This window comes from Panulirus ornatus, chromosome 20 (assembly GCF_036320965.1).
Source record: "Panulirus ornatus isolate Po-2019 chromosome 20, ASM3632096v1, whole genome shotgun sequence".
Classification (NCBI taxonomy): domain Eukaryota; kingdom Metazoa; phylum Arthropoda; class Malacostraca; order Decapoda; family Palinuridae; genus Panulirus; species Panulirus ornatus.
The window spans coordinates 40,354,878-40,499,056 of record NC_092243.1 but is presented as its reverse complement, the minus strand read 5'-3'; the positions used below and the strand labels follow the sequence as shown (position 1 = coordinate 40,499,056).

At 40.9% G+C, this 144,179-nt stretch overlaps 2 protein-coding genes across 4 annotated transcripts in view; one reads left to right on the top strand and one right to left on the bottom strand.

Moving 5' to 3' along the window:
- Nucleotides 1-4,495, bottom strand: part of LOC139755960 (tyrosine-protein phosphatase 10D-like) — a 657,464-nt gene extending 652,969 nt beyond the window's left edge. For both annotated transcript variants that reach the window (XM_071674794.1, XM_071674795.1), the window contains exon 1: nucleotides 4,126-4,495. In XM_071674794.1, coding sequence (XP_071530895.1) covers nucleotides 4,126-4,194 — 69 coding nt within the window. In that variant the 5' untranslated portion in view covers nucleotides 4,195-4,495. The remainder of the gene's footprint in view (nucleotides 1-4,125) is intronic.
- A 37,882-nt stretch (nucleotides 4,496-42,377) lies between these two features.
- Nucleotides 42,378-140,853, top strand: LOC139755961 (uncharacterized). Of its 2 annotated transcripts, none has more exons than XM_071674796.1 (5): nucleotides 42,378-42,489; nucleotides 50,261-50,617; nucleotides 54,802-54,966; nucleotides 130,629-130,764; nucleotides 138,696-140,853. In XM_071674796.1, the coding sequence occupies exons 1-5, from the start codon at nucleotides 42,475-42,477 to the stop codon at nucleotides 139,997-139,999; spliced, it is 1,977 nt and encodes a 658-aa protein (XP_071530897.1). In that variant the 5' UTR covers nucleotides 42,378-42,474; the 3' UTR covers nucleotides 140,000-140,853. The 2 variants fall into 2 exon arrangements, with proteins under 2 accessions (XP_071530897.1, XP_071530898.1); XM_071674797.1 differs by having other exon boundaries at nucleotides 42,386-42,428.
- Nucleotides 140,854-144,179: the final 3,326 nt, after the last annotated feature.

The following is a 144,179-nucleotide window of genomic DNA, read 5'->3' as shown; positions in this document are numbered from 1 at the left end:
TGACAATGAAACTAACCATTTTGATCATTCATATGTGAGTGAGCCCACTGAACTCACTATGGGTCTGGCTGGAATGTTTGGCTTATGTGTCTTGATAATTCCATACATATAAGGTAATGAAGGCGACAATGATGATAATCTTGTGATGAGTGAATCATTACCATTCAACAACAACTTCAGTGCTTTATTAAAGTGAACATTAACTGCTTCTAGGGGATTTCTACAGAGTTTGAAGTATGTTGTATCATCACATAAAAGATCATTCATTAATTAACTTCGTCCATAATCACAACTGTGTAAGTCTTAACACCTTTAGTAAGATCTATATCATTATCTTTTTCGAAAATGTAAATAGTACTGATGAACCTTTGTGGACAAGTTGGGACCACTGGTTTTGACAAACTGGTATACATACAATAAACCTTCACAAATGTGTACTTCATCATCAGATAATTTATTGTAAAAAAGAAAATGATCTTACAATATCAACACAGTTAACTTCTTGGTTAGGTTAGGTTATCTTACAATATCAACACAGTTAACTTCTTGGTTAGGTTAGGTTATCTTACAATATCAACACAGTTAACTTCTTGGTTAGGTTAGGTTAGGTTATCTTACAATATCAACACAGTTAACTTCTTGGTTAGGTTAGGTTATCTTACAATATCAACACAGTTAACTTCTTGGTTAGGTTAGGTTATCTTACAATATCAACACAGTTAACTTCTTGGTTAGGTTAGGTTATCTTACAATATCAACACAGTTAACTTCTTGGTTAGGTTAGGTTATCTTACAATATCAACACAGTTAACTTCTTGGTTAGGTTAGGTTATCTTACAATATCAACACAGTTAACTTCTTGGTTAGGTTAGGTTAGGTTATCTTACAATATCACCACAGTTAACTTCTTGGTTAGGTTAGGTTATCTTACAATATCAACACAGTTAACTTCTTGGTTAGAGCAAACAAAACTTAATCTGTTTTTTGCATATACTAGATAACGCACACCACTTGACCTCTGGCGAGAGAGAGAGAGACAGAGAGAGAGAGAGAGAGAGAGAGAGAGAGAGAGAGAGAGAGAGAGAGAGAGAGAGAGAGAGAGAGGATCTCACGCCCACTGTGGTTTCTTTGCGAGCTGTTTACACAGGGAAGGGAATCCAGCGACTAAGCAACTCGGTGGTCAGTTCCGCTTGCAAGAGAAAGTTGGTTAAAAGAAAAAATGTAGGAACTGGAAAGTTAGACCTCACGAATGAACCAGTAACGTATACTTACGTTTTAATGACCGAATACCGTACACTTATGTTTTCATAACCGAATACCGTACACTTATGTTTTCATGACCGAATACCGTACACTTATGTTTTCATGACCGAATACCGTACACTTATGTTTTCATAACCGAATACCGTACACTTATGTTTTCATGACCGAATACCGTACACTTATGTTTTCATGACCGAATACCGTACACTTATGTTTTCATGACCGAATACCGTACACTTATGTTTTCATGACCGAATACCGTACACTTATGCTTTCATGACCGAATACCGTACACTTATGCTTTCATGACCGAATACCGTACACTTATGTTTTCATGACCGAATACCGTACACTTATATTTTCTAAAATGAAAAAAGTATACACTTTTTATAAGAGCGCGCACGTCTCCTAAAGCGTTACTTAAAACTTGTCCTTACCTAGAGCCTCTAAATATGGTGGTGGTGGGTGGGGTAGCCTTGGCCACTGGTCCACACCCTACCCACCTAACAGCTCGAAGCGACTCCGTCACACATGGCCATTTTCATGACAGCGTTGTGCTTGCCCAGACGCATGTCTGAGCGGTCTCTTTCTGATGTAGAAAACAAGCAAACTATCAGTTTGCTGGATTCCCTTTCGTCAACACACTATAAAGGTAATAAACTTGAAAAGCCATAACCGGTTCACATATATGTGATATCTTCCTCCGTCCACACTTAGCTTTGTGTTCAGATATCAATAAGAGCCACTCAGCTTCATCAACACATGTTGGAATGCGTGGAATAGCGGCAAATGTTGAAGAAATAATGTTAACCTCAAAGTTATTTAAGACGGTAAAACGTGTCGCCACAAATCTGTCACTATGTATGTGGATTAAAACTACCCAAATTCATGTACAATGATTGAAATATGGTCATGTAATAGCTTATAAAAAGTGACAGACCACAAATACCTTAAAAAAGATCAAATCACAATTGTGCATCATGTACTCCTACTGAAATATGCAACAACATATGTTAAATGGACAGCGGCTGAAATATGGCCAAAAACAGTTGTTAGCATCGTGCAGCCGCTACAAAATAACAGATTGGCTCAAATCACAACTTCTTTATCGTGTTAATTGCATGAGAGTTGTGCCAGCTATTTGTACAATGTCTCATATGTCATGAATCAAATTGTAATAAGGAGCAACCACAATATAACGTACCTAAATTTGCACGGAGATCGAGGGTGACCTTAACTGTGGTTGTAATAAAACTACATTAATAAAATAAATAATAGAATAATAAAAATACATTGTCTTCATCATCCATCAACCGGTGAAGTAGCGGGATAAAATTGAGAAAAAAAAAGTTTAAGGGACAACTATTTGAAGCATTCTCACCAGCAAGCTCATAAAATTCCAACTTTTTTCCATATTTCCTTTTAAAGTTCTTCAGAAATTATTACAAAGAAAATGTTTAGGTACATTCAAATCAAAATGGTCTTCCTTAGAACACGCATGTACGACAAGCAAATAACAAAAGCAGCAAAAAATCACAAGGACAGAGGAAGGCAACCGGGGGTGCCAGGATACAAAGCCAAGTTGCTGCGAGATATTTTATGGCCATAAGTTACTCCACCATGGAAGAGAGAAGAGTATGGGGTGACCTGATCACAACCTTCGCTTTTAAATTTTATGATAAAAACGACGTTTTCGGAAGTTGCAAATACAGAATAACCAGAGGCCATACAAAGCAAAGAATATACCAAGGATATAAAGAACATTTACCGTATCAGAGTGACTGAACGAAATAAACTACGCTATTGTGAATATAGAAAACATTCACAAGGATATGAAGTTGTGCGACATTCACAGAACGGTCGAGAGATGGTGGCGCACCAGTGTTGAAATCCCTCCCCGTTATATGTACAAAAGCATTTCATATTTCTGAAAGAGCTCAAAAATATGGAAAACATTGAAACACTTAGTAGTTTGGCGAGTTTCTTTTTTTTTCAATGTTTTAAAATTGCAAATATATTTTCCTTTATTTTCTAATATTTAACCCATATTTTCTTCGATGTTCACATTCCTGCCCACTTTTACTTAACAATTAAATGTGTATACACACACTCGGTCTCACCTGTGTTGGTATAACATTTTTTAAAATGATGTGATTTTCGTTGTTATTCAGTAGTTTCATTCGTCAAGTCCGTAAAGTCACCTTAAATGTAGTTCCTCCTACTTGCCAGTGGTGTTCAATACATCTTATTCTCTTGAGTTCTGCTGTTGACATGAGCTATTGAAGTAAATGTGCGGCAATGGACACACTATTATACACTTCGTAACACAATCTCCTCTCCCACATTACCTATAACAATCCACGACACAAAAACCTTCACACATCGCTAAACTGGCAGAGTTAGTTGCGTGTCGTCCTTGAGTTACCTTAGTTACCGATACAGCCAGACCCTCTCTATCATTGGGGCTGATGTGGTCCAGAATCAGGTTTGGTGCGACGGGGTTACGTCAGTAGACAAAGGCTGACTAACGTAAGGCAACTTGATCGTCCTAGTTAGCTACGATTAGCTTGACGTAGGTTAGGAGAGGGATGAATACTTGAGCAGTTAAATGGTTCCTTAACATCACGATATCGTAACTATGTCGTCTTACTCATGTACTGAATGACGATGATGTATTTCCCATAAAATTGAGGTAAATTTCCGACTGAGGAATACAACTTAACAATATGGGAGAAGGTCGTGGAGGATGTAGTAAGAGGGAGGAGGGTCAGGTTGAGCGACCAGCACACAACCAACAGGTGGGTCTGCCGCTACCCAAACTTTCTACAGGTAAGACACAAGACACGCCACCCTCACACTTACCTGGGAAATCGCCGCAGACAAGACGCACAGATGTACTATTATGCTCCTTCTTCTGCTTCTGGAGTCCATCTTGCTGGGATTTGTCTTCTACAACGAAAACCAACAAATCACACACTTCTCGTCGTTCCCCCGCGGGAAAGTATGCACATTACTAACCCAACGATCTGGGTCACTTTTCTGAAATTTCAGCCGTTCTCAAGCAGTTGTATGGCACTGAGATCACTAATCTAACACCAAAACCTCCTTCCTTCTAACTGATAGGCTAAAGATATGCTATCTAAGTAAGCGAAACATAATGACTACATCCAGCCTACAGAGGCGAACGACACACACACCTTCCCCACGGCCTCTACAAGTGAACTGAGGCTGGCTGGCTGGGCTGGCTGGCTGGCTGGCTGAGGTGAAACTGGCGGTGGAATCTCGTTACCCACAATGCTCCCGCCACCAAACAGTCGACTGCTGTCGTCGCGCATTTAACCCGCTCTTCTTCCCAGATTTTCTCGGACACGACAACGCGCGGCAAATGGAACCTGCTTTCCTGTTCATATCAGTGAATTGATATGGAGAGTATAAAGCAGAGAAGAAGACATTACAAGAGCTCTAAGCTCTAAATTAAGCTCCAGATTGGACAGGAAAAGATCTTTACGACGTTTAGACGAGGCTTAATAAATCAGCAGGTATGAGAGGCTACATTTCCAGTTCCGCTAAGTATTACGTAACTTTGTCGGACATTCGATGTTCGTTTCACAAGTTTAGATATTTTTCATCTTTTTCTTTAATTTTTTCTTAACCTTTAAGCTGAGACCACAGTTATGAGTCGAGTTATGAGTCATTTGATTCGGGTCAGATTGACTCATTTTCATTCACACTGAAAAAAGTCGAGTTGTCACATTTATCAGTATGGTATCAGGTATCAGGCAGTATGGCCACACGTCAGGCAGTATGGCCACACGTCAGGTAGTATGGCCACACGTCAGGCAATAGGGCCACACATTCTCGCGCTGTTCTATATAATCTGTTGTGGATTCGGCCGCGAAGAAGGATTTAATTGATTTATTATCTTATTCTTATGTTAATTTCATTTATTTATTTGATCACTGAAGGTATCTACTGCTGTTACAATAATATCTACTACTACTATTACTACTACTACTACTACTATTATTGTATGTGATCCAGCTGAATTATATAACCATTCATAAACATAACAATAGGATATCATGTAATTACAGGTATCTGAACATTAATCAATATATATATATATATATATATATATATATATATATATATATATATATATATATATATATATATATATATATATATATATGAGTGATTTTCTATTTATGTTTGGTTCATAATGCTATCATTATTTGATCAAAATATCTGTGGCCGATGAATGCATCATGATATATATATTTTCAGTTGTATTCTCATAAGTTAGTTTGCATCTATTAACTACAAAATGATAGGTTATTATGTATCTATCGATATAGCCTCTTATCTGCCGAACTGAATTTAGTTGACAAATTTCTCATCGGGATATCTATGGCAGATTTTATTTGTATATGATAGTGTATGATTAGTAACGACTGAATATATGAACATGTATTATTTGTCTGTTACAAATACTGTCCTACCAGTGATGTTAGTTCAACACGTAATGATGAATCCTAGGACATTATTTCACCATGTAATGATGAAGCCTAGGATATTTCAACACGTAATGATGAATCTTAGGATATTATTTCACCATGTAATGATGAAGCCTAGGATATTTCAACACGTAATGATGAATCTTAGGATATTATTTCGACATGTAATGAAGTATCCTAGGATATTTCAACACGTAATGATGAATCTTAGGATATTATTTCACCATGTAATGAAGTATCCTAGGACATTTCAACACGTAATGATGAATCTTAGGATATCATTTCGACATGTAATGAAGAATCCTAGGATATTTCAACACGTAATGATGAATCCTAGGATATTTCAACACATGATGATGAATCCTAGGATATCATTTCACCATGTAATGATGAATCCTAGGATGTTATTTCAACACGTAATGACGAATCCTAGGATATTTCACCATGTAAAAAAGAATCCTAGGATGTTATTTCAACATGCAATAATGAATCCTAGGCTATTATTTCCATATGTAATAATGAATCCTAGGGTATTATTTCCATATGTAATAATGAATCCTAGGGTATTATTTCAACATGTTATGATGAATCCTAGGATGTTATTTCAACACATAATGATGAATCCTAGGATGTTATTTCAACATGTAATGATGAATCCTAGGATGTTATTTCAACAAGTAATGATGAATCCTAGGATGTTATTTCAACAAGTAATGATGAATACTAGGATGTTATTTCAACATGTAATGATGAATACTAGGATGTTATTTCAACATGTAATGGTGAGTACTAGGATGTTATTTCAACACATAATGATGAATCCTAGGATGTTATTTCAACATGTTATGATGAATCCTAGGATGTTATTTCAACATGCAATGATGAATCCTAGGATGTTATTTCAACATGTAATGATGAATCCTAGGATGTTATTTCAACACATAATGATGAATCCTAGGATGTTATTTCAACATGTAATGATGAATCCTAGGATGTTATTTCAACATGTAATGATGAATACTAGGATGTTATTTCAACATGTAATGATGAGTACTAGGATGTTATTTCAACACATAATGATGAATCCTAGGATGTTATTTCAACATGTAATGATGAATCCTAGGATGTTATTTCAACACATAATGATGAATACTAGGATGTTATTTCAACATGTTATGTGAGTACTAGGATGTTATTTCAACACATAATGATGAATCCTAGGATGTTATTTCAACATGTTATGATGAATCCTAGGATGTTATTTCAACATGTAATGATGAATCCTAGGATGTTATTTAAACATGTAATGATGAATCCTAGGATGTTATTTCAACACATAATGATGAATCCTAGGATGTTATTTCAACATGTAATGATGAATCCTAGGATGTTATTTCAACATGTAATGATGAATACTAGGATGTTATTTCAACATGTAATGATGAGTACTAGGATGTTATTTCAACACATAATGATGAATCCTAGGATGTTATTTCAACATGTAATGATGAATCCTAGGATGTTATTTCAACAAGTAATGATGAATACTAGGATGTTATTTCAACACATAATGATGAATCCTAGGATGTTATTTCAACACATAATGATGAATCCTAGGATGTTATTTCAACATGTTATGATGAATCCTAGGATGTTATTTCAACATGTAATGATGAATCCTAGGATGTTATTTCAACATGTAATGATGAATCCTAGGATGTTATTTCAACACATAATGATGAATCCTAGGATGTTATTTCAACACATAATGATGAATCCTAGGATGTTATTTCAACATGTAATGATGAATCCTAGGATGTTATTTCAACAAGTAATGATGAATCCTAGGATGTTATTTCAACACATAATGATGAATCCTAGGATGTTATTTCAACATGTAATGATGAATCCTAGGATGTTATTTCAACAAGTAATGATGAATCCTAGGATGTTATTTCAACATGTTATGATGAATACTAGGATGTTATTTCAACATGTAATGTGAGTGCTAGGATGTTATTTCAACACATAATGATGAATCCTAGGATGTTATTTCAACACGTAATGATGAATCCTAGGATGTTATTTCAACACATAATGATGAATCCTAGGATGTTATTTCAACATGTAATGATGAATCCTAGGATGTTATTTCAGCATGTAATGATGAGTACTAGGATGTTATTTCAACATGTAATGATGACTACTAGGATGTTATTTCAACATGTAATGATGAATCCTAGGATGTTATTTCAACATGTTATGATGAATCCTAGGATGTTATTTCAACACATAATGATGAATCCTAGGATGTTATTTCAACATGTAATGATGAATCCTAGGATGTTATTTCAACAAGTAATGATGAATCCTAGGATGTTATTTCAACATGTAATGATGAATCCTAGCGTATTATTTCAACATGTTATGATGAATCCTAGGATGTTATTTCAACACATAATGATGAATCCTAGGATGTTATTTCAACATGTAATGATGAATCCTAGGATGTTATTTCAACAAGTAATGATGAATCCTAGGATGTTATTTCAACATGTAATGATGAATCCTAGGATGTTATTTCAACATGTAATGATGAATCCTAGGATGTTATTTCAACACATAATGATGAACCCTAGGATGTTATTTCAACACATAATGATGAATCCTAGGATGTTATTTCAACATGTAATGATGAATCCTAGGATGTTATTTCAACAAGTAATGATGAATCCTAGGATGTTATTTCAACATGTAATGATGAATCCTAGGATGTTATTTCAACAAGTAATGATGAATCCTAGGATGTTATTTCAACACATAATGATGAATCATAGGATGTTATTTCAACATGTAATGATGAATCCTAGGATGTTATTTCAACAAGTAATGATGAATCCTAGGATGTTATTTCAACATGTTATGATGAATCCTAGGATGTCGACTTCAACATGCAATGATGAATCCTAGGATGAGATGTTATTTCAACACGTAATGATGAATTCTATGATGTTATTTCAACATGTCATGATGAATCCTAGGATGTTATTTCAACACATAATGATGAATCCTAGGATGTTATTTCAACACGTAATGAAGAATCCTAGGATGTTATTTCAACATGTAATGATGAATCCTAGAATGTTATTTCAACATGTAATGATGAATACTAGGATGTTATTTCAACATGTAATGATGAATACTAGGATGTTGTTTCAACATGTAATGATGAATCCTAGGATGTTATTTCAACATGTAATGATGAATCCTAGGATGTTATTTCAACATGTAATGATGAATACTAGGATGTTATTTCAACATGTAATGTGAGTGCTAGGATGTTATTTCAACATGTAATGTGAGTGCTAGGATGTTATTTCAACACATAATGATGAATACTAGGATGTTATTTCAACATGTAATGATGAATCCTAGGATGTTATTTCAACATGTAATGATGAATCCTAGGATGTTATTTCAACATGTAATGATGAATCCTAGGATGTTATTTCAACATGTAATGATGAATACTAGGATGTTATTTCAACATGTAATGATGAATCCTAGGATGTTATTTCAACAAGTAATGATGAATCCTAGGATGTTATTTCAACATGTTATGATGAATCCTAGGATGTCGACTTCAACATGCAATGATGAATCCTAGGATGAGATGTTATTTCAACACGTAATGATGAATTCTATGATGTTATTTCAACATGTCATGATGAATCCTAGGATGTTATTTCAACACATAATGATGAATCCTAGAATGTTATTTCAACATGTAATGATGAATACTAGGATGTTATTTCAACACGTAATGATGAATCCTAGGATGTTATTTCAACACGTAATGATGAATTCTATGATGTTATTTCAACACGTAATGATGAATCCTAGGATGTTATTTCAACACATAATGATGAATCCTAGAATGTTATTTCAACATGTAATGATGAATACTAGGATGTTATTTCAACATGTAATGATGAATCCTAGGATGTTATTTCAACATGTAATGATGAATACTAGGATGTTATTTCAACACGTAATGATGAATCCTAGGATGTTATTTCAACACATAATGATGAATCCTAGGATGTTATTTCAACATGTAATGATGAATCCTAGGATGTTATTTCAACATGTAATGATGAATACTAGGATGTTATTTCAACATGTAATGTGAGTGCTAGGATGTTATTTCAACACATAATGATGAATCCTAGGATGTTATTTCAACACGCAATGATGAACCCTAGGATGTTATTTCAACACATAATGATGAATCCTAGGATGTTATTTCAACACATAATGATGAATCCTAGGATGTTATTTCAACATGTAATGATGAATCCTAGGATGTTATTTCAACAAGTAATGATGAATCCTAGGATGTTATTTCAACATGTAATGATGAATCCTAGGGTATTATTTCAACATGTTATGATGAATCCTAGGATGTTATTTCAACACATAATGATGAATCCTAGGATGTTATTTCAACATGTAATGATGAATCCTAGGATGTTATTTCAACAAGTAATGATGAATCCTAGGATGTTATTTCAACATGTTATGATGAATCCTAGGATGTCGACTTCAACATGCAATGATGAATCCTAGGATGAGATGTTATTTCAACACGTAATGATGAATTCTATGATGTTATTTCAACATGTCATGATGAATCCTAGGATGTTATTTCAACACATAATGATGAATCCTAGAATGTTATTTCAACATGTAATGATGAATACTAGGATGTTATTTCAACATGTAATGATGAATCCTAGGATGTTATTTCAACATGTAATGATGAATCCTAGGATGTTATTTCAACACATAATGATGAACCCTAGGATGTTATTTCAACACATAATGATGAATCCTAGGATGTTATTTCAACATGTAATGATGAATCCTAGGATGTTATTTCAACAAGTAATGATGAATCCTAGGATGTTATTTCAACATGTAATGATGAATCCTAGGATGTTATTTCAACAAGTAATGATGAATCCTAGGATGTTATTTCAACACATAATGATGAATCATAGGATGTTATTTCAACATGTAATGATGAATCCTAGGATGTTATTTCAACAAGTAATGATGAATCCTAGGATGTTATTTCAACATGTTATGATGAATCCTAGGATGTCGACTTCAACATGCAATGATGAATCCTAGGATGAGATGTTATTTCAACACGTAATGATGAATTCTATGATGTTATTTCAACATGTCATGATGAATCCTAGGATGTTATTTCAACACATAATGATGAATCCTAGGATGTTATTTCAACACGTAATGAAGAATCCTAGGATGTTATTTCAACATGTAATGATGAATCCTAGAATGTTATTTCAACATGTAATGATGAATACTAGGATGTTTATTTCAACATGTATGATGAATACTAGGATGTTATTTCAACATGTAATGATGAATCCTAGGATGTTATTTCAACATGTAATGATGAATCCTAGGATGTTATTTCAACATGTAATGATGAATACTAGGATGTTATTTCAACATGTATGTGAGTGCTAGGATGTTATTTCAACATGTAATGTGAGTGCTAGGATGTTATTTCAACACATTATGAATACTAGGATGTTATTTCAACATGTAATATGAATCCTAGATGTATTTCAACATGTAATGAGGAATCCTAGAGTTATTTCAACATGTAATGATGAATCCTAGGATGTATTTCAACATGTAATGATGAATACTAGGATGTTATTTCAACATGTAATGTGAGTGCTAGGATGTTATTTCAACACATAATGATGAATCCTAGGATGTTATTTCAACATGTAATGATGAATCCTAGGATGTTATTTCAACATGTAATGATGAATACTTGGATGTTATTTCAACATGTAATGATGAATCCTAGGATGTTATTTCAACATGTAATGATGAATACTAGGATGTTATTTCAACATGTAATGATGAATCCTAGGATGTTATTTCAACATGTAATGATGAATCCTAGGATGTTATTTCAACATGTAATGATGAATCCTAGGATGTTATTTCAACATGTAATGATGAATCCTAGGATGTTATTTCAACATGTAATGATGAATACTAGGATGTTATTTCAACATGTAATGTGAGTGCTAGGATGTTATTTCAACACATAATGATGAATCCTAGGATGTTATTTCAACATGTAATGATGAATCCTAGGATGTTATTTCAACATGTAATGATGAATACTAGGATGTTATTTCAACATGTAATGTGAGTGCTAGGATGTTATTTCAACACATAATGATGAATCCTGGGATGTTATTTCAACATGTAATGATAAATACTAGGATGTTATTTCAACAGGTAATGATGAATACTAGGATGTTATTTCAACACGCAATGATGAATCCTAGGATGTTATTTCAACACATAATGATGAATCCTAGGATGTTATTTCAACATGTAATGATGAATCCTAGGATGTTATTTCAACATGTAATGATGAATCCTAGGATGTTATTTCAACATGTTATGATGAATCCTAGGATGTTATTTCAACATGTTATGATGAATCCTAGGATATTATTTCACCACGTAATTATGAATCCTCATATATTTCACCATGCAATAAAGAATCCTAGGATGTTATTTCAACATGTTATGATCAATCCTAGGATATCTTGGATGTTATTTCAACATGTTATGATGAATCCTAGGATATTTCACCATGTAATAAAGAATTCTTGGCTGTTTATTTCAACATGTAATGATGAATCCTAGGATGTTATTTCACCATGTAATAATGAATCCTAGGATGTTACTTTAACACTAATGATGAATCCTAGGATGTTATTTCACCATGTAATAATGAATCCTAGGATGTTATTTCAACATGTAATGATGAATCCAAGGCTGTTTTTCAACACGTAATGTGAATAAGAGCAAGATTATTAGGCTCAGTAGGGTTGAGGCACAAGCAAATTGGGAGGTAAGTTTAAATGGAGAATAACTGGAGGAAGTGAAGTGTTTCAGATATCTGGGAGTGGATTTGGCAGCGGATGGAACCATGGAAGCGAAAGTGAGTCACAGGGTGGGGATGGGGGCGAAGGTTCTGGGAGCGTTGAAGAATGCGTGGAAGGCGAGAACGTTATCTCGGAGAGCAAAAATGGGTATGTTTGAAGGAATGGTGGTTCCAACAATGTTATATGTTTGTGAGGCATGGGCTATAGCATAGGGTTGTGCGGAGGAGGGTGGATATGTTGGAAATGAGATGTTTGAGGACAATATGTGGTGTGAGGTGGTCTGATCGAGTAAGTAATGAAAGGGTGAGAGAGATGTGTGGTAATAAAAAGAGTGTGGTCGAGAGAGCAGAAGAGGGTGTATTAAAATGGTTTGGTCACATGGAGAGAATGAGTGAGGAAAGATTGACAAAGAGGTTATATGTGTGAGAGAGGTGGAGGGAACAAGGAGAAGTGGGAGACCATCGGGGTGATCGGAGCCTGAACATGCAGGAGGGTGAAAGACGTGCAAGGAACAGAGTGAATTGGAACGATGTGGTATACCGGGGTCGACGTGCTGTCAATGGATTGAACCAGGGCATGTGAAGCGTCTGGGGTAAACCATGGAAAGTTTTGTGGGGCCTGGATGTGGAAAGGGAGCTGTGGTTTCGGTGCATTACACGTAGCAGCTAGAGAATGAGTGTGAACGAATGTGACCTTTGTTGTCTTTTCCTAGTGCTATCTTGCGCTCGTGCGGGGGGAGGGGGGTGCCATTTCATGTGTGGCGGGGTGCCGGCGGAAATGGATGAAGGCAGCATGCATGAATATGTACATGTGTATATATGTATATGTCTGTGTATGTATACGTTGAAATGTACAGGTATGTATATGTGCGTGTGTAGGCGTTTATGTATATACATGTGTATGTGGGTGGGTTGGGCCATTCTTTCGTCTGTTTCCTTGAGCTAACCCAAGAGACAGCGACAAAGCAAAATAATAAATAACATATATATATATATATATATATATATATATATATATATAGGGGATAGGGGAGAAAGAATAATTCCCACGTATTCCCTGCGTGTCGTAGAAGGCGACTAAAAGGGAAGGGAGCGGGGGGCTGCAAATCCTTCCCTCTCGTTTTTAGTTTTCCCAATGAAGGAACAGAGGAGGGGGCCAAGTGAGGATATTCCCTCAAAGGCTCAGTCGTCTATTCTTAACGCTACCTTGCTAACGCGGGAAATGGCGAATAGTATGAAAAAAAAGTATATATATATATATATATATATATATATATATATATATATATATATATATATATATATATATATATATATCATTCAATACCCTCCCATACAAATTACCAAATATAATTAACAATCTTATACCTCTGTAGTTTGAACTATCACCTTTATCCTTCGTCTTTATACAGTAGTACTATACATGCATTCCACCAATCCTCAGGCACTTCACCATGATCCACACATATACCGAATATCCTTACCAACCAATCATCAACACAGTCATCCCCTTTCTTAATATATTCCACTGTAATACCATCCACTCCAGTCGCTCTGCCGCGTTTCGTCTTCCGCAAGGCTTTCACCACCTCTTCTCTTTTCACCAAACACTCTCCCAGACTCACTTCCCACACCACCCCGACCAAAACACCATACTCAACAAACCTTCAAAATACTCAGTCCATCTCCTCCTTACTCCATCACTACCTGTTATCACTCCCCCCACCCCCACCCCCCTTGCCCCCCTCACCGATGTCCCCATTTGTTCTCTTGTCTTAGGCACGTTATTTACCTCCTTCAAAAACATCTTTTCTTTCTCCTTAAAGTTTAATGATACTCTCACCCCCAAATTTCATTTCCCCTCTTTTTCAACCCCTGCACCTTCCTCTTGAACTCCTGCCACTTTTCTTATACACCTCCCAATCATTTGCACTCCTTCCCTGTACGTACTGCCCAATCACCTCTCTTATATCTTTCACCAGCAACTGTACTTCATCCCACCACTCACCACTAATCTGCCCCACTTCCCACCTTTCTCATGCCACATACATCTCATACACATGCCTTCACCGCTACCCTAAACACCTCCCAATCCTCACCCATTCCCCTCTCCTCATTTTCTCTCACCTTTTGCCGTTCTACACTCACTCTCTCCAAGCTCACTCTCGCCACTCACTTATCTCCAACATCATTTCCTCAATTTTTAAAACCTTTACAAATCTTCGCCTTCGCCTCCACAAGACAATGATCAAACATCCCACCAGCTGCCATTCTCAGCACATATTCATCCAAAAGTCTCTCTTTCACACGCCTATCAATCAATGTATTATCTAATAATGCCCATTGACCATCTCTCCTACTCACACACACACACACACATATATATATATATATATATATATATATATATATATATATATATATTTATTTATATTTATTTACTTTGCTTTGTCGCTGTCTCCCGCGTTAGCGAGGTAGCGCAAGGAAACAGACGAAGGAATGGCCCAACCCGCCCACATACACATGTATATACATACACGTCCACACACGCAAATATACATACCTATACATCTCAATGTACACATATATATACACACACAGACATATACATATATACACATGTACACAATTCATACTGTCTGCCTTTATTTGTTCCCATCGCCACCTCGCCACACATGGAATAACAACACCCTCCCCCCTCATGTGTGCGAGGTAGCGCAAGGAAAAGACACCAAAGGCCCCATTCGTTCACACTCAGTCTCTAGCTGTCATATAATAATGCACCGAAACCACAGCTCCCTTTCCACATCCAGGCCCCACACAACTTTCCATGGTTTACCCCAGACGCTTCACATGCCCTGGTTCAATCCACTGACAGCACGTCGACCCCGGTATACCACATCGTTCCAATTCACTCTATTCCTTGCACGCCTTTCACCCTCCTGCATGTTCAGGCCCCAATCACTCAAAATCTTTTTCACTCCATCTTTCCACCTCCAATTTGGTCTCCCACTTCTCCTCGTTCTCTCCACCTCTGACACATATATCCTCTTTGTCAATCTTTCCTCACTCATTCTCTCCATGTGATCAAACCATTTCAAAACACCCTCTTCTGCTCTCTCAACCACACTCTTTTTATTTCCACACATCTCTCTTACCCTTACATTACTTACTCGATCAAACCACCTCACACCACATATTGTCCTCAAACATCTCATTTCCAGCACATCCACCCTCCTCCGCACAACTCTATCCATAGCCCACGCCTCGCAACCATACAACATTGTTGGAACCACTATTCCTTCAAACATACCCATTTTTCCTTTCCCAGATAATGTTCTCGACTTCCAAACATTCTTCAAGGCTCCCAGAATTTTTGCCCCCTCCCACACCCTATGATTCACTTCCGCTTCCATGGTTCCATCCGCTGACAGATCCACTCCCAGATATCTAAAACACTTTACTTCCTCCAGTTTTTCTCCATTCAAACTTACCTCCCAATTGACTTGACCCTCAACCCTACTGTACCTAATAACCTTGCTCTTATTCACATTTACTCTTAACTTTCTTCTTTCACATACTTTACCAAACTCAGTCACCAGCTTCTGCAGTTTCTTACATGAATCAGCCACCAGCGCTGTATCATTAGCGAACAACAACTGACTCACTTCCCAAGCCCTCTCATCCAGAACAGACTGCATACTTGCCCCTCTTTCCAAAACTCTTGCATTCACCTCCCTAACAACCCCATCCATAAACAAATCAAACAACCATGGAGACATCACACACCCCTGCCGCAAACCTACATTCACTGAGAACCAATCACTTTCCTCTCTTCCTACACATACACATGCCTTACATCCTCGATAAAAACTTTTCACTGCTTCTAACAACTTGCCTCCCACACCATATATTCTTAATACCTTCCACAGAGCATCTCTATCAACTCTATCATATGCCTTCTCCAGATCCATAAATGCTACATACAAATCCATTTGTTTTTCTAAGTATTTCTCACATACATTCTTCAAAGCAAACACCTGATCCACACATCCTCTACTACTTCTGAAACCACACTGCTCTTCCCCAGTCTGATGCTCTGTACATGCCTTCACCCTCTCAATCAATACCCTCCCATATAATTTACCAGGAATACTCAACAAACTTATACCTTTGTAATTTGAGCACTCACTCTTATCCCCTTTGCCTTTGTACAATGGCACTATGCAAGCATTCCGCCAATCCTCAGGCACCTCACCACTTATCATACATACATTAAATAACCTTACCAACCAGTCAACAATACAGTCACCCCCTTTTTTAATAAATTCCACTGCAATACCATCCAAACCTGCTGCCTTGCCGGCTTTCATCTTCCGTAAAGCTTTAACTACCTCTTCTCTATTTACCATATCATATATATATATATATATATATATATATATATATATATATATATATATATATATATATATATATATATATGTTTTTTTAACCAGGTATTCCCAATCACTAGTCCTATATATGCACACTAATCCACAAGCTCTTCATTTCCATTCACAGCACTGAACATCCCATGTACACCAATCATACCCTCAACTGCCACATTTCTCACCTTCGCATTTAAATCACCCATCACTCTAACCCGGTCTCGTGCATCAAAGCTGCTAACGCACTCACTCAGCTGCTCCTAAAACACTTGCCTCACATGATCTTTCTTCTTATGACCAGATGCATAGGTACCAGCAATCACCCGTCTCTCGCCACCCACTTTCAGTTTTACCACATCAATCCAAAATTCACTTTCTTACACTCTATCACACACTTCCCCAACTCCTGCTTCAGGAGGGGTGGTAATGGATGGTTTGAATGCGAAGGTGAGTAACGTGGCAGTGGATGGTGTAACTGGAGGGAATGGGGTATTCAGTATTAGGAATGGAAATGGTGAAAAGCTGGTGGATTTGTGTGCTGAAAAAGGACTAGTGGCTGGAAATACATGGTTTAAAAAGAGGGATATTCACAATTATACGTATGCGAGAAGGAGCGATGGTAAGTGAGCATTACTATATTACATTCTAACTGATAGGCGTGTAAAATAGAAAATTTTGGATGCGAATGTACTGAGAGGGGCAACTGGTAGGATGTTTGATTACTATCGTTTGGAAGCGAGAGTGAAGATTTGTAGAGGTATTAGAAAAATAGAAAACAATGTCGGTGAGAAGAGAGTGGTGAGAGTAAGTGAGTTTGGAAAAGAGACTTGTGTAAAGAAATACCAGGAGAGACTGAGTGTAGAATGGCAAAAGATGAGAATAAATGAAGGTGTGGGAGGTCATGAGGAAGATGCAGGCGTTGAAAAAGAGGGCAGATGAGAGTTGGGGTGAGAGAGTATCAGTAAATTTTAGGAAAAATAAAGAGATGTTTTGCGAGGAGGTAAATAACAAATGGGAACATGGTGAAGTGGGCAAGTGGGGAGGTAATAACAAGTAGTGATGAAGTGAGGAGATGGACCGAGTATTTTGAAGGACTGTTGAATGTGTCTGACGATAGAGTAACAGATGTAGGGTGTTTTGGTCGGGATAGTGTACGAAGTGAGTCATGGAGAGCGGTTTGGTGAAGAAAGAAGAGGTGATGAAAGCCTTACGGAAGATGAACTTTGGCACGGCGGTGGAAGTGGATAGTATTGCAGTTTTATTGACTAAGAAAGGGGGTGAATGTGTTGTTAATTGGCTGGTAAGGATATTCACTGTGTGTATGGATCATGGTGAAGTGCCTGAGGATTGGCGGAATGCATGCATAGTGCCACTGTATAAAGGCAAAGGGGATAAAGGTGATTGTTCAAACTACAGAGGCACAAGTTTGTTGCGTGTACTTGTTAAGTTGTATGGGAGGATATTGACTGCAAGGGTAAAGGCATGTACAGAGCATCAGATTGGAGAGGAGCAGTGTGGTTTCAGAAGTGGTGTAGGATATGTGGATCAGGTGTTTGATTTAATGAATGTGTGTGAGAAATACTTAGAAAACACACACACACACACACACTCACACACACACACACACACACACACACACACACATATATATATATATATATATATATATATATATATATATATATATATATATATATATATATATATATATATATGGTATTCATGGATCTGGAGAAGGCATATGATAGGGTTGACAGAGACACATTGTGGAAGGTCTTATCAAGGGAGTAAGGCGTATGTACGAGTACGGAGAGAGGAGACTGAATGGTTCCCAGTGAAGATTGGTCTGCAGCAGGAGTGTATGATGTAACCATGGCCATTCGATTTGTTTATTGATGGGGTGGTGATGGAGGTAAATGGGAGAGTCTTGAAAAGAGGGGCGAATATGCAGTCTGTTGGGATGAGAGGGCCTGGGAAGTGAGTCAGTTGTTGTTTGCTGATGTTACAGCACTGGTGGCTGATTCAAACGCAAAACTGCAAAAGTTGGTGACTGTTTTGGAAGAGTATGTGAAAGGAGAAAGTTGTGAGTGAATTTGAGGAGAAGGTTAGTTGGGGTGAGAGTTTGAACGAAGAAAAAATGGAGGACGTGAACTGTTTTAGATATTTGAGAGTGAACATGCAGGAGAGTGAAAACATGAACGCGGTAGAGTGAACTGAACAGGAGCACTGAAGCGTCCAGGGTAAACCATGGATAGTTCTGTAGGGAAAGGATGTGGAAAGGGAGCTGTGGTCTCGGTGTATTACACATGACAGTTAGAGACTGAGCGTGAACGAATGTGGCCTTTCTTTGCTCCTGGAGCTACCTCACTAACACGAAAAAAGGCAATCAATCAATCAATATATACTCGTCCACTACACCACACCACAGCCTACTCTAACACCAGTGACACCACAACACACCACACCACACCACAGCCTACTCTAACACCAGTGACACCACAACACACCACACCATAGTCTACTCTAACACCAGTGACACCACAACACATCACAGCCCACTCTAACACTAGTGACACCACAACACACCACACCCTACTCCATCACCAGTGACACCACAACACACCACAACACAGCACACCACACCACACCACAACCTACTCTAACACCAGTGACACCACAACACACTACACCCAACTCTAACACCAGTGACACCACAACACACCACACCACATCTTACTCCAATACCAGAGTCACCACAACACAGCTCACTGACAACGACAACACCAGCATTACGGTCCTGCCTGCCCGCTCCAACACGACTAGTTGCATGTGCAGCATCTTCCAGCCTACACCCAAGTAGAGAAGACAAGGACGCCGCAAGTAGCAGCCAGGTCCTGTACGAAAGGGTCTCACCAATCCCTGCATCTGCAAGAAGTGCAGCTTTGAACTGATCCTGGCCGCCATACTGGATCATGGGTCGTGCCCACACTGATCCCGGCCGTCATACTGGATCATGGGTCGTGCCCAGACAGTATGGAATGATGGATAACAACGTGGAGAAGGACTCCACACACTCGTCCACCAGACCACACGACTGACACCACAACATTGTACCCGGAGGACGACAACATCCTGGTAATACAATCCATAGAATCATAACTTCACTGCTGCACCACGCACAACATGACTACACATCACCCTCCTCTACATGACCTACAGATACACTCCCCAACTACACCACCTCACTACATGCCCAACACCTGCCTTTGTGCGGATGCAACCTGTTTCACTTGGCTTAAAACACACACACACACACACACACACAGACACAGACACACACACACACACACACACACACACCTCCACGATCCTGGAGGTGAGCTACTCATAAACCAACTGTAGCCTCTCAATATCCTGAACCAACCATCCAACCTGACCCTCAACCCACCACCACCACCAGCAACAACCGACCTCACCTGACGTCACATTCTGCTCTTTATCACTACACACTAAGAGCCAACTGGAGCAGCCTTCACGAACTCTCCTCTGACCGCTTGCCCGTCCTGGTAACACTCCATCTACCTCACACTCTCAACCAAAACCACAGGAAAGGCAAAATCACACAAATTACAGGAGGCCAGACGGGCCAGCTTTCACACAGTACGTGGACACAAAGCTCCAACGCTTGGATAAAGATGATCCCAAATTCCTAGATCATACAGATTTAAGCTTAATCAACATTTACAACCAAGCCAGCAAATAACACATACCACAAGGCATAAAAAGAAATATAACCCAAAGTTCTACCTACAAATTACACACCTCATACAGCAGGGAAACCAACACAGACACAACCACTCACTCACCCTCAGCAGAGAACATATCCAACGTAAACAACACCAGCACTAACCTGATCACTGAGAGACACACAGACCACTGTCACTCCTGCCTCCCTCAACAGACGGAACACTGTCACTCCTGCCTCCCTCAACACACGGAACACTGTCACTCCTGCCTCCCTCAACACACGGAACACTGTCACTCCTGCCTCCCTCAACACACAGAACACTGTCACTCCTGCCTCCCTCAACACACAGAACACTGTCACTCCTGCCTCCCTCAACACACAGAACACTGTCACTCCTGCCTCCCTCAACACACAGAACACTGTCACTCCTGCCTCCCTCAACACACTGAACACTGTCACTCCTGCCTCCCTCAACACACGGAACACTGTCACTCCTGCCTCCCTCAACACACGGAACACTGTCACTCCTGCCTCCCTCAACACACGGAATCACATGACCGACGCGGACACACAAGAATATCAACAATTATCGCACGAGTCCAGTCCCCACCCAGTCCAGCCCCACCTAGTCCAGCCTCCACCCAGTCCAGCCCCCACCTAGTCCAGCCCCCACCCAGTCCAGCCCCACCTAGTCCAGCCTCCACCCAGTCCAACGCCACTAGTCCAGTCCCCACCCAGTCCAGCCCCACCTAGTCCAACCCCCACCTAGTCCAGCCTCCACCCAGTCTAGGCCCCAACCAGTCCAGCCCCCACCCATGAAGCATTACTAACCCATTCCTATCAAATTCCTTCTCACAAAGAACACACAAACATACTCATTAAGCGCTGCTCAAAAATCAGCTACGAAGCTACCACAATTCAAAACAGAAAAATCATGAAAAACTTATAAACTTCCACCAAGGAACTACTGCTCACTCATCCTTCACGCCCACTGATACAAGCAGTACAATCATAAACTCTAACACAGAACACATTAGCCCAGTTGAAGTACATGCTCTCACAGTTATCCTCAGCCATCCTGGCTACACAACAAAGTCCCTAACATTTGGAAACTTGCCAACATAAAACCAATCCTAAAACTCGCCAAACCACCCACCACCACCACCTCCTCCTCCTACCTCCCTGCAACACCACTATACGCAGTGAAAAATGATCCACACCAAAGTGAAACAACATCCCACTGTCACCCACACAACATGGCCTCAGACCTACACGCTCCACCACCACACTAACTAAACTTGAGATCATACAACATAGTTGGATTCCAACAATCTCGCTCCTCTCCTCCCTCCTACCTAGTACCAGCGACATTGGATATCAACAAAGCATTTAACACTATTCCCGACACAGACTCAAACAGAAATTACTTGACACCATCCTGCACAACAATGACAGGAAGTGGTTGGCCAATTTCATAACCGGCCGTTATGTCTGAGTCACTCATAATGATCTCACATCTAACATGCTCAAACTCTACAATGGAGTTCTCCCAAGGAGCAGTTCTTTCTCCATTTCCATTCAGTATCTTCTACATGACTTCCTATTACCTTAGCCAAACCTTAACATGAAAATCCTTTCGTTTGCAGACGATCTCACAAGGCTATCACAACACCGTGGCACCACGTAGCGCCACATTAAACGGTTGAGACAATGGCTCATCCAGAAGGGAATGTTTGCATCTCCACACAAGTCTTCAGTCACTCTTAACCAACAGACAAATATGAATCCAGCTCACACCCTCCCGGCGACTTGAATGGACAGTCTTTCTCCCAGCGATCAAAACACCATCCGTCCACGGCATCACATACGACACACACACACACACACACACACACACACACAGACACACACACACACACACACACACACACACACACACGACATTCACTTCCGACACCAATAACATCAACTGTAAAGCAACACACAAACTGGATACCAGACCTGGCCTCAGAACACTAACTGGCACCAGGTCTGGACAATGAAGATAATCCCTCAACATCCGCTACGAATCCTTCATCCCCTCCACTTTAAATTAGGCCTCATCTTCCTGGTCTTCCTTCCTCTCAGATGTAAACATAACAGATCAGCACACCCAGAGCGATCACTGGCTGCCTCACAACCACAAACACTTGGCACCTTCACAGTCACACAAAGATCCTCCCAATAAAGTCCCACCTCAACATGGTAAACCCTGAGTTGTATGCAACGTCAGGAAATCCCTCCCAGCCAAACCACTCTATAATTCACCACCACCAACCCTCAAGTACAAATATACGGCTTCCCCACCCCACTACTACCACCAACACCACCACCACCACCACCATTACACTTTAGTAACCCCTACTCACACATCCCTCAACCCTCAACAAAAGTAACATTGACAAAACACATACACAGTGACCTAACCTGACAAGCACTACACAACCGACACCCTCAGTCAGTCTTGATATCCAACGCACCAGACATACACCAGTGAGTGACCACACTCCCCAGATAAACACGTGTCACACTCCCCCACACACTACAACACGACCAACATCGTCTCAACATATCCCAAGACCCTTCATGGCCACGGTCCACCTACCTTAAAGCTGACACTGAGCATTTACTGCTAAATTACCCTGCACTCTGTACACACATCATGACACTTTATGACCTGCGGTCCCGACCAGTGGACGTGGCCAGATTCCACAGTGCTGTACGATCACCATGATGATAGAAGACATTCCTGGAACAGGAAGGTAAGGTCAGGTATGTACTACATCCCCGGGGATAAGGAAGAACCAATACTACTCCTGTATCTCTCACGCGTCGTAGAATGCAACTAGAGGGGCGGGAGCGGAGGAACCGTAAACTCTCCCTTGTTGTATTTCAGTTTCTAGAAGTCGGAACAGAAGGAGGAGCCAAGCGAGGTGTGCTCATACTCTTGGAAGGCTCGGCCTGGGGTGTCTGTTGGATGTAACCAAGATGGGCAGGGAAACATGGGTAGTATGACTGAGGAACGGAACTTTGTTCTGGTTCTAAGTGTAAGCTAAAGGGGAGGGAGGAAGAATAGTCTGGGAGTGTCTGAGGGGCAAAGTCTGGGGTTAGTGTGAGAGCGAGAGTAGAGGAGGTGATGTGTGGAGAAGTGTGTAAGGAAGGGAGTGCCAGACTGGTGTGGGTGAGAATGAAAGGTGATTAAGAGAGTCAGGGGATTGTTGTCGGTGCTTGTAAACCTGGTAGTGAGGAAGAGGTACGAGTCTCCTGGCCGGGGAGGAGTGGCTTCATCAGCAAATTGACGCAAGAGATCGTGTATCATTAGTAGGAAAATTGTAATGCATGACTGAACCATGTGGCAGTTGATGGCATAACTACCTACCTACCTACGACGAGACTTTTCCATAATGTCAGGGTTAGCGCGTTGCGTTCACCACACAATCCGTTTGCTGGGTGTCGTTCTCCTTCTCCACGCATAATATGTCTTCCTTCATGTGTCATGATTCGTTCGTTTTCCCCGGCAGCTACACCACCACCGCAGGGGTTTGCTTGGCGGGGGTGGGAGGTGACCAGTCTGATGCTCTGTACATGCCCTCACCCTCTGTACATGCCCTCACCCTCTGTACATGCCCTCACCCTCTGTACATGCCCTCACCCTCTGTACATGCCCTCACCCTCTGTACATGCCCTCACCCTCTGTACATGCCCTCACCCTCTGTACATGCCCTCACCCTCTGTACATGCCCTCACCCTCTGTACATGCCCCCACCCTCTGTACATGCCCTCACCCTCTGTACATGCCCCCACCCTCTGTACATGCCCTCACCCTCTGTACATGCCCTCACCCTCTGTACATGCCCTCACCCTCTGTACATGCCCTCACCCTCTGTACATGCCCTCACCCTCTGTACATGCCCTCACCCTCTGTACATGCCCCCACCCTCTGTACATGCCCTCACCCTCTGTACATGCCCTCACCCTCTGTACATGCCCTCACCCTCTGTACATGCCCTCACCCGCTGTACATGCCCTCACCCTCTGTACATGCCCTCACCCTCTGTACATGCCCTCACCCTCTGTACATGCCCTCACCCTCTGTACATGCCCTCACCCTCTGTACATGCCCTCACCCTCTGTACATGCCCTCACCCTCTCAATCAATACCCTCCAATATAATTGTCCAGGAATACTCAACGAACTTATACCTCTACTTTTATACAATGGCACTATACGTACATTCCGCCTATCCTCAGGCACTTCACCATGATGCATATATACACTGACTATCCTCATCAACAACACAGTCACCCCCTTTCTAAATAAATTGAAATGCAATACCATCCAAACCCGCCACCTTGCCGGATTTCATCTCTTTTCACTAAGCCACTCTCTATGACTCTCTCACTTCGCATATCACCCCAACCTAAGCACCTTACATCTGCCACGCTACCATCAAACACATTCAACAGTCCTTAAAAATACTCACTTCATCTCCTCCACACTCCATCACTACCTGTTATGACTTCCATCCTTCACCGATGTTCCCATTTGTTCTCTAGTCTTTCGCACATTATTTATCACCTTCAAAACATCTTTTTATTCTCACTAAAGTCTGATTATACTTTTTCACTCCAACTCTCAAATGCTTTCTTTTTCAACCCATGTACATTCCACTTGACCTGCCGATTCCTCGTATACATCTCCCAGTCATTTGCATTATGTCACAGTGGTGCGCGTGATCTAATATTTTCCTCGTAATTATCAGCATATATATATATATATATATATATATATATATATATATATATATATATATATATATATATATATATATATATATATATATATATTCTCTTTTTCATACATGATCACCGTTTCCCAAGTTACCGAGGTAGTGTCAGGAACAAACAAAGAAAGGCCTCATCTGCTCGCATCCGTTCTCTATTTGTCATGTGTAATGCAACGACAACACAGCTCCATATCCACATGCAGGCCCTACACAGCTTTCCATGGTTTACCCCAGACGTTTTACATGCCCAGATTCTGACCATTAACATTAAGTAGACGCCAGTATACTACATCGTTCCAATTCACTCTGTTATGTGCACGCCTTTCACCCTCCTGTATGTTCAGGCCCCGATCGCTCAAAATCTTTCACTCCATCCTTCCATCTCCAATTTGGTCTCCCACTTCTTGTTCCCTCCACCTCTGACGCATATATCAACCTTTCCTCACTCATTCTCTCCATGTGACCAAACGATTTTCAATACACCCTCTTCTGATCTCTCAACCACACTCTTTTTATCACCACACATCTCTCTTACCCTTTCATTACTTACTCGATCAAACCAGCTCACAACACATATTGTCCTCAAACATCTCATTTAAAACACATCCACCCTCCTCCGTACAGAATTCCTCTCTCTCTCTCTCTCTCTCTCTCTCTCTCTATATATATATATATATATATATATATATATATATATATATATATATATATATATATATGTATATATATATATATATATATTACCCCTGGGGATAGGGGAGAAAGAATACTTCCCACGTATTCCCTGTGTGTCGTAGAAGACGACTAAAGGGGAGGGAGCGGGGGCAGAAAATTCTCCCCTTCCGTTTTTATTTTCCAAAAGAAAGAACAGAGAAGGGACCAAGTGAGGATATTTTCTCTAAGGCTCAGTCCTGTGTTCTTAACGCTACCTCGCTAATGCGGGAAATGGCGAGTGTGTATGATTAACAATTTAATAGTAATAACAATAATAATAATGATATATATATATATATATATATATATATATATATATATATATATATATATATATATATATATATATATATATATAATGTAAAATGAAGGACCCTTTAGAAGAATGTCTGCAGTACGAAGGATGCACTACAATCAGAAGCGGTTGAATATTGGATTCCTTTGGAGCGAGCGCTTCGAAGACAATGTACACCATTCTAGTCTATTGACAACAATACAACTTTCCCGATGCGAAGTCCGTAAACACACACACACACACACACACACACACACACACACACACACACACACACACACACAGATACCACATATCATTACCCCAGAACCTCTTTCTAGAGGCTCGTAAAATCTACGGCTGCGCTACATCCAGTAACAGAGAAATGTAGATTCTTTTCAAGAGACTAAACTCCTCGTGATACAGCGTAGGTGACTTTCCACTGTCGATGTAGCCTGCTGCAGGCGGAGCACACATGTAGGTCAGGTATGGAGAATCAGGTGAACTGGTTATTATTAATGAGACGATTGGCTGATCTGGAAGTGAGAGGGAGGTGCACGGGGCGCCCCTCCGCACGTGAGGGCAACATACCGTGTGAGAGAGGACGTCAGATGTGAGGTGGAGCACCAGGAGTGGACACCACCAGAAATGTGAGGTGGAGCACCGGGAGTGGACACCACCAGAGATGTGAGGTGGAGCACCGGCAGTGGATACCACCAGAGATGTGAGGTGGAGCACCGGGAGTGGACACCACCAGAGATGTGAGGTGGAGCACCAGGAGTGGACACCACCAGAGATGTAAGGTGGAGCACCGGGAGTGGACACCACCAGAGATGTGAGGTGGAGCACCAGGAGTGGACACCACCAGAGATGTAAGGTGGAGCACCGGTAGTGGACACCACCAGAGATGTGAGGTGGAGAACCAGTAGTGGACACCACCAGAGATGTAAGGTGGAGCACCGGTAGTGGACACCACCAGAGATGTGAGGTGGAGAACCAGGAGTGGACACCACCAGAGATGTGAGGTGGAGCACCGGGAGTGGACACCACCTGAGATGTGAGGTGGAGCACCGGCAGTGGATACCACCTGAGATGAGAGGTGGAGCACCGGGAATGGACACTACCAGAGATGTGAGGTGGAGCACCGGGAGTGGACACCACCTGAGATGTGAGGTGGAGCACCAGGAGTGGACACCACCTGAGATGTGAGGTGGAGCACCAGGAGTGGACACCACCAGAGATGTGAGGTGGAGCACCAGGAGTGGAGCACCAGGAGTGGACACACCAGAGATGTGAGGTGGAGCACCAGGAGTGGACACCACCAGAGATGTAAAGTGGAGCACCAGGAGTGGACACCACCAGAGATGTGAGGTGGAGCACCAGGAGTGGACACCACCAGAGATGTAAGGTGGAGCACCGGGAGTGGACACCACCAGAGATGTGAGGTGAAGCACCGGGAGTGGACACCACCAGAGATGTGAGGAGGAGCACCGGGAGTGGACACCACCAGAGATGTGAGGTGGAGCACCAGGAGTGGACACCACCAGAGATGTAAGTGGAGCACCGGGAGTGGACACCACCAGAGATGTGAGGTGGAGCACCAGGAGTGGACACCACCAGAGATGTAAGGTGGAGCACCAGGAGTGGACACCACCAGAGATGTAAGGTGGAGCACCGGGAGTGGACACCACCAGAGATGTGATGTGGAGCACCGGGAGTGGACACCACCAGAGATGTGAGGTGGAGCACCGGGAGTGGACACCACCAGAGATGTGAGGTGGAGCACCGGGAGTGGAACAGTTTGGACGAGCATGGAAGGGATGTCGTGGGGGAGTAGGGGGGGGGGTGTCCTGGACGGTGGACACTGAATCACGGGGAATGGAAGGCTTCACAAGGTTATCAGGTGGACGATAATAATAACGTTGAGTAACACATTTTGTTCCTGGGTCGTACGTAAGTGTTATTTCCTCATAGCTTATGTGTAAAATGTAGAGAAAAATGCCAGTTGGACACTGGACGAATTTGTACATTTTTCCTCACATAAAGTAAGGTAAACATCATGTGAATCAAAATTTACATGTATTTACACAAATGTTACACAAAAGTGATCATAAGAGATTTAGAAGTGAGTAGTTTTTCGAGATTTACGATTGTACTGTAAATCACTTTACGAATCAGACCTCACATATAATGTGTCATCATGTCCCCTGGTGGCGGAGGTCAAACCCCAGTACATCCTGGTGGAAGCCCTCGTCTTGCTCCTCCATATAGTACTCTCTTATGTCCTCCTTGAATTTATCATGATGAACGTCAAGGATTCAAAGAAACCATATGGGACACCTGCCACAGACCATACGGGAATCCCAAACTCCCAAGGGAACACGGGCCACCAACAGGCAAAGGCCCGTGTTGGACCATCAAGTCTGACCATCTTAACAACAACAACTTGGCTGTGGTTGCTTCAGCCATCACATGCCCGCCAGGTCATGCAGGTTTTCCCTCGTCTCAAACCTTGTACCCACTGTGACCACTGAGTGATGAGGCGCTACACTGAAGTATAAGATGTACGACTGTGTCATGTCAGGTCTGAGTGTAACAATGTGTTGTAACTTGTCACACATTGGCCCACTGAATAAGTGTCTCTTGTATCATGTTTGTATAGTCAACTTGTCATAAAGGAAAGACGTCTTGCTTTGGAATCTTACCTGGAATGTTAAGTGTTAACGAAACTATTTGTGCCCGATTACTGTGCTTTTGTTATCTTGTACTTTATTTGGTGTATTATAAATAGATTTAACCCAAGTGTTTGATTTCATTCCATAAAGTTAAGATAGCGTTATCCAGTGTGCGTAATAATCAGCACTGAGTCTAGCTCGAATGTTCTGCAAAACAGGTAAATTTCAAGACATTATTGTCCTGATCACAAGGTAAAGTTTCAAGGAAATAATAGCCATTGTTTATACTATTTAGACTTAATCGTTCAGAAATAACATTTACTACCCAGGAACAAAACAAAAACAAAATATTTGTTACAGTATAACATTCTGAATTTCTAATATAATCAGACAAACAAGATAGTACAGCAGAAGGCTATGCCTCGCCTATGACAATAGCTATGAAGGTGTATAATGCAGGTGAGAGAGAGAGAGAGAGAGAGAGAGAGAGAGAGAGAGAGAGAGAGAGAGAGAGAGAGAGAGAGAGAGAGAGAGAGAGAGAGAGTTTAAGGGTAAGGGAGTCTTCAGAGATAAAGAGGAAAAGTTGAAAACATTTAAGTCACGGCTTCAGGAAAAATTCTATTATCTTAATCATGAGTAAATAATCATGTTCAATAAGGGCAATTTGATACATTGGAAATCTTGAACATGATTATTCACTAATTATCATAATAATATGAAGTGTTTATGAAGACGTGATATAAATGTTTTCCAGGTCCACAAGTCTGTCGACACCATCTAGTGGACATTATGTTAATGTTCCTTAACACTAAAGATGAAACAATATAATCTGCATTATATCCAATCGCTTCCTTCGCTTATCTTGTTGGTTATCTGCATGTCTAACGCGAGTTAGGTTAGGGAAAACCTCCAACCTCATGTTATCATATCCATAAAACGTATTCGCTGTTAGATTACTGGGAGTGAATGTGTGACTGTCATCAAATATGTAATTATGTTATTACTGTGGTCGAGTCTGGCCTCACCTGACCGGTCGGTACCAGCAATAGTAACTCAACAGTCGTGGACGATGGTAAAATTATGCGTAAGTTAATATCTATTAGAGTAAAATTATGTATAATTTAATGAGCAAAGACTTATAAATACAATAATAATATAAACTTTATCCTCTTATTCAATAATATCAGTAGCATTCTTTTTTTTCTTTTTTTTTTTTTTACAACAGGCGAGTCTTTTCCCGGTCTACCCAACATCTTTACTGGATTGATATATTATAAAAAGTACTCAACAGTTCTTGCCAGGTTGGGTCAGGGATCATGTGATAAAAGAAAAGTTCTCCCACTTAATGACAGGATGGTTAAAAGCTCATAAACATTACTTCAATACCTTTACTTTGAGAGTTAACTTCTTCATAACCTGTAATGTGATTTTCATCATAATGTTCCGGGATCTGTTATTATGTAACCACAACAATCATTCTGGTCATGTCATCTGTCATTTCAGTGTAGAGCGAGTCGTATGTAGCGACATCACTTTAATGTATGCTAGGTTCGTCACGACCCTGATTAACATAAAGTTAAACCGAACCATGTCCTTAATTTAATGTATCTTTAATGAAAACTTTATATCCTGGTATTCCTAACAACTATACAATGATCATATACAGTATTGTCTAGATTTCTCTTATATCTATTAACACAACATATTAGGTCATTCTCCTTCAAGTTTTAAGATGTAGCGATGGTACAGTAATGTTTATAATATGACACCGAGTACCACACACGGGTCTTGAGATCTTATAATGACCTGATCTGTGCTGAGAGGTTTGTCTTACCTGGTTTATAATGTCACTTGGGGTCAGGTCAGCCATGGCTCGGGTGACCTTATCTAACCTAACCTCTCTCACCCCAACCATCATTCCTTGACAACCGCCTTCTAGCATCTGACCGACTTATTCCTAACTTAGTATTTCATCTATTTATCTATTTTCTTAATCACCCTGCCTACTGTACCATTCTAGCTAGCCTTATTCACATGCCAACCGTCCATACCAAACAGGCTCCTACAACAGCCATAGTTATCTTACGACAACAACAACCTTCCTATGGCTAACCTTTGAACTGCCTTAAGATCACCCAACACTTGTCTGGGTCAGGACTGCTCAAATGGCCGACTGCGGGCTGAATATAACAGCCTAGCCCACCTCACTGACCTAACCCTGCCATTGGGAGAGCAAAGCTGGGCTACTGGCGCTCTAGCCTACCAACAGTTTATGCCCAAAGATCTGAACACAATCTAGACCAATATGAACACAATCTAGACCAATATGAACACAAACTACACCAATATGAACACAATCTAGACCAATATGAACACAAACTAGACCAATATGAACACAAACTAGACCAATATGAACACAAACTAGACCAATATGAACACAAACTAGACCAATATGAACACAATCTAGACCAATATGAACACAATCTAGACCAATATGAACACAATCTAGACCAATATGAACACAAACTAGACCAATATGAACACAATCTAGACCAATATGAACACAATCTAGACCAATATGAACACAAACTAGACCAATATGAACACAATCTAGACCAATATGAACACAATCTAGACCAATATGAACACAATCTAGACCAATATGAACACAATCTAGACCAATATGAACACAATCTAGACCAATATGAACACAAACTAGACCAATATGAACACAATCTAGACCAATATGAACACAATCTAGACCAATATGAACACATACTAGACCAATATGAACACAATCTAGACCAATATGAACACAATCTAGACCAATATGAACACATACTAGACCAATATTAACACAAACTAGACCAATATGAACACATACTAGACCAATATGAACACAATCTAGACCAATATGAACACAATCTAGACCAATATGAACACAATCTAGACCAATATGAACACAATCTAGACCAATATGAACACATACTAGACCAATATTAACACAAACTAGACCAATATGAACACAATCTAGACCAATATGAACACAATCTAGACCAATATGAACACATACTAGACCAATATGAACACAATCTAGACCAATATGAACACAATCTAGACCAATATGAACACAATCTAGACCAACATGAACACATACTAGACCAATATGAACACAATCTAGACCAATATGAACACAAACTAGACCATTATGAACAAAATAGTGAAAAATTACAGCCTTTTAAGTTTAGGTCTCAACAAACCGTGCAAGTCAACACATTACTCGTTGATAGCAAGATAACTGAAATTCTAAGATTGTATCCAACTCTCTGTATCTAGTCGGTGAAGTTTACCATACGAGATTATGTAATGTATATCATAACGCATATGTAATGAACCAATCTTTTAACAACCTACTGGGGGTTGACACAAACCCTTTGTAACATATGCAATCCTTCAGCGCTACCGCTCGCAGAATGAGCATGGGGTGCGCAATAAAGCAATCTGGTGGTACTAGCATGGGGTGCGCAATAAAGCAATCTGGTGGTACTAGCATGGGGTGCACAATAAAGCAATCTGGTGGTACTAGCATGGGGTGCGCAATAAAGCAATCTGGTGATACTAGCATGGGGTGCACAATAAAGCAATCTGGTGGTACTAGCATGGGGTGCACAATAAAGCAATCTGGTGGTACTAGCATGGGGTGCGCAATAAAGCAATCTGGTGATACTAGCATGGGGTGCACAATAAAGCAATCTGGTGGTACTAGCATGGGGTGCACAATAAAGCAATCTGGTGGTACTAGCATGGGGTGCGCAATAAAGCAATCTGGTGGTACTAGCATGGGGTGCGCAATAAAGCAATCTGGTGGTACTAGCATGGGGTGCGCAATAAAGCAATCTGGTGGTACTAGCATGGGGTGCACAATAAAGCAATCTGGTGGTACTAGCATGGGGTGCGCAATAAAGCAATCTGGTGATACTAGCATGGGGTGCGCAATAAAGCAATCTGGTGGTACTAGCATGGGGTGCGCAATAAAGCAATCTGGTGGTACTAGCATGGGGTGCGCAATAAAGCAATCTGGTGGTACTAGCATGGGGTGCACAATAAAGCAATCTGGTGATACTAGCATGGGGTGCGCAATAAAGCAATCTGGTGGTACTAGCATGGGGTGCGCAATAAAGCAATCTGGTGGTACTAGCATGGGGTGCGCAATAAAGCAATCTGGTGATACTAGCATGGGGTGCGCAATAAAGCAATCTGGTGGTACTAGCATGGGGTGCGCAATAAAGCAATCTGGTGGTACTAGCATGGGGTGCGCAATAAAGCAATCTGGTGATACTAGCAGAAATCAAACCAAATTTAGCAGACGTCAGCTTCTCTGTGCGCTCGTGACTCATTCATAAGAAATACGTCTGTAATTGGAAGCAATTCATAATATTAACTCTTGTACTGACGCACTTATGATAAATTTTCCAGTCATTTTCAGCTCACTTCAGCCTGAACTAAATCGCAATGCATACGCTTAACTATTCTTATCTTAAATGAAGTTGTTCAAGCGGACTCTTTATCACCATGGTAGTTTGTGTTTGGATCATCATTAATATTAATCAAAAAGCATTAGCGTTGCATCTACTTTAACCTGCCTTGAACTACGTAATTTGACCTTGTCTGAACAACACCCACACACACACCCTCCCCCGTATCGTCTGTAACATTATCCTGAACTTCATGTTCCAAGTCCTCCAGCCTAGCCCATGGGTAAGACAGTCTGCTGTTATCATTTCTGTGGCAAAAATCTATGATACAGTTTGTTCAAGATCATTTCACTAACAATAACTAATTCGCTTTCTAAAAAGCCAACAGAAGGTTGGTTTATCCAAGTTATATATGCGATGGTCTTAAACTATATATCAAAGCAAACATACATCTCAGATACCTTCATTCCTGAGTGGAACCTTCCTTGTGTGATCAGTCAGACTCACAGCGGACATAGTGAGAGGCAGTGCATGACCCGGGTCATGATGACAGTACACTACAGTGTCTGACTGTGTGCATGGCAGAGTACAGTTCAGTGTCTGACTGTGTGCATGGCAGAGTACAGTTCAGTGTCTGACTGTGCATGGCAGAGTACAGTTCAGTGTCTGACTGTGTGCATGGCAGAGTACAGTTCAGTGTCTGACTGTGTGCATGGCAGAGTACAGTTCAGTGTCTGACTGTGTGCATGGCAGAGTACACTTCAGTGTCTGATTGTGTGCATGGCAGAGTACACTTCAGTGTCTGACTGTGTGCATGGCAGAGTACACTTCAGTGTCTGACTGTGTGCATGGCAGAGAACAGTTCAGTGTCTGACTGTGTGCATGGCAGAGTACAGTTCAGTGCCTGACTGTGTGCATGGCAGAGTACACTTCAGTGTCTGACTGTGTGCATGGCAGAGTACACTTCAGTGTCTGACTGTGTGCATGGCAGAGTACACTTCAGTGTCTGACTGTGTGCATGGCAGAGTACACTTCAGTGTCTGACTGTGTGCATGGCAGAGTACACTTCAGTGTCTGACTGTGTGCATGGCAGAGTACAGTTCAGTGTCTGTGTGCATGGCAGGGTACAGTTGTGTCTGACTGTGTGCATGGCAGAGTGCAGGTCAGTTCCTGACTGTGTGCATGGCAGAGTGCAGTTCAGTGTCTGACTGTGTGCATGGCAGAGTACACTTCAGTGTCTGACTGTGTGCATGGCAGAGTACACTTCAGTGTCTGACTGTGTGCATGGCAGAGTGCAGTTCAGTGTCTGACTGTGTGCATGGCAGAGTACAGTTCAGTGTCTGACTGTGTGCATGGCAGAGTACAGTTCAGTGTCTGACTGTGTGCATGGCAGAGTACATTTCAGTGTCTGACTGTGCATGGCAGAGTACAGTTCAGTGTCTGACTGTGTGCATGGCAGAGTACAGTTCAGTGTCTGACTGTGTGCATGGCAGAGTACAGTTCAGTGTCTGACTGTGACGCATGGCAGAGTACAGTTCAGTGTCTGACTACGTGCATGGCAGAACGTCAATTCGTGGCCAAGGTCGCCTTGTAACTACCAGACCACCTTTGGTTGGGTTACACATCAGGTTGTGTCCATGGCGATGGATGGTAAAAGAAAGAGGAAGAATCAACATAAATATTTGATATCTATTTTTTGTTTTTCTCTTTAAGTTCGAGAGGCTGGGTCCATCAAGGTCTTGAGACTGCTTAAAAAGACGGAGGAAAGTTGGTGGGTAGATTTGTGTGAGTGTGGAGAGAGATGTATCGCATGTATGAATTCAGAGATCCGCGGGTGTGGATGTGTCTGCGGATATCATGCTTACGTATTTTGCAGATGCAGATGCGAATGTCACACTATATAATCCTCGCTGATGCGGATGTTTTCAGGACATTTTGTTTTATACCTTAATAGATTAAAAATTATTCATTAGTTAAATAACATCAATTATTTCCAAAAGGCCGCTACTGTCGTTTCAAAGTACTGTGTGACTGGAGTTTCTTATGACGGGTTTCAGGATGCCAGGATGTAGGACGGCCACCTAACTCATCGTGTATCCCACCACCCACTTGCCACAACTTCCACCCTTCTGAAAGTGGTTAACTTAACTCTTAATCTATTAACAGCTATTCTTTCATCACTTGGTCATTCAGTATTCAAAGTTCAAGATTAGGCAAGTTTATCTTCAGAAACAAAAGCTTCTCTGACTTCTCTGATAAAGATCGCTTACATTTTGAATCTTAGCTCAAGCCAGCACCACTGACTACCTGCTCACTAGGGACGCTGCTTGGGGGTCAGCAGAGATACCGGCACACGGCCTACGACTAATCAGGACAGATTCTTACCTTTTCTTTCCACCATCACAAACTGTCTTCACTTGTTCCACTGACTCTCTTTTCCTTGTAATATCTCTCAATATTTTCCATTGCACTCTTCCTTGCTGCATGTGTCTCTCCATCATCATTACTGGAAGCAAGAAAAGAGCTCATTGCTTCATCCAATGTTCCAGCGGTGTTCGTTAAGTGTTTGTGTTTTGTTGTCTCTTCTTCGTTTTCTGGTTAGTTGTTCATCTTTATTTCCCTTGATGCTCAGCTGAGTCAGCTCTTTACATAGTCTGGCAACTGATGATTTCACTTGATTAGTGATGCGAGAACAGGAAAAGAATTTACTTTTATATCTTGGATCAACAAGATGTGTTACAATTCTGTATGTTACAACTCCGTAGAAATCTTCACCTTCAAGCCAAGAAAATCTTTTTTTCAACATCAGTTCGTATTGTTTGTTTCAAGATGTTTACCACCTGTGTTGCTTTTTTTTCCATCTTGGGATGACAATTATTGATTCGAAATAAAAGTTTCGCTGCTTCAGCCTGTATCATGGAGCAGCTTCAGCCATCATCCCATGAATCCTATGTCCTCAACATACTGACTGCTTAATCATCCATTACTAACATTTCTGCTGCACACTTACCCAGTTTGTTTGATTTAAAGTTAGAATCACACAGAGTCCTCCACTCTGAAAATGTTCTTCAACATTTCATTGCTTAATGTCTGAATTCACTTTTTGCAAATAATTTTGTCTTTATCATATAACTTCTTCCTTCTGCTTCTAGCTCTTCAAACTGTTCTTTGTGCGATTTTTCAAAGTAGTTCCATTTCCCTTTCGTGAATATTTTTTCTGGACAAGACAGTGCGTTAAGTTAATTGGTTGTTCCACGAAGCACTTCCACACTTGGCTGTTTCTTGACGCCAGTGTACATGAAAAAGAGAGTCTGATGCGGATGTTCCGCATATGTGGATATCCAATACATCTGTAGTGCTGACCTTCCAGCTGTGGTTATCATGGGTTGGAGGGAGACCCGCGTCCCTTCTTTTACACAAGATATTTCCCCCATGATCATGAGTTGATCTCTCCTACTCTCATGTCCAGAGCTACTATTGCCAAGAGACTTTAATCTTTCCTGGATTCCCACTCCACTCATTCCTGCTCGGAGAGACTGCAAAGGTGTTCTCTGTCCAGTCACGATATCGAAGAAAGGGCTGTGCTGACAAGATTTCTGAAACATTATTCTTGTTCTTAACCAAACGCATCAACAGCAACTTCACTCCCTCCTCTCGTCCGACCTGGCCAGCCTGTTGTCCATTTCCACCATACAGCTACTCTTTTTCGACACCTTATTCCCTCTGCTCCTCCTTAGGGTCCTCCTGTAATTGCATCAGCGGTGGTCAGCAGCGGATACACCTCCGGCAACAGTGATTACATTTCTGTGCTCCAGACAACATCTAGAAATCGTTCGTAAGAGAAGCGAAAGTCGGAACAGACGGAAAGCAGAGATTATTGATGTTCCGACTCTGTCTGGCTCTGAGGAGGAAGCATTGTTCAAACGTCGATTGTAATCAAGGAAGGAATTGCTATCAGACGCAGCAAGATTTTATGGGACGATGGTTATGCTTCTGTGACCATCTTACTCTAGTACTAATCTACTATGCAACAACCACACGTTGAGGAATGCCCCTCAAGTAACATGAACGGAAACAATCCACTCAGCAGCGCCCTTTCTATTCTAAAATTACTTGCAATGTTAATCCAGACTTTACATTGTTAAATATTCTCAGCCAAGGTATGAGCCAAGTAACAAGTAAAGGTGGACGTCAAACAGCCGGAAATAGGTCTCGGCTGGACTTGGAAAGCGGGCGTTACCTATTACGAGAGCGGGAGTTCCATTATAGCGACATCCTAGTAGAGGAGACGGATACCTCCACCAGTCTCCACCAGATGACGCTCTTCCCGCCATTTCCTCCCACTCATGTCCTCGCCAATTTTACCCGCACTCACCCAAGGTCTTCTTACTACATTCCCAACTTCCAGTGGGCAAGACGTACTGCTCACAAGACGTATGTACCTCTTCAAGTCCTGACGGAGTTTGCCCGAGTAGTTCCAGTCTGTGCTCACTTATTTCGTCTGTCTAAAAACTCAAATATTTCTTTCTTTTTGGCAACGTATCACAGAGATGGTTCTAACCTCTGCAACTATCGCACTACTGACCTCACTTCTACCTTCAAAAATGAATTTGAAACTTTCCTCAACTCTCTCAATACAGTGGTACCTCGTTCTCCTTCCACCAATATGCCTTTTCCCGTGCAAGATCCACTGGTGGTCTGCCTCATCATGACTCGACTCTGGTCCTCCTCTTTCATGGATTTTGGTCAATCTTTTGCCATAGTGCTCAACACCTCTTAGGAATATGACAAGATGAAGATGCCTTAGTTTTCTAATCTTCATTTATAGTCCTCTCTGCTTGTCTCTCACGTATATTTTCCTCTCCAGTTGATCCATCATTACAGTAGTAGATGATGGAGCGACTTCCTCCTCGCTCTTATCGACGGTGGAGTTCCTCAGGATTCTGTCCTATCACCTACTCCATCTCTTCTCTCCTTACATGATCCTCCAGTTTCTAACCTGATGCTTCCATTCTATAAACTCTTCGCGTTTCCCTCCTTTATTTATTTGTATGGATCACTAAATTCCCTTCTATTCAATTTGACAAAACTATGTTATACGTTAACATAAGCACTGAATATAACTAAATCCTCCACTCTGTTTTTGGAACCCAACATTTTCAACATAAACTCTTCCTCGTTGCTGGAGATGTGTAGGTGCCGTGAATGTGTTCCTACCGGACACCTACTTCATATCTCCGCAGACTTTATTCTCCTGGCATGGGATTCCGCCCTTATACTTACGGTGGCTCTTCCTCCACCTCTGTATTAGCCAGTGGAAAAAAAAAAATCTCATTAATTCCCCTGACGCCACTGTTCTCCATCCCTTTCAGTGTGCCATGATGTTGCTGCCTTCGCCCTGTTCTCCAGATATCATTTCAGCCAGCCACTGCTCTCGTGAGGTGTCTACATAAAATCCCTGCCACTAAGTCCTGGACCCGTGGCATCTGTTTGGCTGCTGCTTCCCTTAGATTTTGTGTCGAAACCAGCCAGGCTAGGATAGCCCGTTGACTAACATTATTTCCTTCTAGCGGGGAAGTTCTGGGATTCTCAGTTCTTCTTTTCCAGAGTCAAGTCTACGCCACTTTTCCCCATACTCTTTTCTTTTCATCCAAGATGGTCTGGATTGGCGCATGTTCTGGCGCCAGCCACGTCAATCAACGTACATGAAACAGTAGTGCCCAGACAACACGAGACTTTTTACTCATGTTTATTAAGGTCTTGCACCATATATATTCCTCATTTCCTACTAGACATAATTTCAGGATTAGGAAAAATTGGGCTAACATTTCCTATATCTGATAACATCCAGACAGCAATATAACTAAAGATATAATTAATTCTAGTCAAAATGCAAATATGGTATTAAGAATATATGGTGTGGGAGGAAAGTTGTTAGAAGCAGTGAAAAGTTTTTATCGAGGATGTAAGGCATGTGTACGTGTAGGAAGAGAGGAAAGTGATTGGTTCTCAGTGAATGTAGGTTTGCGGCAGGGGTGTGTGATGTCTCCATGGTTGTTTAATTTGATTATGGATGGGGTTATTAGGGAGGTAAATGCAAGAGTTTTGGAAAGAGGGGCGAGTATGAAGTCTGTTGGGGATGAGAGAGCTTGGGAAGTGAGTCAGTTGTTGTTCGCTGATGATACAGCGCTGGTGGCTGATTCATGTGAGAAACTGCAGAAGCTGGTGACTGAGTTTGGTAAAGTGTGTGGAAGAAGAAAGTTAAGAGTAAATGTGAATAAGATCAAGGTTATTAGGTACAGTAGGGTTGAGGGTCAAGTCAATTGGGAGGTGAGTTTGAATGGAGAAAAACTGGAGGAAGTGAAGTGTTTTAGATATCTGGGAGTGGATCTGGCAGCGGATGGAACCATGGAAGCGGAAGTGGATCATAGGGTGGGGGAGGGGGCGAAAATGCTGGGGGCCTTGAAGAATGTGTGGAAGTCGAGAACATTATCTCGGAAAGCAAAAATGGGTATGTTTGAAGGAATAGTGGTTCCAACAATGTTTTATGGTTGCGAGGCGTGGGCTATGGATAGAGTTGTGCGCAGGAGGATGGATGTGCTGGAAATGAGATGTTTGAGGACAATGTGTGGTGTGAGGTGGTTTGATCGAGTGAGTAACGTAAGGGTAAGAGAGATGTGTGGAAATAAAAAGAGCGTGGTTGAGAGAGCAGAAGAGGGTGTTTTGAAGTGGTTTGGGCACATGGAGAGAATGAGTGAGGAAAGATTGACCAAGAGGATATATGTGTCGGAGGTGGAGGGAACGAGGAGAAGAGGGAGACCAAATTGGAGGTGGAAAGATGGAGTGAAAAAGATTTTGTGTGATCGGGGCCTGAACATGCAGGAGGGTGAAAGGAGGGCAAGGAATAGAGTGAATTGGAGCGATGTGGTATACCGGGGTTGACGTGCTGTCAGTGGATTGAATCAAGGCATGTGAAGCGTCTGGGGTAAACCATGGAAAGCTGTGTAGGTATGTATATTTGCGTGTGTGGACGTATGTATATACATGTGTATGGGGGGGGGGGGGTTGGGCCATTTCTTTCGTCTGTTTCCTTGCGCTACCTCGCAAACGCGGGAGACAGCGACAAAGTATAATAAAAAAAAAATAATTTACTGACCTCTTATGGGTCATAGCATAAAATCAAACAAACTAACTACCACATCTAATTGCTGTCGCTCATAATAAACCACAAATGACTTTTGTTACAGCTGTCATCAGGTTTACATTTTAATGGTAAAATGTTTTTAACTTATTTACAATTTGTCGCTTGACAGTACCTGCTTTTCTTACGTTGAAACAATATTTCACTACTATTTCTCTTGATCTAAGTTATCATGTAGCTGTCAGAACCTTAACACAAACACACAAGATCTTGATACAGAAACCATGACAATATTCCAGCCATCATAATACTGCCATAAGTGTTGGCAGTGTGGGCCAACAACACGTGCGTCACACTGGAGAGCGACCATGACAATGATGACAAGAGAATTGGCAATACTGACGGCTCCCTTGGCACCACCGCGGGCCACTCCCGCTACAACTGGGCCTCACACTAATTCAGTCACTCTATTCAGTAGCTTAACACAGATAAGAGACTATTCTAATTAATGCAAAGATCACATGGGATGCGTAATTAGCAATATAATCAATGAAAAATTTAGACCCAGGTCATCTCTAATTGTGTAGCAATAACTTCAAGGTTTTACATTTTCTAAATATTATCTCGTAATGACATTTCCTTGGCTTTACGAGGAAAGTCATAATGAATACAGATGTTAACTTTCTGAATAACGATAATATGATAGACTATAACATACCTACTTTAGCAACAATGACAAACGACAAATATTGCTAGAAACTTTACCAAAGACCATTTTTCTCTCAGGAAATACCTGACATAGCATCTTACCGCATTCATATCCTATTTTCTTCAGGTATATATATATATATATTGAAACATATATTTCTTGATCATTTCCAATCAAATCATAATTTCCGTGAGACGATAAGGCTCTGCCTGAGCAGATCCCATACGCATATTGTTAAAAGAATTCTAATGGAATAAACTAAATATCATCGATTACGTTATTCATTTGAGAAAGACATCACTCGACTGAAACTGTGATTCTATAACGAGGGAAACACCTCAATTTGTAACTGACACCACACGAAATGTCATTCTTGAAAATCTAACTTTAGCAAGTTTAACGCCAAACAAAAGATCAGCTTTTCTTGACAACAACTTCATTCTTCATATTCCAGAGTCTGTGGTTCTTCACACGCGTATACCATAAACTATGCCGATTGTTTTCACATAGATTATGAGCATCACAATGATCAAAATACAATTTTAAGAAAGCATCTCGATATACAAGGGAGGTATCAGCATCGCCACATTATTGGAACAAAACAAGCGCCCATTCCCCGCCGTTGTTGGCGTCGCTGCTTAAGTAGGGGATGACCGCAGTTTAATTACATTAGTATCTTGTCTCGCACATGTATACATTGGAGGTATATTATACCCTATGGTTAAGTTCCCTCTCTATACAATAAAGTGGCCAAGTGTGTGCATGGCGGCGTGGTATTTACCTTAAGATATGGCGGTGCGTCTGATGGCGCGTCCAGGCTTCACACGAGATCGTTGGCAGCACTGATCCTGGGACGCTGCCTTAATATGGTTTATTTTACGTTGATTTGAAATTTGATGGTGCCTATCTGGCGGGCAGAATAAATTCTGACAAGCTTGTCACACTGACAACTGCCCACAATTCAAATTCAGAGAGATATGAACTGGCTTCTGCCTGTGATCGTTAAGACAGAACCCGACTCGCCAAGTTATTGTGCCCAAATTATTGTCTTATAGTCTATTTATTGTTACTACCAAGTTCATCCAGTCTTGAAGTGGAAAAAATGTATTAAAGTTATTCCACTAGAATACTCTATTACCATTATTGTTATATTTAACAGTACTGTTCATTAAAAAAGTAGATACCTGGAAGTCTAGATCCTGCATCAGGAAATTTTATTCCTATCTTAATATGACTTCCGGATGATGTCACCATATTAACATTTATTTATATGTGTAATATTCATACTGCATGATTATAAAAACAGATGTAACCTCTTGCATTTTGATATTTCCACTTAATTCATAGCTGAGCTGAGTATTTTTTTTAAGCATGTTATTTTCGTAAGGAATGTTGCTTTTTTATCATATAAATATAACTCAACAGGTTTTCATCTGCTTGAATTGCCATACATTATGCTCCCTAACTCTACCATAAAGTGTTTGCTGTATTATTTAGGTAACTGAAATTTCTTATTAAAATTCATATCTTTTTTAAATACAGGTTATGCATTGTAATGAAAAATATGATTTTAATTTGGATAACTAATATTCTGTTATTCACTTTAAAGATCGGAGTCTTGTTCACATTAAAGGTATTATTATCATGTCATTATCATCATTACTGTCATTACTGCTACATTCATAACACTCATTACCATCACTTATACATTTAACATTAATATCATCAACTTAATTGTTACTCTTATAGAGAACTATATCATCAGCTATCATGTTCTTTCATTATCACCAATGTCATTAGTGTAGTGCTATCTCTTATCATTGTCATCTTTTCTGCATCGGTATCTAGCATTATAATGTCCAGAATGGTTTGTAAAATCTTTTACATGTACTTGAATTTTTGGATATTTTCCCACACTTGGTCCATCCAATTCAGTTTTTTAGTTCATTCTGTCTTCCCTGTTCCTTCTCATCTCTTTCATATGCAGTCTTTCATCCTTCCCAAAATTCATCCTTGGGCACAATACTTTACAATTCCATTCCAGCCATTATCATACACCTTAACCTGAGTGGTCTGCTCTTTGTTGTTACAACCCCAAACTTTACTCTCTTTGTCTCATCATCATTCAGATGTCTTCATATCCTGTATTTTGTATTCCTCATATAGTTTTAATATTACGAGAGCAGTGTCTGCTATGTGAACTCTTCTTGATACCTATGCAAAGGCTGTACTATTCCTTCAAACAAACCCTCTTACTTGTTCAGATTCACTGATCTGATTTGATAAACTTTCTTTTACTGCCAGCGGCTTGCATTCATTTCGCTAATTGATCTTGGAATAATCCATATTTATTTTCCAAATTTTCACTGACTGAACTTAGGTTGATTTTCTTAAGTACATCATCACAGTCTTGCTCTTGTGAAAGTTTTCTTTTCTTTCTTCTGGCACCAATTTTCTTTTATTTTTCCATTTAATTAATGTGACCTGAATACAATTTTCCCACTTCCCATTCCCATTCATCTTATTTCTATTTTCCTTTTATATTTGTCTTTCAGGACAAAATCTGCCAGTGACCTCTAGTCATGATAATGCACAGCAGGGATATCACAGTCTGTCTCCAACTTGAAACCTTTCCCAGATTTTCAGTTTGTCTTGACACATATACCACTTTAAGTAGAAGCACCAACTCCAGCAGCTTCCTCTTATTTTTGTACAGTATAAATTCTGTATATTTGGTTGTTGATCAGGTGACTTGTCAGCTTTTATCATATCCTTTTTTCTGGATTAATTAATGCTACATACACTTACCTTTACTTTTACATTTTCTTCATGACTATTTTCACGGGAGATTACAGTTCTTGCTGCTGTTCCTATTCTTGTATCGGTAGATGACTGAGTTCTTGCTGCTGTTCCTATTCTTGTATCGGTAGATGACTGAGTTCTTGCTGCTGTTCCTATTCTTGTATCCATCTGTTCATTTGTTGCTTCTGTTTCAGTCATTTATTCACTTGCTGTTCTCATTCTTATATTCACACTATTCATCTTCTTGCTACTGTTCCCATCCATGTATCCACCGTGCTCATCTTCTTACTGCTGTTCTCATCCATGTATTCACCCTGTTCATCTTGCTGCTCTTCCCATCCATGTATCCACCCTGCTTATCTTCTTACTGCTGTTCTCATCCATGTATTCACCCTGTTCATCTTGTTGCTGTTCTCATTCATGTATTTGCCTTGTTTATCTTCTTTCTTCTGTTTCCATCCATGTATCCATGTTCATTTTTCTGCTGTTCCAATCCATGTATCCACCCTGTTCATCTTTCTATTGTTCCCATCCATGTATCCACCTTGTTTGTCTTTCACCATACCAACTGTAATTCTTTTATTTCTGTCACTCATTCTGTCAGTTAATCAGTTGTGTACCTTCTTGCATTGTAAACTAATCTTTTAAGGTTTTAGTATTCATTTGTAATGCCTTATTGGTTTCATGCACATGCATGATTACCATATTTATCCAGTCCAAGGTGCCTTACACTCATTTTAAGTTGTCATGCTTAGTGCACTACTCTACTCCACTTGAAGTTTCATTCCTACCATCTAGTTGATCTTGCAGACCTACGTTTGATAACATAACTTCCTTAGCACCTCTCCAGAGTTTTGTTACATCTTATTCATACATCTTATGGCTTTGATATTCATCCTAAAACCACATTTGTTTCATTTTCCTCTTCAAGCCCTTTCTAAACTTTACCTTACAAATCCAGTATGTTATGGTGTGTTCATTAAATCTGCCACTTAATTTTGTACTCAAAACCTAATCCACCCTTCTTTGTGGCTGATTTTCTTTGCTGCTTAATCCTTCCTTGATGCAACACCTATTGATAACACTTTTGCTTCTTGTTGACTGTCAGTTTAACTTTTTCATTCTTCCATGTACTTCCTCATATTTGCAATCATTTCTTCTCTAATTGCATGCATGTTTTTGTTCACTATGTTCAGAAAATTCTGCCATGTTTTATTCATTCCTCCTGCTTCATGGTGATTACCATTTCTCCCTATTCATTCTACCATGCAATTCCTTCCACTTGTAATCTTTTCTTCTCAAGTATTTGTACTTGTTCAACATATGGTCCATGAAATTCTGCATCATATTCATTACTATATTTGACATTCAGAGTTACTAGGTCCCTGGCCGTTTCTCCTTGTTGAATATTTTCCTTTATCCCTAAGCCTCCCACAGTTCTTGTTGGTAAGCTGGTAGTCACCACTGAAATCTCATTTGTACTCTAGTGTTCATCAACCCTTTTTTTTTTTTTTTTTTTTTTTGCATCTTACTGTCCATTTCTATATAGTTTGCTAATGCCCTATGTTTACCATCAGTGTTATGCCATAAGCACAGTAGATTAACGTATGATCAACAAGTTGTTAAGTGCATAGATACATAACATTTTTCCATTTACATCCATGTTACTAAGAAATTACTCCTAATTGGAAGTAGTTAAGTTATACAGTTTCTCATGAATATAGTAACTATGATTATCAATATTATGTTTACATCATTTTTGTAACCATTACCACTATGATTATTACTGTCATAATAGATTTTTGAATGTTATTGTTATCAAAGTTGTTCATCCAAGTAATTTTTTTTCTACACGATAAAGATTTTACCAATGCCAATGCATGACTTGATTTCTGTAGTAATTAATTGCATGATGATATAACAGGACATTAATTGGCTGTCCCAGTGCAGTTCTCGTGATGGAGTGACATCCCTTACAATCTTAACAACAGTGGTGTTCCATCTTGGCAACAGTGGTGCTCTCCAGTTTTTTCTTTTTCTTTTTTTTCTCTTAGTAAATCTTTGTAAGTGATTCCTCCTCGCCTTCTAACTATATATCTTCACTTATGCAGATACTTTCAACGCACACACTTCAGTTCACTTCTAATATTCATTCTCTTTCTCATACTGAACACATTTCTTCTTTCAATTAGGAATTGTGAAGCATTTCAGAATTGGGAAGCAGTATCTAGCTGAAGTTGCACATAACAGTGCTAAAATGTATCTCTATTTGAGAATCACTTACTTCCCTATCTGCATTTCAGCCCCATAATAACATAAACATGTTCTGCTAAACCATATCCATCATTCTGTCTTAGAAACCCCACATAATCGACATCACAAAATCTACTTCCCTCAAAGCTCGGGATGTTGTATAAATGTTGCAATTATTTTTCTTGTTAGCAGCTACTTTGTAAATACAGGTATTTTCTTCACTCAAGCATGGGTTACTACTCATGTATGTGGTATGGCTTTTCTTCCACCTCTTTGTTCAACTGAATGGAATCAAAAGCTGTCCATTTTATCCATTCTTCTGGCATTATGTTTATTCAAACATCCCTTTCTGTATGAAGCAATGTTTCTGTTCTGTCTGTATTCTATTTGTATTATTTTGGCCACTGTGCTCGTGTACACACATCCTTTCCCCCAAGGTTGGTCCTAAGGTATGTGTTTGGTTGCTACTTCCCACAGTTTCTATGTGAAGTCTCGTCATTCGAGGATCGACTATTATGACAGCACTTCCTTTCCTGTGCACGCACCAAAACTCTGGTATTCTTTACCTCCTTTAGTCTTCTGCTCTTCCTACAACCTTTCAACCTTTAAGAGTCATGTATTTAAACACTTGCAGATCCCTGATTGATTTATACCATTTTTTTTCACTCTTAAATTTCTTTAGACTGGAATCGTCTTGATTGGGACTAGTTTTTCCCATGCCATGTCAGTTTCTCTGTAAGAGAAAAAATACTATTTGCTTATGAAAACCTCAAAAAAGTGTTTCCAAATATTCTATTTTATTCTATTTTGCTTTGTCGCTGTCTTCCATGTTTGCGAGGTAGCACAAGGAAACAGGCAAAAGAATGGCCCAACCCACCCACATACACATGTATATACATACACGTCCACACACGCAAATATACAAACCAGTACATCTCAACGTATACATATATATACACACACAGACATATACATATATACTCATGTACATAATTCATACTGGCTGCCTTTAATCATTCCCATTGCCACCCCGCCACACATGAAATAAAAACACCTTCCCCCTCATGTGTGCGAGGTATTGCTAGGAAAAGACAACAAAGGCCACTTTCGTTCACACTCAGTCTCTAGCTGTCATGTAATAATGCACCGAAACCACAGCTCCCTTTCCACATCCAGGCCCCACAGAACTTTCCATGGTTTACCCCAGACGCTTCACATGCCCTGATTCAATCCATTGACGGCACGTCAACCCCGGTATACCACATCGTTCCAATTCACTCTATTCCTTGCACGCCTTTCACCCTCCTGCATGTTCAGGCCCCGATCACTCAAAATCTTTTTCACTCCATCTTTCCACCTCCAATTTGGTCTCCCACTTCTCATTCCCTCAACCTCTGACACATATATCCTCTTGGTCAATCTTTCCTCTTTCATTCTCTCCATGTGACCAAACCATTTCAAAACACCCTTTTCTGCTCTCTCAACCACACTCTTTTTATTACCACACATCTCTCTTACCCTATTATTACTTACTCGATCGAACCACCTCACACCACCTATTGTCCTCAAACATCTCATTTCCAGCACATCTACCCTCCTCCGCACAACTCTATCTATAGCCCATGCCTCGCAACCATATAACATTGTTGGAACCACTATTCCTTCAAACATACCCATTTTTGCTTTCCAAGATAATGTTCTCAACTTCCACACATTCTTCAACGCTCCCAGAACTTTTGCCCCCAACCCCCACCCTATGATTTACTTCCTCTTCCATGGTTCCATCTGCTGCCAAATCCACTCCCAGATATCTAAAACACTTCACTTCCTACAGTTTTTCTCCATTCAAACTTACTTCCCAATTGACTTGTCCCTCAACCCTACTGTACCTAATATCCTTGCTCTTATTCACATTTACTCTCAGCTTTCTTCTTTCACACACTTTACCAAACTCAGTCACCAGCTTCTGCAGTTTCTCACACGAATCAGCCACCAGTGCTCTATCATCAGCGAACAACAACTGACTCACTTCCCAAGCTCTCTCATCCACAACAGACTGCATACTTGCCCCTCTTTCCAAAACTCTTGCATTCACCTCCCTAACAACCCCATCCATAAACAAATTAAACAACCATGGAGACATCACACACCCCTGCCGCAGACCTACATTCAGTGAGAACCAATCACTTTCCTCTCTTCCTACACGTACACATGCCTTACATCCTCGATAAAAACTTTTCACTGCCTCTAACAACTTGCCTCCCACACCATATATTCTTAATACCTTCCACAGAGCATCTCTATCAACTCTATCTTATGCCTTCTCGAGATCCATAAATGCTACATACAAATCCATTTGCTTTTCTAAGTATTTCTCACATACATTCTTCAAAGCAAACACCTGATCCACACATCCTCTACCACTTCTGAAACCACACTTCTCTTCCCTAATCTGATGCTCTGTACATACCTTCACCCTCTCAATCAATTTTTTTTTTTTTTTTTTTTTTTTTTGCTTTGTCGCTGTCTCCCGCGTTTGCGAGGTAGCGCAAGGAAACAGACGAAAGAAATGGCCCAACCCACCCCCATACACATGTATATACATACGTCCACACACACAAATATACATACCTACACAGCTTTCCATGGTTTACCCCAGACGCCCCACACGCCCTGATTCAATCCACTGACAGCACGTCAACCCCGGTATACCACATCGATCCAATTCACTCTATTCCTTGCCCTCCTTTCACCCTCCTGCATGTTCAGGCCCTGATCACACAAAATCTTTTTCACTCCATCTTTCCACCTCCAATTTGGTCTCCCACTTCTCCTCGTTCCCTCCACCTCCGACACATATATCCTCTTGGTCAATCTTTCCTCACTCATTCTCTCTATGTGCCCAGTCAATCAATACCCTCCCATATAATTTCCCAGGAATACTCAACAAACTTATACCTCTGTAATCTGAGCACTCACTTTTATCCCCTTTGCCCCAACTCTCATTTGCCCTCTTTTTCACCTCTAGCATCTTTCTCCCGACCTCCTGACTCTTTCTTTTATACATCTCGTAGTCATTTGCATTATTTCCCTGCAAAAATCGTCCAAATGCCTCTCTCTTGTCTTTCACTAACAATCTTACTTCTTCATCCCACCACTCACTACCCTTTCTAATCTGCCCACCTCCCATTCTTCTCATGCCACAAGCATCTTTTGTGCAAGCCATCACTGCTTCCCTAAATACATCCCATTCCTCCCCCACTCCCCAAGCCATCACTGCTTCCCTAAATACATCCCATTCCTCCCCCACTCCCCTTATGTCCTTTGTTCTCACCTTTTCCCATTCTGTACTCATTTTCTCCTGGTACTTCCTCACACAAGTCTCCTTCTAAATAGTAAGATAGTTTATTATTTTACAGATGGATTGGAACAATCGACAGCAGATACTGCCAAAATGGCAGCCATTTGGCCTGCAACAAATGCAGCAAATTCAGCAACAGCAGCTACAACAACAGCATCAACTGCAAGCTCATCAGCAACAGCAGCAACAACAACAGCAACATCCACAGCAACCACCACCACCACATCAGCCACAAACTCAACAACCACAGCCACAGCCAATACCCCAGCAGCTTCAGCCCCCACCCCTACCACAGATTCCACAAGCTATTCCTAAAATTAGCAGAACCGGAGGATCAGCAACTCCCCACTGCCTCATCTGTAATGTCCACCTTGGCATGTTTGCTAAAGGTGGCATGGAAGTATTCTCAGAAAAGGTAGAACATGATACTGAAAAACCTATATATGCATGTATATTCATATATATATTTCTGTATACATATCTATACTGTATCTGTCTCTTGTATCTATTATTATCGTTATTATTATTATACAATGCTGCCAAGACTCCTTTGTGGAGCTCCTGTTTCTTCAAGACTGCACTCTGTGCAAGGGCAGGCAAACACACAGGGTGGAAGACCAAGCAGGTGATGTGTAGAAGATGAATTATTTGAAGAGAATACTAAGGGATCCTTTTTTTGTCCAGAACTGGTGCAAGTAATTGTTCTGGGGTGTTTAGTTTGGTTATAGTCTTTGTGTTGATGTTTGTGAGTGGGTAGTGAATTTTATGTGTCTCATTTATGATGCCTATTATTGTTGGTGTTACTTGTATGGGATTAGTTGACCTTTCAGGTTCATGGGAGGATGCTTTTTGTATGTATGTCCCCGTGGGATTAAAAGGGTGATTTCTGTGGAGATGCAAACATTGTTTGAATGAGCCAATTTTCTAATTGCATGATGTAGTGTTGCATGTTGTTATTTGAGTAGCGTCCTGGTGCTGTGATGTGATTGTTAGGCCATCTGCATATGAAAAGACTTTTGCTGTGGTTTGCAGGAGATGACAGGGGATCTTGTAGAAAGAGCTGCCCCATGGACTATCCCACTGTAGAGCTTAAATATTTTAAAGTCTTTGTGTTGACTTGCTATGAAATTAGTTAGCCCTTCTTTGTCATTTTTGTGGAGGATAGTGACAAGAATATTTTGTGTTACAATGGTTTTATGGATGATATTGAATGTTTTATTTGTTGCCATTAGTGTTGTGCAGGCGGGAGGGGTTGAGTTAGTTGAAGCCATTCTGTATGAATTGTGTGAGGTTTGTGTGGAGTGGAGTGATTGAATCTAAAGCTCTTCTGTGTGTTTGGCTTTGTTGTAGATTAGTTAGTTCTAGGAATTGTATTGCATGTTTGAGTACAGGAGCTTCAGAGTTAGTTATGGAACTGTTTAGGTCAAACCAGAGTTTATGTTTTGAACATATTTTAACAAAATATTCTGTGTCTTTTATGTTGCAAAATGACCAGACTGCTATTTCAGTTTTGGCAGCATGAAGTCAGAGCTAGTTAAGCAAGACAGTTATGGCTTAATTGATGATTACAGCATTGTTTTTAAAAAATTTTACACCACCCCAAGAACACATTATATATATGTACTTTTTTTTTCTTTTTGTGATTACTGTTTATCTTTTAAAGGGAGAGTTTTTCACTTGTGTTGCCCCATCTTTTTAACCTTTTACATTCCTAAGTATGTATGCACACTCACACAAACACACACACTTATGGTGTGTGTACATTTAGCATGATTGTAGCACTGTCACTTAATTTTCATTTGTTTCGTGAGAGGATTGAATTAAAGGTGGGGAAGTTTACTTCAGAAATCTACTTAGAGCTGGTGGAAGAATGTTTTAAGCTAGATTCCATACATGCCCTTGTCTCATTGAAAGGCAGAGACTAGGTTAAAAAGATAATTTTTAGCTGTTCAGGGCTGATTGTATGAACTTGTGTTATGTAGGAGCTTTTTATTAATGATGTAAAAAGAAACAATGTTATATGGTTGCGAGGTATGGACTATGGTTAGGGCTGTGTGGGGGAGGGTGGATGTGTTGGAAATGAAATGTTTGATGACAATATTGGTGTGAGGTGGTTTGATCGAGTAAGTTGAAAGGGTAAGAGGGATGTGTGGTAATAAAGAGAGTGTGTTTTAGAGAGTAGAAGAGGGTGTGTTGAAATGGTTTGGACACATGGAGAGAATGAGTGAGGAAAGATTGACAAGGAGGATATATGTCAGAGGTGAAAGGAACTAGGAGAAGCGGGAGACCAAACTGGAGGTGGAAGGATGGAGTGAAAAAAATTTTGAGCGATTGGGGCCTGAACAGACAGGAATGTAAGGAATAGAGTGAACTGGAATGATGTGGTGTACTAGGGTCAGTTTGCTCTCAATGGATTGAACCAGGGCATGTGAAGCATCTGAGGTAGATCATGGAAAGGTCCATTGGGCATGGATGTGGAAAGGGAGCTGTGGTTTCGGTGCATTAAACATGACAGTTAGAGACGGAGTGTGAACGAATGTGGCCTTTTTGTCTTTTCCTGAAGCTACCTCGCTGGAGGGGGGGGTTTGCTGTTTCCTGTGCGGCTGGGTGGCAACAGGAATGGATGGAGGTAGTAAGTATGAATATGTACATGTGTATATATGTATATGTATGTTTTCGTATGTAGAGGATGTGTGGATCAGGTGTTTGCTTTGAAAAATGTAGGTGAGAAATACTTGGAAAAGCATAGGGATTTGTATGTAGCATTTATGGATCTGGAGAAGGCATATGATAGAGTTGATAGAGATGCTCTGTGAAAGGTATTAAGAATATATGGTGTGGGAGGTAAGTTGTTAAAAGCAGTGAAAAGTTTTTATCGAGGATGTAAGGCATGTGTATGTGTAGGAAGAGAGGAAAGTGATTGGTTCTCAGTGAATGTTGGTTTGCGGCAGGTGTGCGTGATGTCTCCATGGTTGTTAAATTTGTTTATGGATGGAGTTGTTAGGGAGGTGAATGAAAGAGTTTTGGAGAGTGGGAAGAGTGGCAAGTATGCAGTCTGTTGTGGATAAGAGAGCTTGGGAAGTGAGTCAGTTGTTGTTCACTGATGATACAGTGCTGGTGGCTGATTTGGGTGAGAAACTGCAGAAGCTGGTGACTGAGTTTGGTAAAGTGTGTGAAAGAAGAAAGCTGAGAGTAAATGTGAATAAGAGCAAGGTTATTAGGTACAGTAGGGTTGAGGGACAAGTCAGTTGGGAGGTAAGTTTGAATGGAGAAAAACTGGAGGAAGTGAAGTATTTTAGATATCTGGGAGTGGATTTGGCAGCAGATGGAACCATGGAAGAGGAAGTGAATCATAGGGTGGGGGAGGGGGCGAAAGTTCTGGGAGCATTGAAAAATGTGTGGAAATCAAGAACGTTATCTTGGAAGGCAAAAATGGGTATGTTTGAAGGAATAGTGGTTCCAACAATGTTATATAGTTGTGAGGCATGGGCTGTATATAGAGTTGTGCAGAGGAGGGTGGATGTGCTGGAAATGAGATGTTTGAGGACAATATGTGGTGTGAAGTGGTTTGATCGAGTAAGTAATGAAAGGGTAAGAGAGATGTGTGATAATAAAAAGAGTGTGGTTGAGAGAGCAGAAGAGGGTGTTTTGAAATGGTTTGGTCACATGGAGAGAATGAGTGAGGAAAGATTGACAAAGAGGATATATGTGTCAGAGGTGGAGGGAATGAGAAGTGGGAAACCAAATTGGAGGTGGAAAGATGGATTGAACCAGGGCATGTGAAGTGTCTGGTGTAAACCATGGAAAGTTTTGTGGGCCTGGATGTGGAAAGGGAGCTGTGGTTTCAGTGCATTATACATGACAGCTAGAGACTGAGTGTGAACGAATGTGGCCTTTGTTGTCTTTTCCCTAGCACTACCTCGCACAGATGCGGGGGAGGGGGTTTTCATTTCATGTGTGGCAGGATGGCGACGGGAATGAATAAGGGCAGACTATGAATCATGTACATGTGTATATATGTAAATGTCTGTGTGTATATATATATGTATACGTTGAGATGTATAGGTATGTATATTTGTGTGTGTGGACATGTATGTATATACATGTGTATGTGGGTGGGTTGGGCCATTCTTTCGTCTGTTTCCTTGTGCTACCTTGCTAACGTGGGAGACAGCAACAAAGCAAAATAAATGAATAATGTGTGTGTATGGGCGTTTATGTACATGTGTATGTGGGGGTTGGGCCATTCCTAGTTCATTTCCGTGCCCTACCTCACTGATGCGGGAAACAGCAATTATGATAAAATAAATGAATAAATAAATAAATAAAAAAATGTAAATGGGTGTATTTGCATCTTTATCCATTTTATAAACTTTTGATCTTGCACTTTGCTAACTGCCTCCAACATTTTAAATTTTAGCAGAATGTCAGTGATGTTGAATATGTACATGGGCATCATGATTATTTATGTGTAGCTTTCCTTATGTTTTGAATAATAATTATTTGGAATATAATCAGATATAATACTTGTTATTTACAAGTTCAGCTATTTCATGAGAATGTTCAAACTGAACATAATTACCTAATCTGCTTGAACAGGTAACTACTTCCTTTGGTAAGATGCAGATCCACAGTGTCCTTGGCTCCATAATAAACCAGGAACTGAACGCTGCCATTGTTCACTCCAGTATTGTGTGCAAGAAGTGCTTCAAGTTACTTGATGACATTGATGCCTTGGAAGGTCAGCTGGTCAACATGAAGCAGGTATGGGCAACTTTCTTTACTGGATGTCACTTAATCAAAAAAATATTACTAGGTCTGACACTTTATGTGTAAATGAGTGACTCTGGTGGCAGACATCCATGAAAAATCACCTATTCAAGTTTAGGAACATTTTCAGAGTCATGTATGATTGTATGGTACTTACAGTAAATTGAAGTTAAGTGCATGAAGCTTGTTAATAATGATCGCAATGAGAGTGGGTTGCTGTTTGAAACTCATAGCTAAATTATATATTCTTTTACTGTGTCTTTTGTCTTTTGGATGGTAAATTTTCAAAAACACGAAAGCTAAACTTAGTTTAGGATCTTCAGCATCTCAGTGACCAGCCTACTTAATATATAACACTGCACTAACTGAAATTCAGTCTTTGATGAAGAATGCACATTTTTTTTTTATACCAGGCCTAATTTACAGATAATTATAGTAGAATGTGTCTTTTAGTCCATCCTCAATCAGCCCTGAACATAAGGGTATATGCAGCAGAAAAGTAGCAAACCAGGATGGCATTGTGCTTTGAGTTGTAAGAATGCTTACAGATTTACTTATCAAATACCTGTATCAGTCAGCGCAATACTTTTAAGTTAGCAAATCAAACAGCAACTTTTGAAGACTATGCTACAGTATATGCAAGTAGGTTTGGCTCTCATAACTACATGGAAGTAAATGGGAAGGACAGATAACTAATGATCCATTTATTATAATGAATTACACCCAGGTTAATAAAGTAAAGGGCACCTTCCCACCCATGTCTCCCTCTGGTTCAACTGCCACTAGGAAGAAGGGTTGAGAAGAAACACCATTTATGACAAAAGTATAGTGCTATGAAAAATGATTTAGGAAAATGTGAATGGAAGGGAGGGCATAGTGGTGTGTGTGGAGGGAGGAAGGGAGAAGCAGTTTGATGAGGCCAGGCAAGGGAAAGAGATAGGTTGTATGTGTGGAGGAAGGGAGAGGCAAGGGGATGTTTGTGGATGGACAGAGGAGAAAGACTTTTGTTGTGGAGGGAGGGAGCGGCAAGGTGATATGTGTGGAGGGAGAAAGAGAGGGGCAAGAGCTGTATGTATGTGAAGGGAGGGTTCAGGGGGAAGGGAAAGACAAGTTGGTGTGGATGGAGGGAGGGGCAAATTGATGTGTGTGTGTGGAGGGGGGAAGAGAGGGGCAAGGTGATGTGTGTGTAGAGGGAGGGAGGGGTAAGGTGTTGTGGGTGGAGGAAGAGAGGGAAGAGTAAGGTGATGTATCTGGAAGGAGGGAGGAAGAAACAAGTTTGTGTGGATGAAAGAGGTAGGAGGAAGTTTGTGTGTGTGTGTATGAAGAGAAAGGTTGTGTTTGTGTGTGTGAAGGGAAGGAGGAAGGGGTAAGGTTATGTGTTTGGAGGAAGAAAGGGAGGGACAAGGTGGTGCATTTGAAGGGAGGAGCAAGTTGAAATGTGTGTAAAGGGAGGGAGGAATAAGGTAGCATGCAGTGGGAGAAAGGTGGTGACTGTGGAGGGAGGAGCAGGGTGATATGTGTGAAGGAAGGAACAAGGTGTGGTATAGGGAAATAGGAAAGGAGAAGCAAGGTGTAGAGGGAGGGAGGAGCAAGGTGGAGTTTATCGAAGGAAGAAGGGAGGAGCAAGGTAGGATGTTTGGAAGGAGAAAGGGAGGACCAAGATAGTGTGTAAGTAAATGATGAATGAATAATGGCTTATTTAATTTATGCTGCCATTTGGCTCAATCTGCATTGTTGAGGTATTACAGATATTAAAGAACTGGGAGGTCATAATAGTAACTAGTTAAGTAATTGTAAAAGAACCTAAAACAAGGTGGGCTGGATATTTCCACATTTCGGATCAGCATATGACTGAGGTTCATCCACATTCAGGATAGCAGATATGCTGGAAAGTTTACAGAATAAATTCTCTGGTTTACACATTATGAACTTAGTTGAATATTGTGATTAATTTTTACAGTAGTACAGTACTTGACATACCACATAAACAAACAAACAAAAGATTATGCTGTTTATTTGCTTAGCTATGCACTCATTATTGGATTGTTCATGACATTCACAATGGTAGATATAGGACTGTTCTTATGTCTGTCTGTATGAGCTCTGACTAATACAAGTTGATGGTGGTGATGAACTGTAGGCTGTGGAGTTGGGAAGGGGTCTCTGTGATGGAGATGTGTTAGCAGTTTATTGCCAATTTCAGTGTGAGTTGCTGGTGTTGGTTGGAAAGGATGGACAGGTTCAGGAAGATGAATGCCTATTGGTTAGTCATATAAGATAGGACCAGAATGATTCTGTATGCTCTTTTTTACACTCTTTCTAGCTGATCCCTCTATGTATGTAGCTGTCAGTGAGGAGAACCAGGTTGGGAGACATACGTGAGCTTAGGAAGAATGAAGGTGGTATAGGCATTCTTGAGCTCAATTGACATGATGCCAAGAGATTTCAGTTGGCAGAGAAGGTACAGACAGTATGAGAAAGATTTGATGATTGTGTTTAAGCCATTATCTTTAGTTTGAATTCTTTGACTACCTAGAGGATGTCAGGGCCTTGAACATGGATCCCCAAACTCTGGAATCTGTTGACCCCATCACAGACTTATTAAGCCCTCATCGAACCTAATCACCTACTCAGAAAACAGGAGTCAAGTGGAGATTGCTCATCCTCCTCAAAGGCTCAGATTGGGTGTCTGAATATATGTGGATGTAACCAAGATAAGAAGAAAGGAGAGATGAGCAGCATGTTTGAGGAAAAAAAAGTGGATGTTCTGGCTCTAAGTGAAATGAAGCTCAATGGTAAAGGAGAAAAATAAAATGGTTTGAAAATGTCTTAGGAATAAAGAAGAGGTTGGTGTGAGGACAAGAGCTAAGGAAAGAGTAGCACTACTCATGAAGCAGGAATTGTGGGAGTGTGTGATAGAGTGTAAATAAATTCTGGATTGATGTTGGTAAAACTGAAATTGGATGGTGAGAGCTGGGTGGTGCTTATGCACCTGGCCATGAGAGGTAGATGTTTTGGGGGCAGTTGAGTGAGTGTGTAGTTGTGAGTGAGTGTTGGTGCATGAGACCAGGTACTGGTGATGGGTAAGTAATGTGGCAGGTGAGTGTATAGTTGTTGCACATGAGGTATTCTGTATTATGAATGGAAGTGGTGAAGAGCTTATGGAATTGTGTGCTGAAAAAACTGCTAACTGGGAATACCTGGTTCAAAAAGAAAGATATGCACAAGTATACATATGTAAGTAGGAGAGATGCCCAGAAGGCATTATTAGATTTCATATTAATTGATATGAGTATGTTTGAAGGAATAGTGGTTCCAACAATGTTGTATGGTTGCGAGGCGTGGGCTATGGATAGAGTTGTGCACAGGAGGGTGGATGTGCTGGAAATGAGATGTTTGAGGACAATATGTTGTGTGAGGTGGTTTGATCGAGTAAGTAATGTAAGGGTAAGAGAGATGTGTGGAAATAAAAAGAGCGTGGTTGAGAGAGCAGAAGAGGGTGTTTTGAAATGGTTTGGTCACATATGTGTCAGAGGTGGAGGGAACGAGGAGAAGTGGGAGACCAAATTTTAGGTGGAAAGATGGAGTGAAAAAGATTTTGAGTGATTGGGGCCTGAACATGCAGGAGGGTGAAAGGTGTGCAAGGAATAGAGTGAATTGGAACGATGTGGTATACCGGGGTCGACGTGATGTCAATGGATTGAACCAGGGCATGTGAAGCATCTGGGGTAAACCATGGAAAGTTCTATGGGGCCTGGATGTGGAAAGGGAGCTGTGGTTTTGGTGCATTATTACATGACAGCTAGAGACTGAGTGTGAACGAATGGGGCCTTTGTTGTCTTTTCCTAGCGCTACCTCGCACACATGAGGGGGGAGGGGGTTGTTATTCCATGTGTGGCGAGGTGGCGATGGGAATAAATAAAGGCAGACAGTATGAATTATGTACATGTGTATATATATGTATATGTCTGTGTGTGTATATATATGAGTACATTGAGATGTATAGGTATGTATATTTGCGCGTGTGGACGTGTATGTATATACATGTGTATGTGGGCGGGTTGGGCCATTCTTTCGTCTGTTTCCTTGCGCTACCTCGCTAACACGGGAGACAGCGACAAAGCAAAATGAAATAAATAAAATAAATAAATAATTAATTGATAGGTGTGTGAAAGAGAATTTTTGATGTAAATGTGCTGAGAAGGGCAGCTGGTGGGATGTCTGATCCCTATCTTGTGGAGTTGAGGTTAAAGATCTGTAGAGGTTTTCAAAAAAGAGGAGACAGTGTTGGGGAGAAGAAAGTGGTTAGAGTAAGTGAGCTTGGAAAGGAGACTTGTGTGGAAAAATACCAGGAGAGATTGAGTGTAGTTTGTTAAGAGGTGAGGGCAAATGAAGTTAGGGGAGTAGGTGAGAAATGAAAAGTATTTAAGGAAGCAGTGATAGTATGTGCAAGAGACGCATGTGGCATGTGAAAGGTGGGAGGTAGGCAGATTAAAAAAGGGTAGTGATTGGTGGGATGAAGAAGTAAAGTAGCTAGTGAAAGAGAAAAGAAAGGCATTTGGTTGGTACTTTCAAGGGAGGAATGCAAATGATTGGGAGTTGTATAAGAGAAAGTGGCAAGAGGTCAGGAGGAAGGTGCAGGGGTTAAAAATGAGGGCAAATGAGAATTGGGGTGAGAGAGTATCATTAAACTTAAGGGAGAATAAAAAGATATTTTGGAAGGATGGTATGCGCAGAAGACAAGAGAAGAAATGGGGACATTGGTGAAGGGAGTAAAAGGAGAAGTGATAACTGGTAGTGATGGAGTGAGAAGGAGATGGAGTGATTATTATGAAGGATTGTTGAATGTGTTTGATGATAGAGTTTAGGTCAGGATGGTATGGGAAGTGAGAGAGTCAGGGAGAGTGGTTTGGTGAAAAGAGAAGAGGTGGTGAAGCCTTGCTAAAGGTGAAATCGGGGAAGCAGTGAGATATTGCAGCTGAATTTATTAAGAAAGGGGGTGACTGTGTTGTTGATTGGTTGGTAAGGATATTAATTTTATGTATGGCTCATGATGATGTGCTTAAGGATTGGAGGAATGCATGTATAGTACCATTGTATAAAGGCAAAGGGGATGAAGGAGAGTGTTCAAACTACAGAGACACAAGTTTGTTGAGTATACCTGGAAAATTATATGGGAGGGTATTGAATGAGAGGGTGAATTTATGTACAGAGCATCAGATTGGGAAGGAGCAGTGAGGTTTCAGATGTGGTAGAGGATGTGTGGATTAGGTATTTGCTTTGAAGAATGTGTGTTAAAAATAGTTAGGAAAACAGATGGATTTGTATGTGGCATTTATGGATCTGGAGAAGGCTTTTGTTAGGGTTGGTAGAGATGCTTCATGGAAGGTCTTAAGAATACATTATGTGGGAGGTAAGCTGCTAGATGCAATGAGAAGTTTTAATATTGGGTGTAAGGCATGTATACGAGTAGGAAGAGAGGGGAGTGATTGGTTCCCAGTGAAGGTTGGTCTGTGGCAGGGATGTGTGATATCATCATAGTTGTTTAATGTGTTTATGGACAGAGTGGTGAGGGAGGTAAACACAGGGGGCAAGAATGCAATTTGTTGGGGATGAGAGGGCCTGGGAAATGAGTAGGTTGTTGCTTGCCGTTGATACAGCACTGGTGGCTGATTCGAGTGAAAATCTGCAGTAGCTGGTGACTGAGTTTGGAAGAGGAGAAACTTGAGAATAAATGTGAATAAAAGCAAGGTTATTTGGTTTAGCAGGGGTGGGGGACAAGTTAATTGAGATGTAAGTTTCCTTGGAGAAAAATTGGCAGAAGTGAAGTGTTTTAGATACCTGGGAGTGGACTTGGCAGTGACTGGAACCATGGAGTGGAAGCGAGTCATAGGTTGGGGGAGGAGGCGAAGGTTCTTGGAGCAATAATGAATGTGTGGAAAGAGATAATTTTAACTTGGAGAGTAAAAATGGGTATGTTTGAAAGAATGGTAGTTTCAACAATATGGTTGTGAGGCTTGGGCTATAGATAAGGTTGTATGGAGGAGGTTGGATGTGTTGAAAATGAAATGTTTAAGGACAATATGTGGTGTTAGGTGGTTTGATCAAGTAAGTAATGAAAGGGTTAGAGGCATGTGTGATAAAAAGAGTTTGGTTAAGAGAGCAGAAGAGGGTGTTGAAATGGTTTGGACATAAAGAGAGAATGAGTGAGGGAAGGTTGACAAAGAGGATATATGCGTCAGAGGTGGAGGGAACAAGGAAAAGCAGGAGACCAAACTGGAGGTGGAAGGAGGGAGCAAAAAGGATTTTGAGCAATTGTGGCCTGAACATGCAGGAGGGTGAGAGGCGTGCAAGGAATAGAGTGAATTGAAATGATGTGGTGTACTGGGGTCAACATGCTGTCACTGGACTGAACCAGGGCATGGGAAACGTCTGGAGTAAACCTTGAAAAAGTTTGTATGAATATGTACACATGTACATATTCATACTTGCTTGCCCTTCATCCATTCCTGGAGCTACCCCTACCATACTGGAAACAGCAGTGCTACTCCCAGCTTCAGCAAGGTAGCACCAGGAAAACAGACATAAAAGGCCACATTCATTCACACTCAGTCTCTAGCTGTCATGTAATGCACCAAAACCACAGCTCCCTATCCACGTCCAGGCCCCACAGACCTTTCCATGGTTTACCCAAGATGTTTCTCATGCCCTGGTTCAGACCATTGACAGCACATCGACTCCAGTACACCACATCATTCCAGTTCACTTTATTCCTTGCAAGCCTCTCACCCTCCCGTATGTTCAGACCCCAATTGCTCAAAATCCTTTTCACTCCATCCTTCCACCTCCAATTTGGTCTCCCGCTTCTCCTTGTTCCCTCCATCTCTGACACATACATCCTCTTTTTCAACCGTTCCTTACTTATTCTCTCCATATGTCCAAACCACTTCAACACACCCTCTTCTGCTCACTCAACCACACTTATTTTTGTTTCCACAGATCTCTCATACCCTTTCATTACTTCCACGATCAAACCACCTCACACCACATACTGTCCTCAATCATTTCATTTCCAACACATCCACCCTCCTCCATACAACCCTATCTATAGCACAAGCCTCACAACCATATAATATTGTTGGAATTACTATTCCTTTAAACATACCCATTTTTTGCTCTCCGAGATAACATTGTCCACACATTCTTCATCACTCCCAGAATCTTCGACCCCTTCCTCACCCTGTGACACTTCTCCTTCCATGGTTCCATTTGCTGCTAAATCCACTCCCATATATCTAAAACACTTCACTTCCTCCAATTTTTTCCCATTTAAACTTACATCCCTATTAACTTGTCCCTCAACCCAACTGAACCTAATAACCTTGCTCTTATTCACATTTACTCTCAACTTTCTCCTTTCACACACTTTTCCAAATTTGAATCAGCCACCAGAGCTTATCATTGGCAAACAACCACTGACTCACCTCCCAGGCCCTCTTATCCCCAACAGACTGCATTTGCCATTCTCTCCAAAACCCTAGCATTTACCTCCCTAACCACCTCATCGATAAACAAATTAAACAACCATGGGGATACCTTACACCCCTGCTGCAAGCCGCCCTTCACTGGGAACCAATCACTTTCCATTCTTCCTACTCATACACGTGCCTTACATCTTTGGTAAAAACTTTTCACTGCTTCTAGCAGCTTACCTCCCTCACCATATACTCTTAATACCTTCTGCAAAGCATATCTATCAACCCTATCATATGCTTTCTCCAGATCCATAAATGCTACAAACACATCCATTAGTTTTTATAAGTATTTCTCACACACATTCTTCAAAGCAAACACCTGATCCACACATCCTTTCCCTCTTCTGAAACCACACTGCTCCCCAATCTGACATTCTTTAATACCTTCACCTTCTCAATCAATACGCTTCCATACAATTTCCCAAGAACAGTTAGAAAACTTTTGCTTCTGTAGTTAGAACATGCACCTCTATCCCCTTTGCCTTTGTACAATGGCACTATGCATGCATACTGCCAATCTTCAGGAACTTCACCCTGATCTATATATTCACTGAATATCCTTACCAACCAATCAACAACACAGTAACCTCACATTCTTGATAAATTTTACTGCAATACCATCCAAACCCTCCACCTTGCCAAATTTCATCTTCTGCAAAGCTTTTACTACTTCTCTCTTAACTAAACCATTCTCCTTGACCTTCTCACTTCGCACACCACCCCGACTAAAACACCCTACATCTGCCATTTGATCATCAAACACATTCAACAAACCCTCAGAATACTCACTCCATCTCCTCACTTCATCACTACCTGTTATTTCTTCTCCCTTGCCCCCTTCACCGATGTTCCCATTTGGTCTCTTGTCTTATGCACGTTATTTACCTCCTTCCAAAACATCTTTTTATTCTCTCTAAAGTTTAATGATACTCTCTCACCCTAACTCTCATTTCCCCTCTTTTTCAACCCTTGCACCTTCCTCTTGACCTCCTGCCACTTTCCTTTATACATCTCCCAGTCATTTGCATTCCTTCCTTGTAAGTATCATCCAAACATCTCTCTTCTCTTTCACTGGCAACTTTGCTTATTCATCCCACCTCTCTAATCTTTCTAATCTGCCCACCTCCCACTTTCCTCAAGCCACATGCTACTCCTTCCATAGTTGTTGTCCTCTTACCAACCCCTGACTTTACTCCCAAGACTTTTCCAAACCATTCTTCTCCTTTACCCTTGAGCTTTGTTTTGCTTAAAGCCAGAACATTCAGGTTTCTTTCCTGAAACATACTACCTATCTCTCCTTTCTTCTCATCTCGGTTACATCCACACACATTCAGACACTCCAATCTGAGTCTTTCAGGAGGAGGAGCACTACCCGCTTGACTCCTTCTTCTGTTTCCCCTTTGAGAAATTGAAATAGTGAATAGTGTGGAAAGAATACTTCCCACGTATTCCCTGTGTGTCGTAAAAGTCAACTAAAAGGGGAGGGAGCATGGAAATCCTCCCCTTCAGTTTCTACTTTTCCAAAAGAAGGAAATGAGAAGGGAGCCAAGTGAGGATTTTCCCTCGTTGGCTCAGTCCTCTGTTCTTAACGTTACCTTGCTAATGTGGGAAATGGCGAACATGTTTGAAAAAAATGAATTTATATATTTATATATTTGTTATACTGGATTGCCATTTCCCTCATCAAGTAGCACCAGGAAACAGACAAAGATTCATTCATTCACACACACACACACACACACACACACACAGGGCAAATGAGAGTTGGGGTGAGAGAATATCATTAAATTTTAGGGAGAATAAAAAGATGTTTTGGAAGGAGGTAAATACAGTGCGTAAGACAAGGGAGCAAATGCGAACTTCAGTGAAGGGGGCAAATGGGGAGGTGATAACAAGTAGTGGTGATGTGAGAAGGAGATGGAGTAAGTATTTTGAAGGTTTGTTGAATGTGTTTGATGATAGAGTGGCAGATATAGGGTGTTTTAGTCGAGGTGGTGTGCAAAGTGAGAGGGTTAAGGAAAATGATTTGGTAAACAGAGAAGAGGCAGTAAAAGCTTTGCGGAAGATGAAAGCCAGCAAGGCAGCAGGTTTGGATGGTATTGCAGTGGAATTTATTAAAAAAGGGGGTGACTGTATTGTTGACTGGTTGGTAAGGTTATTTAATGTATGTATGATTCATGGTGAGGTGCCTGAGGATTGGCGGAATGCATACATAGTGCCATTGTATAAAGGCAAAGGAGATAAGAGCGAGTGCTCAAATTACAGAGGTATAAGTTTGTTGAGTATTCCTGGGAAATTATATGGGAGGGTATTGATTGAGAGGGTGAAGGCATGTACAGAGCATCAGATTGGGGAAGAGCAGTGTGGTTTCAGAAGTGGTAGAGGATGTGTGGATCAGGTGTTTGCTTTGAAGAATGTATGTGAGAAATGCTTAGAAAAGCAGATGGATTTGTATGTAGCATTTATGGATCTGGAGAAGGCATATGATAGAGTTGACAGAGATGTTCTGTGGAAGGTATTAAGAATATATGGTGTGGGAGGCAAGTTGTTAAAAGCAGTGAAAAGTTTTTATCGAGGATGTAAGGCATGTGTAAGTGTAGGAAGAGAGGAAAGTGATTGGTTCTCATTGAATGTAGGTTTGCGGCAGGGGTGTGTGATGTCTCCATAGTTGTTTAATTTGTTTATGGATGGGGTTGTTAGGGAGGTGAATGCAAGAGTTTCGGAAAGAGGGGCAAGTATGCAGTCTGTTGGGGATGAGAGAGCTTGGGAAGTGAGTCAGTTGTTGTTCGCTGATGATACAGCGCTGGTGGCTGATTCATGTGAGAAACTGCAGAAGCTGGTGACTGAGTTTGGTAAAGTGTGTGAAAGAAGAAAGTTAAGAGTAAATGTGAATAAGACCAAGGTTATTAGGTACAGTAGGGTTGAGGGTCAAGTCAATTGGTAGGTAAGTTTGAATGGAGAAAAACTGAAGGAAGTAAAGTGTTTTAGATATCTGGGAGTGGATCTGGCAGCGGATGGAACCATGGAAGCGGAAGTGGATCATAGGGTGGGGGAGGGGGCGAAAATCCTAGGAGCTTTGAAGAATGTTTGGAAGTCGAGAACATTATCTCGGAAAGCAAAAATGGCTGTGTTCGAAGGAATAGTGGTTCCAACAATGTTGTATGGTTGCGAGGCATGGGCTATGGATAGAGTAGTGCGCAGGAGGGTGGATGTGCTGGAAATGAGATTTTGAGGACAATATGTGGTGTGAGGTGGTTTGATCGAGTAAGTAACGTAAGGGTAAGAGAGATGTGTGGAAATAAAAAGAGCGTGGTTGAGAGAGCAGAAGAGGGTGTTTTGAAATGGTTTGGGCACATGGAGAGAATGAGTGAGGAAAGATTGACCAAGAGGATATATGTGTCGGAGGTGGAGGGAACGAGGAGAAGAGGGAGACCAAATTGGAGGTGGAAAGATGGAGTGAAAAAGATTTTGTGTGATCGGGGCCTGAACATGCAGGAGGGTGAAAGGAGGGCAAGGAATAGAGTGAATTGGAGCGATGTGGTATACAGGGGTTGACGTGCTGTCAGTGGATTGAATCAGGGCATGTGAAGCGTCTGGGGTAAACCATGGAAAGCTGTGTAGGTATGTATATTTGCGTGTGTGGACGTGTGTATGTACATGTGTATGGGGGTGGGGTTGGGCCATTTCTTTCGTCTGTTTCCTTGCGCTACCTCGCAAACGCGAGAGACAGCGACAAAGCAAAAAAAAAAAAAAAATATATATATATATATATATATTGTTGTTCGCTGATGATACAGCGCTGGTGGCTGATTCTTGTGAGAAACTGCAGAAGCTGGTGACTGAGTTTGGTAAAGTGTGTGAAAGAAGAAAGTTAAGAGTAAATGTGAATAAGAGCAAGGTTATTAGGTACAGTAGGGTTGAGGGTCAAGTCAATTGGGAGGTAAGTTTCAATGGAGAAAAACTGGAGGAAGTAAAGTGTTTTAGATATCTGGGAGTGGATCTGGCAGCGGATGGAACCATGGAAGCAGAAGTGGATCATAGGGTGGGGAAGGGGGCGAAAATTCTGGGAGCCTTGAAGAATGTGTGGAAGTCGAGAACATTATCTCGGAAAGCAAAAATGGGTATGTTTGAAGGAATAGTGGTTCCAACAATGTTGTATGGTTGCGAGGCGTGGGCTATGGATAGAGTTGTGCGCAGGAGGATGGATGTGCTGGAAATGAGATGTTTGAGGACAATGTGTGGTGTGAGGTGGTTTGATCGAGTAAGTAACGTAAGGGTAAGAGAGATGTGTGGAAATAAAAAGAGCGTGGTTGAGAGAGCAGAAGAGGGTGTTTTGAAATGGTTTGGGCACATGGAGAGAATGAGTGAGGAAAGATTGACCAAGAGGATATATGTGTCGGAGGTGGAGGGAACGAGGAGAAGTGGGAGACCAAATTGGAGGTGGAAAGATGGAGTGAAAAAGATTTTGTGTGATCGGGGCCTGAACATGCAGGAGGGTGAAAGGAGGGCAAGGAATAGAGTGAATTGGATCGATGTGGTATACCGGGGTTGACAGGCTGTCAGTGGATTGAATCAGGGCATGTGAAGCGTCTGGGGTAAACCATGGAAAGCTGTGTAGGTATGTATATTTGCGTGTGTGGACGTATGTATATACATGTGTATGGGGGTGGGTTGGGCCATTTCTTTCGTCTGTTTCCTTGCGCTACCTCGCAAACGCGGGAGACAGCGACAAAGCAAAAAAATATATATATATATATATATATATATATTAAACAACCATGGAGACATCACACACCCCTGCCGCAAACCTACATTCACTGAGAACCAATCACTTTCCTCTCTTCCTACACGTACACATGCCTTACATCCTCGATAAAAACTTTTCACTGCTTCTAACAACTTTCCTCCCACACCATATATTCTTAATACCTTCCACAGAGCATCTCTATCAACTCTATCATATACCTTCTCCAGATCCATAAATGCTACATACAAATCCATTTGCTTTTCTAAGTATTTCTCACATACATTCTTCAAAGCAAACACCTGATCCACACATCCTCTGCCACTTCTGAAACCACACTGCTCTTCCCCAATCTGATGCTCTGTACATGCCTTCACCCTCTCAATCAATACCCTCCCATCCATAATTTGTTTATGGATGGGGTTGTTAGGGAGGTAAATGCAAGAGTTTTGGAAAGAGGGGCAAGTATGAAGTCTGTTGGGGATGAGAGAGCTTGGGAAGTGAGTCAGTTGTTGTTCGCTGATGATACAGCACTGGTGGCTGATTCATGTGAGAAACTGCAGAAGCTGGTGACTGAGTTTGGTAAAGTGTGTGGAAGAAGAAAGTTAAGAGTAAATGTGAATAAGAGCAAGGTTATTAGGTACAGTAGGGTTGAGGGTCAAGTCAATTGGGAGGTGAGTTTGAATGGAGAAAAACTGGAGGAAGTGAAGTGTTTTAGATATCTGGGAGTGGATCTGGCAGCGGATGGAACCATGGAAGCGGAAGTGGATCATAGGGTGGGGGAGGGGGCGAAAATTCTGGGGGCCTTGAAGAATGTGTGGAAGTCGAGAACATTATCTCGGAAAGCAAAAATGGGTATGTTTGAAGGAATAGTGGTTCCAACAATGTTGTATGGTTGCGAGGCGTGGGCTATGGATAGAGTTGTGCGCAGGAGGATGGATGTGCTGGAAATGAGATGTTTGAGGACAATGTGTGGTGTGAGGTGGTTTGATCGAGTGAGTAACGTAAGGGTAAGAGAGATGTGTGGAAATAAAAAGAGCGTGGTTGAGAGAGCAGAAGAGGGTGTTTTGAAGTGGTTTGGGCACATGGAGAGAATGAGTGAGGAAAGATTGACCAAGAGGATATATGTGTCGGAGGTGGAGGGAACGAGGAGAAGAGGGAGACCAAATTGGAGGTGGAAAGATGGAGTGAAAAAGATTTTGTGTGATCGGGGCCTGAGCATGCAGGAGGGTGAAAGGAGGGCAAGGAATAGAGTGAATTGGAGCGATGTGGTATACCGGGGTTGACGTGCTGTCAGTGGATTGAATCAAGGCATGTGAAGCGTCTGGGGTAAACCATGGAAAGCTGTGTAGGTATGTATATTTGCGTGTGTGGACGTATGTATATACATGTGTATGGGGGGGGGGGGTTGGGCCATTTCTTTCGTCTGTTTCCTTGCGCTACCTCGCAAACGCGGGAGACAGCGACAGAGTATAAAAAAATATATATATATATATATATATATATATATATATATATATATATATATATATATATATATATATACATATATATATATATATTCTTCAAAGCAAACACCTGATCCACACATCCTCTACCACTTCTGAAACCACACTGCTCTTCCCCAATCTGATGCTCTGTACATGCCTTCACCCTCTCAATCAATACCCTCCCATATAATTTACCAGGAATACTCAACAAACTTATACCTCTGTAATTTGAGCACTCACTCTTATCCCCTTTGCCTTTGTACAATGGCACTATGCACCCATTCCGCCAGTCCTCAGGCACCTCACCATGAGTCATACATACATTAAATAACCTTACCAACCAGTCAATAATACAGTCACCCCCTTTTTTAATAAATTCCACTGCAATACCATCCAAACCTGCTGCCTTGCCGGCTTTCATCTTCCGCAAAGCTTTTACTACCTCTTCTCTGTTTACCAAATCATTTTCCCTAACCCTCTCACTTTGCACACCACCTCGACCAAAACGCCCTATATCTGCCACTCTATCATCAAACACATTCAACAAACCTTCAAAATACTCACTCCATCTCCTTCTCACATCACCACTACTTGTTATCACCTCCCCATTTGCGCCCTTCACTGAAGTTCCCATTTGCTCCCCTGTCTTATGCACTTTATTTACCTCCTTCCAGAACATCTTTTTATTCTCCCTAAAATTTAATGATACTCTCTCACCCCAACTCTCATTTGCCCTCTTTTTCACCTCTTGCACCTTTCTCTTGACCTCCTGTCTCTTTCTTTTATACATCTCCCACTCAGTTTCATTTTTTCCTTGCAAAAATCGTCCAAATGCCTCTCTCTTCTCTTTCACTAATAATCTTACTTCTTCATCCCACCACTCACTACCCTTTCTAATCAACCCACCTCCCACTCTTCTCATGCCACAAGCATCTTTTGCGCAATCCATCACTGATTCCCTAAATACATCCCATTCCTCCCCCACTCCCCTTACTTCCATTGTTCTCACCTTTTTCCATTCTGTACTCAGTCTCTCCTGGTACTTCCTCACACAAGTCTCCTTCCCAAGCTCACTTACTCTCACCACCCTCTTCACCCCAACATTCACTCCACTTTTCTGAAAACCCATACAAATCTTCACCTTAGCCTCCACAAGATAATGATCAGACATCCCTCCAGTTGCACCTCTCAGCACATTAACATCCAAAAGTCTCTCTTTCGCACGCCTGTCAATTAACACGTAATCCAATAACGCTCTCTGGCCATCTCTCCTACTTACATACATATACTTATGTATATCTCGCTTTTTAAACCAGATATTCCCAATCACCAGTCCTTTTTCAGCACATAAATCTACAAGCTCTTCACCATTTCCATTTACAACACTGAACACCCCATGTATACCAATTATTCCCTCAATTGCCACATTACTCAGAAATACTTAGAAAAGCAAATGGATTTGTATGTAGCATTTATGGATCTGGAGAAGGCATATGATAGAGTTGATAGAGATGCTCTGTGGAAGGTATTAAGAATATATGGTGTGGGAGGTAAGTTGTTAGAAACAGTGAAAAGTTTTTATCGAGGATGTAAGGCATGTGTACATGTAGGAAGAGAGGAAAGTGATTGGTTCTCAGTGAATGTAGGTTTACGGCAGGGGTGTGTGATGTCTTCATGGTTGTTTAATTTGTTTATGGATGGGGTTGTTAGGGAGGTGAATGCAAGAGTTTTGGAAAGAGGGGCAAGTATGAAGTCTGTTGGGGATGAGAGAGCTTGGGAAGTGAGTCAGTTGTTGTTCGCTGATGATACAGCGCTGGTGGCTGATTCATGTGAGAAACTGCAGAAGCTGGTGACTGAGTTTGGTAAAGTGTGTGAAAGAAGAAAGTTAAGAGTAAATGTGAATAAGAGCAAGGTTATTAGGTACAGTAGGGTTGAGGGTCAAGTCAATTGGGAGGTAAGTTTGAATGGAGCAAAACTGGAGGAAGTAAAGTGTTTTAGATATCTGGGAGTGGATCTGGCAGTGGATGGAACCATGGAAGCGGAAGTGGATCATAGGGTGGGGGAGGGGGCGAAAATTCTGGGAGCCTTGAAGAATGTGTGGAAGTCGAGAACATTATCTCGGAAAGCAAAAATGGGTATGTTTAGAGGAATAGTGGTCCCAACAATGTTTTATGGTTGCGAGGCGTGGGCTATGGATAGAGTTGCGCGCAGGAGGATGGATGTGCTGGAAATGAGATGTTTGAGGACAATATGTGGTGTGAGGTGGTTTGATCGAGTAAGTAACGTAAGGGTAAGAGAGATGTGTGGAAATAAAAAGAGCGTGGTTGAGAGAGCAGAAGAGGGTGTTTTGAAATGGTTTGGGCACATGGAGAGAATGAGTGAGGAAAGATTGACAAAGAGGATATATGTGTCGGAGGTGGAGGGAATGAGGAGAATTGGGAGACCAAATTGGAGGTGGAAAGATGGAGTGAAAAAGATTTTGAGTGATCGGGGCCTGAACATGCAGGAGGTTGAAAGGAGGGCAAGGAATGGAGTGAATTGGATCGATGTGGTATACCGGGGTTGACGTGCTGTCAGTGGGTTGAATCAGGGCATGTGAAGCGTCTGGGGTAAACCATAGAAAGCTGTGTAGGTATGTATATTTGCGTGTGTGGACGTATGTATATACATGTGTATGGGGGTGGGTTGGGCCATTTCTTTCGTCTGTTTCCTTGCGCTACCTCACAAACGCGCGAGACAGTGACAAAGCAAAAAAAAAATATATATATATATATATATATATATATATATATATATATATATATATATATATATATATATATATATATATATATATATATATATATACGTGCTGTCGTGCTGTCAGTGGATTGAATCAAGGCATGTGAAGCGTCCGGGGTGAACCATGGAAGGCTGTGTGGGTATGTATATTTGCGTGTGTGGACGTGTGTATGTACATGTGTATGGGGGGGTTGGGCCATTTCTTTCGTCTGTTTCCTTGCGCTACCTCGCAACCGCGGGAGACAGCGACGAGGTATAAAAAAAAAAATATATATATATATATATATATATATATATATATATATATATATATATATATATATATATATATATATATATATATATTCCTACGAGTCCACGGGGAAAATGAAACTCAATAAGTTCCCAAGTGAACTTTCGTGTAATAATCACATCATCAGGGGAGACACGAGAGAAATGTATGTCAGTTGATATACATCGAAGAGGCGAAGCTAGGATGCCATTTGGTAAACATGTGATTGTCCAAAACATACAACAAGCGTTCATAGGCTCATCAATTTACAAATTTTATTAACAATAAAGTCATCTGATTTGTATAGACCATCACTAATATTAAGATTATAATTCTTTGTGTATTTGATAATAGAAGATTCAATGATATTTCTCTTGGTAATAGAGTTAGAGTTAATAACTGAGATGGTTCTACTCCAGTCAGTACAATGATCATAGTTTTTAATGTGATTAAACAAGGCATTTGATTCTTGTCCCGTTCTTATACTATATTTATGTTGCTTAAGTCTATATATATATATATATATATATATATATATATATATATATATATATATATATATGGTGCTTAAGTCTAACATATATATATATATATATATATATATATATATATATATATATATATTTATTTATTTATTTATTTATTTTGCTTTGTCGCTGTCTCCCGCGTTAGCGAGGTAGCGCAAGGAAACAGATGAAAGTATGGCCCAACCCACCCACGTACACATGTATATACATACACATCCACACACGCAAATATCCATACCAATACATCTCAACGTATACATATATATACACAGAGACATATACATATATACACATGTACATAATTCATAGTCTACCTTTATTCATTCCCATCGCCACCTCACCTCACATGAAATAACAACCCCCTCCCCCTCATGTGTGTGAGGTAGCGCTAGAAAAGACAACAAAGGCCCCATTCGTTCACACTCAGGCTCTGGCTGTCATGTTATAATGCATCAAAACCACACCTCCCTTTCCACATCCAGGCCCCACAGAACTTTCCATGGTTTACCCAAGACGCTTCACATGCCCTGGTTCAATCCATTGACAGCACGTCGACCCCGGTATACCACATCGTTCCAATTCACTATTCCTTGCACGCCTTTCAACCTCCTGCATGTGCAGGCCCCTATCACTCAAAATCTTTTTTACTCCATCTTTCCACCTCCAATTTGGTTTCCCATTTCTCCTTGTTCCCTCCTCCTCTGACACATATATCCTCTTTGTCAATCTTAAATCATTCATTCTCTCCATGTGACCAAACCATTTCAAAACACCCTCTTCTGCTCTCTCAACCACACTCTTTTTATTATCACACATCTCTCTTACCCTTTCATTACTTACTCGACCAAACCACCTCACACCACATACTGTTTTCAAACATCTCATTTCCAGCACATCCACCCTCCTCCACACAACTCTATCTATAGCCCACGCCTCGCAACCATATAACATTGTTGGAACCACTATTCTTTCAAACATACCCATTTTTGCTAAGATAACGTTCTCGACTTCCACACATTCTTCAACGCTCCCAGAACTTTCGCCCCCTCCAACCCTATGATTCACTTCCGCTTCCATGGTTCCACCCGCTGCCAAATCCACTCCCAGATATCTAAAACACTTCACTTCCTCAAGTTTTTCTCCATTCAAACTTACCTCCCAATTGACTTGTCCCTCAACCCTACTGTACCTAATAACCTTGCTCTTATTCACATTTACTCTCAGCTTTCTTCTTTCACACACTACCAAACTCAGTCACCAGCTTTTGCAGTTTCTCACCTGAATCAGCCACCAGCACTGTATCATCAGCAAACATCAACTGACTCACTTCCCAAGCTCTGTCATCCACAACAGACTGCATACTTGCCCCTCTTTCCAAAACTCTTGCATTCACCTCCCTAACAACCCCATCCATAAACAAATTAAACGCCCATGGAGACATCATGCACACCTGCTGCAAACCAACATTCACTGAGAAACAGTCACTTTCCTCTCTTCCTACATGTACACATGCCTTACAGCCTCAATAAAAACTTTTCACTGCTTCTAACAACTTGCCTCCCACACCATATATTCTTAAAACCTTCCACAGAGCATTTCTGTCAACTCTGTCATATGCCTTCTCCAGATCCATAAATGCTACATACAAATCCATTTGCTTTTCTCATATATATTCTTCAAAGATGAAAGCCGGCAAGGCAGCAGATTTGGATGGTATTGCAGTGGAATTTATTAAAAAAGGGGGTGACTGTATTGTTGTCTGGTTGGTAAGGTTATTTATTGTACGTATTATTCATGGTGAGGCGCCTGAGGATTAGCGGAATGCTTGCATAGTGCCATTGTGCAAAGGGGATAAGAGTGAGTGTTCAAATTACAGAGGTATAAGTTTGTTGAGTATTCCTGGTTAATTATATGGAGGGTATTGATTGAGAGGGTGAAAGCATGTACAGAGCATCAGATTGGGGAAGAGCAGTGTGGTTTCAGAAGTGGTAGAGGATGTGTGGATCAGGTGTTTGCTTTGAAGAATGTATGTGAGAAATACTTAGAAAAGCAAATGGATTTCTATGTAGCATTTATGGATCTGGAGAAGGCATATGATAGAGTTGATAGAGATGCTCTGTGGAAGGTATTAAGAATATATGGTGTGGGAGGCAAGTTGTTAGAAGCAGTGAAAAGTTTTTATCAAGGATGTAAGGCATGCGTACGTGTAGGAAGAGAGGAAAGTGATTGGTTCTCAGTGAATGTAGGTTTGCGGCAGGGGTGTGTGATGTCTCCATGGTTGTTTAATTTGTTTATGGATGGAGTTGTTAGGGAGGTGAATGCAAGAGTTTTGGAAAGAGGGGCAAGTGTGCAGTCTGTTGTGGATGAGAGAGCTTGGGAAGTGAGTCAGTTGTTGTTCACTGATGATACAGTGCTGGTGGCTGATTCATGTGAGAAACTGCAGAAGCTGGTGACTGAGTTTGGTAAAGTGTGTGAAAGAAGAAAGTTAAGAGTAAATGTGAATAAGAGCAAGGTTATTAGGTACAGCAGGGTTGAGGGTCAAGTCAATTGGGAGGTAAGTTTGAATGGAGAAAAACTGCAGGAAGTAAAGTGTTTTAGGTATCTGGGAGTGGATCTGGCAGCGGATGGAACCATGGAAGCGGAAGTGAAAGATAGGGTTTGGGAGGGGGCGAAAATTCTGGGAGCCTTGAAGAATGTGTGGAAGTCGAGAACATTATCTCGGAAAGCAAAAATGGGTATGTTTGAAGGAATAGTGGTTCCAACAATGTTGTATGGTTGTGAGGCATGGGCTATGGATAGAGTTGTGCGCAGGAGGGTGGATGTGCTGGAAATGAGATGTTTGAGGACAATATGTGGTGTGAGGTGGTTTGATCGAGTAAGTAATGTAAGGGTAAGAGAGATGTGTGGAAATAAAAAGAGTGTGGTTGAGAGGGCAGAAGAGGGTGTTTTGAAATGGTTTGGTCACATGGAGAGAATGAGTGGGGAAAGATTGTCCAAGAGGATATATGTGTCAGAGGTGGAGGGAACGAGGAGAAGTAGGAGATGAAATTGGAGGTGGAAAGATGGAGTGAAAAAGATTTTGAGTGATCAGGGCCTGAACATGCAGGAGGGTGAAAGGCGTGCAAGGAATAGAGTGAATTGGAACGATGTGGTATACCGGGGTCGACGTGCTGTCAATGGATTGAACCAGGGCATGTGAAGCATTTGGGGTAAACCATGGAAAGTTCTGTGGGGCCTGGATGTGGAAAGGGAGCTGTGGTTTTGGTGCATTATTACATGACAGCTAGAGACTGAGTGTGAACGAATGGGGCCTTTGTTGTCTTTTCCTTGCGCTACCTCGCACACATGAGGGGGGAGGGGGTTGTTATTCCATGTGTGGCGAGGTGGCGATGGGAATAAATAAAGGCAGACTATGAATTATGTATATGTGTATATATATGTATATGTCTGTGTGTGTATATATATGTGTACATTGAGATGTATAGGTATGTATATTTGCGTGTGTGGACGTGTATGTATATACATGTGTATGTGGGTGGGTTGGGCCATTCTTTCGTCTGTTTCCTTGTGCTACCTCGCTAACGCGGGAGACAGCGACAAAGCAAAATAAATAAATAGATATATTCTTCAAAGCAAACACCTGGTCCATACATCATCTACCACTTTTGAAACCACACTGCTCTTCCCCAATCTGATGCTCTGTACATGCCTTCACCCTCTCAATCAATGCCCTCCCATATAATTTCCCAGGGACACTCAACAAACTTATACCTCTTTAATTTGAGCACTCACCTTTATCCCCTTTGCCTTTGTACACTGGCACTATGCAAGCATTCCACCAATCCTCAGGCGCCTCACCATGAGTCATACATACATTAAATAACCTTACCAACCATTCAACAATACAATCACCCCCTTTTCTAATAAATTCCACTGCAGTACCATCCAAACCCACTGCCTTGCATATACATACACAAACATATACATATATACACATGTACATATCCATACTTGCTGCCTTCATTCATTCCCATCACCACCCCGCCACACACGAAATAGCATTCCCCCCCACCAGCAAGGCAGCGCCAGGAACAGACAAAAAAGGCAACCTTCATTGACACTCAGTCTCTAGCTGTTATGTAATGCACCGAAACCACAGCTCCCTGTCAGTCTTTAGCTGTCATGTGTAATGCACCAAAACCATAGCTCCCTTTCCACATCGAGGCCCCACAGATCTTTCCTTGGTTTACCCCAGACGCTTCACATGCCCTGGTTCAGTCCATTGACAGCACATTGACCCCAGTATACCACATTGTTCCAGTTCACTCTATTACTTGCATGCCTTTCACCCTCCTGTATGTTCAGGCCCTAATCGCTCAAAATCTTTTTCACTCCATCCTTCCACCTCCCATTTGGTATCCCGCTTCTTCTTCCCTCCACCTTAGACACATATATCCTCCTTGTTCATCTTTCCTCGCTCATTCTCTCCATTTGTCAAAACCATTTCAACATACCCTCTTCTGCTCTCTCAACCACACTCTTTATTTCCACACATCTCTCTTACCCTTTCATTACTTACTCAAACCACCTCACACCATATATTGTCTTCAAACATTTCATTTCCAACACATCAACCCTTCTCCGCACAACCCTATCTATAGCCCATGCCTTGCAACCGTATAACATTGCTGGAACCACCATTCCTTCAAACACCCATCTTTGCTCTCCAAGATAACATTCTTGTCTTCCACACATTCTTCAATGCTCCCAGAACCTTTGCTCCCTCCCCCACCCTGTGACTCACTTCTGCTTCCATGATTCCATCCGCTGCTGAGTCCACTCCCAGATATCTAAGCACTTCACTTGCTCCGGTAAAAACTTTTCACTGCTTCTCTTAAAACCTTCTACAAAGCATCTCTATCCACCCTATCATATGCCTTCTCCAGATCCATAAATGCTGCATACAAATCCATCTGTTTTTCTAAGTATTTCTCACATACATTCTTTTAAAGCAAATACCTGATCCACACATCCTCTACAACTTCTGAAACCACACTGTCCTTCCCCAATCTGATGCTCTGTACATGTCTTTGCCCTCTCAATCAATACCCTCCCATATAATTTCCCAGGAATACTCAACAAACTTATGCCTCTGTAATTTGAACACTCACCTTAATCCCCTTTGCCTTTGTACAATGGCACTATGCATGCATTTCACCGATCCTCAGGCACTTCATTATGATCCATACATACATTGAATATCCTTACCAACCAATGAACAACTGAGTCACCCCCCTTTTTTAGAAATTCCACTGCAATACCATCCAAACCCCCGCCCTTGCTGGCTTTCATCTTCCGCATAGCTTTCACTGCCTCTTCTCTGTTTACCAAACCATTCTCCCTGACTCTCTCACTTTGCACACACACCTCAACTGAAACACTCTATATTCTGCCACACTATCATCAAACACATTCAACAAACCTTCAAAATATTCACTCCATCTCCTTTTCATGTCATCACTACTTGTAATTAACTCCTCCTTTGCCCTTCACCGATTTACCCATTTTTTTTTTCTTGTCTTACGCACTTTATTTACCTCCTTCCAAAACATCATTTTATTCTCCCTAAATTAATGATACTCTCTCACCCCAACTAATCATTTGCCCTCTTTTTCACCTTGCACCTTTCTCTTGACCTCTGTCTCTTTCTTTTATACATCTCCACTCAGTTTCAATTTTTTCTTGCAAAAAAGCGTCCAAAGGCTCTCTCTTCTGCTTTCACTAATAAACTTACTTCTTCATCCCACACTCACTACCCTTTCTAATCAACCCACCTCCCACAGCTTCTCATGCACAAGCATCTTTTGCGCAATCTCACTGATTCCCTAAATACATCCCATTCCTCCCACTCCCCTTATTCATTGTTCTCACCTTTTTCATTCTGTACTCAGTCTCTCCTGGTATTCCTCACAACAAGTTCTCCCTTCCCAAGCTCACTTCTCTACCACAATCTTCACCCCAACATTCACTCCACTTTTCTGAATAACCCATACTAATCTTCACCTTAGGCTCCACAAGATATTGTATCAGAATCCCTCAGTTGCACCTCTCAGCACATTAACATCCAAAAGTCTCTCTTCGCACGCCTGTCAAGTAAACACGTTAATCAATACGCTCTCTGGCCATCTCTCCAACGACTACACTTTACTTCTGTATATCTCGCTTTTAACCAGATATTCAAATCACCAGTCCTTTTCAGCACATTAAATCTAAAGCTCTTCACCATTTCCATTTACAACACTGAAACCCCATGTATACATTCATTCCTAAATTGACCACATTACTCAGAATACTTTTTTTTTTTTTTTTTTTTTTTTTTTTTTTAAAAGCAAATGGATTGTATGTAGCATTATGTTCTGAGAAGGCATATGATAGAGTTGATTAGAGATGCTCTGTGGAAGGTATAAGATTATGTGTGGGAGGTAAGTTGTTAGGAAACAGTGAAAAGTTTTTATCGAGGAGAAGCATGTGTAATTGTTTGGAAGAGAGGAAAGTGATTGGTTCTCAGTGAATGTAGGTTTACGGCAGGGGTGTGTGATGTCTTCATGGTTGTTTAATTTGTTTAGGATGGGGTTGTTAGGGAGGTGAATGCAAGTGTTTTGGAAAGAGGGGCAAGTATGTAAGTCTGTTGGGGATGAGAGTGTTGGGAATAAGTGAGTCAGTTGTTGTTCGCTGATGACTTACAGCGCTGGTGGCTCGATTCATGTGGAGAAAACTGCAGAAGCTGGTGACTGAGTTTGGTATAAGTGTGTGAAAGAGAAAGTTAAGAGTAAAGTGAATAAGAGCAAGGTTATTGGTTTCAGTAGGGTTGCGGGTCCAGTCAATTGGAGGTAAGTTTGAATGGAGCAAAATATTTGAGGAGTAAAGTGTTTTAGATATCTGGGAGGTGGATCTGGCAGTGAGATGGAACCTGGAAGCTGGAAGTGTCATCATGGGGGGGGAGGGGCGAAAATGGGAGCCTTGAAGAATGTGTGAAGTCGAGGACATATCTGGAAAGCAAAAATGGGTATGGTTTAGAGGAATAGTGTCCCAACAATGTTTTATGGTTGCGAGGCGTGGCTATGGATAGAGTTGCGCGCAGCGAGATGGGATGTGCTGGAAATGAGATGTTGAGGACTATATGTGGTGTGAAGGTGGTTTGATCGAGTAAGTTAACGTTTAGGTTTAGAGAGATGTGTGGAATAAAAGTGCGTGGTTGAGAGAGCAGAAGAGGGTGTTTTGAAATGGTTTGGCACATGGAGAGAATGAGTGAGGAAGATTGACAAAGAGGATATAAGGTCGGAGGTGAGGAATGAGAGAATTGCGGAGCCAAATTGGAGGTGGAAAGATGGAGTGAAAAAGATTTTGAGTGGATCGGGGCTGAACATGCAGGAGGTTGAAAGGAGGCAAGGAAGGAGTGAATTGGTTTCGATGTGGTAACCGGGGTTGACGTGCTGGTCTGTTGGGTTAATCAGGGCATGTGAAGCTGTCTGGGGTAAACCATAGAAAGCTGTGTAGGTATGTAGATTTGCGTGTTGTGGACGTATGTATATACATGTGTATGGGGGTGGGTTGGATTTCTTTGTCTGTTTCCTTGCGTACCTCACAAACGCGCGAGGACAGTGACAAACAAAAAAAAAAATTATATATATATATATATATATTATTTATTTATATATTCATTTATATATTTTTATATATATTATATATAGTATTTATATAATATATATTATATACGTAGCTGTCGTGCTGTCAGTGGATTGAATCAAGGCTGTGAAGCGTCCGGGTGAACCATGGAAGGCTGTGTGTATGTATATTTGCGTGTGTGGACGTGTGTTTGTACATGTGTATGGGGGGTTGGGCCATTTCTTTCGTCTGTTTCCTTGCGCTACCTCGCAACAGCGGGAGACAGCGACGAGGTTAAAAAAAAATATATTATTTATTATATATTATATATAATATATAGTTTTTTTTATTTATATATATATATTTTTAATTTATATTATATATTTATATTCCTACGAGTCCAACGGGGAAAATGAAACTCAATAAGTTCCAAGTGAACTTTAGTGTAATATATCACATTTCTCAGGAGGACACGAGAGAAATGTTATGTCAGTTGATATACATCGAAAGAGGCGCAGCTAGGATGCCATTTGGTTAAACATGTGATTGTCAAACATACAACAAGCGTTCTAGGCTCATCTATTTAAAATTTTATTATACAATAAAGTTCATCTGATTTGTAGTAGACATCACTAATATTAAGATTATAATTCTTTGTGTATTTGATTAATAGAGATTCAATGATATTTCTCTTGGTAATAGAGTTAGAGTTAATAATGAAGATGGTTCTACTCCAAGCAGGCATGATCATGTTTTTAAGGTGATTAAACAAGGCATGTGATTCTTGTCCCGTTATTATACTATATTTATGTTGCTTAAGTCTATTTATATATATAGATTAATTATATATATATATATTATATATATTATATATATATGGTGCTTTATGTCTAATTATTTTTAATATATATATATATATATTTATAATATTATATATATTTATTTATTTATTTATTTATTTATTTTGCTTTGCGCTGTCCCGCGTTAGAGAGTAGCGCAAGAAACAGATGAAAGTATGCCCAACCCACCCACGTACAATGTTATTATACATACACATCCCACACACAGGCAAAATATCCATACAATAATCTCAACGTATTATATATATTACACAGGAGACATTTACATATATACACATGTACATAATTCATAGTCATACTTTTTTTCATTCCCATCGCCCACCTCACCTCACATGAAATATCAACCCATCCCTCTTGTGTGTGAGTAGCGCTAGAAAAGACAACAGAGGCTCCCATTCGTTCACATCAGGCTTGGCGTCCATGTTATAATCGCATCAAACCACACCTACCTTTCCACATCAGGCCCACAGAACTTTCATTGGTTTTCCCAAGACGCTTCACATGCTGGTTCAATCCATTGACAGCAGTCGACCCCGGTATACCACATCGTTCATTCCAATTCACTTTCCTTGCACGCCTTTCAACCTCCTGCATGTGTGCAGGCCCCTAATCACTCAAAAATTGTTTTTCTCCATCTTTCAACCTCCTATTTTGTTTCCATTTCTCCTTGTTCCCTCCTCCTCCTGACACATATATCCTCTTGTCAATCTTAAATCATTCATTCTCTCCATGTGACCAAACCATTTCAAAACACCCTCTTTGCTATCTCACCAACTCTTTATATTATCACACATCTCTCTGACCCTTTCATTACTACTCGCAAACCACCTCACACCACATACTGTTTTCATAAAATCTTCTTTTCCAGAACATCCACCCTCCTCCACAACAACTCTTTCTATCGCCACGCATCGCATCCATTAACATTGTTTGGAACCTAATTTTCTTTTTTTTCAAACATACCATTTTTGCTAAGTTAACGTTCTCGACATTCCACACATTCTTTAACGCTCCCAGAACTTTCGCCCCCTCCAACCCTATGATTCACTTCCGCTTCCATGGTTCCACCCGCTGCACAAATACACTCCCAGATATCTTATAACACACTTCATTCCTCAAGTTTTTCTCATTTCAAACTTACCTCCCAACTTGACTTGTCACTCAACCCTACTGCTACCTAATACCTCTGCTCTTATTCACATTTACTCTCAGCTTCTTTTTCACACCTACACAAACTCAGTCACTCAGCTTTTGCAGTTTATCTCCTGAATCAGCCTACCTGAACTTATCATCAGCAAACATCCATACTGACTCACTTCCCAAGATCTGAATCCACAACTGACTGCATACTTGCCCCTCTTTCCAAAAACTCGTTGCATTCACTCCTAACAACCCCATCCATAAACAAATTTAAAATTATTATATTTAAACGTCCATGGAGACATCATGACAACTGCTGCAAACCAACATTCACTGAGAACAGTCACTTTCCTCTCTTCCTACATGTACGCCATGCCTTACAGCCTCAATAAAAACTTTTCCTGCTTTCTAACTACTTGCCTCCCACACCTTATATTCTTTAAACCTTCCACATGAGCATTTCTGTCAACTCTTGTCATTGCCATTTTTCCAGATCCATTAAATGCTACATTACAAATCATTTGCTTTTCTCATATATATTCTTAAAGATGTGAAAGCCGGCCAGGCAGCAGTTTTGGATGGTTATCAAGAAGATCAGCAGATAAGCAGATTTGGATGGTAGATGTAGATTTGGATTGGGTCAGCAGATTTGGATGGTTATTGCAGTGGAATTTATTAAAACACGAGGGGGGTGGGACTGCCGGTGAGACTGTTTTGTTGTCTGGTTGGTAAGGTTATTTATTTTACGTATTATTCATGGTGAGGCGCCTGAGGTTGGCGGAATGCTTGCATAGTGCCATTGTGCATAAGGGGATATAAATATAGATCAGTGGTGTTCAAATTACAGAGGTATACTTTGGTGAGTATTCCTGGGTAATTATTGGAGGGTTATTGATTGATGAGGGTGAAGCTTGTACAGAGCTTCAGATTGGGGAAGACGCAGCAGCAGGGTGGTTTCAGATGTGGTAGGACGGATGTGTGGATCAGGTGTTTGCTTGGATGAATGTATGTGAGAAATACTTAGAATGCAAATGGATTTCTTTGTAGCATTTGTGGATCTGGAGAAGGCATATGATTGAGTTGATAGAGATGCTCTGTGAAGGTATTAAGAATATATGGGGTGGGAGGCAAGTTGTTAGATGCCAGCAGTGATAAAGTTTTTAAAGTTTTTTATCATAGGAGTGTAAGGCGATGCGTACTACGTGTAGGAAGAGAGGAATGTGAGTGGTTCTCAGTGAAATGTTGGTTTGCGGCAGGGGTGTGTGATGTCTCCTATGGTTGTTTAATTTGTTTATGGATGGAAGTTGTTAGGGAGGTGAAGCAAGAGTTTTGGAATATAGAGGGGCAAGTGTCAGTCTGTTGTGGATGAGAGAGCTTGGGATAAGTGAGTCAGTTGTTGATCTACCTGATGATACAGTGCTGGTGGCTGATTCATGTGAGAAACTGCAGAAGCTGGTGAATGAGTTGGTAAAGTGTGTGAAAGAAGAAAGTTAAGAGTAAATGTGAATAAGAGCAAGGTTATTAGCGTACAGCAGGGTTGAGGTCAAGTCAATTGGGAGGTAGTTTGCGATGGGAGAAAAACTGCAGGAAGTAAAAGTGTTATAGGTATCATGGAGTGATCTGGCAGCGATGGAACCATGGAAGCGGAAGTGAAAGATCGGGTTTGGGAGGGGGCGAAAAATTTGGGAGCCTTGAAGAATGTTGGAAGTCGAGAACATTATCTCGGAAAGCAAAAATGGGTATGTTTGAGAATAGTGGTTCCAACATGTGTATGTTGTGATGCATGGGCTATGGATAGAGTTGTGGCCAGGAGGGTGGATGTGCTGGAAATGGATGTTTGAGGACAATATGTGGTTGTGATGTTGGTTTGATCGAGAAATTTAAAGTCACTTTTCAATAGTGATTATATTCCCACCCCCTCTATAAACCCCCCCCCCACCCCCCCCACCCCCCCCAGAGGGGGGGGGGGGGGGGTGGGCAGATGAGGGTGTTTTGAAATGGTTTGGTCACATGGAGAGAATGACGTGGGGGAAAGATTGTTCCAAGAGGATATATGTGTCAGAGGTGGAGGGATCGAGGGAGAAGTAGGAGATGAAATTGGAGGTGGAAGATGGAGTGAAAAAGATTTTGAGTGATAGGCTGAACATGCAGGAGGGTGAAAGGCGTGCATAGGAATAGAGTGATTTGGAACGATGTGGTATACGGGGTCGAGTGCTGTCAATGGATTGAACCAGGGCATGTGAAGATTTGGGTCTAACCATGGAAAGTTCTTGGGGCCTGGTTGTGAAAGGGAGCCTGTGGTTTTGGTGCATTATTACATGACAGCTAGAGACTGATGTGTGAAAAACGAATGGCGGCCTTTGTTGTTTATCTTTTCTTGCGCTACTCGCACACAGAGGGGGGAGAGGGTTGTTATTCCATGTGTTGGCGTTAGGTGGCGACTGGGAATAAATAAAGGCAGACTAGATTATATGTATATGTGTATATATATGTATATTGTCTGTGTCGTGTTATATATGTGTACATTGAGATGTATAGGTATGTATATTTGCGTGTGTGACGTTTATGTATTATACATGTGTATGTGGGTGGGTTGGGCCATTCTTTCGTCTGTTCCTTGTGCTACCTCGCTAAACGCGAGACAGCGGACAAAGCAAAATAAATAAATAGATATATTCTTCAAAGCAAACCACCTTGGTCCATACATCATCAACCACTTGAATACAACACATGCCTTCCCCATACTCTGTTTTAATGCTCTGACTGCCTTCACCCTCCTCAGTTGATGTATCAATGCCCTCCCATATTAATTCCCAGGGGACACTCAACAAACTTATACCTCTTTAATTTTGAGCACTTCAACTCCCCTTCTATCCCTTTTGCTTTGTACACTGGCAATAGTGCAAGCATTCCACCATAATCCTCAGGCGCCTCTCCATGAGTATCATACATTAAATACTACCTTACCAACCATTCAACAATACAATCACCCCCTTTTCTAATAAATTACCACTGCACAGTACATCCAATTCCCACTGCCTTGCATATCATACACAAACATATACAATATACACATTGTATCATATCACATACATTTGCTGACTTCAGTCATTCCCATCACCACCCCGCCACACACGAAATTGCATTCCCCCACCAGCAAGCAGAGCAAGGAACAGACAAAAAAGGCCACCTTCATTGACACTCAGTCTCTAGTGTTAGGTAATGCACCGAAACCAAGGCTCCCTGGCATGGTCTTTAGCTGTCATCGGTGTTTACTGCACCAATACCATAGCTCCCTTCGTTCCACATCGAGGCCACCACAGACTTTCCTTTGGTTTACCCTGACGCTGCACTGCCCTGGTTCAGTCATTGACAGCTCATTGACCCCAGTATACCACATTGTTCCAGTTCAATTATTACTTGCATGCTTTCACCCTCCTGTATGTTCAGGCCCTAATCGCTCAAATCTTTTTCACTCCATCTTCCACTCCAATTTGGTCTTATCCCGCTTCTTCTTCCCTCCACCTTAAGACACATATTGCCTCCTTGTTCTCTTTCCTCGCTCATTCTCTCCATTTGTCAAATCCATTTCAAAACTTACCTCTTTCTGCTCTCTCAACCACACTCTTTATTTCACACATCTTCTCGTTTCACTTTCATTACTTAATCAAAACACACCTCACACCATATATTGTCTTCAAACTATATTTCATTTCCAACACATCAACCCTTCTCCGCACAAACTATCTATAGCCATTGCCTTGCACCGTATAACATTGCTTGATACCACCTTTCCTTAAAACACCCATCTTTGCTTCTTCAAGATAACTTTATTGTCTTCCACACATTCTTCAATGCTCCCAGAACTTTCGCCCCCTCCAACCCTATGATTCATTCCGCTTCCATGGTTCCACCCGCTGCCAAATCCACTCCCAGATATCTAAAACACTTCACTTCCTCAAGTTTTTCTCCATTCAAACTTACCTCCCAATTGACTTGTCCCTCAACCCTACTGTACCTAATAACCTTGCTCTTATTCACATTTACTCTCAGCTTTCTTCTTTCACACACTACCAAACTCAGTCACCAGCTTTTGCAGTTTCTCACCTGAATCAGCCACCAGCACTGTATCATCAGCAAACATCAACTGACTCACTTCCCAAGCTCTGTCATCCACAACAGACTGCATACTTGCCCCTCTTTCCAAAACTCTTGCATTCACCTCCCTAACAACCCCATCCATAAACAAATTAAACGCCCATGGAGACATCATGCACACCTGCTGCAAACCAACATTCACTGAGAAACAGTCACTTTCCTCTCTTCCTACATGTACACATGCCTTACAGCCTCAATAAAAACTTTTCACTGCTTCTAACAACTTGCCTCCCACACCATATATTCTTAAAACCTTCCACAGAGCATTTCTGTCAACTCTGTCATATGCCTTCTCCAGATCCATAAATGCTACATACAAATCCATTTGCTTTTCTCATATATATTCTTCAAAGATGAAAGCCGGCAAGGCAGCAGATTTGGATGGTATTGCAGTGGAATTTATTAAAAAAGGGGGTGACTGTATTGTTGTCTGGTTGGTAAGGTTATTTATTGTACGTATTATTCATGGTGAGGCGCCTGAGGATTAGCGGAATGCTTGCATAGTGCCATTGTGCAAAGGGGATAAGAGTGAGTGTTCAAATTACAGAGGTATAAGTTTGTTGAGTATTCCTGGTTAATTATATGGGAGGGTATTGATTGAGAGGGTGAAAGCATGTACAGAGCATCAGATTGGGGAAGAGCAGTGTGGTTTCAGAAGTGGTAGAGGATGTGTGGATCAGGTGTTTGCTTTGAAGAATGTATGTGAGAAATACTTAGAAAAGCAAATGGATTTCTATGTAGCATTTGTGGATCTGGAGAAGGCATATGATAGAGTTGATAGAGATGCTCTGTGGAAGGTATTAAGAATATATGGTGTGGGAGGCAAGTTGTTAGAAGCAGTGAAAAGTTTTTATCAAGGATGTAAGGCATGCGTACGTGTAGGAAGAGAGGAAAGTGATTGGTTCTCAGTGAATGTAGGTTTGCGGCAGGGGTGTGTGATGTCTCCATGGTTGTTTAATTTGTTTATGGATGGAGTTGTTAGGGAGGTGAATGCAAGAGTTTTGGAAAGAGGGGCAAGTGTGCAGTCTGTTGTGGATGAGAGAGCTTGGGAAGTGAGTCAGTTGTTGTTCACTGATGATACAGTGCTGGTGGCTGATTCATGTGAGAAACTGCAGAAGCTGGTGACTGAGTTTGGTAAAGTGTGTGAAAGAAGAAAGTTAAGAGTAAATGTGAATAAGAGCAAGGTTATTAGGTACAGCAGGGTTGAGGGTCAAGTCAATTGGGAGGTAAGTTTGAATGGAGAAAAACTGCAGGAAGTAAAGTGTTTTAGGTATCTGGGAGTGGATCTGGCAGCGGATGGAACCATGGAAGCGGAAGTGAAAGATAGGGTTTGGGAGGGGGCGAAAATTCTGGGAGCCTTGAAGAATGTGTGGAAGTCGAGAACATTATCTCGGAAAGCAAAAATGGGTATGTTTGAAGGAATAGTGGTTCCAACAATGTTGTATGGTTGCGAGGCATGGGCTATGGATAGAGTTGTGTGCAGGAGGGTGGATGTGCTGGAAATGAGATGTTTGAGGACAATATGTGGTGTGAGGTGGTTTGATCGAGTAAGTAATGTAAGGGTAAGAGAGATGTGTGGAAATAAAAAGAGTGTGGTTGAGAGGGCAGAAGAGGGTGTTTTGAAATGGTTGGGTCACATGGAGAGAATGAGTGGGGAAAGATTGTCCAAGAGGATATATGTGTCAGAGGTGGAGGGAACGAGGAGAAGTAGGAGACGAAATTGGAGGTGGAAAGATGGAGTGAAAAAGATTTTGAGTGATCAGGGCCTGAACATGCAGGAGGGTGAAAGGCGTGCAAGGAATAGAGTGAATTGGAACGATGTGGTATACCGGGGTCGACGTGCTGTCAATGGATTGAACCAGGGCATGTGAAGCATTTGGGGTAAACCATGGAAAGTTCTGTGGGGCCTGGATGTGGAAAGGGAGCTGTGGCTTTGGTGCATTATTACATGACAGCTAGAGACTGAGTGTGAACGAATGGGGCCTTTGTTGTCTTTTCCTTGCGCTACCTCGCACACATGAGGGGGGAGGGGGTTGTTATTCCATGTGTGGCGAGGTGGCGATGGGAATAAATAAAGGCAGACAGTATGAATTATGTATATGTGTATATATATGTATATGTGTGTGTGTGTATATATATGTGTACATTGAGATGTATAGGTATGTATATTTGCGTGTGTGGACGTGTATGTATATACATGTGTATGTGGGTGGGTTGGGCCATTCTTTCGTCTGTTTCCTTGTGCTACCTCGCTAACGCGGGAGACAGCGACAAAGCAAAATAAATAAATAGATATATTCTTCAAAGCAAACACCTGGTCCATACATCATCTACCACTTTTGAAACCACACTGCTCTTCCCCAATCTGATGCTCTGTACATGCCTTCACCCTCTCAATCAATGCCCTCCCATATAATTTCCCAGGGACACTCAACAAACTTATACCTCTGTAATTTGAGCACTCACCTTTATCCCCTTTGCCTTTGTACACTGGCACTATGCAAGCATTCCACCAATCCTCAGGCGCCTCACCATGAGTCATACATACATTAAATAACCTTACCAACCATTCAACAATACAATCACCCCCTTTTCTAATAAATTCCACTGCAGTACCATCCAAACCCACTGCCTTGCATATACATACACAAACATATACATATATACACATGTACATATCCATACTTGCTGCCTTCATTCATTCCCATCACCACCCCGCCACACACGAAATAGCATTCCCCCCCACCAGCAAGGCAGCGCCAGGAACAGACAAAAAAGGCCACCTTCATTGACACTCAGTCTCTAGCTGTTATGTAATGCACCGAAACCACAGCTCCCTGTCAGTCTTTAGCTGTCATGTGTAATGCACCAAAACCATAGCTCCCTTTCCACATCGAGGCCCCACAGACCTTTCCTTGGTTTACCCCAGACGCTTCACATGCCCTGGTTCAGTCCATTGACAGCACATTGACCCCAGTATACCACATTGTTCCAGTTCACTCTATTACTTGCATGCCTTTCACCCTCCTGTATGTTCAGGCCCTAATCGCTCAAAATCTTTTTCACTCCATCCTTCCACCTCCAATTTGGTATCCCGCTTCTTCTTCCCTCCACCTTAGACACATATATCCTCCTTGTTCATCTTTCCTCGCTCATTCTCTCCATTTGTCAAAACCATTTCAACATACCCTCTTCTGCTCTCTCAACCACACTCTTTATTTCCACACATCTCTCTTACCCTTTCATTACTTACTCAAACCACCTCACACCATATATTGTCTTCAAACATTTCATTTCCAACACATCAACCCTTCTCCGCACAACCCTATCTATAGCCCATGCCTTGCAACCGTATAACATTGCTGGAACCACCATTCCTTCAAACACCCATCTTTGCTCTCCAAGATAACATTCTTGTCTTCCACACATTCTTCAATGCTCCCAGAACCTTTGCTCCCTCCCCCACCCTGTGACTCACTTCTGCTTCCATGATTCCATCCGCTGCTGAGTCCACTCCCAGATATCTAAAGCACTTCACTTTCTCCGGTAAAAACTTTTCACTGCTTCTCTTAAAACCTTCTACAAAGCATCTCTATCCACCCTATCATATGCCTTCTCCAGATCCATAAATGCTGCATACAAATCCTTCTGTTTTTCTAAGTATTTCTCACATACATTCTTTAAAGCAAATACCTGATCCACACATCCTCTACAACTTCTGAAACCACACTGCTCTTCCCCAATCTGATGCTCTGTACATGTCTTTGCCCTCTCAATCAATACCCTCCCATATAATTTCCCAGGAATACTCAACAAACTTATGCCTCTGTAATTTGAACACTCACCTTAATCCCCTTTGCCTTTGTACAATGGCACTATGCATGCATTTCACCGATCCTCAGGCACTTCATTATGATCCATACATACATTGAATATCCTTACCAACCAATGAACAACTGAGTCACCCCCCTTTTTTAGAAATTCCACTGCAATACCATCCAAACCCGCCGCCTTGCTGGCTTTCATCTTCCGCATAGCTTTCACTGCCTCTTCTCTGTTTACCAAACCATTCTCCCTGACTCTCTCACTTTGCACACCACCTCAACTGAAACACTCTATATCTGCCACACTATCATCAAACACATTCAACAAACCTTCAAAATATTCACTCCATCTCCTTTTCATGTCATCACTACTTGTAATTAACTCCTCCTTTGCCCCTTCACCGATTTACCCATTTTTTTTTTCTTGTCTTACGCACTTTATTTACCTCCTTCCAAAACATCATTTTATTCTCCCTAAAATTTAAAGATACTCTCCCACCCCAACTCTCATTTGCCCTCTTTCTCACCTCTTGCACCTTTCTCTTGACTTCTTTCCTCTTTCTTATATACATCTCCGAGTCATCTGCACTCCTTCCATGCAAAAATCTTACTTCTTCATCCCACCATTCACTACCCTTTCTAATCTGCCCACCTTCCACCTTTCTCATGCCACATGCATCTTTTGTGCAAGCTATCACTGCTTCCCTAAATACATCCTATTCCTCCCCCACTCCTCTTACGTCATTTGCTCTTGCCTTTTGCCATTCTGCTCTCAGTCTATTGTGGTACTACCTCACACAGGTCTCCTTTCCAAGGTCACTTACTCTCAACACTCTCCTCTCCCCAACATTCTCTCTTTTTTTCTTAAAACCTCTACAAATCTTCATCTTTGCTTCCACAAGATAGTGATCAGACATCCCTCCAGCTGCCCCTCTGAGCACATAAACATATATACACATAGATATAATCATCGTCAGCGAGGTAGCACCAGGAAAACAGGCAAAAAAAAGATGACATTCATTCACATTCATTCTCTAATTGTCATGTGTAATGCACCGAAACCACAGCTCCCTTTCCACATCCAGGCCCCACAGACCTTTCCATGATTTACCCCTGATGCTTCACATGTCCTGGTTCAATCCATTGACAGCAAGTCAACCCCAGTATACAACATTGTTCCAATTCACTCTATTCCTTGCATGCCCCTCACCCTCTTGCACATTCAGGCCCAGATCTTTCAAAATCTTTTTCATGCCTTCCTTCCATCTCCAGTTTGATCTTTCATTTCTCCTTTTTCATTCCACCTCTTTGTCAGCCTTTCCTCATTCATTCTCTGTATATGTCTAAAACATTTTAACACACCCTCTTCTGCTCTCTCAACCACAGTCTTTTTATTACCACATATCTCTCTTACCCTTTCATTACTTACCTGATCAAACCACCTTACACCACATGTTGTCCTCAAACATTTCATTTCCAACATATCTACCCTCCACCATACAACCCTATCTATAGTCCATGCTTCCCAACCAGATGACATTGTTGGAACTACTATTCCTTCAAACATACTCATTTTTGCAGTCTGAGATAATGCTCTCTCTTTCCACACATTTTTTATTGCTCTCAGCACCTTCACCCTCTCCCCCACTGTATGGTTCACTTCACTTCCATGGTTCCATTGTCTGCTAAGGAGGAAGTGAAGTGTTTTAGATATCTGGAAGTGGTCCCAGATATCTAAAGCACTTCACTTCCTCCAATTTTTCCCTATTCAAACTCACATCCCAACTAACCCATCCCTTAACCTCACTTAACCTAACCTAACCTAACCTTGCTTTTATTCATATTTACTCTCATCTTTCTCCTTTCACGTACATTTCCAAACTCAGTCACCAACTTCTGTAGTTTCTCACTTGAATCAAACACAAGTACTGTATCAATGGCAAACAACAGCTGACTCACTTCCCAGGCCCTCTCATCCCCAACAGACTTCATACTCTTCCTTCTCTCCAAAACTCTTGAATTTACATCCCTAACCACCCCATCCATAAACAAATTAAACAACCATAGGGACATCAAATATCCCTGCCGCAGACCGACCTTCACTGGGAACCAATCACTCTCCCCTCTTCTTACTTGTACACATGCCTTACACTCTTGATAAAAACTTTCCACTGTTTCTATAAGTTTACTTCCCACACCATATATTCTTAAGATCTTTCACAAAGCATCTCTATCAACTCTATCATATACCTTCTCCAGATCCATAAGTGCTACATATAAATCCATCTGTTTTTCTAAGTATTTCTCACAGACATTCTTCAGAGCAAACATGTGAGCCACACATCCTGTACTACTTCTGAAACCTTACTGCTCCTCCCCAATCTGGTGCTCCGTATATGCCTTCACCCTCTCAGTCAATACCCTCCCATACAATATTCCAGGTATACTCAACAAACTTATGCCTCTGTAATTTGAACACTCACCTTTATCCCCTTTGCTTTTGTACAGTGGCACTATACTGTAGATTTCAGAGAAACTGCTGAAATGAGTGACTGAGTTTAGATGAGTGTGTGAAAGGAGGATGCTGAGAGTAAATGTGAATTAAAGCAAGGCTATTAGGATTAGGAAGGTTGAGGGACAGGTTAATTGGGGTATCAATTTGAATGGAGAAAACGTGGAGGAAGTGATTTGTATTAGATACCTGGGAGTAGACATGGCAACAAATGGAACCATAAGAGCAGAAGTGAGTCATACAGTGGGTGAAAGGGCAAAGGTTCTGGGAGCGCTGAAGAATGTATGGAAAGAGGGAATGTTATCTGGGAGGACAATAATGGGTGGTTGAAGGTATAGTAGCCCCAACAATATTATATGGGTGTGAGGCATGGACTGTAGATAAGGCTGTGTGAAGGGGAGGGATGTTTTGAAAATGAAATGTTTAAGGACAATATGTGGTGTGAGGTGGTTTGATTGTGTAAGTAACTAAAAGGTAAGGAGTTGTGGTAATGAGTGTCGCTGAGAGAGCGAAGAAGGGTGCACTGAATGAGTTTGGAAAGGCTGGCAAAGAAGATATATGTGTCAGAAGTTGGGGTGAACAAGAGAAATGGGAAGACCGAATTGAAGATGGAACATGGAGTGAAAATGATGCAGGAGGGTGAAAGGCATGCAAAGGATAGAGTAAATTGGAACATTATGGTATACTGGGGGGTCTTTGTAATATCGATGGACTGAACTAGGATGTGTGAAGCATCTAGGGTAAGTCATGGAAAGGTCTATGGGGCCGGTTGTGGATAGTGAGCTATGATTTCAGTGCATTACGTATAACTAAATTAACAGAATTGACCAAGTGTAGATCAAAACTAGCAAATGGAAAAATACCTTTTGATTGAAGAAATTTACATCCTTAATGAGAGGAATGGGCTTAATGATAATCATTATATCATTGTTTTCCATTTTATTATATGGAGAATAGGCTAGTTATGCCTTTCCTTTATTCTATGTTCATTAACTATTTAAACTTTTAAAGTTCTTTAATCTATAGAATTTTATCGACCCCCTGTTGTCCCCTAGACATTTATCAATCCCCTCCACAGTTCCATCAATCTCTGGGGGTCTGTAATGACCACTTTGGGAACCACTATCCTGATGTCAGGGTAGAATGTTGCTGTGTATCATCAGTCTTGGTGTGATTCATGGTGGCCATAGTCCATTCCTGAAGGCTGTTGATGATGTGCTGAAGGACCTTAAAGTCAGGAAAGTTGATGTTGATAGTGATGTCAAAGTCAGAATCGTCTTACATACTTCCAGTTGTGGTTTGTGTCCTTCAGGGCATCATTGATAATTTTGAGGATGTGGAGCAGCCCCATCTTGGTGCCCTGTGGTACACTGCATGTCAGGGTCAGTGAGGCCAGGTGGCTCCCCTAAAGCTTGGTGTTGCCCAGTCAGGAAGTCTGCCAGCCATGAGAAAAAGTTGAAAGTCTTAGTGAAGTATATGAAGGTAAGTGCCACTGATCTCCATTGCTTCTCCAAGTTGTGATAAATGAAGTCTACAAGGCTAGCAGGGCAGTGAATGGTGGAGCAAGATTTAATGTTTCCAAACTGTTGAGGGTCACCTGAATCAGGAGTGTCATTATAGTTCCAGTGAACTCAAAAACTTCCCCCAATTAGACTGAGGATTGGATTGATGACAACAGGAAATAAGCATGTAAGAGACTTTGGGTTGGAGTTTCTGGGTAGTGAGTGATACATGCTGTCCTCCAAGCTTTTCGAATGAAGCATTTTTATGGCACTTAGCGATGTGGTTAATTCATGAGAAAATTTGTGCAAAGTTTTATTGGAAGATCTGTTGGTGTGTTTTAGCATTTGGTTTTAAGGTGCAGAAGGCACATACCTACTTAGTAGGAAGAACCCTCGCTTGTCACAACCAGTAATTCTTTTCTTCTCTCATACCACTGACTGATGGTGCCTTGCTTTAGATGCTACAACTTGCATGGGAAATAGGCATTCTTCACAGCTTGTATTTTGTGTTGCCCTTTGGTGCGTAGTTGCTTGTATAGTCACCCTTTACGAGCTTGGATGAGAATACTGCAGTAATCAGATTTGATATTGTGGACCAGGCCTCCTCTCCATCTTTCCCCTGAATACATCACATGTACTAGATGCACTTGCACTAAAATTTTGTAAAACACTCAAAACTCATAAAAAATGAAAAGACAAATATAGTTAGGAAAGACTGTCATTGGTCAGAAACTCAAAAATCCATAAAATCTCTTAAAAGAACGTAATGATTTAAGATGATTAAAGTAATACAATTCAGCACTTTCCACAACTATAACAACAACCACCTTATAACCACCCTCATAGAGGAGGAATGACCAAATGTAGTATTACTGATTGGTATCTTTATTACCACTGACTGTAAAGTTCAACACTATTCTTGCACCTCCCATGATTTTCTGAGCATGAAGGAGCACCTATACTTGTATCCTTCACAATTGAACATGAATTCTATCAGACCCCTGGCACTTTCAACACTTCCTCGCTTAAAATTCACACATATGGCCTTTCTTCTTCTGCACCATATATGCCAGACCAAACACTGTCATTCCTCTCCACAATCTATGTTGCTCCTTAAGTACATCCCTTTTACCTCCCTGGTGATCTAAATGCTCAACCAAGAGCATTTCACCACACCAGAACCAGTGCACATAGGGATGACCTTTCTTAGTCCTGACTTCCACACCTATTTCACTGGCCCTGAAGGAAAAGGCTAACCTGATTTAGTTTTATTCAGCAGAGCTGGTGTCTATCTTCATCACCATCTCTCTCCAGGACACTGCAGTGGGTCAGATCACATCCCTCTCCTCTTTCATTTCTCGTCAAATCATATATTAATCCCATCACCAGAGGTGAATTAATGTATCGTATTTGGGACAAACTCCCAACATTTAGGGGCCTCTCACAGAAGTCAGCTTTATCTTGACAAAAGAATATCTAGGACCTTCAGCAGTAAGAGTCAGATGGAGTAACAGTACAAGTTTGGAGAGTGGCTTTTCTGTTAATAGACACACACCAAGTACTCTTCAAGCTGAAGTTGATAATTAACCATCTAAGACCTACTGTTAGTCATTCAAGGCTTTTGAAACTTGCCATTCTCAACCTTGAACATAATTATTTTGGATTTGCTAAATGTTGCCGAGATTGTCTGCAAGTAGGAAAATAAGAAAGAACTTATAAAAAGTGACCAGCTTGAGAAAGATCAGACTTTTTTGTTTGACGAATTTAAATAAATATATTCTCTAATTCATTAATCTGTTCCTTTTGTTCAAATGTACTGCTTAAAGTTTGAAAATAAATGTATATTTGTATGAAAAGGGCTTTATAACTATACCTCTACCATTTTGTTCTCGCTATATAGGACATGAAGAGAGGGTCCTCCACAAAATATTTGCCCTGGGTCCCATGCATTCTTAATCCCACTCTGCACATCACCCCCAAAAGGTACTGTTGGAACAAGGACAACTTGGACACATACACAAACTCCATCACAAGCTGCACTTACAACAATTTTGAAAATCAGCCAATTATAACAGTAGATATAAAGATAGAATATATTCAACCAACAATTATGCAAGCAGTAAATGCAACCATCCCAAAGAAGACATATATCTCAAGATACTCTTTCTTCCCCAGTGCAAGAACAAAATGGCTACTTTTATGCTGTCAATGTCAATTTGAATAAAACGATTGTAGATTTAGAATATGGTGGGGCCTCACTTTCCCATGAAATCATGTACTACTTAGCCTGAGAAATGACCATAATAGACAATGGCAAAACCTCATCACCTCATATCAGAATTGAATATAGTTCCCCTTGCAAAAACAAGTCCGCACACTAAATAGCACTCTCAAGAGAGACTTCATTGGACTCAAGGATGACAGCAAGCTGCATCAAAATATCAAGGGTATTGTAATTACCTTTTAAAGACATGGGGAGAGAATTCTCCAGCCCCATCGTCCTCATTACATGACCCAGCATAGCACACAGTTAGTCACACGGCCATTTCTACCCAGACCAGTTGAGAGTACACATACCTTTTTAAGCAAGATAGGTGTTACCAAGCTCATCTCTCAAGATGTTACACTGCAGGTGAAAAGTTACTTTTGGCAAGGCTGTATAATTGGGAAGACAGTCTCGTCAAAGGCTCCTGCAACCCAAAGTTGCAGGAGCCTTTAGGGATGTCCTGGTTAACACCAGGACTTTTTACACAGAAATTGGTCCTTGGGTAATTACAAATACTAAATTGAAATAGATGAGCACATATTTACTATACATGTAACTCTCAGTAAATTCAGATACCTCCTGAAAACCCCTGAAGTATCCCCAGGCAGCTCAGGCATAGTTTAACAATTATTTAAACACCTGTCCTACACCACCATTACTGAAATCACCTTCTTTTGTAACACTGCATTAGCCTAAGGCTACTTTCCATGTACTTTCAAATCTGCAATCATCAGCATGATCCATGAATAAAGAAAAATGAAAAGAGTAAAAAACACTCAGAAAGTCTCGACTAGGAAAAATGTTTGAAAGGATCATCAACATAAGACTCAGATTTCAACCCTCAGACAATAACCTTTCAGAAAAAAGAAAAAAATCAGTTCCAGACAGATTTTTTTCACCATCAGTGAAGTGATCTTAATTACTGATTACTTACAACATAACAAGCACACTTATTGCAAGATTGCTCTCCTTACAAAAGATCTTGAGAATGCCTTGATACTGTCTATCTCATTGTTATGAAATACAGATTAAGTATTCATTTCAACCTTCCACAACCTATGATAAAACTATTATCCAGTGACCTGACCAAATGCACAATGAGAATCAAGTAAATGACTGCCTTCTCAAGCTACTTTACCCCATGATCCAGCATACTCCAAGGCTATGTCCAAGTTCCCATGCAGTACATCTTGTACATTGACTCTGTGACACTACAGTATGCTGAAGACAATGTTGAACTGGCTGGAGCAAGCAACAATGTCTTCATGAAGAGAATCCAGGCAGAGATTGATTATGTACCATGATAGTAGATAGAATGAATAAAAGCAAACACAGGAAATTCCCAATCATCTATTTCAAAACTCACATTATAAACAAGATTGACTGCATTTACCTCAACTCACATGCTGCTGTTGCCCCATCCATATCTTGAACTCTGTACCTGGCCTGAATATCAACACTGAACTTTGGAGGAATCACCATTTTCAACTTAGAGAGGTAATTGCTCCAGCTAGGCTCACTGAACTGCACCAATTCAAATGTGCAGTTGAAAAAACAAAGATGTATTCCTATGAAATGCTCATCAGACCACTCCTCACAATGATGTTCTTGCTAGCCCCTTTTTCACATCTAACTATAATCTCTACCCATGATAACAGTTTAAAGATGGTGTCTGTGCTTATTCCAAAATCAACACACCTGTTGCATGCTGCAAGGATCTTAAGTCCCCAAACTTTGATGTTATCTGATTGAAGGTCTGTCTCCCAACTACCAAACTTTGTTTGTATCACCTACTGCTCTCTTAATTCTACAAATTTTATATCTTTCTTCGACTATCTAATCTCCTGCCATGGGACTGTGGCATCATCTCATCAACAGCTGAGGTCCTCTACCAAGGGGATTTAAATGTTAACCATTGGGAATGGTTGAATTCCCCTCCACAAGGATGGTGGGGGGGATTGAAGCCCTTACGCCCCCCATTCTCAAATATCTATTAACAAATTATCTCCCACCCCACTCATATTCCTGACTGCTATGACCACTGTCCTAATGTTCTGTATTTGTTTTTCACTTCTAATCCTTCACACTGTAAATATACATTCTCGCCTTGAATTGGTTCATCTGACCACATTCTCACAATTGTATCTATTTTAATGGCACCTACCCCTCCACCAGCCCTTTTCAAACAAATATTGGCACTCCAAAAAAGCTAACTAACATAACTTACAAAAAAAATTCTAACTCTCCTTGGGTAAATTACTGTCTTATGAGTTGATGCTTCTGTCTCCCCCAAATGCATAGCAGAGGTTATTGTTGTGGGAATGGAAGAATTAATCCTCTCCTTCTCCAAGACAACCTTTCAATCTTTCAATCCATGGTTCAACTGCATCTGTTCTGAGACCATTCAGGCAAAGGATCAGGCATGTTGGAGTTGGAAAAACTCTCCTTCACATGACTCCCTTTCAGGATTTATAACTCTCCTTAATTACTGCATGTACATCGTTCGTAAGGCAAAGCATTTCTTTATTCAAAACTTGACCCACTTGCCCCATCCCATAATGTTAGTTCACTTTCTCTCTTCTGTAGGTGTAGCTTTGGCTTTTGCTCCTTAAAGCTGCCTGTTTGTGTGCCCCTACCACTAGCTAGACCAAGCAATACTGGACATGCTACTATGTCATATGATTACAGTGTGACCACTGGCAACTCTCATGGTTGGGCCGTTTTGATAAGTGTTTCTTTCCCTACACCCCAAAGTTTGGGATCTCTACCATCTCTTGTTTTTCCCAATAACTATGACCTGGCACATTTTAAAAGACAGGTTTTTCACTTCCTCCAAAATTCTTAGATGCTGTCCCTTGTCTCCTTTTTTCCTTTCATTAACCTCTCTCTGTTTCAATGAAGGCCCATCATTGATGTGGACATTTGTTTGTTGACTAAAGCGTTCAACAAGCTCTTCACCATTTCCATTTACAACACTGAACACCCCATGTACACCAATTATTCCCTCAACTGCCACATTACTCACCTTTGCCATCAAATCACCCATCACTATAACCCAGTCTCGTACATCAAAACTACTAACACACTCACTCAGCTGCTCCCAAAACACTTGCCTCTCAAGATCTTTCTTCTCATGCCCAGGTGCATATGCACCAATAATCACCCATCTCTCTCCATCCACTTTCAGTTTTACCCATATCAATCTAGAGTTCACTTTCTTACACTCTATCACATACTCCCACCACTCCTGTTTCAGGAGTAGTGCTACTCCTTCCCTTGCTCTTGTCCTCTCACTAACTCCTGACTTTACTCCCAAGACATTCCCAAACCACTCTTCCCTTTACCCTTGAGCTTCGTTTCACTCAGAGCCAAAACATCCAGGTTCCTTTCCTCAAACATACTATCTCTCCTTTTTTCTCATCTTGGTTACATCCACACACATTTAGACACCCCAATCTGAGCCTTCGAGGAGGATATGCACTCCCCGCGTTACTCCTTCTGTTTCTCCTTTTAGAAAGTTAAACTACAAGGAGGGGAGGGTTTCCAGCCCCCCGCTTCCATCCCCTTTATTCGCCTTCTACGACACGTGCGTAATGCATGGGAAGTATTCTTTCTCCCCTATCCCCAAAGATATATATATATATATATATATATATATATATATATATATATATATATATATTCCTATGAGTCCACGGGGAAAATGAAAAACGATAAGTTCCCAAGTGCACTTTCATGTAATAATCACATCATCAGGGGAGATACAAGAGAGAAATAAACGTCAGTTGAAATACATCGAAGAGACAAAGCTAGGACGCCATTTGGTAAAATTTTTGGACAATCACATATTTACCAAATGGTGTCCTAGCTTCGTCTCTGTGATGCATATCAACTGACATTTATTTCTCTCTTGCGTCTACCCTGATGATGTGATTATTACATGGAAGTGCACTTGGAAACTTATAGTTTTTTATTTTCCCCATGGACTCATAGGAATATCTTGATCACGCGCAAAATTGTGATCCTTTCCAATATTTTTTTTTTCTTTTTTTTATACTTTGTCGCTGTCTCCCGCGTTTGCGAGGTAGCGCAAGGAAACAGACGAAAGAAATGGCCCAACCCCCCCCCATACACATGTATATACATACGTCCACACACGCAAATATACATACCTACACAGCTTTCCATGGTTTACCCCAGACGCTTCACATTCCTTGATTCAATCCACTGACAGCACGTCAGCCCCAGTATACCACATCGCTCCAATTCACTCTATTCCTTGCCCTCCTTTCACCCTCCTGCATGTTCAGGCCCCGATCACACAAAATCTTTTTCACTCCATCTTTCCACCTCCAATTTGGTCTCCCTCTTCTCCTTGTTCCCTCCACCTCCGACACATATATCCTCTTGGTCAATCTTTCCTCACTCATCCTCTCCATGTGCCCAAACCACTTCAAAACACCCTCTTCTGCTCTCTCAACCACGCTCTTTTTATTTCCACACATCTCTCTTACCCTTACGTTACTCACTCGATCAAACCACCTCACACCACACATTGTCCTCAAACATCTCATTTCCAGCACATCCATCCTCCTGCGCACAACTCTATCCATAGCCCACGCCTCGCAACCATACAACATTGTTGGAACCACTATTCCTTCAAACATACCCATTTTTGCTTTCCGAGATAATGTTCTCGACTTCCACACATTCTTCAAGGCCCCCAGAATTTTCGCCCCCTCCCCCACCCTATGATCCACTTCCGCTTCCATGGTTCCATCCGCTGCCAGATCCACTCCCAGATATCTAAAACACTTCACTTCCTCCAGTTTTTCTCCATTCAAACTCACCTCCCAATTGACTTGACCCTCAACCCTACTGTACCTAATAACCTTGCTCTTATTCACATTTACTCTTAACTTTCTTCTTCCACACACTTTACCAAACTCAGTCACCAGCTTCTGCAGTTTCACACATGAATCAGCCACCAGCGCTGTGTCATCAGCGAACAACAACTGACTCACTTCCCAAGCTCTCTCATCCCCAACAGACTTCATACTTGCCCCTCTTTCCAAAACTCTTGCATTTACCTCCCTAACATCCATAAACAAATTAAACAACCATGGAGACATCACACACCCCTGCCGCAAACCTACATTCACTGAGAACCAATCACTTTCCTCTCTTCCTACACGTACACATGCCTTACATCCTCGATAAAAACTTTTCACTGCTTCTAACAACTTTCCTCCCACACCATATATTCTTAATACCTTCCACAGAGCATCTCTATCAACTCTATCATATGCCTTCTCCAGATCCATAAATGCTACATACAAATCCATTTGCTTTTCTAAGTATTTCTCACATACATTCTTCAAAGCAAACACCTGATCCACACATCCTCTACCACTTCTGAAACCACACTGCTCTTCCCCAATCTGATGCTCTGTACATGCCTTCACCCTCTCAATTAATACCCACCCATATAATTTACCAGGAATACTCAACAAACTTATACCTCTGTAATTTGAGCACTCACTCTTATCCCCTTTGCCATTGTACAATGGCACTATGCACGCATTCCGCCAATCCTCAGGCACCTCACCATGAGTCATACATACATTAAATAACCTTACCAACCAGTCAACAATACAGTCACCCCCTTTTTTTATAAATTCCACTGTAATACCATCCAAACCTGCTGCCTTGCCGGCTTTCATCTTCCGCAAAGCTTTCACTACCTCTTCTCTGTTTACCAAATCATTTTCCCTAACCCTCTCACTTTGCACACCACCTCGACCAAAACACCCTATATCTGCCACTCTATCATCAAACACATTCAACAAACCTTCGAAATACTCACTCCATCTCCTTCTCACATCACATCCAATATACATACATATATATATATATATATATATATATATATATATATATATATATATATATATATATATATATTTTTTCTTTTTCTTTTTTTTTTTGCTTTGTCACTGTCTCCCGCGTTTGCAAGGTAGTGCAAGGAAACAGACAAAAGAAATGGCCCAACCCACTCCCATACACATGTATATACATACGTCCACACACGCAAATATACATACCTACGCAGCTTTCCATGGTTTACCCCAGACGCTTCACATGCCCTGATTCAATCCACTGACAGCACGTCAACCCCGGTATACCACATCGATCCAATGCACTCTGTTCCTTGCCCTCCTTTCACCCTCCTGCATGTTCAGGCCCCGATCACACAAAATCTTTTTCACTCCATCTTTCCACCTCCAATTTGGTCTCCCACTTCTCCTCATTCCCTCCACCTCCAACACATATATCCTCTTGGTCAATCTTTCCTCACTCATTCTCTCCATGTGCCCAAAACATTTCAAAACACCCTCTTCTGCTCTCTCAACCATGCTCTTTTTATTTCCACACATCTCTTACCCTTACGTTACTTACTCGATCAAACCACCTCACGCCACACATTGTCCTCAAACATCTCATTTCCAGCACATCCATCCTCCTGCGCACAACTCTATCCATAGCCCACGCCTCGCAACCATACAACATTGTTGGAACCACTATTCCTTCAAACATACCCAGTTTTGCTTTCCGAGATAATGTTCTCGACTTCCACACATTCTTCAAGGCTCCCAGGATTTTCGCCCCCTCCCCCACCCTATGATTCACTTCCGCTTCCATGGTTCCATCCGCTGCCAGATCCACTCCCAGATATCTAAAACACTTTACTTCCTCCAGTTTTGCTCCATTCAAACTTACCTCCCAATTGACCTGACCCTCAACCCTACTGTACCTAATAACCTTGCTCTTATTCACATTTACTCTTAACTTTCTTCTTTCACACACTTTACCAAACTCAGTCACCAGCTTCTGCAGTTTCTCACATGAATCAGCCACCAGCGCTGTATCATCAGCGAACAACAACTGACTTACTTCCCAAGCTCTCTCATCCACAACAGACTTCATACTTGCCCCTCTTTCCAAAACTCTTGCATTCACCTCCCTAACAACCCCATCCATAAACAAATTAAACAACCATGGAGACATCACACACCCTGCCGCAAACCTACATTCACTGAGAGTTGGGGTGAGAGAGTATCATTAAATTTTAGGGAGAATAAAAAGATGTTTTGGAAGGAGGTAATAAAGTGCGTAAGACAAGAGAACAAATGGGAACATCAGTGAAGGGGGCTAATGGGGAGGTGATAACAAGTAGTGGTGATGTGAGAAGGAGATAGTGTGAGTATTTTGAAGGTTTGTAGAATGTGATTGATGATACAGTGGCAGATATTGGGTGTTTTGGTTGAGGTGGTGTGCAAAGTGAGAAGGTTAGGGAGAATGATTTGTTAAACAGAGAAGAGGTAGTAAAAGCTATGCAGAAGATGGAAGCCGGCAAGGCAGTGGGTTTGGATGGTACTGCAGTGGAATTGATTAAAAAGGGGGTGACTGTATTGTTGACTGGTTGGTGAGGTTTTTTAATGTATATGTGACTCATGGTGAGGTGCCTGATTGGCGGAATGCTTGCATAGTGCCACTGTACAAAGGCAAAGGGGATAAAAGTAAGTGCTCAGATTACAGAGGTATAAGTTTGTTGAGTATTCCTAGGAAATTATATGGGAGGGTATTAATTGAGAGGGTGAAGGCATGTACAGAGCATCAGATCGGGGAAGAGCAGTGTGGTTTCAGAAGTGATAGAGGATGTGTAGATCAGGTGTTTGCTTCGAAGAATGTATGTGAGAAATACTTAGAAAAGGAAATGGATTTGTATGTAGCTTTTATGGATCTAGAGAAGGCATATGATAGAGCTGAAAGAGATGCTCTGTGGAAGATATTAAGAATATATGGTGTAGGAGGCAAGTTGTTAGAAGCAGTGAAAAGTTTTTATCGAAGATGTAAGGCATGTGTACGTGTAGGAAGAGAGGAAAGTGATTGGTTCTCAGTGTATGTTAGTTTGCAGCAGGGGTGCGTGATGTCTCCATGGTTGTTGTTTAATTTGTTTATGTATGGGATTGTTAGGGAGGTGAATGCAAGAGTTTTGGAAAGTGGGGCAAGTAAGTAATAATAGGGTAAGAGAAATGTGTGGTAATAAAAAGAGTATGGTTGAGAGAGCAGAAGAGGGTGTTTTGAAATGGTTTGGTCACATGGAGAGAATGAGTTAGGAAATTGGAGGTGGAAAGATGGAGTGAAAAAGATTTTGAGTGATTGGGGCCTGAACATGCAGGAGGGTGAAAGGCGTGCAAGGAATAGAGTGAATTGGAACGATGTGGTATACCGGGGTCAACGTGCTGTCAATGGATTGAACCAGGGCATGTGAAGCGTCTGGGGTAAACCATGGAAAGTTCTGTGGGGCCTGGATGTGGAAAGGCAGCTGTGGTTTCGGTGCATTAAACATGACAACTAGAGACTGAACGTCAACGAATGTGTCCTTTGTTGTCTTTTCTTAGTGCTACCTCACGCACATGGTGGGGGGGTTGTTATTTCATGTGTGGTGGGGTGGCGATGGGAATGAATAAGGGCAGACTATGAATTATGAATATGTGTATATATGTATGTCAGTTTGTGTATATGTATGTATACGTTGACATGTATAGGTATGTATATGTGCGTGTGTGGATGTGTATGTATATACATGTGTATGTGGGTGGGTTGGGCCATTCTTTCGTCTGTTACCTTGTGCTACCTCGCTAACACGGGAGACAGCGACAAAGCAAAATAAATAAATATATATATATATATATATATATATATATATATATATATATATATATATATATATATATATATATATATATATATATATATATCAAGGTAGCGCAAGGAAACAAACGAAAGAATGGCCCAACCCATCCACATACACATGTATATACATACACGCCCACACACGCACATATACATATCTATACATTTCAACTTATACATACATATACATACACAGACATATACATATATACACATGTACATATTCATACTTGCTGCCTTCATCCATTCCTGTCGCCACCCCGCCACACATGAAATGGCACCCTCCTTCCCCACATGCACGTGCAAGGTAGCACCAGGAAAAGACAACAAGGGCCACATTCATTCACAGTCAGTCTCTAGCTGTCATGTGTAATGCACCGAAACCACAGCTCCCTTTCCACATCCAGGCCCCACAGAACTTTCCATGGTTTACCCCAGACACTTCACATGCCCTGGCTCAATCCATTGACAGCACATCCATCCCGGTATACCACATCGTTCCAATTCACTCTATTCCTTGCACGCCTTTCACCCTCTTCTATGTTCAGACCCCAATCATTAAAAATCTTTTTCACTCCATCTTTCCACCTCCAATTTGGTCTCCCACTTCTCCTCATTCCTCCACCTTTGTCAATCTTTCCTCACTCGTTCTCTCCATGTGACCAAACCATTTCAATACACCCTCTTCTGCTCTCTCAACCGCACTCTTTTTTATTACCTCATCTCTCTTACCCTTTCATTACTTACTCAATTAAAGCACCTCACACCACATATTGTCCTCAAACATATATATCCTGGGGATAGGGGTGAAAGAATACTTCCCATGTATTCCCTGCGTGTCATAAAACGCGACTAAAAGGGGAGGAAGCAGGGGATGGAAATCCTCCCCTCGTTTTTTTTTTTTAATTTTCCAAAAGAAGGAACAGAGAGGGGGACCAAGTGAGGATATTCCTTCTAAGGTTCAGTCCTCTGTAATGCTACCTTGCTAACGTGGGAAATGGGGAATATGTACGAAAAAAATATACAATGATAATAATATTAGTAATAATAATAATGAAGTGCCTGAGGATTGGCGCAATGCATGCATAGTGCCATTGTACAAAGGCAAAGGGGATAAAGGTGAGTGTTCCAATTACAGAGATATAAGTTTGTTGAGTATTCCTGGGAAATTATATGGAAGGGTATTGACTGAGAGGGTCAAGGCATGTACAGAATATCAGATGGGGGAAGAGCAGTGTGGTTTCAGAAGTGGTAGAGGATGTGTTGGGGGAAGAGCAGTGTGGTTTCAGAAGTGGTAGAGGATGTGTGGATCAGGTGTTTGCTTTGAAGAATGTACGTGAGAAATACTTAGAAAAACATATGGATTTCTATTTAGCATTTATGGATCTGGAGGAAGGGATTAAGAGCATATGGTGTGGGAGGTAAGTTGCTAGAAGCAGTGAAAAGTTTTTATCGAGGATGTAAGGCATGTGTATGAGTAGGAAGAAAGGAAAGTGATTGGTTCCCAGTGAATGTCGGTTTGCGGCAGGGGTGTGTGATGTCTCCATGGTTGTTTAATTTGTTTATGGAAGGGATGTTTAGGGAGGTGAATGCTAAAGTTTTGGAGACAAGGGCAAGTATGCAGTCTGTTGTAGATGAGAGGGCTTAGGAAGTGAGTCATTGATGTTCGCTGATGATACAGCGCTGGTGGCTGATTCATGTGAGAAACTGCCAAAGCTGGTGACTGAGTTTGGTTAAGTGTGTGGAAGAAGAAAGGTGAGTAAATGTGAATAAGAGTAAGGTTATTAGGTTCAGTAGGGTTGAGGGACATGTAAATTGGGAGGTAAGTTTGAATGGAGAAAAACTGGAGGAAGTGAAGTGTTTTAGATGTCTGGGAGTGGATTTAGCAGTGGATGGAACCATGGAAGTGGAAGTGAGTCACAGGGTGGGGGAGGGGGCGAAGGTTGTGGGAGCGTTGAAGAATGTGTGGAAGGTGAGAACGTTACCTCAGAAAGCAAAAATTGGTATGTTTGAAGGAATAGTGGTTCCAACAATGTTATATGGTTGTGAGGCATGGGCTATAGATAGGGCTGTGTGGAGGAGGGTGGATGTGTTGGAAATGAGATGTTTGAGGACAATATGTGGTGTGAGCTGGATTGATCGATTAAGTAATGAAAGGGTAAGAGAGATGTGTGGTAATAAAAAGAGTGTGGTTGAGAGAGCAGAAGAGGGTGTATTGAAGTGATTTGGTCATACGGAAAGAATGAGTGAGGAAAGATTGACAAAGAGGATATATGTGTCAGAGGTGGACGGAATGAGGAGAAGTGGGAGACCAAATTGGAGGTGGAAGGATAGTGAAAAAGATTTTGAGCAATTTGGGCCTGAACATGAGGAGGGTGAAAGGTGGGCAAGGAATAGAGTGAATTGGAATGATGTGGTATACCGGGGTCAACGTGCTATCAATGGATTGAACGAGGGAATGTGAAGCACCTGGGGTAAACCATGGAAAGTTTTGTGGGCCTGGATGTGGAAAGGGAGGTGTGGTTTTGGTGCATTATACATGACAGCTGGAGACTGAGTGTGAACGAATGTGGCCTTTGTTGTCTTTTCCTAGCACTATCTTGTGCACGCAAGGGGGGAGGGGGGTGCCATTTCATGTGTGGCGGGATGGCGGCGGGAATGGACGAAGGCTGCATGTATGAATAAGTACATGTGTATTTATGTCTGCATATGTATATGTATGTATACATTGAAATGTATAGGTATGTATGTGTGCATGTGTGGGCATTTATGTATATACATGTGTATATGGGGGTTAGGCCATTCTTTCATCTGTTTCCTTGCACTACCTTCCTAACGCGGGAGACAGCGACAAAGTATAATAAATGAATGAATAAAATAAATAGTAATAATAGTGATATTAACAATAATACTAATGCTACTACTACTACTACTACTACTACTAATGATAATAATAATGGCAGGGAGAAAATTTTACCTCTGTAGTCCCTATCTGTCATATGTGAATAAAAGGGGTTGGAGGGGGTGCTGGAAACCCTCCTCTTCTTGTATTTCAATCTCTAGATGAGGAAACAAAGAAGCCAGGCAGACTGTGCTCACCCTCCTTGAAGGCTCTGACTGGAGTGTCTGAATGTTTGTGCATGTCACCAAGATTAGAAGATGGGAGAGATATGTAGTATGTCTGAGGAAATAAACTTGGATGTTCTTGCTCTGAAAGAAACAAAGCTCAAAGGTAAAGGGGAGTGTGTGTTGGAGTGTGAAGAGGTAAGTTCTAGATTGATATGGGTAGAACGGAAAGTGAATGGCAAGAAATGGGTGACTATTGGGGCTTATGCACCTGGCCATGAGAAGAAAGATCAGGAGAAGCAAGTGTTTTGGGAGCAGCTGAGTGAGTGTGTCTGCAATTATGATGTGTGAGACCTGGTATTAGTGATGGATGATTTTAATGTGACAGTAAGTAATGTGGCAGTTGAGGGTATAATTGGGGTGCATGGGGTATTTAGTGTTATTAAAGGAAATGGTGAGAAGATGGTGGAGTTGTGTGCTGAAAAAAGACTGTTGATTGGGAATACCTGGTTTAAAAAGAGGGATTTACATAAGTATACATATGTGAATAGAAGAGATGTTCAACAGGCATTATTGAATTATATATTAATTGACATACATGCAACTTTCTAAAGGGAAACAGAAGGAGTCAAGTGGGGAGTGCTCATCCTCCTTGAAGGCTCAGATTAGGGTGTCTAAATGTGTGTGAATGTAACCAAAATAAGAAAAAAGGAGAGATAGGAAGTATGTTTGAGGAAAGGAATCACGATGTTTTGGCTTCAAGTGAAACAAAGCTCATGGGTAAAGGGGAAGAGTGGTTTGGGAACGTTTTGGGAGTAAAGTCAGGGCTTAGTGACAGGACAAGAGCAAGGGAAACAGTAGCACTACTCATGGAACAGGAGTGGTGGTAGCATGTGATAGAGTGTAAGAAAGTAAACTCTAGATTGATATGGGTAAAACTAAAAGTGGATGGAGAGGGATGGGTGATTATTGGTGCATATGCACCTGGGCATGAGAAGAAAGATCATGAGGGGCAAGTGTTTTGGGAGCAACTGAGTGAGTGTCTAGTTTTGATGCACGAGACCGGGTTATAGTGATGGGTGATTTGAATGCAAAGGTGAGTAATGTGGCAGTTGAGGGAATAATTGGTGTCCATGGGATGTTCAGTGTTGTAAATGGAAATGGTGAAGAGCTTGTAGATTTATGTGCTGAAAAAGGCCTGGTGATTGGGAATACCTGGTTTAAAAAGAGAGATATACATAAGTATACGTATGTAAGTAGGAGAGGTGGCCAGAGAGCGTTATTGGATTATGTGATAATTGATAGGCATGCGAAAGAGAGACTTTTGGATGTTAATGTGCTGAGAGATGCAACTGGAGGGATGTCTGATCATTATCGTGTAAAGGCAAAGGTGAAGACATGTAGAAGTTTTCAGAAAAGAAGAGAGAATGTTGGGGTGAAGAGAGTGGTGAGAGTAAGTGAGCTGGGGAAGGAGACTTGTGTGAGGAAGTACCAGGAGAGACTAAGTAGAGAATGAAAAAAGGTTAGAACAAAGGAGGTAAGGGGAGTGGGGGAGGAATGGGATGTATTTAGGGAAGCAGTGATGGCTTGTGCAAAAGATGCTTGTGGCATGAGAAACTTGGGAGGTGGGCAGATTAGAAAGGGTAGTGAGTGGTGGGATGAAGAAGTAAGATTGTTAGTTAAAGAGAATAGAGAGGCATTTGGACGATTTTTGCAGGGAAATAATGCAAATGACTGGGAGATGTATAAAAGAAAGAGGCAGGAGGTCAAGAGAAAGGTGCAAGAGGTAAAAAAAGAAGGCAAAATGAGAGTTGGGGTGAGAGAGTATCATTAAATTTTATGGAGAATAAATAGATGTTTTGGAAGGAGGTAAATAAAGTGCATAAGACTAGGGAACAAATGGGAACATCAGTGAAGGGGGCAAATGGGGAGGTGATAACAAGTAGTGGTGATGTGAGAAGGAGATGGAGTGAGTATTTTGAAGGTTTGTTGAATGTGTTTGATGATAGAGTGGCAGATATAGGGTGTTTTGGTCGAGATGGTGTGCAAAGTGAGAGGGTTAGGGAGAATGATTTGGTAAACAGAGAAGAGGTAGTAAAAGCTTTGCGGAAGATGAAAGCCGGCAAGGCAGCGGGTTTGGATGGTACTCCAGTGGAATTTCTTAAAAAAGGGGGCGACTGCATTGTTGACTGGTTGGTAAGATTATTTAATGTGTGTGTATAACTCATGGTGAGGTGCCTGAGAATTGGCGGAATGCTTGCATAGTGCCATTGTACAAAGGCAAAGGGGATAAAAGTGAGTGCTCAAATTACAGAGGCATAAGTTTGTTGAGTATTCCTGGGAAATTATATGGGAGGGTATTAATTGAGAGGGTGAAGGCATGTACAGAGTATCAGATTGGGGAAGAACAGTGTGTTTTCAGAAGTGGTAGAGGATGTGTGGATCAGGTGTTTGCTTTGAAGAATGTATGTGAGAAATACTTAGAAAAGCAAATGGATTTGTTTGTAGCATTTATGGATCTGGAGAAGACATATGATAGAGTTGATAGAGATGCTCTGTGGAAGGTTTAATAATATATGGTGGTGTGGGAGGCAAGTTGTTAGAAGCAGTGAAAAGTTTTTAACAAGGATGTAAGGCATATGTACGTGTAGGAAGAGAGGAAAGTGATTGGTCGTCAGTGAATGCTGGTTTGTGGCAGAGGTGCGTGATGTCTCTATGGTTATTTAATTTGTTTATGGATGGGGTTGTCAGGGAGGTGAATGCAAGAGTTTTGGAAAGAGAGCCAAGTATGCAGTCTATTGTGGATGAGAGAGCTTGGGAAGTGAGTCAGTTGTTGTTTGCTGATGATACAGCGCTGGTGGCTGATTCAGGTGAGAAACTGCAGAAGCTGGTGACTGAGTTTGGTAAAGTGTGTGAAAGATGAAAGCTGAGAGTAAATGTGAATAAAAGCAAGGTTATTAGGTACAGTAGGGTTGAGAGACAAGTCAATTGGGAGGTAAGTTTGAATGGAGAAAAACTGGAGGAAGTGAAGTCTTTAGATATCTGGGAGTGAATTTGGCAGCGGATGGAAGCATGGAAGCAGAAGTGAATCATAGGGTGGGGGAGGGGGGAAAGTTCTGGGAGTGTTGAAAAATGTGTGGAAGTCGAGAACATTATCTTGGAAAGTAGAAATAGGTATGTTTGAATGAGTAGTGGTTCCAACAATGTTATATGGTTGCGAGGCATGGGCTATGGATAGAGTTGTGCAGAGGAGGGTGGATATACTGGAAATGAGATGTTTGAGGACAATATGTGGTATGAGGTGGTTTGATCAAGTAAGTAATGAAAGGGTAAGAGAGATGTGTGGTAATAAAAAGTGTGTGGTTGAGAGAGCAGAAGAGGGTGTATTGAAATGGTTTGGTCACATGGAGAGAATAAGTGAGGAAAGATTGACAAAGAAGATATATGTGTCGGAGGTGGAGGGAATGAGGAGAAGTGGGAGACCAAATTGGAGTTGGAAAGATGGAGTGAAAAAGATTTGAGTGATCGGGGCCTGAACATGCAGGAGGGTGAAAGGCGTGTAAGGAATAGAGTGAATTGGAAAGATGTGGTATACCGGGGTCGACGTGCTGTCAATGGATTCAACCAGGGCATGTGAGGTATGTGGGGTAAACCATGGAAAGTTTTGTGGGGCCTGGATATGGAAAGGGAGCTGTGGTTTCGATGCATTATACATGACAGCTAGAGACAGAGTGTGAACGAATGGGGCCTTTGTTGTCTTCTCCTAGCGCTACCTCGCGCAGATGCCGGGGAGGGGTTTATCATTTGATGTGTGACAGGGTGGCGACAGGAATGAATAAGGGCAGACAGTATGAATTATGAATATGTGTATATATGTATATGTCTGTGTGTGCATATATATATATATATATATATATATATGTATTCGTTGAGATGTATAGGTATGCATATGTGCGTGTGTGGACATGTATGTGGGTGGGTGGGTTGTGTTTCCTTGCGCTACCTCGCTAACGCGGGAGACAGCGACAAAGTATAATAATGATAGAAAAATAATGTAAAAGAGAGACTTATGGATGTAGATGTGATGAAAGGGGTAATTAGTGCGATGTCTGATCACTATCTTGCAGAGGTGAGGGTGAAGATTTGTAGAGGTCTTCACAAAAAAGAGAAAACAATGTCAGGGAGAAAAGGGTCATGAGAGCAAGTAAGCTTGGAAAGGAGACTTGTATGAAGAAATACCAAGAGAGACTGAGTGTAGAATAGCAAAAGGTAAGAGTAAATGAAGTTAGAGGAGTTAGTGAGGAATGGGAGCTGTTTAGGGAAGTTGTGATGGCATGTGCAAGAGATGCATATGGCATACAAAAGGTGGGAGTTGGGCGGATTAGAAAGGGTAGTGAGTGGTCACATGAAGAAGTAAAGTGCAAATGATTGGAAGATGTATAATAAAAAGTGGCAAGAGATGAAGAGGAAGGTGCAGGAGTTAAAAGAGAGGGCATATGAGAGATGGGATGAGAGAGTATCATTAAACTTTAGGGAGGATAAAAAGATATTTTGGAAGGAGTTAGATAATGTGCTAAAGATAAGAAAGCAAATGTGAGCATCAGCGAAGGGGGAAAGGGAAAGTGATAACAGGAGGAGTTGTGGAGATGGACTGAATATTTTTAAGAATTGTTAAATGAGTTTGATGATTCAGTGGCAGATGTTAGAGTGTTTTGGTTGGGGTGTAATGTGAAGAGAGAGTCATTTGGAGTGGTTTGGTGAAGAGAGAAGAGGTGGTAAGAGACTTGTGGAAAATGAAATGTGGTGAAGTGGATGGTATTTCAGTTGAATATATTAAGAAAGGGGGGTAACTGTGTGACTGATTGTTTGATAAGGATATTCAATGTATATATGAATCATAGTAAGGCACCTGAGGATTGGTGGAATGCATATATAGTGCCACTCTATAAAAGAATGGGTGATAAAAGTGAGTGTTCAAACTACAGAGGTATAACTTTGTTGAGTATACCTGTTAAGTTGTATGAGAGGTTACTGATTGAGAGGGTGAAGGCATGTACAGAGCATCAGACCAGGGAGGAGCAGTGTGATTTCAGAAGTGGTAGAGGATGTATGAATCAAGTGTTTGCTCTAAAGAATGTGTGTGAGAAATATCTGGAGAAGGAATATGTTAGAGTTGACAAAGATGCTTTGTGGAAAGTATTAAGAGTATAGAATGAGGGAGTTAAGCTGTAAGGAGTAGTGAAAAGTTTTTCTCAAGGGTGCAAATTACATATACAAGTTGGAAGAGAGTTGAGTGAGTGGTTCCAAATGAAGGTTAGTCTGTTGCAGGGGTATGTGGTGACACCATGGTTGTTTAATTTGCATAAGGATGGGGTGGTGAGGGAGGTAAATGCATGAGTCTTGGAGAGAAGGGTGAGTATGCAGTCTATTGGGGATGAGAGGGCCCGAAAAGTGAGTCAGTTGTTGTTTGCTGATGATACAGCACTGTTGGGCTGATTCAAGTGAGAAACTGCAGTTTGGAAAAGTGTGTGAAAGGTGAAAGTTGAGAGTGAATATAAATAAAAGCAAGGTTATTAGGTTCAGCAGGGTTGAGGGACAAGTTAGTTGGGATGTAAGTTTGAATAGAGAAAAATTGGAGGAAGTGAACTGTGTTAGGTATTTGGGAGTGTATATGGCAACAAATGGTACCATGGAAGCAGAAGTGAGTCAAAGGGTGCAGAAGGGGGGTGAAGGTTCTGAAAGTGGTGAAGAATCTGTGGAAAGAGAGAATGTTAACCTGGAGGGCAAAATTGGGTATTTTTGAAGGAATATTAGTCCCAGCAAATATTATACAGTTGTGAGGCATGCTATAGATAGGGTTGTGAGAAGGAGAGTGGATGTGTTGGAAATGAAATGTTTTAAGACAATATGTGGTGTGAGGTTGTTTGATCGAGTAAGTAGTGAAAGGGTAAGAGAGATATGTAGTAACAAAAATGTGGTTGAAAGAGCAGAAGAGGGTGTTTAGAAATGTTTTGACATATGGTGAGAATGAGTAAGGAAAATTTAACAAAGTAGATATATATGTCAGAAGTGGAGGGAACAAGAAGAATGTGGAGACCAAACTGGAGATGGAAGAATGGAGTGAAAAAGATTTTGAGCGATTGGGGCCTGAACATGCAGGTGGGTGAAAGGTGTGCACTGAATAGAATGAATTGGAAGGATGTGGTATACTGGGGTCAATGCACTGTCAATGGAATGAACAAGGGCATGAAAACGTCTGGGATAAACCATGGAAAGGTTTGTGGGGCATGAATGTGGACAGGGAGCTGTGGTTTTGATGCAATACATGTGACAGTTCATGTATGGACATGAGAGAATGTGGCCTTTCTTCATCTGTTTTCTGGCACTATCTCACAGATGCAGGGGATGGTGATTAGGTGTGGGGAAGAAGAAGAGACTGTATATGTAATATTTTATTTTCCTTTTCTTTCATGCATTTATGCTGTTTCCTGTGGGGCAGGGTGGCATCGGCAATAAATGATGGTAAACAAGTATGAATATGTACATGTATATATGTGTATGTATATGTGTATATGTATTTTTATATATATGAAAATATATGTGTGTGTGTGTGTGTATAATGACAACGATAATGAAAATTTGACGAGGGGAGAAAGAATACTTTTCATGTTTTCCCTTTGTTTCATAGATGGTGTCTAAGAGTAGAAGTGGAGGCTGGAATCCTTTCTCTTCTGTAATTTGGAACAGAGGAAGCCAAATGAGGAGCCCTAAGCGAAATGTTTTTAGTGAAACAAAACTCAAGGGTAAGGGGCAAGAATATTTTGGGAATGTCTTACGGTAAATCAGGGATTAGTGTAAGGGTGAGAGCTTCGTATGGGATAACATGTCTGCTGAAGGAGTTCAGGGAATGTGTGAGTGTAAAGGAGCCCTAGACTGATGTTGGTTAAATGAAAATGTATTACAAGCAGTAGGTGATTATTAGTGAATATGCACCTATCCCCGAGAAGAATGACAAAGAAAGGCGAGTGTTTTAGGAGCAGGTTTGATGTGAGAGACCGAATATTCGCCATGAGTGGTATAAATGCAAAAGAGGGTAATGTGGATGTTGAGAGTATGACGAATTTGTGGTATTCATTGACGTGAATGGGAATGGAGGACAGCTTGTAGAGTTGTATGTTGAAAAAGGGCTGGTAATTGAAAATACTTGGTTTAAAAAGAGGGACAGACAGAATATAGGTGGAGTAGGAATGATGGTAAGCATAAATTATTAGATTAAATATTATTTGATAGGCATGCAAAAGAGAGACTCCAGGATATGAATGTACTGAGAAGGGCAGCAAATCATTACCTAGTGGAGGTGAGAGTCAAGATTTAGAGAGGCTTTCGGAAGAGATGAAATAATATGGGTGAGAAGAGAGTGGAGAAAGTATGTGAGCTTAGAAAAGAGACTTGTGTGAAGAGATACCAGGAAATATTGAGTAAGAATGACAAAAGGTGAGAGGAAATGACGCAAAGGGGAGTGGGTGAGGAATGAGAGACATTTAAGGAAGCAATGTTGGCATGTGCGAGAGTAGTGTATGGCATGTGGGAGGTAGGTAGGTGAGATAGGGTTGTGAGTAGTGGGATGATGAATTAAAGTTGCAAGTGAAAGAGAAAAGCCATCACTGCTTCCCTAAATATATCCCATTCCTCCCTCACTCCCCTTACGTCATTTGCTCTCAACTTTTTCCATTCTGCACTCAATCTCTGCTGGTACTTCCTCATACAAATCTCCTTTCCAAGCTCACTTACTCTCACCACTCTCTTTTCCCCAACATTCTCTGTTCTTCTCTGAAAACCTCTACAAATCTTCACCTTCACCTCCACAAGATAATGATCAGACATTCCCCAGTTGCCCCTCTCAGCACATTAACATCCAGAAGTCTCTCTTTCATACACCTATCAATTAACACGTAATCCAATAACACTCTCTGGCCATCTCTCCTACTTACATATGTATACTTATATATACCTCTCTTTTTAAACCAGGTATTCCCAGTCACCAGTCCTTTTTCAGCACAACTCTACATGCTCTTCATTTCCATTTGCAACACTGACCACCCATGTACACCAATTATTCCCTCAACTGCCACATTACTCACCTTTGCATTCAAATCACCCATCATTATAACCTGGACTCGTGCATCAAAGCTGCTAACACACACTCAGGTGCTCCCAAAACATTTGCTTCTCATGATCTTTCTTCTCATGACCAGGTGCATAGGCACCAATAATCACCCATCTCTCTCCATCCACTTTCAGTTGTACCCATATCAATCTAGAGTTTATTTTCTCACTCTCTATCACATACTCCCACACCTCCTGCTTCAGGAGTAGTGTTACTCCTTCCTTTGCTCTTGTCCTCTCACCAACCCCTGACTTTACTCCCAAGACATTCCCAAACCACTCTTCCCCTTTACCCTTGAGCTTCATTTCACTCAGAGCCAAAACACCCAGGTTCCTTTCCTCAAACATACTACCTATCTCTCCTTTTTTCTCATCTTGGTTACATCCACACACATTTAGACACCCCAATCTGAGCCTTTGAGGAGGATGAACACTCCCTGCATGACTACTTCTGTTTCCCCTTTTAGAAAGTTAAAATACAAGCCCCCCACTCCAGTCCCCTTTAGTTGCCTTCTACGACCCGCGGGGTATGAAAGTAAAATGAGCATGCATGAGAGAGCTGAAGAGGGTGTGTTGAAATGGCTTGGAAATGTGAAAAGGATGAGTGAGGAGTACAAATGTCAGAAGTGAAGGAAAAAAGGAAAAGGGGGAAACCAAGGAGGAGGTGGCAGGATGGAGTGAAAGATACTTTGAGGGTCTGCAACCTGAATGAGACGGAGGGTGTGTGGTTTGCAATGGATACAGTGAATTGGAGCAATGTGATACACATGAGAGGACATGCCATTAACGGGCTGAATAGGGGCATATAAAACCGATAGGGAAGACCATGGAAAGGTCTGTAAAGCCAAGTTGTGGATAGGGGGATATGGTTTGTATGCATTATACATGACAGATAGAGAAATGTTGTGACTGAATGGGGCCATTTGCTTTGTCTGTTTCCAGTGCTATCTTGTTAGTGGAAGCAATGGTGAACATGTATGAAAGAAAAGAAATAATGATAATAGTAATAATGATATTATCCTTATATTACTACTATTACTGCTAGTACTACTACTACTACTGCTACTACTACTAATAATAATGATAATAATAATGATAATGGTAATGTTCTGCTGAGGTAGAGAAAACCTTGTGTAAGATGGCAAAGCTGCAAGGGTGTATGGAATTGCAGTTGAATTTCTCAAGAAAGGGGTGACAGTGCTGTTGATTGGTTAGTTGGGATATTCAGTGTTTATTTGGCTCTAGGTGAGGTGCCTTTAGATTAGCAGAATGCATGCATAGTACCCTTAAGTAAAGACTGGAGTAAAAGATGGGTGCTTGAATTACTGAAGTATAAATATGTTGAGCATACTTGTCATGTGTATGGGAGAGTGATGACTGAAAGAGAGAAATGGAATGTACAGAACATCTGATAAGGGAAGAGCTGTGAATGTATGTTGAATTCATAGACCAGGATAAAGCACATGATAAGGTTGACAGAGAGGCCTTGTGGATGGTGCTATGAATACTGTACATTAGGTAAGGGAAAGTTATTAAATGAAATGAGGAGTTTTGATTAGGAGATTAAGTCATGTGTGTGTGTTAGTAGCATGGGAGGAGGGTGAATAATTCTTGCAGGTGGGTCTTTGTCAAGGATGTATGTTGCTTTTCGTAGGCATAATGGGGTGGGGTGGGGGGATCTGGGAGGTGAAAAACTTCTCTGGCAGCATAATCGTACTCATAGGAGAAACTCTAAAGTTGGTGACAAGTTTAGGGGAATGATGAAAAGAGAAATGTGAGAGTGATTATGAACAAAATTAGGATGATGAGATTCAAAAGGGAGATGAGACAGGATGTTTTAAGATTAAGTCTGAGTTAGGAGGTCCAGGAGGAAGTAGAAAGGATTTTGCAGTGGATGTAACCATGGAAGCTAAAGTAAGTCATCAGGCTGGAGGGGGCAGTTAGGGTCCTGGGTGGAAAGAGAGGTCAGTGTTTGTTTGACAAAATGGGTATGTTTGAATGTACAGTGGTTCTGACAGTGTTGTGTAGTTGTGAGATGGCCCAGAATGCAAAAGAACGGAAGAGTGTGGACATGTTAGAAATTAAATGCCAGAAGACAATATGTGATGCGAGGTAAGTGATCTTTGAGGAATCACAGGGTAAAAGAGAGCTGTGATAGTAAGCCTCTTTGGTCTAGTAGTTAATGTTAATGACTACAACACATGCACAGTACCACCCATGTATTTGAATCTTGAGCATGTCAGCCAGTTTGCAATTCATCCCACTATTTATCCTCCACTCATGATTGGTTAGAATAGTTTCCTGGCTAAGGAAAGGACATTATATATACTATACTAACTTTCTTCTCCAGGAGTTTCTTCTATCTTTATGAGACTCCTGCAGTGGAGAGGAAATAGGACACATCCACCTGCCTGGTCTTCCATCCTCTGGAAAGCAAATATAACAAAGTTGCAAACCACATAAAGTAATGCATTCAGAACAATCACTGGCTACCTTCCAACCACAAGCACACAACATCCTCACAATGAAACAAAATTCCTCTCAGTACAGTCCCACTTCAGCATGCTTAGCACTCACTTCTGTGCTGCAGCACTAGATCCTTCCCACCCAAACCACTATATCTAACCACCAAAGCCCATGTAGAAACAAAAACCTTACCTCTACTTTACACTTCAGCGGCCTCTATTCACCCCTTACAAACATAACACTAACAAAACACATACACACTGAAGTAACCTGACAAGTGCTGAACAGCCGACCTCCTCGCTCAGCTTTAAACTCCAACCCACCATACATAAACCAGTCAGAGACCACACTCCCCAGACAAACATGACTCACACTCTCCAACTTACACTCCAGACATCATCCATCACTACAAACACCATTTCAACATATCCCAAGACCCCGCATGCTCAAGATGCAACTACCATAAAAAACACACCAAGCTTTTACAACTTAGTTGTCCAGCACTTTCTGCATATTGATGCACACAAAATCACAGCACTTTATGGCCTATGGTCTTGACCAGTGGTCTTGCCCAGTGGACTTGGCCAGCTTCCTTAATACTGCAGGAGCCTCATAAGGAAGAAGTGACTTCTGAGGTAGGGAGTAAGTATATACATCATTAATGAGATGGCCTTGATTAGAGCATTCTGTTGCCCTTGCCATCTCATCTATCAATAAAAAGAAAAAAATTGATTAAGTAGAGCTGATCAAGGTATGCTGAAATGGATTGGACATATGAAAAGGATGCATGAATAGAGATAGAATTAAAAGGAGCATGGGGAACATCTACCTGTGAATGAGGACTTCTGACAAGATTTTGCCATGATGGCAGTGCAAGCCTGTAGCATTCACTGCTTAGGAAAGACCAAGAAGGAGGTGGAAGGATGGGATGAAAAAGACTTCAAGTTACTGGGGCTTGAATCTTCAGGAGGACAAGAGGCATGTATAGGATAGAACAAATTAGAGGAAGACCTGCTGTCCATGGACTAAACTAGGACATATAAAGTGGTCACAGGAAATTATGTAGTGGTCTGTGGGGCTTTACTGTGGATAGGGTTTCTGGTTTCAGTACATTAAATGTGACAGCTAGAAAACTGATATAAAGAAGTGAAAGCATAGTTTGTTTGTTCCTGATGCTACCTCACTGTGGCAAGCAAATGTGACAGGAGAAAAAAAAAATTACATTTTTTTTTCTTTTTTGTTGAAGGCTCCAGTCACAGACAAATGGCCATATCAAGACTGGGCCTTAATTGAAATATAGAGAGAATTATAAAACAAAAAAAGACAAGGGAAAGTATTTACGAATTTTTGAGAAAATGGAAATCTTGTCTTGAAATGTGCCAGATTATAGTTATTGGGAAAGACATGAAAAGGTAGAGTTCCTAAGCTTTGACGTGTAGGGAAAGAAACAGGTATCAAAAGGCTTCACAATAATCATGTGACACAGCAGCTTGCTGAGTATTGTGTCTTCTAGCTAGTGTGTGTGGGCACATGAGCAGCCAGCTCTTGTGAGCAAATACCAAAGTAACACCTAATGCTTCCTCACTGTGGCAGACAAATGTGACAAGTGAAAAAAAATTAATATTTTTTTTGTTGAAGGCTCCAGTCATGGACAAAAGTCCACATCAAGCCCAGGCCTTAATTGAAATATAGAGAGAATTATGAAACGAAAAGAAAAGACAAGGGAAAGTATTTATGAATTTTTGAGAAAGTGAAAAACCTGTTCTTTAGAAATATGCCATATTATAGTTATTGGGAAAGACATGAGAAGGTAGAGAGTTCCAAAGCTGCGACATGTAGGGAAAGAAGCAGGTATCAAAAAGACCCACCCTTGAGTTGGTAATGGCCACACTATAATCTCATGATGCAGCAGCTTGCCAAGTGTGGTCTAGCTAGTGGTGTGGGCAGACAAGCAGCCAGCTCTTGGGAGCAAATACCAAAGTATTATGTATAGAAGGAGTGTGAACCAACATTGCAGCGCAGGGCAAGGGGGTCAAGTTTGGAAGTTAGTCTGGGACAATTTATAAAGCAGACTGCTTTCAACTCTGTTTAGTAAAGTTACAGAGCAAGAACCACCCCAAATGTGAGAACAGTACTCCACACAAGGACAAATAAATCCCTTTTATAAATGGGACAACTGTTCAGAAGAGAAGTTTTGACATCTAAACAAGACACCCAGTTTCTTAGAGGCAGACTTAGCTATTCCTGTAATGTGGGGTTTCCAAGAAAGAGTGGATGTTACAGTAATACCAAGTATGTTCACTGAGTCAAGAGCTGGAGTTACAGAAACGTCAAAAGAGAGATGAGAGTTGTGAGGAGTTTTTGATAGAGGAATGGGTAGAAACTAGGTCTTGGAGGCATTAAACTTAACTAGATTTTGTGTACCTCACTGAGATATCCTGCCCAGTCTGAGTTTATTGAGGAAACTGTCAATATGAGATGCAGATCGAGTGAGAGAAAAGGCAGTGGAATTGAAGGATATGGATGAATTCATTGTTGAGTCATCAGCATATGAGTGCATTGGACTATTTGTAGAGGAGAGAAAATCGTTGAAAAAGAGAGAAAGTGTAAGAGATAGGACAGAGCCTTGAGGGACACCGCTGTTGATGGAGAAAAGGGGGTAGGTAAGCTGATCATTAACAACCACAGAGAGGAAACTTGATATGAAGAAGCAATGTGAGGGAGGGAAACCAAAAGAGGGGAGCTTAGAGATGAGACCCTGATGCCATTCCCTGTCAAAAGCCTTAGATATGTTAAGGGCAACTACACATGACTCTCCAAAATCTTTCAGGAATGATGATCAGACATCAGTAAGACAGGAAAGAATATAACAGATGGATTTTGCCTTACAGAAGCTATACTGGTGAACAGAGAGAAGACTGCAGTTTTTGAGGTGTGTAAGAACATGGGAGTTGAGGAAGGATTCAAATACTTTGGAAATGGTAGATGTCAAAGCAATAGGACCATAGTTAGAGGGGTCAGAATGGTCACCCTTCCTATGGATGTGATGTATCAATGCATGCTTCCAAGGAGAAGGAAAAGTTTTGGTTTTTAAACAGAAACAGAACATACAAGCAAGGTGCAAGTTCAGAGGCACACTCTTTTAGTACCCAGGATTGGATGCTGTCAGGACTATAAGCTTTGCTTTTGTCCAGAGAAAGAAGCACTTTTCAGACAATTAAAAAGAGACCATGGGAAGGGGCATAGGATTAATGAGAGGAGCATCAATGGGTGAAGGAATGTTCGAGTTGTCCCAGGTGGAGTTTGAGGAGAAACAGGAACTAAAGAGAGTTGCTTTGTCTGTAGAAGAGACAGCTATAGTACCATCAGAATGGAAAAGTGAAGGGAAGGTAGACTGACAGAAGTTGTTAGAAAATGCCCTTAGCTAAAAACCAGAAAGACCTATCAGTGGATGGCAAGGAGAGGTTATCACTCTTCCTTTGAATAAAGGAACACTTTGCATTATGGATAACATGCTTGCAGTGATAAAAACTGAATGGGAGCCTGAGGAAGGAGAGGCTTTCCAAGCCCAATATGCCTGATCCCTTGCCCGAATGGCCTCAGAACAGGAATGGTTGAACCATGGATTGGATGAAGAGGTCATCTTGGAAGAACAGGGACTAAATACTTCCATTCCCACAAGAATAACCTCTAATAGTGTTTGGCGGAGACAGAAGCATCACCACATAAGAGACAGTAATTTACCCAAGGAAATTCAGAAAAGAAGTTACTTAAGTTATTCTAGTCAGCTTTGTTCAGGTAGTGATGATATTTTTCTCTTACACCTAAATGTCTTTTCCACTTTAGCAGGGTATTCTCTGGAACAAATAACCAATAGCCCAATTTGCACACATCTGTCCCTGGCTGTCTTATATGACATAATGAAATCAGACACTTCTTTCCATAGACAAGCCTTATAGACTTCTCCACAGTTTACCTTGATTGCTTCAAAGCACAGATTCAGCCTACTGACAGCATGTCGCTGCCCTTTACTATATTGCCTCAACTCATTCAATTCAATGCACCCCTCTTGTCCTCCTGAATATTCACTCCCTGATACCCAAGAGTTTCTTCACTTCATCCTCCCATCTCCTCCTCCATGTCCCTTTCCTCACTTATCTCCACTACTACTGATGGATAGATCCTCTTTTGTCGGTCTCTTCACTCAACCTCTCCATATGTCTAAACTGCTTAAGTACACCCTCAACAGCCCTCTCAGTCAGACTATGATTAGTATCACACACCTCTTTGACAGTGTTGTTTCCCTACATGATCATCCTACCTCACTCATCAATTTGTCTTAAAGCATTTGATTTCCAGCATATCATTCCCCCTTCCTTTCTTTTTTTGCATTCAAGCCCAAGGTATCTCAGAGCTACTACACCTTCTGAAAGGACCATCTTCTTTTTACCTAACAGACACTGAACTAGGACCTTAGCAACCTTTTCAACGGTGTAACTCATTTCAACCCTCCTATGTCCACTCCCAGTTATGTAAAGTACTCCTCTTTCTTTAGGTGTTCTCCATTAAAAAAAGTAATTCTTGTTTTTCCTCTGAGTTTTTCTAGTAACTGTAATTAGCTGAAGAATGGCTAGTCATACTCTACAAGTCTTGTATATTTCAAAATAAAAGATTTTACTTGGCTTGAAGTAGTTGATACATTCAGATGAGTTCACTTTAGGTTCTCAGGAAACAATAGTTATACTTACAATATACTTTAGCAGCTGGTTCTCAGGAAAAGGACCTCAACTTTGACTATAGTACTTTTTGTGGAGAATTCAGTGATGCATCTCAGTGTTGTGTCATAGTGAGACAGCAGGCCAAAAAGCAGCAGTTTGAGTGCGCAGGCCTCTTCATTATTTTTACAGAATTTTCAGGGGTCTTTTCTTGAAGAGCCTCTTGTGTTGTAAGCTGTGGTACAGATATGAGGCTCTACCAGGATCATATGACTCTAATGTTTTTTCTTTGACCTTAATGGTTTGGATGGATGCCTTGAAGTGGAAAGGGGTTTCCATCCCCAAAAAGGTCTTGTAAATGTGGGCTTTTGGTAGAAGGAACTAAAATCCTTTTGTGTCAGTTTGAGAGAACCTTGGGTTCAGTGACTCCTCATATCTCAGAATGCTATGACTCCCAAGTGTGGGATTCAGTTTTTCATAGAAAACAATGTGGTACTTTAATGCCTTATGAACAAGCCTCCTGCAGATCCCTCCCTTAAAAGAAAATGCCATGCCCTATCAAGATTGATTCCATGATAAATGAATGTCTTTGGGGAGAAATGCTTTCCAAGTGTACCTTATCAACACTTACTCTTTTGGTGGATCTCTTTGGCACAAAGGCAGATGCTACGTTCCTATGTATTCCTAATATTTGAAAATGGTTGGATCAGAGATGCCCAAACCATGGACAATTTGTCTTTCCCTCCTGTTGTCTAATGGGGCAACTTTTTCCAAATAATAGAGAATGGGATTTGTTGACCTCTATAGTTCAAAGTTGAGAAACCTTGATTCTAGGAGGTTTTTAGCTTCTCAATTCTCTTCAACTGATAACTGAAGTTTTATAGACCACCTTAACCTTGTTTCAGGAACCTAACATCAAAGCTCTGCACTTTGGCATTTACACATAGATGTTCTCAGATTTTGATAGCTTGAGATTTGAATAGGGATATTACAAGGGTACCCTACAGAAATCACTTTTTTGGGGGGATATTTGACAAAAACCTCTCATAAGGTACTTTTGATAAATTTCTCCAGTCTCTTTATCAAGAAAACTATAGTATCCCTTCTGCATCCTAATAAGGCTATCCAAAGCAGGCAAAAAATGTAGCATCTCAACAGTTCATCATAGTGCTCTCTTCTTGATAACCTTCATGGTGAAGAAATACAGCAAGTTACAATGCAGAGTCTAAACATAAGGAATTTTCCCACAGGCAGTGACATCTCTAAGCGATCAGTGGAGAGTACAAGAAATTTTGTGGGGAACTCTTTTTTTGTAACCAAGAATCGTAAAACCTTTCTCAGTGAGAAACATCTCTTCCTGGACCATGGGATATGCTCTGTGGATTTAGTCTACCTCTATGTCAGAAACCATAAGTTTAGGAATTCATCCTCCACTGTAGGCCTTTCTGAGGAACCTTCCTTTGAAAGAGATGAACATAGAGGTCTTTGGCTTTTCTTTAACGTCTATAAATGATCATTCATGCAAAATGTTACTGGTCAGTCTTATGTAGTTTAGTATAAGTTTTTATTTTATATGTCCTCTTGATGAGCCCTTCTTCTCTTACCCTATTCCTTCATGTTATTATGTTCTCATGGATCACACGACAAACCAACCTTGGAGGGAGATGTAGGTTTTGAAGTAGGAAGAACATTTTCTGGGATGGCATCCTGCAAGTATTTTTCTTGGTTTGGGTTTCTCCTTCTCATGTGAAAACCTTACTTTAAACTAATAGTGACCACCATCTATTGGAGGTCAGTACTGATGGCTGGGGAAGCAAGGGATGATTGCATCATTGTCAAGTGAAGGTACCGATTGGCAGAAGGTTGAATGTTGGGCCAAAACAAGGCCTTTACTGCATAATTATAGATGGTAAACAAGGAGTGAGTCATTTACCTACCCAGAATGATAGGATATTTAAGAGGTTTCTAAATCCTGGAGGTTTGAGATATCTGTCATGGCTAGCATGATACTACCCTGGAGAGAAAGTGATTTTCATACTTGAGAATGTACACTTTTTAAAATAATATATAAGTGAGGAAAGGCTGACAAAGAGGATATATGTGTCAGAGGTGGAGGGAACAAGGAGAAGCAGGAGACCATATTGGAGGTGGAAGGATGGAGTGAAAAAGATTTTGAGCGATTGGGGCCTGAACATGCAGGAGGGAGAAAAGCATGCAAGGAATAGAGTGAACTGGAATGATGTGGTATACTGGAGTCAACATGCTGTCAATGGACTGAAACAGGGCAAGTGAAATGTCTGGGGTAAACCATGGAAAGGTCCGTAGGGCCTGGATGTGGATAGGGAGCTGTGGTTTTGGTGCATTACATGACAGCTAGAGACTGATTGTGAACAAGTGTGGCCATTTTTTGTCTGTTTTTCAGGCACGACCTCACTCATGGTGGGGGTAGTGATGCTGTTTCCTTTAGGGCAGAATGGTGGCAGGAATGGATGAAGGCAAGCAAATATGAATATCTTTCAAACTATTCGCCATTTCCCGCGTTAGCGAGGTAGCGTTAAGAACAGAGGACTGGGCCTTTGAGGGAATATCCTCACCTGGCCCTCTTCTCTGTTCCTTCTTTTGGAAAATTTAAAAAAAAAAAAAAATGTATATATGTATGTATTTATGTATGTATTTATGTATTGGTTCTCAGTGAATGTAGGTTTGCGGCAGGGGTGTGTGATGTCTCCATGGTTGTTTAATTTGTTTATGGATGGGGTTGTTAGGGAGGTAAATGCAAGAGTTTTGGAAAGAGGGGCAGGTATGAAGTCTGTTGGGGATGAGAGAGCTTGGGAAGTGAGTCAGTTGTTGTTCGCTGATGACACAGCGCTGGTGGCTGATTCATGTGAGAAACTGCAGAAGCTGGTGACTGAGTTTGGTAAAGTGTGTGGAAGAAGAAAGTTAAGAGTAAATGTGAATAAGAGCAAGGTTATTAGGTACAGTAGGGTTGAGGGTCAAGTCAATTGGGAGGTGAGTTTGAATGGAGAAAAAACTGGAGGAAGTGAAGTGTTTTAGATATCTGGGAGTGGATCTGGCAGCGAATGGAACCATGGAAGCGGAAGTGGATCATAGGGTGGGGGAGGGGGCGAAAATTCTGGGGGCCTTGAAGAATGTGTGGAAGTCGAGAACATTATCTCGGAAAGCAAAAATGGGTATGTTTGAAGGAATAGTATGGTTGCGAGGCGTGGGCTATGGATAGAGTTGTGCGCAGGAGGATGAATGTGCTGGAAATGAGATGTTTGAGGACAATGTGTGGTGTGAGGTGGTTTGATCGAGTGAGTAACGTAAGGGTAAGAGAGATGTGTGGAAATAAAAAGAGCGTGGTTGAGAGAGCAGAAGAGGGTGTTTTGAAGTGGTTTGGGCACATGGAGAGGATGAGTGAGGAAAGATTGACCAAGAGGATATATGTGTCGGAGGTGGAGGGAACAAGGAGAAGAGGGAGACCAAATTGGAGGTGGAAAGATGGAGTGAAAAAGATTTTGTGTGATCGGGGCCTGAACATGCAGGAGGGTGAAAGGAGGGCAAGGAACAGAGTGAATTGGAGCGATGTGGTATACCGGGGCTGACGTGCTGTCAGTGGATTGAATCAAGGCATGTGAAGCGTCTGGGGTAAACCATGGAAAGCTGTGTAGGTATGTATATTTGCGTGTGTGGACGTATGTATATACATGTGTATGGGGGGGGGTTGGGCCATTTCTTTCGTCTGTTTCCTTGCGCTACCTCGCAAACGCGGGAGACAGCGACAAAGTATGAAAAAAAAAAAAAAATATGTGTATATGATATATATAAGCACCTGGTCATGAGAAGAAAGATCATGAGAGGCAAGTGTTTTGGGAGCAGCTGAGTGAGTGTGTTAGCAGCTTTGATGCACGTGACTGGGTTATAGTGATGGATGATTTGAATGCAAAGGTGAGTAATGTGGCAGTTGAGGATATAACTGGTGTATATGGGTTGTTAAGTGTTGTAAATGGAAATTGTGAAGAGCTTGTAGATTTATGTGCTGAAAAAGGACTGGTGACTGGGAATGTGTGGCATAAAAAGAGAGATATACATAAGTATACGTATGTAAGTAGGAGAGATGGCCAGAGAGCATTATTGGATTATGTGCTGATTGATAGGCATGTGAAAGAGAAACTTTTGGATGTTAATATGCTGAGAGGTGCAACTGGAGGGATGTCTGATCATTATCTTGTGGAGGCGAAGGTGAAGATTTATAGAGGTTTTCAGAAAAGAAGAGAGAATGTTGGGGTGAAGATAGTGGTGAGAGTGAGTGAGCTTGGAAAGGAGACTTGTGTGAGGAGGTCCCAGGAGAGACTGAGTACAGAATGGAAAAAGGTGAGAGCAAATGAGGGGAGTGGGGAAGAAATGGAATGTATTTAGGGAAGCAGTGATGGCTTGTGCAAAAGATGCTTGTGGCATGAGAAAGGTGGGAGGTGGGCAGATTAGAAAGGGTAGTGAGTGGTGGGATGAAGAAGTAAGATTATTAGTGAAAGAGAAGAGAGAGGCATTTGGGCAATTTTTGAAGGGAAAAAGTGCAAATGACTGGGAGATGTATAAAAGAAAGAGGCAAGAGTTCAAGAGAAAGGTGCAGGTGAAAAAGAGGGCAAATGAGAGAGTATCATTAAATTTTAGGGAGAATAAGATGTTTTGGAAGGAGGTAAATAAAATGTGTAAGACAAGAGAACAAATGGGAACATTGGTGAAGGGGGCAGATGGGGAGGTAATAACAAGTAGTGGTGAAGTGAGAAGGAGATGGAGTGAGTATTTTGAATGTTTGTTGAATGCATTTGATGATATAGTGATAGACATAGGGTATTTTGGTCGAGGTGGTGTGTGAAGTGAGAGGGTCAGGGAGAATGGTTTGGTAAACAGAGAAGAGGTAGTGAAAGCTTTGCGGAAGATGAAAGCTGGCAAGACGGCGGGTCTGGATGGTACTGCAGTGGAATTTATTACAAAAGGGGGTGACTGTTGTTGACTGGTTGGTGAGGATATTCAATGTATGTATGGTTCATGGTGAAGTGCCTGAGGATTGGCAGAATGCATGCATATTGACACTGTACAAAGGCAAAAGGGATAAAGGTGAGTGTTCAAATTACAGAGGTATAAGTTTGTTGAGTATTCCTGGGAAATTATATGGGAGGGTATTGATTGAGAGGGTCAAGGCATGTACAGAGCATCAGATTGGGGAAGAGCAGTGTGGTTTTAGAAGTGGTAGAGGATGTGTAGATCAGGTGTTTGCTTTGAAGAATGTATGTGAGAAATACTTAGAAAAACAAATGGATTTGTAGGTCGCATTTATAGATCTGGAGAGGGCATACGAGAAAGTTGATAGAGATGCTCTGTGGAAGGTATTAAGAGTATATGGTGAGGGAGGTAAGTTGCTAGAAACAGTGAAAAGTTTTTATCGAGGATGTAAAGCATGTATACGAGCAGGAAGAGGGGAAAGTGACTGGTTCCCAGTGAATGTTGGTGTGTGGCAGGGGTGTGTGATGTCTCCATGGTTGTTTAATTTGTTTATGGATGGGGTTGTTAGATAGGTGAATGCAAGAGGTTTGGAGAGAGGGGTAAGTATGCAGTCTGTTGTGCTTGAGAGGGCTTGGGAAGTGAGGCAGTTGTTGTTTGCTGATGATACAGCGCTGGTGGCTGATTCAGGTGAGAAACTGCAGAAGCTGGTGACTGAGTTTGGTAAAGTGTGTGAAAGAAGAAAGCTGAGAGTAAATGTGAATAAGAGCAAGGTTATTAGGTACAGTAGGGTTGAGGGACAAGTCAACTGGGAGGTAAGTTTGAATGGAGAAAAAATGAAGGAAGTGAAGTGTTTTTCGATATCTGGGAGTGGATTTGGCAGCAGATGGAACCATGGAAGTGGAAGTGAGTCACAGGATGGGGGAGGGGCGAAGGTTGTGGGAGCATTGATAAATGTGTAGATGAGAACATTATCTCGGAAAGCAAAAATGGGTTTGTTTGAAGGAATAGTGGTTCCAACAATGTTTTATGGTTGCGAGATGTTGGTTATAGATAGAGTTGTGCAGAGGAGGGTGGATGCGTTAGAAATGAGACGTTTGAGGACAATATGTGGTGTGAGGTGGTTTGATCAAGTAAGTAATGAAAGGGTAAGAGAGATGTGTGGTAATAAAAAGAGTGTGGTTGAGAGAGCAGAAGAGGGTGTATTGAAATGGTTTGGTCAAATGTAGAGAATGAGCGAGGAAAGATTGACAAAGAGGACATATGTATCAGAGGTGGAGGGAACGAGAAGTGGGAGACCAAATCGGAGGTGGAAGGATGGAGTGAAAAAGATTTTGAGTGATAGGGGCCTGAACATGCAGGAGAGTGAAAGTCATGCAAGGAATAGAGTGAATTGGAATGATGTGATGTACCAGGGTCAACATGCTGTCAGTGGATTGAACCAGGGCATGTGAAGCTTTTTTTTTTTTAAACTGTTCGCCATTTCCCGTGTTAGTGAGGTAGCGTTAGGAACAGAGGACTGGGCCTTTTTTGGAATATCCTCACCTGGCCCCCTCTGTTCCTTCTTTTGGAAAATTAAAAAGAAAAAAAAAAACATGGAAAGTTTTGTGGGGCCTGGATGTGGAAAGAGAGCTGTGGTTTTGGTGCATTATACATGACAGCTAGAGACTGAGTGTGAATGAATGTGGCCTTTGTTGTCTTTTCCTAGTGCAACCTTGCACGCATGCGGGGGTAGGAGGTTGTCATTTCATGTATGGCAGGGTGGCGATGGGAATGAATAAAGGCAGCAAGTATGAATTATATACATGTGTATATATGTATATGTCTGTGTATGTATATGTATGTATATGTTGAAATGTATAGGTATGTATATGTGCTATGTGTGGACGTGTATGTATATACATGTGTATGTGGGTGGGTTGGGCCATTCTTTTGTCTGTTTCCTTGCGCTACCTCGCTAACCTGGGAGACAGCGACATAGTATAATAAATAAATAAATATTATAAAAGAGTGGTATCTGTTTTATCCCAAAACTATGGAATCTTCTTTTTTCCCCAAAATTTGACGGGATGTTTGCATTATCAAGCCTCTAGATAGACACTGTTTAGACCAAAAGATTAAAGAAAGAATATTGTGCCTTAAACATTTTCTAGCACAAAAACATTATGTATATTTGAATACTCTTAACAAGCAGTCTTTTACCTCAGGTGGTCTCCAGTAAATACACAATGACTATGGCATTAGTAAAGAAAGGACTTGTTGGAAAAGCTGTTCTAGAGGAACCTTCTAAGCAGCCACCCCCACCTCCTAAACCAAAGAAACCTGTGAAACCCACCACATCAGGTAGTAATTATTATTTTTTTTCCTAAGTTAAGGATGCTGTAAAATTGAAAATAAATCAAGTTCTCAGTCATAACCCCTTACTGTAACTTATGTTCTTTTTTCTCAGCACACCATGGGTCTTCTTCATAAACATAATGTGGAGATGTTAAGTAATTTGTATAGAGAGCTATTGGATGTTTGTGGCATTGCAGGATAAAGGTGATTTACAGTTAATATTGTTTTTGTGGAACATAGTTTTTCATATGTGGAGAAATGACAGTGCATCAGAATATGTTTGTTGCCACTTTCATAACCTGAGATGATTTGAAAAAGCAAAAAAATGTATGTTGTAATGATTATTTGTGATTGTCATAAGTAAAAAGTCACCTTTGATGAGGCTCTATCACTGTCATTTAATGAAATGAAGTACAATCTCACTGGAGAACTTCCCACTTCAAAGTAGTCCACAATTCTAGATATTGATTTTTGTGCAGACTTTAAGATGCAGAAACTCCATAAAAGGGGTCCTGGGGTTATCTTTTTCTTACTAGTTCACTCTTTCCCACATGGTTAGATGAGTGCTAGGAACAGACAAAAAGTAGTGTCATTTACTTACATCTGCTCTCTAGTTGTCACTTACAATGTATTAACACCACAGCCCCCTATACACAGTCAAGCTTATCAGACCTTTCAATGGTTTTCTCTGACTTCATTTGCCCTGGTTCAGTTCACTGAAAGTTACCCACTTAAAAACAAATTACCCCAGTTTCCTCTATCCCATGCACACCTCTCACTCCTTGCATGTTTAGGCAGTAGTGATAGCTCACAGTCTCTTTCACTTCATCCTTGTATTTCCTCAGTCTTTTCTCATGCTTCCTCAACTCTTCCTCAACTTCTGAAACATATATCCTCATTAGAAGTCTCTTCACTTATCCTCTCCATATGTCCATGACATTTCAATACACCCTGTTAAGCTCTCTCAGTCAGTCATGCTTATCATACAACCATATGTGTCTCTAACAATGTCATTCCTTTGGCAGTCAGCCTTCCTCACACCACATATTATCAAGCATTTCATTTCCAAAACATTCACCCTCTCCCAGATCCATTATTACCCTCACAAACACTGACCTGACTTTCTACACTCTCTTCAGTGTATCCAGAATCTTTGTTCCTTTCACCCACCCTGTGATTCACTTCCTCTCCCATGTTCCATCGATACCATGTCCATGCTGAGTATCTAAAACTCTTATGTTCCTCTAAATTCTCTCCATTCAAATTCACACTCTTAACAGATGTGCCTCTCCTAAACCTCATGACCTTAATTTTATTCATATTATCTCTTAGCTTCCTCCTTTCATACACTCCCAAACTCAGACACCAATTTCTGCATTTTCTCACTCAAATCTACCAGCTGAGCCACATCATCTGCAAGTTGTAGTCGACTAACCTCCCAGGCATCCTCACCCCCAATATACTGTAGACCCACCCCACACTCCAAAACCCTTGCATTTACTTCCCTCACCACCCTATCCATAAACAGATTGAACTGCCACGGTGACATCACACACCCTTAACATGTCACCCTTCTCCTGGAACCACTCATCCTCAACCCTTTCAGGTTGCACACATGCTTTACTCTGTTGATAAAACTGTTCAGTGCTTCTATAACGTTTCCTCCTACACCATACATTTGAGTAGCATCTTCCATAGAGTATCTCTGTGGTCTTATCATATTCTTTCTTTAAATCCATAAAGACACATACCAACCACCTATCTTTTTCAGAGTGTATTTAACAAATTCTTTAAAGCAAAAACCTAGTCCACATATGCATTACCATTTTAAAGCCTTATTGCTTTTTCCCAGTTTGATGATTTGTGCATGATAATATGCTCTCAATCACCAGACTCTCATACAACATATCAGGAATCCTCTACATACTTTTTTCTTTGTGATTTGATTATTCATGATTTTTTCTCATGCCTTTGTATAATAGTGCTATACAGGCATTCCTCCAGTCTTCAGGCAACTCACCTTGAGCTATATGTACACTGAAAATTCTGACAAACTGATCAGCAACACAGTCGCCCTTTTTCTTTTGAAAGTCAACAGGCAGCCCCACCCACTCTAGTCACTTTGCCACACTTCATATCATACAAGGCTTTCACCTCTTCTCATTTCACCAAATCATTCACTTACTCACAATGCATACTTTAGAATTCCAAGCAACCTATATCTGCCATACTATCATTCAGCATGTTCTCCTGTCCTTCAAAATACTCACTCCAAGCCCTCTTTACCTCATCTTTGCTTGCTATCACTTTTTTCCATTTGCTTCCCTCACTGATATACCCAGTTTTTCTCTTGCATGCTAGTCAGTTATGATATAATCCAATAATGTTGTCCTTCCACTAACTACACTCACCCACTTGTACTTATGCATGCATCTTTTTCAAAACTATGTATTCCCAGTTACCAATCCTTTTAAAGCACCCATCTCCATACGTTGTTCATCATTTTTATTTACATTAGGAATTAATACTCCCAAAATATACCCTCAACTGTCACAACACCTACTCTTGCATTCAGATCTCCAAACATTGATACTTAGGTCTGTTCTACAAAACTGGTGGCTTACTCAGCTATCTTCATACCACTTTCTTCTTTAACGTAATCCTCTCTACCAAGTGTGCATAAGCTTTTGACATACATCCACCTTCCATAATCTGCTTTTATGCTCCCCAAATCAATCTAGGCCTCCCCTTCTTACACTCTTTAACTCTTTTTATTACCACACATCTCTCTTATCCTTTCATTACTTACTTGATCAAACCACCTCACACCACATATTGTCCTCAAACATCTCATTTCCAACACATCCACCTTCCTCTGCACAACCCTATCTATAGCCCACACCACACAACCACATAACATTGTTGGAACCACTATTCCCTCAGACATACCCATTTTTGCTTTCCGAGATAACGTTCTCGCTTTCCATACATTTTTCAATGCTCCCAAAACTTTTGCCCCCTCCCCCACCCTGTGACTCACTTCCGCTTACATGGTTCCATCTGCTGCCAAATCCACTCCCAGATATCAAAAACACTTCACTTCCTCCAGTTTTTCTCCATTCAAACTTACCTCCCAATTGACTTATCCCTCAACCCTACTGTACCTAATAATATGAATATGTACATGTGTACATTTGTATACGTCTGTGTATATATATATATATATATATATATATATATATATATATATATATATATATATATATATATATTTTTTTACTTTGTCGCTGTCTCCCGCGTTTGCGAGGTAGCGCAAGGAAACAGATGAAAGAAATGGCCCAACCCACCCCCATACACATGTATATACATACGTCCACACACGCAAATATACATACCTACACAGCTTTCCATGATTTACCCCAGACACTTCACATGCCCTGATTCAATCCACTGACAGCACGTCAACCCCAGTATACCACATCGATCCAATTCACTCTATTCCTTGCCCTCCTTTCACCCTCCTGCATGTTCAGGCCCCGATCACACAAAATCTTTTTCACTCCATCTTTCCACCTCCAATTTGGTCTCCCACTTCTCCTCGTTCCCTCCACCTCCGACACATATATCCTCTTGGTCAATCTTTCCTCACTCATTCTCTCCATGTGCCCACACCATTTCAAAACACCCTCTTCTGCTCTCTCAACCACGCTCTTTTTATTTCCACACATCTCTCTTACCCTTATGTTACTTACTCGATCAAACCACCTCACACCACACATTGTCCTCAAACATCTCATTTCCAGCATATCCATATATATATATATATATATATATATATTTTCTTTCTTTCATACTATTCGCCATTTCCCGCATTAGTGAGGTAGCGTTGAGAACAGAGGACTGGGCCCTTGAGGGAATATCCTCACCTGGGCCCCTTCTCTGTTCCCTCTTTTGGAAAATTAAAAAAAAAAGTGAGAGGGGAGGATTTCCAGCCCCCCGCTCCCTCCCCTTTTAGTCGCCTTCTACGACACGCAGGGAATACGTGGGAAGTATTCTTTCTCCCCTATCCCCAGGGATAATATATATATATATATATATATATATATATATATATATATATATATATATATATATATATATATATATATATATAGAGTGGCAGATATAGGGTGTTTGTGTGCAAAGTGAGAGGGTTAGGGAAAATGATTTGGTAAACAGAGAAGAGGTAGTAAAAGCTTTGCGGAAGATGAAAGCCGGCAAGGCAGCAGGTTTGGATGGTATTGCAGTGGAATTTATTAAAAAAGGGGGTGACTGTATTATTGACTGGTTGGTAAGGTTATTTAATGTATGTATGACTCATGGTGAGGTGCCTGAGGATTGGCGGAATGCGTGCATAGTGCCATTGTACAAAGGCAAAGGGGATAAGAGTGAGTGCTCAAATTACAGAGGTATAAGTTTGTTGAGTATTCCTGGGAAATTATATGGGAGGGTATTGATTGAGAGGGTGAAAGCATGTACAGAGCATCAGATTGGGGAAGAGCAGTGTGGTTTCAGAAGTGGTAGAGGATGTGTGGATCAGGTGTTTGCTTTGAAGAATGTATGTGAGAAATACTTAGAAAAGCAAATGGATTTGTATGTAGCATTTATGGATCTGGAGAAGGCATATGATAGAGTTGATAGAGATGCTCTGTGGAAGGTATTAAGAATATATGGTGTGGGAGGAAAGTTGTTAGAAGCAGCGAAAAGTTTTTATCGAGGATGTAAGGCATGTGTACGTGTAGGAAGAGAGGAAAGTGATTGGTTCTCAGTGAATGTAGGTTTGCGGCAGGGGTGTGTGATGTCTCCATGGTTGTTTAATTTGTTTATGGATGGGGTTGTTAGGGAGGTAAATGCAAGAGTTTTGGAAAGAGGGGCAAGTATGAAGTCTGTTGGGGATGAGAGAGCTTGGGAAGTGAGTCAGTTGTTGTTCGCTGATGATACAGCGCTGGTGGCTGATTCATGTGAGAAACTGCAGAAGCTGGTGACTGAGTTTGGAAAAGTGTGTGGAAGAAGAGAGTTAAGAGTAAATGTGAATAAGAGCAAGGTTATTAGGTACAGTAGGGTTGAGGGTCAAGTCAATTGGGAGGTGAGTTTGAATGGAGAAAAACTGGAGGAAGTGAAGTGTTTTAGATATCTGGGAGTGGATCTGGCAGTGGATGGAACCATGGAAGCGGAAGTGGATCATAGGGTGGGGGAGGGGGCGAAAATCCTGGGGGCCTTGAAGAATGTGTGGAAGTCGAGAACATTATCTCGGAAAGCAAAAATGGGTATGTTTGAAGGAATAGTGGTTCCAACAATGTTGTATGGTTGCGAGGCGTGGGCTATGGATAGAGTTGTGCGCAGGAGGATGGATGTGCTGGAAATGAGATGTTTGAGGACAATGTGTGGTGTGAGGTGGTTTGATCGAGTGAGTAACGTAAGGGTAAGAGAGATGTGTGGAAATAAAAAGAGCGTGGTTGAGAGAGCAGAAGAGGGTGTTTTGAAGTGGTTTGGGCACATGGAGAGGATGAGTGAGGAAAGATTGACCAAGAGGATATATGTGTCAGAGGTGGAGGGAACAAGGAGAAGAGGGAGACCAAATTGGAGGTGGAAAGATGGAGTGAAAAAGATTTTGTGTGATCGGGGCCTGAACATGCAGGAGGGTGAAAGGAGGGCAAGGAATAGAGTGAATTGGAGCGATGTGGTATACCGGGGTTGACGTGCTGTCAGTGGATTGAAGCAAGGCATGTGAAGCGTCTGGGGTAAACCATGGAAAGCTGTGTAGGTATGTATATTTGCGTGTGTGGACGTATGTATATACATGTGTATGGGGGGGGCATTTCTTTCGTCTGTTTCCTTGCGCTACCTCGCAAACACGGGAGACAGCGACAAAGTATAATAAATAAATAAATAATATATATATATATATATATATATATATATATATATATATATATATATATATATATATATATATATATATATATGCTGAAATGTGTGTGTGTGTATATGTCCATGTGTGGGCATCTATATATGGATATGTATATGTGGTTGAGTTGGGCCATTCCTCATCTGTTTCCTTGCACTACCTTGCTATTGCAGGAGACAGTGATGAAGTATAATATATAAATAAATATATAAATGAATATTATTTATTTATTCATTTTGCTTTGTCGCTGTCTCCCGCATTAGTGAGGTAGCGCAAGGAAACAGACGAAAGAATGGCCCAGCCCACCCACATAGACATGTATATATATACATGTCCACACACGCAAATATACATACCTATACTTCTCAACGTATACATATATATATACACATACAGCCATATACATATATACACATGTACATAATTCATACTGTCTGCCTTTATTCATTCCCATCACCATCCTGCCACACATGAAATAACAACCCCCTCCCCCCTCATGTGTGCAGGGTAGTGCTAGGAAAAGACAACAAAGGCCACATTTGTTCACACTCAGTCTCTAGCTGTCATGTAATAATGCACCGAAACCACAGCTCCCTTTCCACATCCAGGCCCCACAGAACTTTCCATGGTTTACCCGAGATGCTTCACATGCCCTGGTTCAATCCAATGACAGCACGTCGACCCCGGTATACCACATCGTTCCAATTCACTCTATTCCTTGCACGCCTTTCACCCTCCTGCATGTTCAGGCCCCAATCACTCAAAATCTTTTTCACTCCATCTTTCCACCTCCAATTTGGCCTCCCACTTCTCCTCGTTCCCTCCACCTCTGACACATGTATCCTCTTGGTCAAACTTTCCTCACTCATTCTCTCCATGTGATCAAACCATTTCAAGACACCCTCTTCTGCTCTCTCAACCACACTCTTTTTATTACCACACATCTCTCTTACCCTATTATTACTTACTCGATCAAACCACCTCACACCACATTTTGTCCTCAAACATCTCTTGATTAACACTTCATTTGCTAATGCTGTCTCAGCTAACATATAGAGTTTCTATCCCTCTATCTATATCTCTGATGCTTGTTCCCTTCAGGAACTCTCTCAAGGGGGTGGGCACAGCTAAAAGGTCTCAATTACTGGTGAACTTCAGTTCTGCATTTTAGCCTTTTAAGTGCCTCTTTTAAAGGACATTGGCCGAGGGCAACTCTAATGTTGTTTTCAGAGGCTCCTTACTAATGTTCCTACCAACTACTTTTACCTAATTTGTCTACCTAATGTTTGAACCTCTTACTTCTACCTAATGCTCCCACTTAATGTTCCTTCCCACATTTTCTACTCACTGTTTCTACCTCATGCTTATATCTAATGTTCCTACCTACTACTTCTATTGATTGCTCCAACCATTTTGCCAAAAAGTGGGGACAGAACATAGCACTCACTGCAGGAAAAACCTAGTTAGGAAGATTGAGTCATATGAGTCAAATGTTATCAGATTTTATGTGTGATAAAGAGAAATTTATATTTGCAGAAATAAGCTTCATAAAGATCTGTTCTCTTCAAGAACTTATTTTTATCATTCTAGTCACTTTTCATATTCTGTGAAATCCGATAGTTTGCCTTTTTTTGTATGTCTGTCTTTTTCTCATTAGTTGTCTGTCCATGCTTTGTGTTGTTTGTTTGTTCATATTTTCATTTGCTTGTATGCATATGAAGAATTTATTAAATTTAGTAAATTTACAATTAGCACACAAAGCATATAGTCCTTAGATTCTTGCTTCACATTGTAAAATTTAAGCTTCTTTTCATGAATTCATCCCTTTTATATGAGAAGCTATAAAATCTTGATCAATCTCAAGACCTCAGCTTATGATGTAGTAATACAATACTTGTATCAAGCCAGTTATTTTAAGAATAGTTGTAACAATCTGAGATTTTAAATATGAATTCATTTGCAAGTGTTGTAAGAAAGGATTTTTCTTCAGTTAAAGGTCCCAAGCTGAAAGGTGCTGCCAGAAGAGGTCGCCCACCCAAAGTAGGACGTCCTCGTAAAGCTGGTAAACTATCAGTTAAGTCTGGCAAGTTGATGATGAGGGGAGCAGATGAGAATATATCACCAGAAATTGAATTAAAGGAGGAACCTGTCACATCAGATGAGGAGGATACTGCACAGATGGATCAAGAGGATGCAGTTGAGACAGATGATGAAAATACACCCCTTAATTGTACTCTTTGTGGTAAGGAGTTTACATCTAGGACTCTTCTGATGTGGCATGTTGAAACACATGGGTTAAGCAGTGACTCATTCAATTGCGATGTGTGTGAAAAAAGTTTCTTGAATGCAGATAGCTTGATTAAACACAAAAAATTACATAAAGGAAAAAAGAAAAATGTAAAACGAAAGACAGGTTGTCAAGCCTTTAACATAACTCACTTCAAACATTTTAAGTGTCGACAATGCAGTAAAGTGTTTACAACAAAAAGCAAAGCAGAAGACCATGAAAGAACTCATACTGGTGAAAAGCCATTTGAGTGTGATATATGTGGGACTTGTTTCCGTCAAAAGAGTAATTTATCATCTCATAAGAGGGTAACGCATTTACAAGAAAGAAGGTACAAATGTGACTTGTGTGACAAAGCTTTTAAGTGGAAGCGATTATTAAATGGCCATATCATGAGTATTCATACCGGTGAACGGCCATATAAATGTGAATTTTGTGATGCTGGGTTTGTTTATCAACAACATTATAAAAAACATATGAGAATACATACTGGAGAAAAGCCTTTTAAGTGTGAAGTGTGTGATAAAGCATTCAATTCATCAAATAACTGCAGAGCCCATATGTTCACTCATTCAGACAAAAAGCCCTATGAATGTACTATATGTGGTGCAGGATTTATGCGCAAACCTCTTGTATTATCACACATTAAACAGCATGGGCATATGGAAAATCTCGAAGGTTATGTAAAAGCAAATGCTCCCACAACAGCAATAACTTCTGGGGAAGGTAGCAGTGGGGTCAATAATATTAGAAGCCCGGTTCCTGGCACAGTTATACGCAAGAGAAAACTGAGCCGTGAACCCACTCATGGTGGTGTGATGCATATACCTCAAGGACCTCCACAGCCAGCTCATAATAATATGGAGGAAAATATACCTCATTTTGTACTTCCTAATAATGAAAACAGAGAACCACCAAGTGCAGAAGCTATGGGCTACATGTTCAGCACATTTCCAGCTCAGGGTGCAGTTGGACATTATGCACCCCTTAATCTGGGCCAGTGGTGATGTTACTCTGTTGCTGAAGACTATGATCCTCATCATCAAAACCCTGTATCCATGGGAATAAATGGTAATGAATTTTGTAATATATGCCCATTATCATCACATTAATATAAGTGACTTTGAACCATTAGTCCATTCAGATAATGGGAATCAAAATGACTTAGTTTTTTCAGGCAATACAGGTTGATAAAATTTGGGATTAGATCTATTCTAATTTCATGTTGTGATAGTTGTAGTTTCATAGTTCATTTTGCAGATCAACAAATGGTAGGCCTGGCATGAAACACATTTTTTTTTATGATTTTGCTATGAATGTTCTGAAGATTTTGATTGATAAGTAATTGAAAGGTTGACATTCACTGCAAAGGGTAGGATGATATGCAACAGATTTTATAAGTGTCAGGGATATGTATAAAAAAAGATATCTTCATTTTTAAGTGGTATGGTAGGTTTGTAAATGACATGATAGTAACAAGTAAGAAACAAGAAGTTTCATGTGTTTACTTCTGGAATTGGACTAGTTTGACCAGAAGACTGCAAGTGCCATACTTAAAGTTTAGCTTAAGAAAGCCACATTGCATAGTTATTGGAAACCTACAATTTTTGATAAACTGATGGGTTGTTCATGTTGAAATTATGATAATAGTGTTTATTGTTAGAGTCTATGCAAGTGGTTATTTGTCTTGTTTTTGTCATAAGTGGATGTAATTTTGGTTTCGTGAAGGAGAATTATTTTGGTGCCTAAGAAGTTTTATTTATTATCTGTCTTGCAATAAAGATATAGTAGTAGTATTTTACCATTTTTTCTAAAGATTTCTTATATGTACAAAGTTGCATAAAATTTTTTTAAAAGACAACACTGTTTTCCTCATCCAAATGACAATTTTCTAAAGAAAAGTACCAAAGGAATATAATAAATGGGCCACTTGTGAGGATGCTGATAATCTTTGATGGTATGTGCAGTACATGATAAATCCTGGTTTTGGTCATTCAGGATATTTTTCATAAAAGATACCATCAACTTGATAGTAAGAAAATTACATGGTACTTGATGTGAATTTTTGTATTCTTATAATATGTACATTTGTATGGTTGTGTGTGACTGTACATTAATGTATGTGTTAATTGTATGTTAACATATTCAAACACAAACATTTGTATATCTGTCAATCTATCACTATGTTTACAAATTCAAACAAATTTTTGTATATCTGTCAATCTATCTATATATATCCCTGACACCCATTCCCTTTGAGGACTCCCTCAAGAGGGTGGCCAGGGTGAAAGTTTTCATGACTGGTGAACATCAGTTCCACTCCTTAGCCTTTAGTGCCTCGCCCCTAACAGGCCAGCTACTGGCAGAGGGCAACGTTAGAGCAGTGCTTTCAGAGTCTCCTACCTAATGTTCCTACCAACTACCTCTATCTAATTTGTCTACCTAATATTCCAACCTACTATATTAACCTAGTGCTTCCAGCTAATGTTCATACCTACTACTTCTACCTAATGTTTCTGCCTTATGCTCCTGTCTAATGGTTTGTATGTATTCCTGATTTGCATATCACTGTATAAATCTATCAATCTATAGCTTTGATGCCCATAACCTATGGGAACTCCCATCAAGGGGGTGGCCACGACTAAAGAGTTTCCCTAGCATGCACAATTCCACGCATTCTTCCACCATTTTTCTTCCTCTTGTACTCTTCCACTCTATTTCCACAAGTCACAGGTGGTTTTATCTCACACCTGCCCCTTTAATTGTACTATCTTACACTCTCCTTGTAAACTCCCCAACTTACATTCTTCCCATATGCCCAAACCACCTCAAAGTCATATGTTTCACCCACTATATCACTCCACAATTCATTTCCATTACATTCCTTGCAATACCACATTCTCATACACCCTGTCATTTCTTTCTTAATTTCATAGCTCATGCTTTTGTCAAATAATTCATTTACATAGCCTCTTAGATACTTGATTTATGTGACTCATTCCATGCCCATGTTTTGGCTGCTTAGGTCAGGGTTGAGAGGACTATCCTTTCTTCACTTCCATACTTACACCTATACCTTTCATTATGCTATTAAGAGACTCAATGCCTTTTCTACCCTGTACTGCTTTCTCCCTTATCACTCCTTCCATATCCCCAAACATATCCAAGATAGCTTCTAAATGCTTAAATTCTCTTTGCTCCTCCAGTCTTTCTTCCCCATACCTATGACACAGTTTAGTACACTTTTTTCTTTCGTTTCATAGGGTTTTGCAAAATGTATATCTTATCTGTTTTCTTTCAAACACCAATACTTTACTTTTACTTGCATTTCCATTCAGTTTCCTAGACTTACACACATCATAAAAGACGCTTACAACCTTCTGCAACTCCTCTTCACTCAGCGAACAACAAAGTATCATCAACAATCAGGCTTATCACTAGCCACCACACTTCACCACCACACTATCTCTAGACTCTCTTTCCCAAGTTTCGCTTTCATCTCTCTTATCACTTCATCCATTCCATCCTTATACGTTTATATTAAAAGGCCATTTGTGACATCACACAGCACCACCTCATACCTACATCTATACCAAACCTTTCACTCAATTCTTCATCCACTCTTACACATGCATTTGGTACTCCATAGAAGGCTTTCACACCATCCACCAGTCATCCCCATACCTCATATATCCCTAACACATCCCTTAAAGCATTCCACTCGACTCTGCCATATGCTTTCTCCAGATCTATACAAGCTGCATACACCTTTTTACCTTAAGCTGAATAATTTTCTATAGTCTATTTTCACCACAAAAATCTGATCCACACATCCCCCTACCTCTCCAAAAAAATAAACCTTATCCTGCATTTAGTCATCTCCACTACTCTATCAATCAAAACTCTTGCATACAATTTTCCTGGTACACTTAACAGATTTATTCTCCTAAAATTGCTACATACCCCTTTAGCACCTTTTTCTTTGAATTAGGGAACAATAATATCTTTCACCCAATCCTCAAGCACAACCTTCTGTTTCCATACTAAGTTACATATCAAATGCATCCCGTCTATCACACTTTCTCCTCTATACTTAAGCATTTCAGTTGTAATCCCATCCACTCCAGGTGCCTTTCCTACCTTCAGCCTCATTATTGCCCTTTTTATCTCCCTTCTTGCTAAACGTCCTTGCACTTGTATCCTCTTCCTTCCTTCCTCCATACCCATACATGTAACAAATGCTGCATCATCTTCTCCCACATTAATCAGTCCTTCAAAATACTCTTTCCATCTTCCTTTTCACTTCCTCCTTTTGATTCAGCAACTCCCCTTCCTTACTTCACACATTAAAATATTCACTCTGACATCCATCTCTTTCCATTTTCACCTCCATCTATACCAGTACAATTTCTTATTGTCCCTAAATTTTTCACTCATCTTTATTCTAAAATCTTCATCTACTCTTTCTTTGCTTTTCTGTATCAGCTTCTTAACATTCTGATTACACATCTTATATTCTTCCTCCTTTGCTGGACTTCGCTGGTACATTCCTTTAGAGCATTCTATCATATGCCATTTTCTTCTCTTCCACAGCATTTCTAATCTCACTATCCACCATGCATATTTCTTTTTATAGTTATATCTCACGACCTTGTATCCAACTACTAATTCCACAACCTGTAAGTCTTTCTCCAAACATTTAAGATATCTTACTGACACATGACTGCTTTCTTACATTTGCTGAACTCCCATCCAAACTTTCAGTCATCCTCCTTTCATTCTTTCTTTTTCATTTTCTCACTTGCCAACACTTATACCTTTCCAGTCTTCCTCAAACCATACTTTCATGTCTCCCTAAACCTTATATATTCATTCAAACATCAACACAAAGCATGTAAATATATTAAACACCATAAGAACACTTACCAGTGCTATCTTCAAACAAGAGGAAGAATCCCTCATTATCCTCTATAAACAGTTAATCCATTTTAACCTAATCTATGCCTCACCTACTTGATCATCCAACCCTTTCAAATGGTAACATAACAAATGTGTAAACCACAAGAAACATAGCACTCAGAACAATCATTTGCTGTTAAGCAACCAAAAACTAAACCCTACACAACAAAACAACAATACTCTCAAGACACTCCCATCTAAATATGCTTCTCATCATGTTCTTTGCAA

Bases quoted from the DNA above. Each gene is read 5' to 3' on its own strand.
- LOC139755961 (XM_071674796.1), top strand. The intron at 50,618-54,801 runs GTAGAACATGAT...CTGCTTGAACAG, and splicing joins TGGAAGTATTCTCAGAAAAG to GTAACTACTTCCTTTGGTAA. The intron at 130,765-138,695 runs GTAGTAATTATT...ATTTTTCTTCAG, and splicing joins TGTGAAACCCACCACATCAG to TTAAAGGTCCCAAGCTGAAA.